The sequence below is a fragment of the Myotis yumanensis genome, unplaced genomic scaffold, assembly GCF_028538775.1.
Source record: "Myotis yumanensis isolate MYYU_CA2020_CCGP unplaced genomic scaffold, mMyoYum1.0.hap1 SCAF_12, whole genome shotgun sequence".
Classification (NCBI taxonomy): Eukaryota; Metazoa; Chordata; class Mammalia; order Chiroptera; family Vespertilionidae; genus Myotis; species Myotis yumanensis.
Genome location: NW_027223763.1, coordinates 14,808,909 through 14,923,187, shown reverse-complemented (window position 1 = coordinate 14,923,187; position 114,279 = coordinate 14,808,909). Strand labels below are relative to the sequence as shown.

The 114,279-nt window shown below is 46.8% G+C and overlaps 5 protein-coding genes across 12 annotated transcripts; 3 read left to right on the top strand and 2 right to left on the bottom strand.

Moving 5' to 3' along the window:
* Positions 1 to 19,910: 19,910 nt before the first annotated feature.
* Positions 19,911 to 41,188, top strand: TRAF1 (TNF receptor associated factor 1). Of its 4 annotated transcripts, none has more exons than XM_070430813.1 (8): positions 19,911 to 19,952; positions 22,397 to 23,143; positions 25,147 to 25,231; positions 34,187 to 34,252; positions 34,707 to 35,117; positions 36,410 to 36,587; positions 38,213 to 38,361; positions 40,338 to 41,188. In XM_070430813.1, the coding sequence occupies exons 2-8, from the start codon at positions 23,004 to 23,006 to the stop codon at positions 40,554 to 40,556; spliced, it is 1,248 nt and encodes a 415-aa protein (XP_070286914.1). In that variant the 5' UTR covers positions 19,911 to 19,952; positions 22,397 to 23,003; the 3' UTR covers positions 40,557 to 41,188. The 4 variants fall into 4 exon arrangements, with proteins under 4 accessions (XP_070286914.1, XP_070286916.1, XP_070286917.1 ...); XM_070430815.1 differs by having other exon boundaries at positions 19,925 to 19,952; positions 22,746 to 23,143; XM_070430812.1 differs by lacking the exon at positions 19,911 to 19,952 and adding an exon at positions 20,408 to 20,796.
* A 10,942-nt stretch (positions 41,189 to 52,130) lies between these two features.
* Positions 52,131 to 71,379, top strand: PHF19 (PHD finger protein 19). Of its 4 annotated transcripts, none has more exons than XM_070430809.1 (15): positions 52,131 to 52,400; positions 56,107 to 56,252; positions 56,820 to 56,901; positions 59,239 to 59,334; positions 59,863 to 59,963; positions 60,414 to 60,562; positions 61,286 to 61,381; positions 62,078 to 62,146; positions 62,322 to 62,442; positions 64,252 to 64,319; positions 65,423 to 65,584; positions 66,141 to 66,228; positions 66,907 to 66,992; positions 67,458 to 67,553; positions 68,881 to 71,379. In XM_070430809.1, the coding sequence occupies exons 1-15, from the start codon at positions 52,349 to 52,351 to the stop codon at positions 69,221 to 69,223; spliced, it is 1,755 nt and encodes a 584-aa protein (XP_070286910.1). In that variant the 5' UTR covers positions 52,131 to 52,348; the 3' UTR covers positions 69,224 to 71,379. The 4 variants fall into 4 exon arrangements, with proteins under 4 accessions (XP_070286910.1, XP_070286907.1, XP_070286908.1 ...); XM_070430806.1 differs by having other exon boundaries at positions 52,133 to 52,400; positions 56,107 to 56,307; XM_070430807.1 differs by lacking the exon at positions 52,131 to 52,400 and adding an exon at positions 52,554 to 52,633 and having other exon boundaries at positions 56,107 to 56,307.
* A 1,692-nt stretch (positions 71,380 to 73,071) lies between these two features.
* LOC139020823 (protein CutA homolog) lies at positions 73,072 to 91,550 on the bottom strand. 2 transcript variants are annotated; one of them, XM_070430810.1, is made up of 7 exons: positions 91,155 to 91,550; positions 83,649 to 83,797; positions 79,978 to 80,037; positions 77,994 to 78,039; positions 77,696 to 77,745; positions 74,598 to 74,951; positions 73,072 to 73,882 (listed from the first exon to the last, which is right to left on the bottom strand). In XM_070430810.1, exons 1-6 carry the CDS (start codon positions 91,299 to 91,301, stop codon positions 74,849 to 74,851), a joined length of 555 nt encoding a protein of 184 aa, XP_070286911.1. In that variant the 5' UTR covers positions 91,302 to 91,550; the 3' UTR covers positions 73,072 to 73,882; positions 74,598 to 74,848. The 2 variants fall into 2 exon arrangements, with proteins under 2 accessions (XP_070286911.1, XP_070286912.1); XM_070430811.1 differs by lacking the exon at positions 91,155 to 91,550 and adding an exon at positions 87,578 to 87,694.
* Positions 91,551 to 91,756: 206 nt separating this feature from the next.
* PSMD5 (proteasome 26S subunit, non-ATPase 5) lies at positions 91,757 to 108,377 on the top strand. The gene is made up of 10 exons (XM_070430805.1): positions 91,757 to 92,116; positions 94,704 to 94,848; positions 96,238 to 96,351; positions 96,785 to 96,913; positions 99,165 to 99,274; positions 101,433 to 101,575; positions 102,558 to 102,749; positions 105,049 to 105,158; positions 105,547 to 105,687; positions 107,417 to 108,377. The coding sequence occupies exons 1-10, from the start codon at positions 91,941 to 91,943 to the stop codon at positions 107,672 to 107,674; spliced, it is 1,518 nt and encodes a 505-aa protein (XP_070286906.1). The 5' UTR covers positions 91,757 to 91,940; the 3' UTR covers positions 107,675 to 108,377.
* A 1,204-nt stretch (positions 108,378 to 109,581) lies between these two features.
* On the bottom strand, positions 109,582 to 110,579 carry B3GALT9 (beta-1,3-galactosyltransferase 9). The gene has a single exon (XM_070430050.1). The coding sequence runs from the start codon at positions 110,554 to 110,556 to the stop codon at positions 109,582 to 109,584; it is 975 nt and encodes a 324-aa protein (XP_070286151.1). The 5' UTR covers positions 110,557 to 110,579.
* Between the last annotated feature and the right edge of the window lie 3,700 nt (positions 110,580 to 114,279).

Below are 114,279 nucleotides of genomic sequence, written 5' to 3'. Positions count from 1 at the left end.
CAGCCCCATTGAAATATTGCCAAGGAAGTGTGAAGATAAACTCTGGATGTAACAGTAACTGTGACTAAAATGCATTGCCTTTTTGAAAAATCTGCTTCTTTTTTTTTTTCTTTTTTTTTTTTTTACCAACCCTGCAGTGTGCCTTGTAACACTAAGATTTTCCACTTCCAGGAACTAAGGATTTATTTTTGTTAATGTCAAAGCTCACATTGTAGACACTCCCTTGGCAAAAACAACCAATGTGTCCAATATGCCTAAACTCTCTGCCAGCGAGGGGTGAGGGCCCTCCAGAGCAGGCCTGAAGTGTCGCCTGTCACCATCTTTCTGATGCAGGGTGGAGGGGACCCTGCAGTGCTCCAGGAGCACCAGAGTCTCTGAACTGTTGGGTTGCCTTCTCCCTGAGCACTGTGGCCAATAGGTTCCCACAGTGGCCTAATTCACCTACAATACAGCTGAGCTTTTAAACATCAAAGCAGACCTTTGTGAGTTAGCCTGGCACCACTTAAAAATCTGCCAGCTCCTCTTCAGCTAATTCCTATGCATTGAAACATACTTCCTTAGTGAGGCTTTTGTGTCCCTCCAAACAAGCTGGGGCCCTGCACTTCTCTTCCAAGGCACTTGCAATAACTTACTTAATCATGAATATTGTTTAGTGCACAGCTTCTGGCTCCACTGTAAGCTCCATGTGGGTCCATTCTATTCTGGCACAATGCTGGAAACGTTATAGGGACTTTGTGGATCCCCCACTGAGTGTGGGCATCAGAACGAGGGAGTGGAACACTAGTATCTCTTTTACCTATAGCTGTAAGAAGATATTTTATAATCTTATGTTGTGAAACAGAAAACAAAACTACGTAGCATGTAAGCATCCAAATGTTGGGTATTGATTTCTTTCTGTGAATATGAAAGGAGCTCAGAGAAATGAGTGATTGAGTGAGCTGCAGGAGCTGCTGGGAGCTTCCTAGAGAAAGATGGGCGAGATCTGTGTAAGCAGAGACAGGAGGGTCTTTGTGGTTATGGAGAAAAACATAAGGCAGGTTTCTACTGGTAATAAGGAGGAGGATTTAGGTGGTACAGATGAACACTTCATTTTAATAGTTATATATTTATTTTAATATATATAGATGGTTCCCAACTTGTGATGGTTTGACTTAGGATTCTTCAGCTTTTCAATAGTGAAAAGTGATACTCATTCAGTAGAAACCATACTTCGAATGTTGATCTTTCTCAGGTTAATGATATATAGAATAATACTAACTCATGATGCTGGACAACAGCAGCAAGCCGCAGCTCCATCAGCCACGTGATCACACAGATAAATAACCGATGCTATACAGTGCACTGTGTTGCCAAAGTGTCTTGGATATTGTGTTTTGACTATGATTAAGATAGGCTAGACTAAGTAAGCCATAATGTTTGTTAAGTTAGGTATATTAAATGCAGTTTTTACTTATGATATTTTCAACTTATGATGGGTTTATCATGACATAACCTCATCGTAAGTCGAGGAGCATCTATCTGTATTAGAAAAAACATAAGTAGCACATAAAAGCCAAGATACACAATTTTCTTTTAAAATAAATTTATTTCTCAAAAAAATAAATCTATTTAAGGAAAAGTTTTAAGTAAATAAAAGTATAGGTTGTTCTTAGGGCAAAAAACATGAGGTTGGCATGCACATGATTGAAGTTCAGGAAACTCAGCTTTTGTCTGGTCACGTCAGACGCAGAGAACACCACAGCCTGGCTCTGAGGGCCAGGCCAGCTCCTAGGGATACCAAGGCCCAACTCCCAGTCTAGCTCCCAGCTGTCAAAGGCTCCTCTTCCCTTCCACACACCTCTGACAGCCCAGTGTTCTTCCCGCCACGCAAATGAGTGGAGGTTACAGAGAAATCGATTTTTGTTCCTTGTGAAGAAGCACTTTCTTATGGCCACAATGCACACGCTCGCATACTGTTTCAGAAGCCACCATGAAAGTCCACACATGACCTCATGACTGAAAACCCCTGCCTCAGAAGCTGGGCATTCAGCAGCCAAATCTGGGAGCTTCTCAGACACAGAGCAACTCGGGATCCTGTTTCCAGGGGCTTTTACCTGAAAACAGATTGATTCTGCATATGTAATGTGATGTGAGAAACCTGTTGCCAGGGACATGATCTTTGACTGGGAGGTCAAAATATTCCTCCAGGCTTCTGAATCAGAAAGAAGGATGGAAGAAAGTGAGGAGGAAGAAAGGAAAAAATTAAGGGGAGAGAGTGGAGGAAGAGAGGAAAGAGGGAAATGGAGAAAGGGGGGGAATTTTGTTTTAAGAGAAGATGAGAACTCCATTTCTAAGAACCTTCTGGATTCTTCTCAGCTGGCAGGGTACCTGCCCTGACAGACATGTTGGCAGAAATGGATCTGTTTCTTGGAACACAGAGTCCACTCCTTCACTGTTTCCATCATTATAATCAGATTAAGTCTGTATTATGTCCACATTCGTGAGTTATATAATCCTCAAATGTCCAAACCAGGAAGAATCTAGAGCGCATCTCATCCAATTCCTTCATTTTCACCTCAGAAAACTGTGACCCAGAGGAGTGTTAGGTGGAAGGGCTAGGACACTAGCCCAAGGCCTCTGACAGCCCAGTGTTCTTTCCACCATGCAAATGAGTAGAGGTTACAGAGAAATCAGTTTTCGCTCCGTGTAAAGAAGCATTTTCTTATGGCCAGAACCATTCAAAGATAGAATAGGCCCTATCACTACCTCCTTCCAGAAATGTTGCAGGAGCCATTCAAGGTGGGAGGTTGGCCTTGATAGTGTCCCATATCCCTTCAGCTCTAAGAGGCCATTATAGATCGTGCATGTAAAGGATGAGCACAGCGCCTGTGCTGATAGTCACCATCCTTACTTTTAGGAAGGAAGCAGCTGAGGCTCCAGAAGGCTAAGTTGCGTGCTTTCACAAAAGGTAGGGCATCTTTGGGGTTCTGGGGCCCATGCTCCTAGCCTCTGAGCTGGAGGGTCTTCTCACATGCTGGAAGGGTATTAATTTCATTGTGTAATCTTAGCAAAGACTCTGCCTCTCTGGGCTTCAGCATCCCCCTCCCCAAAAAGTATGTTTCATACATGCTCTCTAAGCTGTCTCCATGCTAGGACAGCAGGAGAGTCAGAGTGAGGCAGGTGAGGGCTCAGGTACAGGGTACTAAGGCAGTGGGAACACTGGTGTTAGTGTAGAAAAATGAAGGGAGGCAGCACTAGAGATAAATAGATTTGCAAATTGTGTCCTAAAATCATGTTCTACATTGATACAACACAATTTGTAGAACTCAATTGACAGGTCACCTTACATCCCCTCAAAGTAGAGTTGACGTTTTTTCCTGTGTGAACCTCCTATGTAGAATCACAATACTGACATTTAAAGATCTCCTAGAGATAGATCATCTAATCAACCTCCCCCTATTTCACTGATGAGGAGACAGGCTCAGAAGAAGCAGGGACGCTCCAAGGGTCCCACAGGGAAGTCGGGGCTGGAACCAGAGTGGCAGGCTCCCTTCCCCTCATATTGGTGCCTGGTGTCTCCCCCACCAACTGGGCCAAACGGGCAAACAGAGAACAGAACCGAAGGTGGGGTCCAGGCCTAACATTTCTTACAGATGAGATGAGAGAAATCCTAACTGTCCTGTAAAGAGGGTTTTTTGTTTGGCTGGAGTTTTGGGGTGTGTGTGTGTGTGTTTTCAGTTGGTGTTGTCGGGGGTTGATGGAAGAGGAGTTGATGCTAGGCAAGAGAAATTGGAGCTTAGGAAAGAATTGTTTGACTTAATAATTTTTTTCCAAATAGAGAATCTTTAGTAAATTAGAGCCAAGACTAAACTCTAATTCTCTGAGCAGAGAATGAGAAAGGAGATATGCCCAGAGTAGGAGGAGAAAGCAGAAAGAAGGTTTCCTGTTTTTCCTCCCCTTGCCATCTCCTATCACTTCTAAAGGCAAAAGGCAAAGCTATAGCCTGTTCCTTAATTAATGCTGAGTGTGAAAATTAAAATGGCCCCTTGGTTTGGCATGTGTGTGTCTGTGATAGAAACAAGAAAGGAGTTATTACTGTAGGGACATGATATGGTGAAGAGTAAGAACTCACCTCATTTGTGACCTTGGGAAAGTTCCTGAACCTCGTCAAGCCTTTCAGTTTGTCCCTCTATAAAGTAAGACTAGCATTGTCGTCTGTGAAGGGTGGTAAGAATTTGCAATAATACCTGTGTGCCAACTCAGGAGGCAGCTAACGGCAGCTAGCTGGCTATGAGATCTCTAACTCTCATAGCTCTCCATGCCTCAGCTCTCTCTTTTGGAAATGAGGTAATACTTTCTCCTGGCTCAACTTATAGGGTTGTTGCAAGATGAAATAAGATCAAACAAATGAAAGAACTCTTAAACTGTAGAATTTTGAACAAATATGGAAATAGCATTAATAATCAAAAGCATCTTTGTGCTAAGATACCGCAGGCAGAGATATTCTGAGGTGCTCTTAAAAGACTGGGAAAGAGCCCACCATCTTAAAAAGCAACTTCCTCCAGTGTCTCAGATTTCCCTGTTAGAGCTTCATTTCATTGGTCCTGGAGGCTGTCAGTCTTGGAACAGTGCTTCACAAAGTGCAGTCTCTCACCAGCACCATACCCATGGCATGGGAGCTGCTAGAAATGCAAATTCTCAGGCCCCACCTCATACCTACTGAATTAGAACTCTGGTAGCAGAGCCCAGAAAATTAAATGGATCTCAAGGAAAATATAGGCACATTAAAGATTAAGAAGTATTGTTTTTTAAGTATTTTTTTTATTTTTCAATTACAGTCAACATACAATATTAGATTAGTTTCAGGTGTACAACTCAGTGATTAGACATTTATATAATTCACAAAGTGATCACCCCAATAGATCTAGTACCCATCTGACACCATACATAGTTATTACAATACTAGAGGCCTGGTGCACGACATTCGTGCATTGGGGTGGGGGTGTCCCTCAGCCCAGCCTGTGCCCTTTCTCAGTCCGGGAGCCCTCGGGGGATGTCTGACTGACAGCTTAGGCCCACTCGCCATTGCCGCAGCACTTACCAGCTGTGAGCCTAGCTTCTGGCTGAGTGGCGCTCCCCCTGTGGGAGCACACTGACCACCGGGGGCAGCTCCTGCATTGAGCGACTGCCCCCTGGTAGTCAGTGTGCGTCATAGCGACCAGTCATTCCACTGTTAGGGTCAATTTGCATATTACCCTTTTATTATATAGGATTATTGACTATATTCCCTATGCGTACTTGATGGATGCAAAAGGTAAAGGGATTAAGAAGTAAAAATTGGTAGTTACAGGATAGTCATGGGGATGTAAAGAAGTATTGTTTCAAAACTTGTAAAAATGCAAATTCTGGTTCCGTGGGTCTGGGGTGGCCCAAGATTCTGCATCTCTCAGGTGATGCCTAATGTGCAGGTTTTGTACCTAACAAGGTTATAGAGTGCCCTTTGAAGTCAAGGATACCTGCATGAAGGAAAGCAGCCCTTTAACAGCCAACACCTTGGTTGAGAGTAATGGTCCTTGAAATGTATTGTCAAATAGGCCTTTCAGGAATGGATGACAGAAAAGTCTAAGAAATTCTGGGGACAAGAGAAAAATACAAGGCAACAAACAGAAAGAGGTCTTAAGAGAAAAGAGGAGGTAGGAAGATGCCAAAGGAAAAGCAGGCTGCCTTTGCAAAATATGCTCAGGGCAGGTCTGGGCACGAATTAATCTATTCACTCACTACAATCCATCTATGTGTTAGGTACCGTTCTATGTTATTTATATTCATCAACTCAGTTAATCCATAAAACAACCCAGTGAGCTTGATACCATTATCCCCATTGTACAGAGGAGTAAACTGAGGAATGGAGAGGTTAGGTAATTTGTTCAAGGCCACTCAGCTAGTAATGTAGTGGAACCAGGATTTAGAACTCAGGCAGCCTGACTCATTAGCACTATTCTGTCTTGAATATAGTCTCTGTCCTCAGAAATCTTACAGTCCAGAGAGATATGTGAGCTAGGACTAATGATCAACACTTGGGTGATGCCTATTATGTGCCAGATATTATTTTGAGCACCTTTAAATGCATTTTCTTCTTTAGCTCTTGAAGCAATTTTAAGAGACAGGGGCAGGGCACTGCTGAATGGGCCTGCCTGTATGCAGAACTGCGTAAGACAGGCCTCTTTATTCCTGGAGACCTATGAGAGAGGTGCTCGAAACTCCTAATGTTCCAAGTTCCATATCCTAAGCAGAAAAGCTCCAATCCAGAGATAGCCTCTACAAAAGGTACGTTGGGGGCCAAGCCCCACATTGTGTCCTCAGCTTCCATCCCCTCACCACTTCCTTACCTGGCCTCCAGGATGGGTCTCGCTGCACTGAAGAGCAGGGGCACCTGTCCACTCTTTTGCTCACCCTGGCTCCTATAGCCAGATCCATGTTCATGCCACAGGTGGGTCCTCCTGCATGGGCCACTGCAGGCAGGCCTGGAAGGCCAGGCTGTTGCCCATCCTGACAGGCACTGGAATAGGGAGCCTACTAAGTAGGTTGGTTGCTGCTGCTACTGAACATCCTGACCCACCAAGGAGAGCAGCCCTGACCTGCCACTCTCACCACTGCCCCCTGTCCTCCCTCCCTCCCCCATAGACCAGAAATCACTGCCTTGGCACTTGGAATTCAAAAGGTTGCCTAACAAATGAAAACTGATCTTACCTCTTTGCAAAGCAATTTGACAATACATTTCAAGAGCCAAAATATCTTTATATCCCTTAATCTAGTATCCCTTCTCCTGTTGGATTATTTATATAAAGTAAATTCCCAAAAGGGAGAGAAAACGAAGTGTGTACACAAAGGTCTTCTATGCAGGATTAATTATTCATTCAATAAATATTTATTGAGTTCCTCCTATGTGCCACAGTTCTAGATGGTGTAATCAAGATAAACAAGGTCTCTGCCCTCCTGGAGATTATAATTGGGGAGAAAGACAATAAATACACACATAAATTCGAATAGTAATATATTTACTAAATCCTCTGCAGAAAATTAAAGGTCTGGGATAGAGAACTGGGTGGCTGCTCCAGATTGGGTGGTCAGGGACGGTCTTTCAAATGTCACTAAATAAGATGACATTTAAGCTGAGATTCTCATGAGAAGAAGAGGCAGCCATATGAAGGCCCAGAGTATTCCAGAAAGGGAAGCTCATGGTCCGGGAAACCATAAGAAGGTTGGTGTGGCTGGGTCGAGGAAAGCAAGTGATGGGAAATGAGGTCAGGGGAATAGGGAATAGAAGGCACCAAATCAGTAGGATTTCATAAGCACAGGTGAGATGTTTGAATTTTTTCAGTAGAGAGTACTAAGTAAGGGCGTGAGACCAGACTGTGCACGATAAAGTGGCAGGGAGACCAATTAGGAACTCTTGCAGCTGTCCCAGTGAAAGGTGATAGTAGCTTGAAATAGGGTGGTAGAAAAGCAGACGAAGAGAAATAGAAGGATTCAGGATATTTTTGGAGGCAGGACTGAAGGTTTTGCTGAAGGTGTTAGTGTGGAAGTCATGAAGGCAGACAAATCAAGGATTACTCATGGAGTCTCACCTTGAGACAGTATAGTTGCCATTTATACAGTTAGAGAAGGCAGAAGAAGGTGCAAATTTATGGCAAAGAGGAGGAAAGATTTTATGGGTTGAACAGCGTCCCCCCAAAAGACGTTGAAATCCTAACCCCCCAACACCTCAGAATGTGACCTCATTTGGAAATAGGTTTTTTCAGGTGTAATTAGTCAATGTTAGATGAGGTTATTGGAGTAGGGTGGGCATGGAGACAGAGGCACACAGGAAAGAGAACTCCATGTGAAGACACAGAAGCCAGTCACGTGAAAGTGGGTAGAGATTGGAGTGATGTTTCTACAAGTCAAGGAATGCCAAGGGTTTCCAGCCATCATCAGTAGCTACAAGAGAGGCATGGAAGAGATTCTCCCTCAGAGCCCTCAGAAGGAACCAATCCTGCAGACACCTGGATTTCAGACTTCTAATCTCCAGAACTGTGAGAGAATACATTTCTTTCATTTTTAAGCCATCCAGTTTGTGGTCCTTTGTTATGGCAGCCTTAGGAGTCTAACAGAGAAGAGAATAAGGATTTCTGTGGGGGCCTTGTTATGTTTGAGGAATCTTTAGACATCTATGTGGAAAGATCAAGTAGCGATTTAGATATATGAACGACATTCGTGCACTGGGGGGTGGGGGAGGGTTATGGTGGCGGGGGGAGAGTCCCTCAGCCCAGCCTGCGCCCTCTCGCAGTCCAGGACCCCTTGGGGGATGTCCACCTGCCACAAGCGGACATCCCCCCAGGGGTCCTTAGCACTGCCGCAGAGATAGAAGAGGTTCCCGCCACCGCTGCTGCACTTGCCAGCCAGCCATAAGCCCTGCTTCTGGTTGAGTGGCACTCCCCCGTGTGAGCATACTGACCACCAGGGGGCAGCTCCTGCATTGAGCATCTGTCCCCTGGTGGTCAGTGCACATCATAGCAACCAGTCATTCAGCTGCTCAGTCAATTTGCATATTAGCCTTTTATTATATAGGATGCATTGTACTTTATGGAAGCACTTTATGTGATATATGAAATATGATATATAAAGTGATGACCTAAAAAGGGAGAAATCATTACATAAATAATGGTATACACATTTCATGAAATATTATGCCGCCTCTAAAGAGAATCATTATAAACACTAGGTAGCTACCTGGAAAGTGCTTATGATAAGGTTACACACATAAAGCCAGTGCTTGCCACTATGTAATAACTGTCCGGATGAGAAGCAGGTGTCCATCTCTCTGGGTTAGAATTCCAGCTTCAATTTTTCTGAATGGCCTGGGATAAGCTGCATGTCCCACAAGTTATTTTGTTCAGTGTATGTGTGGCGTCGGGTAAGTGAACACAAGACTTAATTGGAAATCCCTGAGATGGCGAAGTAAAGAAGTAATCAGAGTGCACGTGGAATTGAGCAAGGAAGACTTCTTAGAAGAGCTGACCTTTGCGAAAGATGTGCATGACCTGAGGCAGAGTCCTTACCACAGGCATTGTGGCAGCATGAAGGAGTAGACCCAGTAATACCTCCAATAAGTCATTCTCTGTGAACACACCTGTGCTAGAGCTCTTACCACACACCGAGTGTTCCGATTGCTCATCCATGTCTCTGTGTCCCACTGTGAGCTCCTTGAGGAAAGGGATCATTCTTCTCTGTATCCTTAAGCACAAGACCTGGCACAAGGGAGATACAAAGTCAAGTCTGTTACATTTAATAAAAAACAGAATCAGATTTTGATTGTCACATAGGACCTAGCAGTAAAGGCACATTAATACCAAGTCCATCAACCTCGGACAGGAGGCTCCTTAAAATCCGCAGAAGATCGGGTGATGGTTAAGTTGCTTTATATGAGGTAAGCACAGGGAGTTCATTGCTCTGGAAGAAGTGATAGAAACAAACACCCCCAATTAGGAAAATCGGAAGGAGACAATCCGTTCTACAGTAGCAATTAGAATCAATACAGTGAGTAAATAAGACTCACAGTGCATAGTCATAAATTATTTTGTCTCCCAACCACCAATAAAATTTATTCCAAGGAAAGGGAAAGAAGTCCTTCCTCTACTCATTAATGAAAACTTAAGCTGTGACTTTTCTGATCACTCTTCAAAAAGAAAAAGTCCTGGGAACACTGTTGTCACCAAACTCTATTCCTAAATTATATGCTCAAAAGGCAAAATTCCAAATCTGATTTAAAGCTCAACCTTTTCTCCCAACCAGTGCTTGCTGCAGGTGGGACCCCTAGCTGGGGACAGGGATATGGACAGCTGCTTTTTTCTCTCCCAAGACTTCCCTCCCCAGTTTGCTGTGACTTCGGACCTCTTAAAGGCTAGAGGAGGGAGCTGAGGAGAGGCAGAAGGAAAGAGCGGGAGAGCTCTTATCTGACCAGTATTATGGCAAGAAGGCTTTAAAGATGACTTTGTGTGGAGACATGCAGGGAATGTTCACCACCTGTATCCTATTGTTCACCCTTGCAGCCCTAGGAAGTCAGTGGTCCCTTCAGTTTGTCCTCCTCTTGAACAGACCTAAGAGGCCTCCACCTCAGTTCTTCCTGTGCATGACCCACTTCTTGTTCATGGGAACAATATCCTGGGCCCAAAACAGCATTGGGTGCTCAGGCTGATCTGAACAGGGCTACCTCCCCTTTGCCTTATTTGTCTAAGATGGCACCCATCACTCATCCTTTAGGTTTCTCTGGTGGCTGTCAGATGCCAGTCCACCGTATCTCCCCATCTCAGACTGCCAGAGACATGTGCTCAGCTCTGTGACTCTACAAAGCCCCTCTCTCGTGACTCAAGAAGGGGCAACACACAACAGCTCTCTGTTACAATCTTTGTTCAACCCTAATCTCCTAATGACGAAGCTGGGGTCTCGGGCTTTTTCTATAGCACCACACTGCTAAGTGGTATAAAGGGCAAGGACACACACACACACACACACACACACACGCCCATATAGGGGGATCAAAGATGAGTCCAACACTGCTTCTCAAGGGTTTCAGTGTCTTAGGGGAACTAGAACATTCATCTCGAAGGTTAGCAAAGGCAGGATGGCTCCCACTGGGCACAGCGGAGAAGGCTCCATGGAGAAGGTGACTTCTGAGTGGAGTCTTGAATAATGACTACGATCTGGAGAAGCTGAAATGAAGTCCTTTCAGAGAGAAGAAATAATGTGAGCAAGCGCCCATTGGTGGGAATGAAGGAAGGTATGCACAGAGACCCCTAGGAGGTCTGTTTAAATTAGATGAGTGGACGAGAAGGCCAAGCCAGACTGAAGAAGAACAAGATCAGGAGGTTGGTTTTCTCCTGCAGGAAGTGAGAAGTTTTGAAGGTTTTGAACAGGGCAGCAAGATGGAGGATGGTTGGGAGGGCAGTAACTAATTCTTAGTGAAATGTGTTCTTCATTTCCTTGTGTTATTAACCAGAACGCCATTAAGAAGAAAAACAAAACAAAAACCTTGCAGGACCTGCTTTTTTCTTTTTCTTTCAGGCAAAACCTTGCCCTTTGGAACCGCTCATGAGTTCAGTTTATAAAGACATCCAATCCTGTTTTTATTGTGAGTTAAGGGGCTTTGGCACAGCTGCCAGTCCCAGGATCCTCCCTCCTCCCAGATCTGGGGCCCTCAGCTTCAAGCCTGCTTGACCCATCTCCCCTTGGCCCCCAATGCAGCCTGCTGGAAGAGGCCAAGGACAGGCTTCCCTTTCTGAGCAGAGGGCTGTTAAATATTTGTCCCCATGAGCCCAGCCACAGAGGCTCCACCCTGGGCCCACTGGAGCCAAATGAGAAAAATCCAGAAGGCTGCAAAGCCAAGAACACAGCAGGTTTGGATTCCAATCCCATCTCCCCCCACTTCCCTTTCTGATCTTGAGACCTTGCTCAGCCTCTATGTCTAAATCTATAGAATGGAAACAAGGCTACCTACCTCACAAGGTTGCTGTGAAAATTAAATGTGAAAGAATTTGTAAGCCTACCTAGCACATAGCAGGTGCTCAATAAATATTCCTCCCACTGCTTCTCCTAACATATCTGTGTCTTGTTCTCCTTGCCTATTAAATGTGGTGGGGATTCAAGAGTAAAGTTAAATCTAATAAAGTATCAAGCCTCTGCCATCTATCCCACACAGAGGCACTGGGGAGAACAGAGGGCCTTTCTCTGCCCTGTGGGAGCTCTGAAAGCTATTTTTTGTTATTATTTTCAACAAGTTAAAAAAATCACAACTGCCACACACTTAGCATGAGCCTACACCCCCCAAACTCTGCCCACTACCTGCATCTGACTCAGTTTCCCCATCTGTAAAGCAGTTGAGTCTAAAATAAGTCCCCTCCTTCTCCCCCTGCAACTGCCCACTAGGTTGAAAAGATGGTGCCCAGCAGAGGGCGCTCTGAGTACAACCTCCAGGCCAAGGCCCTGGGGAAAGGCACCGGGCCAAGGAAAATTCTAGTGGAAAAATCGAAGAAAGGATCCAGGTTTATAAGTCCCAGACTTTGAAAAACAAAACTGCTGAGCTGTCTCCTGAGTTAGGGAAAAAGAACACCACAGCCGCCTCGAGATTTCCAGGAAACAATTTGTGAAGGCTTTGGGCAAGGCTGGCCAGAGGACTTGAGGAGGCCCAGCTGGGTCTGATGCCCTGGGAGGAGTGGTGTGGGGTGGGCGGTGTGCCTGTGGGAACGTAAGGGTTCGGGTGTTCTTGGGCACGGTGAAGTTACGTGCCTGTGTGTGGGTTTATGTGTACCTATGCGCAATCCCACAAGTATTTATTTGAGAGCCTTCTATGTTCCCCTGGGCACCGTGCTAGGTGATGGGGATGTGACAGCAAATAAAAGTCTCTGAGCTCTCAGAGCTGAGTTTAGTGAGGGAGGCAAATTAGCAGGCATTTCAGTTCAGAGACCAGGCGTCTGGGAGGCGGTTTGGGGGGCAGTTCAGAACACTGGCTTTGTGGCCAGGCAGCCTGGGATGCACATCCAGCTACACAACCTTGGAGATCTCCAACACTCAGTCTCCTTAGCTGCAAAATGAATAGGTTACACAGTGACATCCTAGAAGATACCGTGTGCGTAAATGTTCAATGACTGGTTCTGTTACGTGCATGCAGGCTCTGCACCTGGATAAACACATACAATGTGCACAGTCCTGGTGAGCTACACATGGGGCATTGGCTTACCCGCTGAGGTTGTATGCATGGCATGCCAGACGCTATCAGAGGTCGCAAACAGTGGTCCACAGACATGGTTTGTTGAGATGATTGTTTGGTTTGAGTTTGGTGGTTTTCTGTTGTTGTTGTTGTTTGGGGTTTCTTTGGAGAGAGTTGTTTTTTTGTATTGCTTTTTGGCTCATGGAGGATTCTAAAAATCAAGACATTTCACGTAAAAATCTAGATTTCCAGTTTTTCTGGAAACCTGGGAAGACCTGGCTGTCCTGCAAGCATTTGCATGTGTGTGCCTGCATGCCAGGGTCTCCACTTCCCATCGATGTGTCTTTCCCAGGAGCACCCTCTCTCCTGGCCAGTCTCCAGGTCTGTCCTTGGAGGAGTTCCAAGGTGGCTTGGGAGGGCTCATGTGCAGACATGATCTCTGTGAAAGGAGAAGCAGGACCAGGAGAAGCTGGTGCCAGGGCCCCAGCCTCCCCAGGCAGCTCCAGTTTCAGCAACAGGGGGGCCAGAGAGAGCTGTGGGCCCTACCCCAGGCTCTCTGGTCATGTGGCTGGACACTGGATACAGAAGAGTGTAATCAAGAATGGCGGCTAGACAGAGTGTGTTTTTGGTCCATCAGCTTTTACATTTTAAACTTCCTCAATTACAGCAGTAAAGTGATTAAGGCAATGATCTCCCCCAAGAAGTGTTGCTAGCTGTGTATACTATGGTTCTTTTAAAAATTAGCAAATTGACTCACGGTAGAAGCTAAAAATATATTTGTTAAACAGATTTTAGGAACCCACAAATGTGAGAGGTAGGAATGACATTTTCCTGGATCCTCTTAATATTGCAAATTGGACCCTCTTAATAGGTATTTACTGTGCTCTCCCATCCTCCACCTCTGATGTACAGGATAGGATATAGGCTGGGCACAATGGGCCTACAAACACAAATATGCCCTGCTCCCAGGCCCTCTTGTGGAGAGATATCCGAGGAAAAGTGAAAGCAGGAACAAGAAAGGGCAGGCTATTATTGAGACATTTGGGGACAAAAGGGCACCAGAACATAGAGGAAGAGGCCCTCTGGATTTCAGACTTACTGTGCAAGCTCCGACCCCTCTCTGGACCCAGTTCCCCTTTTATAAGAGGAGAAAGTCTGAAGAGACTACCAAACACCAACCCTACACTCACAGCCCTGCCCACACCCAGCTTGGGCATTCTAGGAGGGAGTTCAGGCCATTGCCTGGTTCTCAGCCTCTTATTCCCACCCCACCTTCTTTAAAAAAATTTTTAAATTTTTTAAAATTAATTAATTATTTTAGAGAGAGAGAGAAACATCAATGTGAGAGTAAAACATCAATCAGCTGCCTCCTGCACACCCTTCTACGAGGAATCAAACCCACAACCCAGGCATGTGCCCTGACTGGAATCAAACCAGCAACCTTTCAGTGCACAAGACTCCGCCCAACCAACTGAGCAACACCGGCCAGGGCTACCCACCCCACATTCCTGCTTCCAAGTCTTAGCTTGTGCTGGGAATTCATCTGGCTTGAGCTCTGGAAAAAAAATCCATCAGATGAGGTTTTTCACAGTTTTTTCTTGGGGAAAAAAATCTGGAGTCCCAAAAGACCAGGCATTTAGTGGAAGCTTCCAGCATCTGTTACAAAGGTTCCTGGTCCAGGTTCCTAGACAGGTGGGAGAGTTGTGTCCCTTACGCAGCACCAGGGTTTGGAGGGACTTTCCTTGCAGTCCTGCAGTCAACAGCAGAGGCAGATATCCTAATTCCTGCGTAAGAGCTCCCGTCACTCCCTGATTTTTCTCTCTTAGGCTGAGTCCTCAAGAGGGAGTGAGATGAGGTCTGCCAGGCTGTACCCCTCCTCAGCCAGACAGTGACTGCTGTTGAACTAGAAGATTGATTATTCTCATTCTGCACCAGCCCAGAGCTCAGGAAAACCAACCTCACAAAGGTAAGTAACAGAGAAGAACAATGATTCTATAGCCCAGCAAAGGGCCTTGGAGGCCCAGGGTACCCACCTTTGGGAAAGTCTTTATGGTCAAAGTCCACAAAAGTAAGAATCTGACACAGAGCTAAACCAATCTCTTAGAACAGGGCTCCTGCATGGCCAGTGATGGCAAAGAGAAGCAGAAGGTTGGCTAGTGTTAATCCAAAGATACTTGTCTTGCTCATTATTGGCATCTGAGGAGCTTTTCTTATCCAAGGGTCTCCCATGCAGTTCACCTGGGCCACGTCACCATCCCCATCATATGTTGAAATCCCCATTGCATTTTCAAAGTGGCCAGTCCCACAAATAACTGGAAACACCCCAGGGACAGTTCTGGAACCTACAATGCAAAGAATTTCAGAGGTGTTTTGTTTCTTTACTTAAAATATGGGAATCTGTTGAGATGGGGAAAATCACCAGATATAAAAACGCCCTTCAACAAACAACCCCAGCTTTCTTTTTAGATTTTAGTTAGAATGCTTTTTCTAACACCTTGAAAAAGGCCAGGCCAAAAAGATTTTATAAATGTTTTTTTTGTTTTTTTGTTTTTTTTAAATATATTTTATTGATTTTTTACAGAGAGGAAGGGAAAGAGATAGAGAGTTAGAAACATCGATGAGAGAGAAACATCGATCAGCCGCCTCCTGCACACCTCCTACTGGGGATGTGCCCGCAACCCAGGTACATGCCCTTGACCGGAATCGAACCTGGGACCTCTCAGTCCGCAGGCCGACGCTCTATCCACTGAGCCAAACCGGTTTCGGCATGTTTTCTGATGGTGGTGAAATTATCCTTAACTATTGTTAACTTAAGTAAAAATGTTTATGGGTAAGGTCTTGCATATTAGTCATTCGTTGAACAAGTGTTTATCGAATACCTGTTATGTGCCCAGCCCTGAGCTACGCCTGGGAAAACAATAATGAAGAATTAAGACACAACTTTACTTTAACATCTTTACTCCATTTAATTTCCTATATTCATATAATTCACATATTCTAGAGGGGAAAAAAGAAAAAAAAACACTTGTAAACAGGCACATTTTTTAACTGCCAGTTATAACAAGTGTAATAAAAACCAAGAGGGCAATTAACAGAAGGAAACCTGGGACATTTTTAATCATCACCAAAGCAGAAATGCATAATATCGGCCATAGTTTTTACAAGATCATCTGGTGTATTTCTTTGTTTTGTTGTTGATATTAGCTAAGTATAAATTACCACAGGGAGGTATTGAATTTGGGTTGAAGAACCCAGTGCCATTTGGTCTTCTAATATAACAGGTGACTGATAAGCTGTAATCATATGTTTAATTAAATGTTCGGCTGCGGGCATCAGAAGTTATCAGAGGATATTAAAGTAATGTGAACAGGAAAGCTGTTCGCTAATTATTTTTACTAAACATAAGCCACGGATATGACAGGGACAAGGCATGATGCTGGCAATGAGAAGAAGGAATACAGGGCAAAATTGGGAACGTTTGGTTTTTATAAGTAGAGGGAGTAATAGCTCATTCTGGACTCCGAATTTTAAGGGTCACTGACAAATAGGGGCATGGCTGTCATTAGCCGACTGTGTGCACTCACTCGGTTCATTCATATCTAGGATGAAGCAGTCATGAGACGAAGAGCCCTGCCTGGCTCATTCACAGCTGCAGTCTGGGGCCTTGCCCATGACAGAACACACTCTACGCCTTCACAATAAATACGCTTGGGGTGAAGTCAATGAAATGTCTGCAGCAACTGTGACCCCCCATACATCCCTTTCACCCCTCCACAGAACCTACCTCCCCTCAGACTGGACAATCAATTCCCTCCTCCTTTCCCAATCCGCTCTCAGGAAAGGCTCTCCTCCCGCCTGGAAACGTGGGTCACAATGACTGGCGCCTCTCCTCTCCCTGAAGAACATATCCATCTACCTCTTGTTAAAGAAATGTCAAGAATGAAGAGGCTGGAGAGTGGCTGGGGTATTTTGACTGTGAATAGGAGTCAGGTGGCCCCCTTCACCTCCCTGCACCACAGGCCTGGGTTTTGTAACCTGGGAGTGACAGTGTGCAAAAGATCCGGGGGAGTATGTGTTCCATTCTTGTCACCTGACAAATGAGGAAACTGAGGCCCACAGCAGGAAAACAACCCACAGCTAGTCACTGAGGAACCAGATGAGATCCCAGCTTGGTCTGAACAAGTGGAAAAAACACACAAAGCCTGAAGTGACTGCCCTTCCCACCCCCAGTGCTGCCAGATTCTGGCTGCTTCACCTCGACCAACGTACTGAACTCTCTAAGCCTTACTTTTCTCATCTGGACAGTGGAAAAATAGTCTCCTCACCTCTTCTTGGTGATGTTAGTGAATGGAGGAATTCATGGCTATGCTCAGAGCAATCTCTGATATTAAATAAAAGGTAGTCACTTTTATTGTCACTGTTAGTATTTTTAGTACAACCACGGACCCCAATCCTCCAGATGCTTAAACTCTAATCTGGTCCTGTCTCCCCAGGCCAGTGTAATCTCTCCCTCCTCTAATGCTCTTGGCTGCCAGCATCCTGAACTGTAACACATGGAAAGGCAGTTGTCAGAAAAAAGCTTGAACAGGCTGAGACAGCGGAGGCAAGCCAGCCCAGGAAAGAATCCCAGTTTTCAAATCTCATTAGGTTCATGGTTTTCTTTTTTTAAGTCTAGTGATTTTCAAACTGTGTCCCTAGAGCCCAGAGGTCAGGATGGGGAGAAGTCCAGTGCGCAGACTCCTAGCCACGTGCACTGCTTCACAAAGCTCTCAGCTTCCAGCTGGTTTATATATTTGGGCTCCAAGTGAGAACGCATTCAAAGACACAGTCCTACAGCTAATGCAGTTTGAAAAACCTAACACGCTTGTCTATGATCTTTATGATCATTTTTCTGCTTTTAAAAAAAATCTATGAATTATATATTTTAATTATTCCTTAAGTATTCATTTACTTACCCCCCCCCCCCCGCCCCCCCCTGCAAACAACTGGTTTAGTGGCAAGGGGAGAAAAAACAGAACATGCATCTCCTGACTCCTAGTCCAGTGCTCATTTCAATATATAAATATAGCCTCCAATATATCACTACATATTTCGGGGGGGGGGGGGGGGCCGGCAGAGTGAAGGAAGACACAATTCCTTTCATCCCAGTAATAAATTGTCAGGACCTTACCAGTTATCACCAGTTTTCTATTCTGCATCTGAAAAAGGGTTAAAAAATCTCTACTCTAGGAAATATAGCAAGCCAGGAGGTGGTCAGACACTTAGGAGCCAATCACATGTGCTCTACCATCTTCAATAAAGAATGGCTCTCAAAATTTTAATATCCAAGTCCTCCTGGCCATTCAGTCCTTAGCTCCTTGCAGGAGCCGGAAGCTGGAAAGGCTAAGCAGGCAAATTCAATGTCAAGAGCTTAATGGCTAAAGGATTGGGCAAAACTGGCAAATGGAAGCCTTTTGGTGCCTCTTTGAAGGCAGAGTAGTTATGAATGTGAAAGGACTGCTGAGGCTCCAGCATGCCCTACTTCCCTGGCTCTGCTTTCTTGTTCCTCATTCGTGGCCCCATGCTCAGACCACCAGATGTTAGGCCTTAGCCAGATGGACTAATTTTCTTTTTAAATCTATTTTTGGAAAAATGATTTTTCCCCTGGGTAGAGATGAGTGGTCTCCAAAGGGTTTCATTTCCTTTCTGAGTCAGGTTCAGCCCCGTGAGACTTGGCTTTCGATTTCTGCAGCCTCATGGCTCCCTGAACGCTCAGAGGTCCCCTGGTGATGCCCCCTTTACTTCAAGAGCCCCCCAAAATAAGCCAAGTGACTACAGATAAGTTTTTGGTACTTTCCAAAATTAAACTATTTCCCTTGGTAAATTTCCACCAAATGAGCTCATTAATCTGAAAACAGGATGTGGCACATGAAAAGAGTGAGGTCAGGTTGCCTGTTCACTTACACTGGCTTGGGGCAGAGAGGAAGGGGTGGGTGGGAGAGAAGTGGGACCAGCGAATGGCTTTTAGAGATCCCAAATCCTTCATGGAGTGGGCTGAGAATCAATGAATTTTTAAATCAGAGACTCAAAACTCTGAATCCTTCTTTTCTCTTGGAATTAAAAGGCAACGCTGGGGCCACCTCTGGTCACCCTCCCACAGATTGCCTATGTTGTAGGCCCCTGAGGTCCTCTGCTTGTCCAGAGCAGGTGTCTGTCCTCCAGGGAGGACCCAGAAGCCTCCTTTCCTCAGAGGGACTCTGTCCTGCAGCATCAGCTTCTCCATCAGAAGCTGGAAGAAGCTCTACCCTGGATGGGAGGCTTACATACTGCCCAGGTTTAAGCTCCCCCCCCCCCCCCCCCGCCCTTTCTCTCTCTCTCTCCCTCTCTCTCTCTCTCTCACACACACACACACACACACACACACGAAACTAAAACACAGTTCGCAACTCCATTTGAGTGTCAAGACAAAAAAAATGGGACTCTAATACATAAAGAGAATGTAATAGGTGCCTGTGAGTAACTAAAATAAAACAAAACCAACAAAATAGGCAGCCTCACTCCTCCTTCAGCTGACAGTCCTGCAGACAGCCCTTAGAGGTCTGATGGAGAAGGAGCCTTTGTCAAATTCTCAAAAATATAGGTTGTTTGTCTCTTATAAACAAAAATTCTATCCCAATACTATTTTGATTGATACACACAGCTTCATAGAGAATGAGTGACTGTGTGTGTTTAGACAGAAACAGAAGTGGTTCCTGAAGACGCCCAGTTCTGTAAAAGCATCCTGCCTTCCAACCTCTTCGTACCAACCTTGCTGACTGTACCAACCCAATAGGCCTGGACGAGCCCGGCACTGTGCTAGGCTCTTTGCAGGAACCCAAGAGGGCACGACTCGGTTCTGCTCAGCCCATGTCCAGGCGGGGATTCGGGCGGGCAGGCAGGGCGTGGGGGTCAAGTCCCAGGCCTGTCTGGACTCGTTTATTCTGTGAACACTTCACTGAGTCCGGAGCATGGAGAGGGGAGGAGGGCACGGGAGCCTGCCAGTCCCCGGTGGGAGAACAGGGCGACGCAGCAGACCCCCGCCCGGGCCTCAGTTTCCCGTTCGGGGGAGCGCTCGCCCCGCCCCCGGGAGCCGGCTCCGGCTGCGGAGACCCGCCCCGGCCACCCCGGCTTCCGCCGCCCGGCCACGTCCGCGGGGCCCTACCGGAAGCGTGCGCCGGCCGCGGGAGGCGGCGGCTGCGGCGGAGGCGCCGAGGTTGGTTGCACTTCACCCCGCCCCACCCCCACGCGCCCTGGGACTGCGGGCGGCGCCGGCCCCCGCCCCGGCCCCCCGCGCTCCCCGCCCCGGGCGGCCCAGGTCCCGCTAGCTCGGGCGGGGCTCCCCAGCGCAGGCCTCCCCACGCGCGGCCGGGACCCGCTGCCCCAGCCCTTCCTGCGGGCTCCCGGGCACCCCTGGGGTTCGCTGATCCTTGGTAGTCGCGGCGCTGCTCTGCTGCGAGCTCACCTGGGGCGGTGGCGGTGGCGAGATGACAGTCACCTGCCCGGGGCCGGGGAGCGAACGGAGCCGGGAACACATAGGCTCCGGGGGTTGCGGGACGCGATGGACTCGCAAAGGCGGGTGTAGCCCCATCCTGGGGACTCCAAGAGGAGGTGGGGTCTGGTCCAAGTGGGCCCCGAAAGACAATTGGAAGACTGGGGAGATGGGGGTACTCGGCGCAGAGAGACCTCGCATGTGAGGATCTCGGTAGAGCCATGGAGATGAATCGATGGAGATTCGGAAAGGAAGAGAATTCTAAGCGAGGAGCCGAGGCATGGCAGGTGCTGGCCAGAGGCCTGGTTGTATGAGAACTGGGGCAAGGAGATGGTTCCATGGAGATGCCAGTGAGACAGTGGAGCACCTGTGTGGGCAACCTTTTCCAGAAGTTCTGTCAAAGCGAGGAGAGTGGCTGCAAGAGAGAATTTGGGATGAGGGCGAAGAGCGTTTCAAAGCACCATGTGTGGTTCGAGCACAGGCTCTGGGTGCACAAGTCCCCATTCACTCTCTCCCAGACCTTGGGCAAGTCACTCGCCCGCTTTGTGCCTTCATCTGAAAGACGGAGGTAATGACAGTACCTGCCTCATAGGGTTCGTGTGAAGATGAGATGAGATGGTGCCCGTAAAAGTACTTCACACAGCACTAAAAAGTAGTACTTACTATTTTTCGCTCTTATCATTAGAGCACCTGACGCATAGTTTGATGCTGATAGGAAGGAGCTGGTAGAGAGGGAGGCATTGAAGACAGAGGGGAGAGAAAAGGGATTAGGCAGAAAGGGACCCGAACTTGGATGGGAGAGAAGTCTTGGGTGCCTGTTTCAGTCAAACCAAGGGAAGGAGGGGACAGGTGGGGATGCAGGGAAGTTTGCGGGTTTGTGGTAGGTGGTTAAGGGAGTGTCTTTCTGGTAGTCTTGTCTGACGTAGGCCTCAAGGTCATTTGCTAAGAGGACCAGGCCAGGGCTGGCCCAGGGGAGGGTGGAGGTCCTGGTATGCCATGCCCTCTTTGCCAGCAGCTTGGTAGCCCCAGTTCTGCCCCAGGGAAAGTGGGCAGTTGAATTTATCTTGGGTCAGAGGACAACGTCTGACCTGCCTTGCCCACTTGTGAGGCTCAAATAAAGTTGATGGATGTGTAAAAACTATATATCAGCATCACTTACCATTTTAATCCTCTCCCCCGATCGTGAGGAGCTGGGAGGGCTGTGACCATCATTGGGAGACAGTGTCAAAACCTTTTGTGCACCTCAGATGGGCTGTGCATCATGCATACTTTCACCTATGATCTCATTTAGTCACAACAGTCAGGTGAAGTTGGTATTAATATTATCCCCATTTAACAGATGCAGAAACTGAGGTTAAAGACCTTGTCCCAGGACACACAGCTAGTAAATAGTAGACTTAAGACCTAAGCTCAGAGTTATTAGACCTCAAAGCTCATGATTTGGAACCATTATAAAAAATTTGCAAAGTCCCTAGTAGCAGCCCAACAGGATAGAAAGATGTGAAGGAAGCCTCTTTTCCATTTGTTAGGTGAGAAAACAGGCTGGATACTCTGGCCTCCATCCTCGACTCTGTAGACTCCCCCACTCAGCCTTGCTGTCATCTCTCTTGTATGGATGAAGGAACACATTGCGTGTGGTCCGACAGACCTGCTGCAAATCTTGCTCCACCACCAGGGGCTGTGTGACTTTGGACCAGTCATCTTGCTTCTCTGTGCCTATACATGGCCACAGAATTCCCAGCTGGTTGCTTTGAGGAATAAGAAGGAAAATGTTGCCCTGCCCACAGTAGATGCGCCAGGAGCCACAGTTCCCACACAACAGTGGATCGGCATCATACTTGGCCGCTGAGACCAACCCCCTGTGGCCTTGTATTTATTTAGAGCTTTGTTCTCAGGGCCGGGAAGTGGTAGTGCCTGACCAGGGTATGTGGCCACCTATGACTTCCTGAGTGGGGCCCCGAGGAGCGCCCTGAGCAGTGTATGGCTCTGAAGCCTTGGACTTGAAAGGAGGGGAGGGCCCTGTGTTGTCATCGAGACTGGTGAGGAGTGCCAGGGGCAGGGCCATAAGAAGCCTCCTGCTGCCTCTGGCTGCCTTGGCCCTAAGGTTCCAGAATCTTAGAGCTTAGAGGAACCTTGAAGACCACCTGTTGCAACTCCTTTCTTTACAGACGGGGTAACCGAGACCCACTGTGAGGAAGTGACTTTTGCCTGAGACACTGGAGAGGGCAGAGATTGAGCGCCTGGAACTTGCATTTTTGGACCTGCCACCAGGACCTAGGGATTTCCACCAGGGCAGTGAGCACCCCCACCCAGGATTCCAGGCTTCTGGGAGGTCGCAGGGAACACAGACAAGTCACTAGCTGTGGCTCTCTGCCCATGTCCCCTGGGGAGGAGAGGGAGGAAGCGAGCGGCAGGCTGAGGTTCTTTGACGGGGGAACTCTGACTGTGGTTCCTGAAAGTGTGTGACATGGTTGTGTTTTCTCTCTGACTCTTCTCTTGCTCTCTGTCACTCTAAAGAATGACTGGGCACTCCTAGAGCCTTCAGCCAGCATCCAGGGGGTTTTTCACCACAGAGGGTAATTCCTGCCCCATCCCTGTTGTGATTCAGCTGTGACGTTGAACCACACAAGTCAGCGAGAAGATAAAGTCATCAGACTCCTGCTCACCAGAGAGGGTGGCCCACGCCAGAACTCACTTCTCTCAGCACAGACTCCACGGGCTGATTCCCTCCCCAGAGGAGCTTGATCGGGCCTCTGGCCAGCCTGGGAGCCCGGGATGGCCTCTGGCTCAGCCAGCAGCCCCCGCCCAGCCCCTGATGAGAACGAGTTTCCCTTTGGGTGCCCTCCCACCGTCTGCCAGGACCCATCAGAGCCCAGGGCCCTCTGCTGCACCGCCTGTCTCTCTGAGAACTTGAGGTGAGGGGTCAGAGGAGCGAAGAGTGGGTGGGAAGAAGGTGCCATGGAGGGACCCCTGATGGGAGACAAGGGTGAGAGGAACCAGTGGCTTTGAGCAGGTGACTTCACCTCTCTGGGCCTCAGTTTCCACACCCTTTCCTTGTAGTCCCTGACACTGTCCCTTCTGACCTTGATGGAAGAAGTAGCCACAGACAGATGTCAGCTGCCACAGCTGAAGGCTGTCCAGGGTGGGGGAGAGCCTCAGGCCCAGCTGGGCTTCTGACTTACTGTGAGGCTGGATGTTTCATGCCTCAAAGCCTCAGCTTCCTTGTCTGTAAAATTCCTGTAAAGCTACTTTCTACCTCCCAGGATTAAGAGGCACAATCAATAATATTCCAAAAAGTTTTTGTAATAATGAATATAAACTTTCTTAGTAAATGATGAACTGCTATACAAATATATCTCCTTCCACAATATCAACCATCATCTTGTATTGTTTGCTGAGAACACTTTTAAAGGGAGCAAATATATCTATATTTATATATGTATGCATATATAGATGATTTATTTATATATAGGGGTGGGCAAATTGTAAACCTACTTTTGCCCACCCCTGTATGAATATATATAGTTGACTAGGTATATATTTATATATGAATATATACTTATAGAAATACATGTTTTACATATATAAAATATTTAAAATATCAATAACTCAGATAGGTGTGACATCCATATGATCATCAGCATCTCACCAGTTTGAGCCTACTATGTGCCTCTTTCCTTGGGTCTTCAGAAGAGCTTTGGAAAGGTGGATACTATTATTGTCCCATTTTACAGATGAGGACAATGAGGTAATGGAGAGAATAGATGAACTTGTCCCGGTTCAATTTCCTGGCAAAAGTGCTCTTTAACTGTCATACACACTCAGCTTGACCTTTGTCTGGAGTTTTACAGCTTAAGGTGGGGAAACTGAATCAGTCTAGTTTGAGAAATTCAAATGCTTTGATGCAGAGGGAGGGGAGAGGTTGTGGGCATGGAAAGGCCAGGTTGTGGGGGTCGGTTGGTCAAAGCTTGGCTGGTTTTACCATTAAGCTGATTGTTGTGGGTTCATCTCAGGCTTTTGAACTGGGTCTCTTGGCTTCCCTCCCCATTATTCCAAAACTGGGCAGAGGTGGGGAAGGAGCTGACACTTTTAAAGGGAGCAAAGATATCTATATTTATATATGTATGTATATATAGATGATTTATTTATATATAGGGGTGGGCAAATTGTAAACCTAGGAGCCCAGGCAGAGCTTTGCTCCTGACTCTATCTCCCCTTGGCCAATCCACATGTCCTCCAAGGTCTCACATTTAGGGCCTGACCGGTTGCTTTGACTGTGGATCAGAATTACTTGGGAGCTTTGTAAAAGCCCATAGGCCCATGTGTCATCCGGCCACCTGCTCCTGGTAGAGAACCTCAGGCTAGGTGCTCTCTGAGGCCCCTTCTTGTTCTAATCGGCCATGGTCATCTGTAATTCCTAAGACAAAGAGACCTAAACCAAACAGAAGAAGCTGAGAAGAGCAAGTGTAGCCACACATCCACCATCCCACCTGAAGTCCTGGCTCAGATGCATTTTGGAATTCAGAATTTTTTTAGATTTCAGAAAAGCAAGTCCGTGCATCACTGCGTAGTTCTTCCAGTGGGGTTGGGGCAGCACCTTATGATCAAGCCCATTAATGTTTCTGCAATGAAACATTAATATTCACACTAAGTGGGATAAGGGTTAGAATAGCCGCCAGTAACTTCAGGCAGGTCAGGTTTGGCTGCCAAAGAAGCTCACTGCAATCTATGGAAAGACACTGGGTGCCCAGTGCTTTGAGGTTTGGGAATGGTGGGTCTGGGATTGTGGACCTGCATGCTCACTGGTATCAGGCACCATGCTGGGCACGGCCGGGCTTTTGAAGCTATCAGGACAGAGGTTGGTGCCAGGGAATCGTGAATGTTGCACTCAGCCGGATTTGTTTGTGTGTGTCTCTAGGAACGGCGAGGATCGGGTCTGTCCCAAGTGCAGAGGAGACGATTCCCAGTCTGTAAGCCCAGGGAGCCTTATGTCTCAGGAGAAGGTATGTTGACACAGCCAGGAAAGGGTCTTTGTCCATTTTCTCCATTTGTTGAGGTTGAGGCCAAGTAGACAGCCATTCCCCAGTCCCGGCAGGCACCTCCTTCTTTGTCTCGAGTTAGACTGAATTTGGTTTGTAAGCAGCAAGGGGACTGACAATGCTTTGGTGAAGCAACTTGCCCTTGGCCACCTGGCTGATCTGTGACAGATTTGGGGTGAGAACAACAGTCTAGACCAGGCGCCTGCAAACTACGGCCCGCAAGCCGCATCCAGCATGCCACCTGTGTTTATACAGCCATGAGCTAAGAATGGTTTTTATATTTTAGATAGTCAAAAATATAATTCTGTGGATCAAAATAAGAATTATATTTTGTGACACATGTAAATGACATGAAATTCAAACTTCCATGTCCATAAATAAAGTTTTATTGGCACACAACCATACTCACTCATTTATGAATTGTGTGTGACTGCTTTCACCCTGTGACAGCAGAGGTGACTAGTGCAACACAGGCTTCAAAGTTCAAAATATTTACTCCCTGGCCTTTTGCAGAAATAGTTTGCCAACTCTTGATCTAGACAGTTCTTCTTGCCCTTGATTGCTCTCAGACAAGGCAAGGCCATTCTCAGCTCCCCTCTGTGGTTCAGCCAAGCCAAGCCATGCTCCTAAGTATAGAGATGGCCTTGAGAGTGTGAGGGGCCAGAGACATTCTCAGGCCCCCCAGTTTAGAACCCCAGTCCTTCCCGGTTGGAAGGACCCTCACTGGTCATCTGTCCAGCCTAGAGGTTCCCATGCTGACCAGAGCTGGTCCATTCCCACCAGTTCTGACAAAATGATAAAAATATGGAAATTGTAGTGGGGTTTTTGTAAAATTAGATTCTTTCCACTTATAGAATCAACCTTTACTCTGAGATTATGCTCTTCCTATATATGTCTTTGTAGAAATGAAATGATAGTGATAGTAAATGATAGAATTTTTGGTAAAGTCTTTACTTGGTAAAATAAAAAGATGGCAATCTTTATGTTAATCTCCGAATTAAAAGGAAACTTGTATTTATTCATGAATCCAAAGCTGTAAGAATGTAAGAAGCACTGCTCTAAATCTAACCGCCTTATCATACACATGGGGCCCGGACACCCACTGGGGCATCTCAGTGCAGAGCTGCCAGGCGACCAGGGCCTCACTGCTCAGCCGTCCTCACTGTCCTCACTGTGAGACAGGCCCCGGCTCCTTTCAGCCAAGGCTCCCCCCTTGCCTTGAACCGGAGCCCAGGAGCCTGATGTTCAGCGATGCTCAGGGATGGTTCTATATCATTCAGTTTGTGGCCAAGATGACTCCTATGCCTGTTTCTCCGTCTGTAAAATGACGGCCGTGTTTGTTCTGCAAGACCTTCCCAGGTCCTGTGATATCAGATACATTCCCTCCCACCTGTAGGAACTCGAGGCAGGCATGCGAGTCTCCACACTTCCCTCCCTTTTCCTCTCCGAGCCCACATTCAGAGGGTGAGGAGAATTTCCTGCCCTGCCCAGAGCTGGTTTTGAGGGCTCTCCCATCCCCTTCTCAAGGGAATCTTAGTAAGGATCCCATGCATTTTCCCAGAACTTTACAGTCTACAGAGCACTACGAGCTTGTAGGACAAACGGATCCATGGAATAACTTCCGGAGCCTCCCTGTTTGGGCATCTTGGTGCACTAACCATGAAAGGCGTGAGCAGAGCCATAGCTCTGTGGCTGCCGTCCTCCCCTGCACAAGGAAGGGCAGGGCTGGATGCTTCCTGCGGCCCCTGCCTGCTTGAATGCTCCAGGGCTATTGTTTTTAACTTGGTTTATTCTGACCTCTTAACAAAATTAATACACCGGCATTGTACAACTCTTAGATAATATAGAGAAGAGATGTATTCATATATCTTAATTCAATGGCTGTAATTTATCCGTCTTTGTTAACGTAAAATCAGATGACAGTGGAAGTGCTGTGACTAAAGAGTAGTCTGGAACCCTGTCCTCTTAGTCAGCCCAGCTGCCCAGCCCTCTAGGGACTGGGGATTCCTAAGGGACCCTGCAAAGCACAGTTTGAAACTTGCTGCCTTGAACCAAATGAAGTGACTCTAATGGTGGAATTACAGGCAACAGGGTAGGAGGGGGTACTGCCCACATTTGAGGGCAGGCAGGCCTCTGAGCAGCATGGTTCTCCCTCCCACCCCCTGCTTCCCCCTCCTGAAGCCATCATCACTGCAACCCCAGTGGAAGGCTGGTTGGCAGTGGGGTTAGCCAGTGGTCTGACCACCACCCCCCCCCCCCCCCCCCCCCACACACACACACACACCACCACCACCACCAAAGCCACCTAGTGGAAAGACTAGGGACTCCTCCAGCTCCTGACCCTGATGGGAACTTTGGGGGACTTTTGACCAAAGGAAAGCAGCTGATTATAAGTCAATACTTTGCATGCGAGTCTCCATGGGAAGTTTGTCTGTGCATCTGGGGAAACCTGGGGAATGGAGGTGGGTGGAAGGGTTGGGCCGGAGACCTGCTGAGCTAAGCCCAGAGGCACCCATTCTTGCAAACACTTTCCATGCCATCTGCTTATCACTTTGTCCTCATCCTCTGACTTCATTAGATTAATATCTCTCTAAGGAGTGCTTGCAGCCCTGGACCCATTAGGTAAGATAAGAAGCAGATATTAAAGGATTACTATTGACCTAGTTGGAGACTTGGTTCTTGCCTGGAATGACCTTCCTGTAGAAGTGACAGTGAATAGGGGATGGCCGGTGGATGGAAAATAACATTTAATTCTCACTGCGTGTGAGCCATGAATGGAGTGTTTTCTCTCATTCTCTTCCTTCTGAGGCCACTCAAGGTCAAAAGCAAGTTGGCAACTGTTGCCAGTGGCTTACAGTAATGCCTTAACTTATTCTAAAATCAGAAAATGAGAGGGGGGCAAGCTGTCTAGTGCGGTTTCTGTGCTGTACTGGATTCCTGCCAGGTGGCTTTCTATCCTCCCGGTGATGGGGAGCTCATTACTCCAAGACATGACCTCTTCCACTCTGGGGGGCTCTGACTGTTGCACATTTTCCTCTTTGTTTGTACTGACCTGAAGTCTGTCTCCCTTAAGGCCACCAGCCTCCTGTCCTCTGAGGCAGTCTGGCCACGCACTCGTTGTCTGTCCTTGTCTCTGCATGTGTGTCCTTCAAGGTGTGATGTGTAGAAATGAACCCCTGAACCCTTACGCTGCTGAGCTTGGCAGTTGCATCTGTAACCTCATCGATCCTGTGATATCCTGTGTGAATATTGGTGATATATCAAGGTTCCATGAGGGGGTGTGCCTGGGCTAAAGTCATGGAGCAAGAGGGAAACAAAGCCAGGCTCCAACTCCTGCTTCCTAGGCTGGTGGCATCTTCCCCTCTGCTGCCTCCGTGGCAGACCACCCTAAATGTGTTAAGCAGGTTTAAACCCCACAGTCAGCTTTAAGTGCTGGAAAAACAGCAATGGGCAAAGACTACTTTCAACTAGGAGAATCATGCAGGGCTTCCTAGAAGAGGTGGCAGTCGAGCTGAGCAGAGGTTGCCAGAGAGGAAGCTGGCCCAGGTGCAGAGGAAGGCAGGCCTGGCGGGCAGAGGCAGACTGACTGGGTCTGCCCTGTCACAGTAGAGTGCCTCTCCCTCAACACCAGCCAAATCCTGAGCAAAAGCAGCCCCTCCAGTCATCCAAGACCTCAGGTAGCCTTTGTGCCAGCGCAGCGGTGCAGCCCAGGCCTGGCACGCTGCAGATCCTCTGTTGTGTGCAGTAGGCTTCACAGAGGCGGCTCTCATGCTCCTGGCAGGCACCCCCCTAATGCTCACATTCCTGGAGGCCCGTGGGTCCCTGAGTGGGGGCCTCTCAACAGAACCCTCCGCTGACCCCGTCGCAGAAGGCCCGGGTGAGCAGGGTGGCGAGGAACACCACAGACCCACAGACTTCCCGGACGCAGACAGAAGGACGAGTGTTCCCTCAGGGCTGGGGTTCTGTTTTCTCTGTTTCTGTTTCCTCCTCAGAGGAAATTCCACTGCGAATTTTATTTTTAGCAGTTTGAAGCATGCGGCCACTAACAGGGGCCGCTTGTGGCACTGGACGTACCCCAGGCTTGGCCCAGGACAGATGCCCCGGTCTTCGTCTGCAACCCCAGCCTGATTCCCTTTTCTGTTTCTTCAAGCCTCCAGCCTTCAGGCGAGGCCACCCTTTGGACAAGGCAAGGACTTCCTGGTGTAGAGGAAGGACCCTGGACATGGACTCCAGGCCCTGACCTCCACCTTGTCTTTGCCCCAAACTTGCATTGCCTCCTGCAAGTCACTGCCTGTCCCTGAGTTTTGACTCCTCCACTTACACAGGAGAAGCAGAACCAAGCCCCAGCCTCCTCCTCATGGTACATGAGGTCTGACGGGCGATGCTCACACAGGTGCTGAGAAAGCAGCAAGCCCTCACAAGATCTAACAATGGGACAGAAGACCTGAAGTCAGCCACCTACTCAAAGAGTGCAAGCCCAGTGAGGCCTTGAGCAAGCCAGTCACCCAGTTTCCCATCTGTGTTAAGGCGAAGGTCATCTCACCCTGCCTGCCTCCAAGGATGACTACAGGGATCCTATGAGAGCATGCAAAAATGCTTTGGTTCTGTATAAATGCAAATACAGGTCAGGATGTTCCTCGCCTCCTCGAGGAAATGCAATGGGGAAATGGTGTTTTATAGAATTCGTTATCAAAAGTTTGAGATGTGAGGATTAAATGAAATGCATGTATATATGACAGCCATCAGAGGGAGAGAAAAGGTCCCAAGGGCAGTGCTTAATCCACAGGAATATTACTAATAATAATAACAATGGCTAACATTTATTGAGTATTTCACTATGCAGAATGATGTTCCCCAAACATGTTAATAACCCCTATGAATCCATTGCCTCATGTGGCTACATTAGTCTACAAAGGCTGCTATCACCAAGTACCACAGACTGGAGGCCCTGAACAACAGAAACTTATTTTCTCACAGATCTGGAGGCAAGATGTTCCAGACAGGGTTTGTTTCTTCTGAGGCCTCTCTCCTCGGCCTGGAGATGCCGATGTCATCCCTTTTCCCTATCTTCACATTGTCTTCCCTCTGCACGTCTGTGTCCAAATCTTTTCTTACAGGGACACCCATCATATCACTTGGGGCTCACCCTAATGACCTCACTTTAACTCAGTGACCTCCTTAAAGGCCCTATCTCCAAACATAGTCATGTTCTGGGGGGTTATGACTTCGATGTAAGAATTGGGTTGGGAGGGGATGACTTAGCCCAGAACAGATGTGATTAAATTAAGGATCCTGAGATGAGGGGCTTATCCTGGATTATCTAGGTCACCGGTTCTCAACCTGTGGGTCGAGACCCCTTTGGGGGTCAAGCGACCCTTTCACAGGGGTCACCTAAGACCATCGGAAACACATATATAATTACATATTGTTTTTGTGATTAATCATTCTGCTTTAATTATGTTCAATTTGTAACAATGAAATTGGGGGTCACCACAACATGAGGAACTGTATTAAAGGGTCGCAGCATTAGGAAGGTTGAGAACCACTGACCTAGGTGGTTCCAGTGTAACCACAAGAGGGAAGCTAGAGGGAGTCAGAGAGAGATGGGAAGATGCTGCTGGCTTTGAAGAGGGAGGAAGGGGCCACGTGCCAAGAAATGCAGGTGGCTTCTAAATGCTGGAAAAAAATAAGGAAACAGATTCTCCCCCAGAGCTCCCAAAGGAACACAATCCTGCTGACACCTTGATATTTAGGACTTCTGATCTACAGAACTGTGAGATGATAAATTTGTGTGTTTTTTAATCTATGAAGTTTGTGGCATTTTACTATAGTAGCAATATGTAAGTAAGAGCAGAATTTACGTTTGCCATCTCATGTAACCCTCACAATAACTCTATGGGGGCGGGTACTCTTATTATCCCCATTTTGCAGAATAGGAAAGTGAGACGTGGAGAGGTGAATACTCTACCAAGGCCACACTGCTCATGACCGAGATGTGCCTGGCACCCTGACAGGCTGGCTGCAGAGGCCTCCCCTTTAACTTCAGTAGCACTCTACGGAATGAGTGACTAACTGGTGATGGAACTGTAGGCAGACTGGCGGGCCACTGGGGCCTCTGAAGGCCTCTCCGGTCACCCCTGCCCATCCTCTGACAGCCATTGCGGGCTGGTCACAGCCCACACCCATCCACACAGCATAACAAGGACACCCCCTACATCCACCTGGGCCAGGCTTTCCCCTGCACTACACAACACCTCTTTTGGCTCAGCCGACAAAAGGACAGGTGCCCCTCCACCTGGGTGGTGATTCTGGAATTCCCCTGTTTTATCTTATCTCTTCCACCTTTTTGTCCCCCTCCTATGGCTCTCACTCCCAGCTTAGAATGGCAGAGGACTCGAATCATGGACTTGGAGGGTATTTTAGGGCCTGAGAGGTTCCCCAAGTCCATTCACCATAACCAGGTCCACGCCGAGCATCAGTCCCTCTGTTGTGCCCACGGGTCAGGAAGCTACCTGCTGGGAGAGCTGCGTCATTGTACACTTCCCAGCGCTGGCACCGTCTCCCTGCCAAGGCTGCCCTCTGCCCACACCCCCAATAAAACATCTGTTTTCTATTCCTTGTTAGGAACATCTTGTGCTTGAACCCTGTGGAAGTGGGGCCAAGGGGGTGGCCCTTTGCTGGGCTGTGCTTTGTGTTCTAAGCCAACAGTACTCATTAAGCCCATGACTCTCGCTTCTTTTACTTTTAAAGAATAATTAGTAATGTGGCTTTGTATTTGCTCAACCCAAAAGACCTCTGTCCTCCTCCCTTTTTTAAATTCAAATTTCCATTTTGCCCCATTAGATTATTCTTTAAAAAAAACAGCAAAACTCTTTGAAAATCAAGATATTATTTATATGCAATACAATCCACTCAGTTTAAGTGTACGGTTTGATGAATGCCAGTAAATTTATGCAGTTGTGTGACGACTGCAGTCAGGATAGCAAGTGTTTTCTCTGCACCAGAAAAAGCTTCCTCGTGCCCCTGGTTCATCTGAGGCTGCCGCTGGATAGACTTTCTGTGACTGTAGTTTTGCCTCTTCTAGAATCTTATAAGCATGGAATCATAGTTGCTGTCTTTTGTGTTTGACTTCTTTCATTTAGCATAATGTTTTGAGGGTCCTCCTCATTACTGCATGTAATGTTTTAGTCCCTCTGATTGCTGAGCAGTGTTCTAGAAAAAGAAAAAAAACCCACTGTCCATTCACCAGATGATGGATATTTGGATTGCTCCCAATTTGGAGCCATTAGGAATACAGCTGCTATGAGCATTCACATACACACGTAAACATATGTTTCCGTTTCTCTTGGGTAAATTCCTAGGAGTGCAATGTGGCTTGTATGGTAACTCTAAGCATGGTTTATAAGTAAGTTGCTTTGTAAGTATGATTTAATTTTATGAGATATTCCATAGGTTTTTTGTGTGTTTTTTTTTTACCCAAAGTGGCTGTACCATTTTGCCTTCCCACTAGCAACGTTCATACGTTCCAGTTCCTCCACATCCTCACAAAGCTTAGTGTTGGTATTCTTTTTGCATCTTGGCCATCTAGTGAGCGGATGACGGTGGTTCATGGTGGTATTTCATTCTAATTTGCATTTCTCTGTTGACTAGTGATGTTGAGCATCTTTTCATAGGCTTGTCATTTATATATCTCCTTATGTAAAGCATCTGTTCAGTATTTTACCCATTTTATTAGGCTGTTTTGTCTTATTATTACTATTTGAAAGAGTTCTTCACGTATTCTGGATACAAGGCCTTTCCAGATATGTGTTTTGGGAAATAATATTTCTCCCAGTTCCCCATGGGCTTACTCTTGATAAGAGATACAGTTGATCCTTGAACAATGCAGTGGTTCAGGGCACCAACCCAGGGCACACACAACAGAAAATCTGTGTATAACTTTTGATTGCCCCAAAACTTAACTGCTACAGCTGTCCCTCAGCATCCTCAGAACATTGGTTCCAGGACCACCCCCCCACGGATACCCAAATCCACGGGTGTTCAAGTCCCCTATATAAAACGGTGCAGATTGGTGCAAACAGTCAGCCCTCTGCATCCATGGATTCCCAACCGTAGATCAAAAACAGCACTGGTATTTATTGGGGGGAAATCTGTGTATCAATGGACCCACACTGTACAGGGTTCAACTGTAGTGATATGGTATGGAAAGAGCCTGTGTCTATGCTACTTCCTAGCCATTCCTCTTTGGGCAAATCCCTTGCCCTCTGTGAGCCTCAGTTTCTTCATCAGTAAAATGGGAACAAAATACCTACCCTGCCTTCCCCACAGCATTGTCAGGGGCCCTGGGGAGAATTATCACCACAAAAGCATTTTGTAAGCTCCTTGGACCTGTAAGTAGGTTAGCAGTTTGGTCAAGTTGCTGTTGAGTACTGAGACCCTTCTGTGTCCCTGCCCTCAGGCTGCGCATTATCCGGAAGGAGGGCAGTGCAGGGCAGGCACTCCTCAGCCAAGGTGGATTGCCAAGGAGGGATGCGGGTGGCAACTGTGGGGAGCATCCCCATGGGCTTCAGGAGCAGGGAGGTGCTCACTCATGCAGCCGAGTGTCTCCTCTGTGCCAGGCCCTGCCTTCGGCACTAGGAACACAGCCTCACAGAGCCCTCAGACCAGTGGGGGCAACCGAAGAGTGAATGGTGCTGTGCGGATCCTGTCCTGACGGGAGAAGCAGCCCCACTACTTCAGCAGGGGCTCTGAGCCTGTTCTGAATGAGGATCACGAAAGGGGTCAGCCAGGCAGAAGGACCAGCATGTGCAGAGTCCTTTGGCCCAGCCCAGCATCTGCCCTGTTGAATCTTAGTGCCTTGTAGAGAGCCCAGTGGCCCCACGGGGATGCCTATAACATCAGTGACATTGTTATTTCCAGGATCACCCTGAGGTGGCTGCAGATGGAGTTGGGTGCCCCTTTGCAGGTGTTGGCTGCTCCTTCAAGGTAAGCATCTGAGAGAGAAAGGACATCTGTCTACTGCAGCCCTTGGCCACTGGGTCTCCCTACTTCAGTCCCTCCAGGATTTTCCAACAACATCAAGCTATTCCTCTGGATGTCCCTTACATCAATAACCTTCTCAAACAACAAATCCCACTAGTCAATCATTTCTGTACTCGGGAGAGTTCTTAATGTCTTAGCATTGTAGGCATCACTAAAATGACCAATCCCCATCCCCCCATGCCTCTCTCCATGGTCCTGAATCATCACGGCTCTCAAAGACAGGGATAAATCATGGTAGAGGCCTGGGGGCATGGCTCCCTGTGAGCATGTCTGACGTCACGGTTCTCCAAATCCCTGTCACTGCACACAAAGCAGCTTCCCCTTTGCTGGGTGAATGGATCTGACTTTCTTTGGGAATCTTCTCTGTTTTCGCTGATCAGCCCCACTCTCTTGGCAGGGGAGCGCAAAATTCATGCAGGAGCATGAGGTCACCTCTCAGGCCACCCACCTAAACCTGCTGTTGGAGTTCATGAAACAGTGGAAGGCCCAGCTGGGCTCAGGCCTGGGGTCAGGCCCCATGGCCCTGGAGCGGAATCTGTCAGACCTGCAGCTGCAAGCAGCCGTGGAGGTGGCTGGGGACCTGGAAGTGGACTGCTACCGGGCACCCTGCTCGGAGAGCCAGGAGGAGTTGGCCCTGCAGCACTTCATGAAGGAGAAGCTCCTGGCCGACCTGGAGGGGAAGCTGCGCGTGTTTGAGAATATTGTCGCAGTGCTCAACAAGGAGGTAGAGGCCTCCCACCTGGCCCTGGCTGCCTCCATCCACCAGAGCCAGCTGGACCGCGAGCTCATCCTAAGCTTGGAACAGAGGGTGAGCATGGGAAGCAAGGTTGCCTTCAAGGCTGGCTCAGGGGTTCCCTGCCCCATCTTGTGTCCAGAGCAGTGAATCAGCTTTCCTCCTAACTTTCTTCTCCCTGCTCACAGCAGTCACTCACCCATCAAAAAGTATCTCTCCTGTGTCTCAAAGCTTCTAGGAGGTGGAACACTTAGAAGTTATGGTAGAGATCAATCCCATCATCCAATGGTTCATTTCCTTTGCTTGAATTTCTCTCATGGTAGGATACTCCTTTTCTAAGCTATTCATTCCATTGCTATTAGAAAGTTCTCCCTTAAACTAAATTGAAATCAGCTTCTTTGTGTCTTCCCTGCATTGTTCCTGGCCCTGCCCCTCAGGATGCACAAAACAAATGTGCCTTCCAGACTCTATGGCAGCCCTTCAGAGAAGAGCAGTCGGTGATTATATCCTACCTGAGTACTTCCTTCTTTAGGCTAAATGCCCAGGACCTTCACTCCTTCATCACAGCACGTTGTTTCATGCTGTTCTCAGATGCTCTGGCTCAGCCTCTGAAGGATTCCACACAGTCAGAATGGCGGTCCCAGACCACACCAGATAATCCACTTATCTGACAGTTCTTGGTTTAGCAGGACTGTCATCCCCTCCTTTGTTCCAGAGCTTATACTTTTCTTAATATAAGAAGTTTGTGTGGGGTTTTTTTGCAACTTGACATCACAGTCTCATGTTGATGTAGGCCTGGATTTTAGTTCCAGCTCCACCATGAACTTGCTGTGTAGGTCTGAGCAAGTCACTCTCCCTCTTAGGAAACTTCAACATTCTCATCCATAAAATTAGGAATTCAATTTAAGAACAGTCACTTCCACTCCTGACTTCCCTACGTGAGCACACCCAGGAATAAATTTGTATTCTTTCAACTGTGAATAGGGAACCAACCAGAAGAGCCAAGCACTGGATTTGAGTGACCGAGTAAAGCTTTTATTTCTGTAACTCTTGCCCCAGTTAGAAGGTGGGCTCCCTGAGGGCAGCAACTGCGTCTTCAGTTCATCAACAGACTTTCTGGCTCTACTCTTAGATGTAAGGCAGGCACAGAGAGAAAAAGTGAGCATGGGCCCAGCCCTTGGTAGGGAAGAAAGACATCTGTCTGGTAGGAAAGATAGAAAAATAAATCTCATAAAACTGCTGAGGACTCCGTAAGAACGTAGATGAGAGAAAGAGAGACCAGCTGAGCTAGGGCAGTGGTTGACTACTTCACATAGGATGGGCTATGTGAGGTCATGAGCGGAAGACTAAGTGATGCTTCCCCACAGGTGGCGGATTTGCATCAGACACTGGCCCAGAAAGACCAGGCCCTGGGCAAGCTGGAGCAGAGCCTGCGCCTCATGGAGGAGGCCTCCTTCGATGGCACTTTCCTGTGGAAGATCACCAATGTCACCCGGCGGTGCCATGAGTCGGCCTGCGGCAGGACCGTCAGCCTCTTCTCTCCAGGTAACACCTCCCCAGGGGCACAGAGGCCCACTGGGCTCAGAAAACAGCATGGGGAGCTGCCAACTCTGTGACTCTGTCCAGTTAGGCAGGGTCCCTTCAGGCCACCTACCGTGCTGGGGCCACGGAGGAGGTAGGTGCCTGGCTCGGCCACATAAAACAGGGGCTATTTGAACTGCCATGCCTTCCACCTCCCCCAGTTCCAGTCACACTCTGCAGACAGGAATAAAATTGTTATTGACTTTGAGTGGATGTCAGGTGTGAAAGACAGTGTGCCGTGAACCAAAGCTTGTGCAAATGAGAGGACAGTTCTCACAGGCGAATACCGTGGGACCCCTGCCCTCAGAGAGCCAGGGTCTGACGTAAGACACGTGGAGGACTAAGTGTATGATTGCGGGTAGCGCATTAGGAAGTATTGTGTAAACCAGGGCAGTTCTTACTCGTTTCTGGGGCCCCGGAGCTTGGCACAGTATCTTGCATAAAGTAGTTACTTGGCAGATGTTTCCCTTACTCAGTTGATTTCTGTTTTTAACGCATGTGTGTATTTTTGCATAGAATGCTCAGACCTATGTGCTCTTCCCCTCTCCTCATTCACACGTGTCTACATAGACAAGGTGGGGGGTCATTAAGGAAGATTTCTGCAGGTGACGACTTGAACAACCTCTCACCTTTGACCCAGCTTCATACCTTTCCTGTCCATCTGCTCCTCTGATGCACCAAGACCTACAGGGCTGGGATGGACAGAGGCATTGGAGGTTGCTCCGTACCCCAGAGCAGGGCGGGGTCCCAAAGCCAGGCCCGTTTCCTCAGGAGCAGCGGCAGCCCCCTTCACGGGGTGGCCTCACCTCCAACATGAGGCTTTTTCTCCTCTCCTTTCCAAAGAGGGACAAAGCAAGCAGTGTCTCTGGCTTCCTGTTTCACCAAAACGTAAGGGGCAGGATGAGTCAGACTGTCGGTCTGTCCCTCCTCCGCCCCTTCCTGCTTGCCCCCCCACACCCTGTCCCCAATCAACCCCTCCCAGAGGGGCCCTTGTAGTGACAGCCCTGAGAAGCCATACTGGGTGGTCCTTTCAGCTGCAGAGAGTCCAGAGGCCCCTGTGCTGAGGCACCAGGGGTGACGACGTTACCAAGGGTGCCTGGCAGACTGAGAGCCCACTCTTCCTCACCTCCAGGAGCCCCCGCCACTTGGCCTGGGGCAGCAGGAAGAAGTCTGTGTTGGGATACAGGAGGCCTGGCCCCTAATCCTGGCTCTGCCCCCAGGGTCTGCGAGGCCAGACACTTCCCCTCGCTGGGTTCGGTTTCCCGACTGCAAAATGCAGGTTGGTTAAACCCAAAGTGTGGTCCTGGGCAACAGCATCGCTGTCCCCCGTTGGACATGCCGGTTCTCAGTCCTCACCCAGCACTACTGAGTCCAGAACTCCGAGGCGGGGCCTAGCAACCTGTTGACTGCCACTAGGCTAGATGAGCGCCAAGATCTGGGTCCTCTTGGACTGTATGTAATCGAGAAGATGGTTTCTTAGTTTTGAACCCCTGACCATGGACGTGCCTAACCGCTGGTCCCAGGGTCCTCATTTGCCAGGCTAGCATTCTCCAGCTGCCTCTGTGCTGACTCTGGCTTCCACATTGCAGCTTTCTACACTGCCAAGTACGGCTACAAGTTGTGCCTGAGGCTCTACTTGAATGGCGACGGGACGGGAAAGAGGACCCACCTGTCGCTCTTCATCGTGATCATGAAAGGGGAGTACGATGCTCTGCTGCCGTGGCCTTTCCGGAACAAGGTATGGACTAAGGGGAACACTGTGGGGGGCGGGGGGGGTGGCGCGCACGTTGTAAGGGTCGGGGGAAGCCTGAGTCCTGGTCCCGGTCCTGGTTTAGCCATGAACTGGCCGGTGACCTGGGCAAGTCCCTTGCCCTCTCTATGTTATCAGCTCCCCCTTTCGTAAAACAAAAGCCTGAGTTCACATCTAGTAGCCAAGGCTCCCTCCAGCATCATGAGTCCAGGGGCAAAAATGCCTGGACCAACATCCTGGGAGGCATGTAGAAATGAAATCCACCTGGCGGGGTGAATAAGGAAACTTCCCGGAGGAGGTGCTGTGGGCCAGCCTGAACTGGCAGCACTTTCAGAAAAAGGGAGGAAGGCAGACGCCACTGCACACCTGTCAGAATAGCCAAAATCCAAAACACTGGCAACACCAAGTGCTGGCGAGGATGTGGAGAACAGGAACTCTCATTCTTTGCTGATGGGAATGCAAAATGGTACAGCTGCTTTAGAAGACAGTCGGACAGTTTCACAAAACCAAACATAATCTTACTATACGATTTGGCAATCACGCTCCTTGGTATTAACCTAAAGAAGTTGAAAACTTATGCTCACATAAAAACCTACACATAGATTTTATAGCTGCTTTATTCATAACTTCCAAACTTGGAAGTCACCAAGATGTCCTTCAGTAGGTACAGGATAAACAAACCATGGCACATTCAGACAATGGACTATTATTCAGTACCAAAAAGCAATAAGCTATCAGGCCAAGAAAAGCCATGGAGGAACCTTAAATGCATACTGCTAAGTGAAATAAGCCAATCTGAAAAGGCTACATACCGTGTGCTTCCACCTATAGGACATCGTGGAGGAGACAAAACTATGGAGACAGTAAAAAGATGAATGGTTGTCAGAGGATGGGGAGGGGGCGGGGTGGAGGGATGAACAGGCAGAGCACAGAGGATTTTTAGGGCAGTGAAACTACTCTGTATGATACTGTAATGAGAAAATGTTATACATTTGTCCAAACTCATAGAATGTATAACACCAAGAGTGAACCCTGAGGTAAACTATGGATTTGGGATGATAATGTGTCAATGTGTCAATTGATTGTAACACATGTCCCACTATAATATGGGTATTGATAGTGTGGGAGATTGGGTGGGGGCAGGAGGTATATAGGAAATCTCTGTATTTTCCTTTCAGTTTTTCTTTGCAATTAAAGCTGCTCTAAAAAAATAAAGTCTATTAAAAATGTTTAAAAGGGCAGGAGTGCCATGCTGGTCTGAATATGAGTCAGCAGGTCAGTGGCTTCCACACGTGCCGGGAGATTTAAAAAATACCAACGACTGGGTCTTACTACAGTAAATGGCGAGGCCTGAGCATCAGGATGTTAAAAACCTTCCCAGGGGATTCTAGGTGCAGCCAGTTTGAGAACCGCTGAGGTGGATGATGGAAGACATCCTATGTACTGATGGGCATTCCAGTGCCATGTGCCAGGGAAGAGGGTTTGTGTCACTGAGATCATCCGCCTCTCGGAGTACACACATCTGCCCCTTGCAGACAGAAGCTCGGTTCACGTTTCCGGGCATTGACTGACAGCCCCTGGGTAGATGGCCTATCTGTTCTCCCCACCCCTGCCTTGCCCAGGAGGTTCCGGCCTAGTTGACCATCACACATCTCTGAGCGGGAAGGGATATTACAAGTTATGAGTCCCGCCTCCTTTTCAGGGCTCAGTCCCACTATAGCCCCAGCAGCCAACCAAATTGACTGTGGCATCTGAACTACCTCTTCCAGTTGGATAGACCATCAGATCCCTAATTATAGGACAACCCCAAGGCTGCCCAGATTACCAGGTGCTTCCATTCCTGGGGCCCCCTAACCAGCCTGAGTTCAGGGTCCGAGGGGCTGCACAGGTAGCAGACACACACCAGCCCTGAGCCCCTGGGTGCACTCCCCAGGGCCTGACCTCCCACCTGCCCTGGCCCACAGGTCACCTTCATGCTCCTGGACCAGAACAACCGTGAGCACGCCATTGACGCCTTCCGGCCCGACCTGAGCTCAGTGTCCTTCCAGCGGCCCCAGAGTGAAACCAACGTGGCCAGCGGCTGCCCACTCTTCTTTCCTCTCAGCAGGCTGCAGTCACCTAAGCACGCCTACGTGAAGGACGACACCATGTTCCTCAAGTGCATCGTGGAGACAAGTGCTTAGGCAGCAGGGACGAGAAGCCACATCTGCGCCCTGAGGGAGCACCAGCCCAGACTCGGGGAGATGCCACGATCCCGAGGCACAGGGATAGGCTGGGGCTGGCATGATCTGAGCGGGGCTGACAGATTGACTATGGCGGCCACCAGCTTCCGGTGGCAGGACCTTGGGATGGGCCCCCAAAGGCAGAGGGTTCAGAAGGAGGTGGTGGCAGAATTGTTGCCTCTGCACTGAACACACAACACTGGAGGCCTGGCCGCCACTCCAGCCCTGAATATTGAGGTGGACTCTGACCAGGATGGGGAGGGCATGGGGGTCCGGCCTGGGACATGAATGGCCATCTGGAGATAAAGGACCTGAGCCTGGGAAGGTCCCTGCAGGACCACCAGGGAGAACTGGAAACATGCTTGCTGTCTTCCTACCTGGGGTCGGAAACAAGGGGTGGAAGGGACAGGTTGCCAGTGTGAATTCAGTCTGTCAGGCGTGCACTGAGTTCCCCATCACTGGCGGTGAACACGCAACCGTTCTAATCAGATTTCCCTTAGCTTCGGGTCCACGACTGATTCTGTGGGGACCACAGAACAGTATCAGGTCATAGCTGACCCATAAAAATTGATTTGATGATGACTGAGCACCAACCCTGTGTGAGATTTTCCTTACTGAAGCCACAGCATTGTCCTTGTTTGCAGGTGAAGTGGCTGAGGCTCGGAACGACTCCAGTGGTCTGCAGATGGCCAGCGTCCGTATCACCCTGAAAGCCTGCTAGAACACGGTGCCACTCCCACTCCCCCAGTTTTTGACTCAGTAGTCCTGGGGTGGGGCCCAGAATTTGCACCCATCCCACATTCCCAGTTGGTACTGATGCTGTCGGTGGGGACCATGCTTTGGGAATCTCTGCCCTACACAATGGGGCCCCCTCTGAATACATTTTCTGCCCTTAGGCCGACCATAAAATCAGCATCCCCCACTTTCCATAGCAAGGATTTATGATGCATCGCCTTCCCTGTACAGGTATTAGAGGGTTCCATTCCTGACTGTCACACGGGCGTCCCACCCTCAGAGGACTGCCCCCAGACATGACCTTCATCCCTCCGAGGGCACCTCCTGAATGCCCCAGATGCAGACTTCCTGGAGCGTGAGTGCACCCATCAGTGAGGGTGTGACCACTCAGCATGAGTTTGCTCCCTTAAGGGATCCCAGGCAGGGTTAGGGAAGGTGCTGGAAAGCTTGGAGAAAACTGCGAGAGGCTCCCAGCACATGGAGGTACAGAGTGAGAGCTGGACAGCTGAGGCTAGGGAAGCAGGACAGGGCCTTCAGCACCTGTGCATGCTGGGAAGAGAGTGAAGGGGCAGCTGCAGACTCCTGGACTCGACAAGAAGCTCCTGCAGTCAGCTTTGTAACCAAGGGTGACCTGACCTGCGCGTGGTAAGCAGACCTGGGACTGAGTGAGGTGCACATGTCTGTTTTATTCCCCCGGTGGGTACACGTGACTTATTTGTCAGACTCTAGCGGACCTGAGCCGAGTGAGAGAATCCTTATTAGAATTAGGCTGTTAAATAATGACATCATATATGAGAGTGTTGTTAGGAAGCGTCACAGCTGCCATTTATTGAGTGCCTGTTATGTACCAGACACTTTATATCCATAACCTCATTGAATCCTCCCAAAACTCTGATAAGGTAGGTGCCGAGATGATCCCCATTTTGCAGATGAGGAAACTGACGCTAAGAGAGCTTACATTGGCTAAGGCCCTAGTCGCGAGGAAATGAAGGGCTATTGTCTCCCCATCGCTAAACTGTCACTTTCCACTCCATCCTCTGCCCCACATTTCCTGAACACCTGCTCTGTGCAGGCCCTGAGGGGGACCGCAAGATGAATCATTCAAGTAGTTAGTCGTTCAACAAACTCTTTTTGAGCACTTGCTATTTTGTTTGAGCTTTTTATAGCCTGCCTTATTTCAGAAAGCAATTAACTTCTTTACTTGATATACAAGAGAATTAAGATGTGAAAATGTGGTCATGAGATGGTGACAGATGGAAAATAGAGGTGGGAAAGGTCAGAAGAAGCCAGGAATGAAATAGGTACAGACCGTGAGGTCCTACATGTGACGGAGCCAGATTGTCCTCTGAGCTTTCCAGCAGGCAAAGCCCAATCCCATGCGGTTCAGGGTCCATAAGACACTAACAAACCCGTCGCTGAGGCGAAACATGACTCTCGCAGGCCCTGAGACCAGGGGCCTTCCCCAGTGAGCTGGCACAGGAGCTGGCACTGTGGAGCCTAAGGAGCAGTGTCCCCAAACAGCATGCTCCGTGCACGTACAGCACGAGTCTCGGGCTGTTTCCTGTGCTCCCCTCCGCGCTGGCTCACGTCCCAAAGCAGAGAAGCAGCTCAGAAGAGAGAGAGTGACCCGCAGGGCAAGTGCGCCGCTCTCCAGCTTCTCCATACGCGGGGTTTACAGGGAGCATGTGTAGCAGACTGGCAGTCCACCAGCTAAACGCAGTCCTCAGGCAAGCTCCGTTTGACCTGAAAAGTGTATTTAAATAGTTTGAATTAGTTGTCAGCCTTAAACAGATTTCACGTAAAAATCCAGATTTGGGTGGTGTGTGTTTTTAAAAACGGATTTGACAACATGAGGCCCCAAGAACAAGAACTGGCCAGAGCAGAGTCCTTTTCCAGTCAGTCCCCCATGGTTCCCCAAAGCCCTTTTTGCTTTTAACTTCCCTGCCTGGCTTTGCAAGTCATTGGGAGCTTTCGGGCCGCCCCGTTTTGGGAGATTTTGAGGTGAGGCACAGCATGGTGCATCAGAAGCGCTCAGTAACTTGTTTATTGTGTGGAGTCCCAGGCCCTGCTCCTTGGGTTTGGGGCTCAGACAGGCATCTCTGTAACAGGTGATCTCTCCCAATGGACCCTGGAAGGCTAGGTGGGCCCTGGAGGGCTGGGTGGGCACGGCTGATCCAGCTACATGGATGAATAGGGTTTCTTTCAACACAACTTTTGGCAAGTATAGTGGGTTGTGAGTTCAAAGCCACCCTCCCCAACCGAGGCCTGGAGGGCAGTTCTTCTGAGTTGCTGGAGAAATCCCGAGTCACGTGCTATAAATGACGGTGTTGCTCGACATTAGACCCACCTGGGGAACTTTTCAACCCATGCTCCCCAGCCCCATGCCCAGGCCACCTATCAGACCAATTAAATCAAATTTCCTGCAGATGAGAACACAGGCATCAGCATTTTAAAGCTCCTCAGATGATCCAAGGGTTCTGCCAGGTGTGAGGAGCAGGGCTGAAAAGGGAGCCCCTTCTCTGAACCAGAGCTCCCTGGAGGGGGGAGAGGCTGGAGGCAGCGAGTAAGTGGGCTGTGAGGTGCATGAGTGCTCTGGGGAGCCGAAGCAGGGGCACCTCACCCAGCCTGGGGGATTCAAACTCTCCACCCCACCCCACCCCCTCCATCCTCCGGAGGAGAGGCCTGGGCTGAGTCTGGGGAATAAATACCATGCAGCCACATAAAGAAGGAAATCCAGCCAGTCCAAGGCTCGGAGGCCCCCATGGAGGAAAGAGGTGGAGCCGAAGGTTCTGGCATGGCTCTATCAAGGATGGAAGTGGGGAGTATGAGAAGAGGCCACAGAGAAGGGAGGGGGCTGAATCACAAAGGCTTTGCATGCCAAGCTAACAAAATTGAATTTGGGCTGGGGTTATCAAGGAGGACTTCTTGGAGGAGGTCAGACTTGAGGCAGGGGAAAGGTAGGACTTGGAAAGCTGGCAGGGAGGGGCAGGTGTGGCTATTGTGATTAGCTGCTGAGATTAAAACTCTCAAAAACCCTTCCCTCCCCCATGTCCTTAGAAACGGTTGAATCACAAACTGCCTGGTTGAAGATGTGTTTGTCTGTTATTTGAAAGCTGCGGTTTCTCTTTAACAGATTCTGGGCCCCATCCTTTGACTAGGAACCAGGAAGGAAGGGAAAACGCATTCTCTTGCCCAGAGAGCTAATTATTGAAGTGCTGTGGGCCTCACCAGGGTGTATGGCGTCACTCGCTCTGTCCTCCAACAGCTCCGAACTTCTGACTGGTCGAAGTTTTCAGTACATTTTTATAGGCTGCCCCAAAGCCAACTGGAAGCTTTCTTTCCATAAACGCTCCCTGAGACAAGTAGCCAGTTTTCACATATTAAAATGTAAATGTCAAAAGGGTTGTTAAAAAAAAAAAAAAAAGATGCAGGCTCATTTATGAGGTCTCAGCTCACGAAACCCACATCAGAGTTCAACAGCGTTTGTCTTTTTTTTTTTCTGCAAAGCTGATGGTCAAATTATAAGGATAAAGATCATCACTGATCACTTATTTATCCATTCACCCAACAAACACGTACTGGGCATTTCCTGGGGACCAGGCCTTAAGCTGACTGCAGCTAAGCTCAAAATACTTCACAGTTTACAAAGCTGTCACTGCGATTTTGTGAGCTGTATGTAGTTTTATCCCCATTTTTCAGAGTAGGAAGTCAAGGCTCTTGTCCCAGAGTCACGATGCTAATTAGAGGTAGACCTTGACCTTTGGTCACCCCTGTTCGAACCCTCTGTTCTATCCACTCTACCTTGCTCCTTTGTAAGCAATACCATCTAACTGTTATTGGCTTGGGTCAATAGCTCCAAGGATTCAGGTTTAGCTGTAATCAGTTACTTGCAATCAATTACTTGTAATCAATCTGTTTAGTATTTACCCCCACCTTTGAACCCTGGTTTCCCTCTTGGGGGAAATTCCCCCTTGTGAGGGAGGGGAACACTAGCATCCACTTCCCATGGCCACCATCACTACAAAAACCTAGTGAAGCAAAATTCTTTCCCAGCATCTCCTCCTGCCTAGACAGTGGACAGGCACATATGAAACATAATGTCTTCCAATCAGCTACTCATTCCCAGGGCTGCCACTTGAGTGAGTGGTGAGGGGACCCTGGCAGGTCAAAGTCAGGCTCAGTAGAGGGTCCTGGATGGAACTGTACCTGCAGCATGCACTCAGCTGGGGTTCCTGCAATCTCTTGGCTCTGTCCTTTGTTCAAGCCTGTTCTCCAGACTCGTGTCAGTTCTGTGAGCCCTCACTACCTTCCAGTAAGTCCCTTCTTGCTTAAGATGACCAGAGATGGCCATGGTTACTGGTAATCAAGAATCCTGACTGATACAAGGTCATAGGTTCCCATCCTGTTTACATAGCCAGCAGGAAGTAGCCGCCTCCGTGGTGCTGTGGGCATTGATCCAGATTTTTACCAGGAAAACCATGTCTGAGGGCTGTGAAAATGTTGGCACAGTCTCTCTGGCCAAGGCCCAGGAATGATGAGAACAGACAGACACAGTTGTCCAGGCTGCTGCCTGTGTCCTGAACAACCAGGAGGATCTGTTCCTGGCTCACCGCTGGGTTCCAGCCTTCAAGCCACCACCAACTTCACTCTTCTGCAATTCCACTCCCATCTGGGTCCTTCTGGCCCCTTTAGGGTCCTGAGTGTGGAGAAGCAGGAAAACCCAGGAGTACAATCTGCAGAGGAGGGACAAGCTGGGGTACACAGGCAGAGGGGCAGGAGGGCAAGGAATACAAGGGCCTGCATGCATGTGTCAGTAGGTGCTCAGGAGATGGGCTATGAGAGACCTGCCCAGTGTTCTGATCTCAGGGACTATAACAGATGGATCATGAGTCAGGGTTCTCCAGAAACAGAACTCATTGGCTATAGATACATTTGAAGATGTCTTTATTTTAGTTGTAAGAAGCTGGCTCACATGACTGTGGGTCTGCCAAGTCTGAGGTCTGTCGGGCTGGCTGACAAAACGGGCTGAGTTAATCCTGCATCTTGAGGAGGCGTTTCTTCTTCTTTGGGAAGCCTCAGCTTTTGCTCCTAAGACCTCCTCCTGATTGGGCGAGGCCCCCACACTATGGAGGGTAATCTTCACTCAAATCAGCTGGCTGTAGACGTTTACCACACCACACAGTCCCTCACAGCCACACCTAGATTAGTGTCTGATTAAACAACTGGGTGCTAGAGCCCAGCCAAGTTGACACAAAATTAACCATCACAGAAGGGTCCTCCCCATACTGTCCCATGATTGGTGGTGTGTGTGGGGAGGGGGGGGAAGGGAGAGTGACTGCAGACAGGAGGGGTTGGGAGTGGAGTGGGAAACGCTCAAACATTGGATCATCTCCAGGCTGCAGAAGAGGACATGGTTCCTCAGTCACACCAGGGGGCGGCGGGGGGTAGGGGGGGGCGGGGCGTTGCAGAATGTCAGGCTGGCCCTGCAAGGTTGTGAATAGGTTATTCACTGCTTGAGCCTGGGCTCCTTGCTCTCCCTGTGACCTGCACAGACTGAGCCCCTTGCTGCAGAGACCTGTGCTGTCTCTCCCCTCTCACAGCGCTCTCCCCCCCACTGCCTTAACATCTCTCCGTTTTAGCTAAAGATCCATACATACTCTGCCTGCTGTCCCCACTGACCCTACATACGTCCCAGGGCCTCCTTCTTCAATGCCAGCTGCTCCGGATTCCCTCCCCTTCTCTCCTAGCTGCCTGGACACACCACCATCATGCACACCCTGGGCCTGTCGAAGCCTCACAGGTGGGATCCAGACCCAAAGGTCTGAACCACATCTGGAATGAGGACCTCTCAGCTCACAGGCTCCTAGCCAGGGAGTCTCCCACCCAAGCTGGGCTACCCTCCACGCAGGTGTGGCCCAGATGGTTCCTCTCCTCTGTGGCAGGAGGCATATGGGACCTTGAACTAGGATCTTGGAAGAAGCAGCCATAAGATGCAGATCTGAATGGTTCCATCTAAACCTCGTGGAGCTGTTGCCCCAATTTATGCCCAATGATCGGGGAGCAGAACCCACCAAAGAGAGAGACCACAGCAAGTTTCTCAGCAAGAGACAGCAAAGATGATCTTAAATAGCCATGGAATTCCGGTGGCAGCCACAGCCTCTCCGAGCTGAAAGAGGTCCTGAAGGTCACACAGACACTCCCTCACCCAGGCACAAACTCCCTCTGCAATTTGTAAGAATGAACACTCAACCAGAAGGGTTTTAAAGAAGTTTTGGCAGAAAAATTCAAGAGGACTGCTGGAGAGCTGATGAAAGTAACATGATGTAAATCTGAGCTAATTATGGCTCATTTGCCCATTTACCCTTGACCTGCTGATTTACCTACTGATGTGTCTGTACCCCCCCCCCACCCCCCGCTCCCCGTCCCCGTCAGAGGCAGCATCATTCATCTTTATGGCACATTGTCCTTCCCCCACCCCCCATTCCTAGCAAAGTGCCTGCCCACAGCACGTTTCTGTAACCCATAACCCGCTGCCTATGGAATGTTGGAAATGTAAACAAGGCACCACTTTATTTTTAACAGACAGGGAGACTACAGCTCAGAGAAGAGATAAGACCTACCCGTGATTCCACAGCAAGTTCGAGTTTCCAAGAGGAACCCCCTGCGTCTGGGTGAAGGCTCCCTTTTCTACCCTCCTGGGCTCGCAGAGAGGGCAGGCACTCATTTTCCCACAAAAGCCACAGGTAAAGGTGTTTATGGCTTGGCAGGTAACCAAGGCCACAAGCACTTCAGCAGGTCATAGTCTGACCCTGTCATCTGTTCTGTGTTTTTCTTTTTTGGTTTTTGTTTCTTTAATTTTTAAATGGTGTTAACAATAACTAGAGGCCCGGTGCATGAAATTCATGCACAGGGGTGGGTCCCTCAGCCTGACCTGCACCCTCTCCAATCTGGGAGCCCTCAGGGGAGCCCTCTCCAATCCAGGAGCCCTGATGGCTTAGGCCCACTCCCTGTGGTTCTCTGCTCTCTGCAGGAACTGGCTGGTCTGCACCCACTGCCCAGAGGCTCTCCATGGCTGGGGCGGGACACTTGCGTCGTTGCCACAGCGACGAAGCAAGCATTTCACCAGGCCGCTCATGCTGCCCGCTCTCAGCAGCTGGCCCCCAGGACTGAGGGACTCCAGCAAGGCTGAGGGGACTGGGCGCTGCCATCTTTGTGATGGTTAATTTGCATATTACCCTTTTATTAGATAGGATGGGTCCACCTAGCTGCCTACCTGCTTTCAAGGGCGACAGCACCTTTTATCATAATTGTTTCCAAAAACTGCACTATAGTAGTAAGTATTCATACTTGGGAAAAAAAATTTTCTTTTTTAGTAGAGCCCTTTCATATATTCTAACTTGTCTAGTAGTCGACAGAGATTTTCCAAATGAAACCACGTTCTCTCAAGATAGTACTGTGCGTTTAAAATAGGTGAATTTGCCTGACCGGTGTTGCTCAATGGTTAAGAATCAACTCAGAAACCAAGAGGTCACTGGTTTAATTCCTGGTCAGGGCACATGCCCAGGTTGCAGGCTTAATCCCCAGTAGTGGGGTGCAGGGGGAAGCTGATAGATGATGTTTCTCTCTCATCAATGTTTCGAGCTCTCTATCCCTCTCCCTCTCGCTCTAAAAAAAATCAATTTAAAAAAACTGATGATCTATTTAAAAAAAAGATGAATTTATTGTATGTGAATCACCTACATTCCTCTGAAGTTGACTTTAAAAGACACTGAGACGTCACAAATGAATTTTATTTTCTTCCTTGTGCTTTTCTACATTTTCCAAGTTGTCTTTAATTGAAATAAAACATAGGCTAATGTTGCAGATGTAGGAGGAGATGGAGGCAGGAGACTTTCTCTGATGATCTTTGGCCTGTGGTGGTCCCCCCTGCTGTGCAAGTGCAGACACAGCTGAGGGTCCCCAGAGGAGCCCTAACTCCCTACTCTGTGTGAGACCTCGGGGAAATGGCTCCACCTCCCAGGCCTCCACTCTCTCCCCCACGCGGAGATCTGCCCCTTCTGGGCCTGGTTCACCAAGCTGTGGCAAGTCACATCACAGACGTGTTGGGGCACTGAGCTTTAATGGCCCTGCACACGTGACCGAAACACTCCTTCTGCCATTCTGGCAGCCTCCCTGCTCCTTCCATGTTTATATTACCGAATGTTTCAAACACAGAGAAAAAGCTTTAGACTTGAGAAGGAGAAGGGTCAGAAAGAACCATGGCCCCAGCATTGTGAAATCTTGACACCTTGTCACATTTGCTTCAGATATCTTCCTCTAAGAAATAACACATTACAAATATAATTAAATCCCTGTGTACCTCTTTCTGATGGCATTGCCATCCCTCCCTTCCCAGAGATAACCACTCTTCTAGATGTGGTATCTTTGATATTCCATGCTTGTCCTATCTGACCGATCCCTAAAAATATATAGGTAGCACAGTTTTGAATGTTTAAAACAACTGCTTGTATCACACTGTACCTACTCTACAACTTGATTTTTTATTTTCCTACACAATATCTCTGATAAAGCTTATAGCCTTAGTTTCTTTTTATTCTCAGTATATTGTTCCATGGTATAAATAGGTCACAACGTATCTATCTGGATGGCTGTTCATGAATAATTAACCAATGTCTAATTTTCACAATTATATGTGGAGTAGAGTGGAGTCAGTGAACTGTGGATGAGAGCATCTTGAACTTGGTTGGATGTTACCCAAGTCCACTCCAAAGCAGTGGTGGCCATTTATGTCTCCGTGGATGGTGTTGTGCGGGTTCCAAGCTGTCACATCCTCGCCACCCTTCTCCCTCTCCCCACATGGACAGACTTCTTCCTCTTTGCCAGTCTGCTGGATGTAAAACGGACTCGCCATTTGCATCTCTCACATGGCCAGTGAGGTTGAACCTTGTTTCATATTTTTGGCCATTAAGTTTTCCTCTTTTGTGAATTGCCTGTTGATATTTTTAACCTTTTTTTTTAAATTGGACTGTTTGTCTTTTTCTTGTTTGTCTTACACTTTCAACTTACTTCTACCAGGTCCCAAAGCAAATTCAGATTATGGCATTTCTCTGCTCTAGACTTCCAATGTCTCTTCTAGAACATGCACTCTTGCCACCTTGCTCAGTGGCCCTGGATGGCCAGTGAGCTGAAAATCAAGTTCAGCCCATTATACTCAGCTCCACCTTCTCTTCCAACCTCTCCTTCCACTGCTTCCCTGCAGACACCTGAACTCCAGCCCAATGCACACAACTCACTGCATCCCAGGCTCCTGCAGGTACCATCTCCTACACCTGGCAGGCTCACCTCCCTAGTTCAACATTCTACCTAAATGCCACCTTTCCCATGATTATATATATATATATATATATATGTATATATATATATATATATATCCTCTCTTCTCAATTCAAAGTTACAGTTGCCTCTAAACATCACTGGTGATACTGTATCTTTCCGGTGACATTTGTAATTTCCTGTTTGAATAACATCTCACTTTACACACCACTTTTTTTAATACAAAAGTACCTGCTCCTTCATCATGCCATTTTTTTAAAATATATTTTTTATTGATTTTTTACAGAGAGGAAGGGAGAGGTATAGAGAGTTAGAAACATCGATGAGAGAGAAACATCGATCAGCTGCCTACTGCACATCTCCTACTGGGGATGTGCCCGCAACCCAGGTACATGCCCTTGACCGGAATCGAACCTGGGACCTTTCAGTCCGCAGGCCGATGCTCTATCCACTGAGCCAAACCGGTTTTGGCCATCATGCCATTTTAACCTTCATTCATAATCTAATTTTAACCTCATCTATGCAACAGCCCTGTGAGATGGAGTAGTATTATTACCCCCTTTGAGGAACAGCGCCCCAAAGGGGAACTAGCTCACCACCCAAGATCCCACACTGGCTCCAAGGCAGAGCTGAACTCAAAGGCAGGACTCCTCCGGTTCCATGTCCCGTTCACTGCACCACGCCTGTCATATTTACATGTGTTACCATTCCTTGTACCAACACCTGATGCCCCATGAGATTGTGGGCCCCACAGCTCCCAGTTCTAGTCCCGTTCCCCAACCCCCGCAGGGGGGCACTCAGTGAATATACTTTGTTACTGTGCCTGTTTTTCTGCCTTATATGTAAGTTCTGTTGCCGCGTCTATACTGTGTATACTGTGTGTCTCTCCTTGTTCATATGTGTCTACACTCTGCAGCCGTCTATTGTATGTTCGTGTCATATATACGGTGTGGCGTGAACTTGTGTCTGTGCTGTGTGCGCTGTGTATGTTTCTGGGTTATGCTCATGCGGTGTCTCTGTGCTGACCGCGCTGCCAGCGCAGGGTGTCGTGGCGTTTATGTTGTGCGAATCCCGTTTGGGCTGCCCTGGGTCGCGTCTACGCTGTGAGCCTGCACCGCCCTGCCGTCTGTGCCAGCCGGAGGTCTGTGGCTGCGCGCAGAGCTGTTAACCCCCCAAGCGTGTGCCCGCCCTGAGCGCCCCGCGCGGTGCTTGTCCCGAGTGTGCCCGGGCTGTGCCTGCGCCCCGTGGCGCGGCCGCGTCTCGGCTCTGCCCCTGCGGCCGTGCACTCGCCGCGTGTGTGCGCCCGCCCGGCGCGCGGCGGCGGCGGCGGCGGCGGAGGAAGATGCGCGCCCGCGGCAGGCGGGGGCGGCCCGGGGCGGGCGCGCGGGCGGGCGGGCGGGGGCGCTGCAGGGCCCCGCGGCCGCGGGCTCCAATGGCGAGGCCGGCGCGGGCCCCGCTAATTACATAAGCGGGACGTCAATAATTCGCGGGAAAACGCGAAAAAGATGGCGCCCCGCGCCCGGGGGGCCCCTTCCTGAGCGCCCCGGCCCCTCCCTTCTTCTCCTCCCCCCTCCTCCCCACGGCGCCCCCGCCCCGCCCCGCCCCCGCCGAGACCCCGACCCCGGCCCCACGAGCGGACACTCGGCCGGGCAGCCGCGGGCCGAGCGCAGCCGTCTCTGTCGCGGATGCGCCTAGTGGCCAGACTCCGAGTGGGACCGGCGGACACGCAGGCTCGCGGTAAGTTGAGCGCTGCAGGCGGCCGGCCGGGCCGGGGACGCTGAGCCACACGCTCTCCCTGCGCACATCGCTCTTTCGCAATCTCCCAGAACTCGGGCTGGCGAACGCCGCGGGGCGGGGGAGGGGGTTGGAGTCCTTGGGAGCCGCGCGCCTGGGGGATGGAGGGGAATGACCGGTGTCCGCGGCGGGCGCTCCGCCCGGGTCCCCGAGCCTTTGCGGAGCGTGGGTGACAGGTCTCTATTCCTTTGCCCTAAATCTTTACTTTTCCTGCTCCGGGGAGGAGTGGGGTGTAGGCGAGACCAACGGGCGCGTTTGGGATTTTGCTCACGTCCGAAGTCAGGCTGCGGCAGATTGGGGAAGGGGGAGGCTCGGCGTCCGAGTGACGGAAGAGCGGAGCGCAGATCCGTAGGGGGTACTTCTGCAGCTTTTTTCCTCTCCTCAACAACCTTTTTAAAAACCCAACGGCCGCCTTGGGAGAGGCCCCGGCGCATGAATCATCCTCGCTTCCTGCCCCCGCCTGGCCCCGCGCTCCGGGTGCCGCGGATTTGAACTGGACGCCGACGGGAACCCGCAAAGAGGCATTTCTTTGCAGATGGGTTTGAATCAGCCAATCACAGCCCACGGGGGCCCGCTCCGGGGGGGATGAGACGCAGGGCGGGGGGCGCCACCCGGGGGCCCCCTCGCCCAGCCGGTGGGGCGGGGGCGCGGCGACCCGGCTGGCTCCTGGCGGCGCGGCAGGGGAGGAAGTGTCAGTTTGTGAACCTGCCGCGGCCCGGGCCCCAAGCCCGGCGGGCGGGGACCTCGCCGAGCAGGGGAGTCAGGTGGTGGAGAAGGCAGGGATTCGGACCGAATGCTCTGCTCAGTGCCTGTGCGCTCTGAACTGGAGAAAAGAGAGGAATGGGGACAAGGGAGGTGGACGGGGTGGCCGCGCCCCTGTCTGAAGAGCCAAGACCCCCGCAGTGCCCTGCCTGCCAGGGGCCCCTGACGTGCCATACACATGTATTTAGCCTCATACGCTCACTGACATACTGTTGTGGACATCCAGCACAGTCTCACAGGAGTACACACTCAAACGGAAAACACATGGGACTCTCTCCCTGTGTAGAGATAATCATAACACCAGGTGCCCAGCGCCAAGGCAGAGAGAGAGGGGTGCAGGGAGCAGAGGGAGGCAGTGTTTGGCTTAGTGGAGAGTGTGTGGAGGGGCTTGCAGCCAGGTGAGGCCAGAGAGGGCCGGAGGGGGCTTTGGGGAGGGCCTCACCTGCCATTGAAGGCTCTGGGAGTCACAGAAGGTTTCTGGAAGAGAAGAAGAAGATGGGAATTGGCCCCGTAGAAGAGTCTGGTGGGGAGACAGGAAAGCAAGGAGTGGCCCGTTTAGCCCTGGGCGCTGGTGGTATCATTCCCACCCCCAGGTGCCCAGCATAGGTGAGCACAAGGCTCAGGAAACAGTTACCCAATGACTCAATGGCCCAGGCAGGTGAGGCGCTAACAGACCAGGACAGAAGGATGGAAAAGTCAGAGGGAAGTCACTGTGTGTAACGTTGGCAGCTGTGGCAGCTCATTGGTTGGAGAGGTCTGATGTGCTTGGGGGTTCTGGGGACCCCAGTAGTATCATGAACAGGAAGAGTGAAAGCATTTTATAGGCTGGTGAGAACCAGGCATGGAGAGAGTAGCATGGGGGTGACAACTATTCCAAGCAACTTCGCATCTGAGTAAAAGCATAAGTACGTTTAAATGTCCCAGCACTGGTTTCCATTAAATCATCCCATAATTGAGAGCAGAAAGGGAGATTACAGAAGACACAGATGGTCGAGTCTACACCAGTTCACAAGCCGCACAGGCGTTTTCCTTTCTGGGTAAATTTTCTCTGCCAGCTCTCGGGTTAGGAGTGGAGAGTATAAGACTTCCCGCTGCTCCCTGGAGAAGGTCCGCCCCTCAGAGAGCATGCACTATACTTGCTTACGGCAGTGATTTTCAACCCGTGTGGCACAAGGATTTTTAAAATATGCAATACCTGACTGGTTAGTCAGGGGCACTGATCTCTTTTCCCTTGGATTGTCAAATTATCAAATGACAACAGGAGTAGGGGAGGTGGAGGAGGGTTTGGGGGTGATAAATGGTGGTGGAAGGAGATTTGGCTTGGGGTGGTGAACACACAATACAGATGATGTGTTATAGACTTGTACACCTGAAACCTATATAATCTTGTTAACCAATGTCACCCCAATAAATTCAATCAAAGGGAAAAAATGACAACAGCCAACACAAAAATAGCCTTCAGGTGTGAATGCCCTGAATTGAACCATAAATATAATTGCATCTTATTGGTTATGATGCATAACAAGGTTGGGTCTGATTAGTTAATTCTTGGTACCAGAAATCCTTATATACAAGTACAGGCACCTGATTTTTTTTTTAATCCTCACCCAAGGATGTGTTTTTACTGATCTGAGAGAGAGAGGAAGGGAGAGGGAGAGAAAAAACATCAATTAGTTGCCTCTCATACCCACCCTGATCAGGAATCGAACCCTAAACCTAGGCATGTGCCCTGACTGCTTTTGGTACACAGGAGGACGCTCCAACCAACTGAGCCACAGCGCCAGAGCTAGGCACCTGGCTTTTTTAAAAAAGTCACTTTGGAGCAAAAGGATTGGTAATTACTACTACTATTACTATTATTTTGTAAATCAGTCAAAACTATACCTATTTTTTTTTGTCAGATTGGCAAAAAATACATTTTTGGGGTATGCTGCAGAATTTTAGTAATTAGTTTATGTGTACCATAAGGTAAAAAGGGTTGAAAATCACCAGTTTAAGGGATGAGGCCTCAGGTTCCTAAACCAGAGAGTGTGGTTCAGACCCCTGACCTGGAAGACTTTGCTCTGTGGTTGGCTGAGATTCTTCTCTGTAGAAGGCAGAGGGTAGGTGTGGGAAAGAGACCACGACTTAGGCTGGGCTCTGATGCTGGCAGGTGTTTCTCGGCATCTAGAAGGGTTCAAGAATCTGGAGAAGGCGCTGCGGCGTAAGTTAATAAAGAGACTAGAAATATAACATAAATTTGTAATCCGTGGGGGAGCCAGAGGAGGGTTGGCTATAGAAACCAAGTTCTTTGAATCTCCGGACCCCTCGCTCTTTATTAACACAAATTGCCCTAAGGCAAGGTAGATATACATCTCAAAGGTTAAAGTTTAGTATACAGTAGGCATTGTTAGTTTTGGGGGAACTGCCTTGGGCTGTTCAGGTGTTTGGCCTGCAGGACGCAATAATATGTAGATTAAAATGCCCTCAGCTGTCTACCAACAGGCAATAATGTTTGCAAATCTTCAGGTGTGGGGAAATGCACTTAGCAGCTAAGTTTTAGCTATTCCAGCAGCAGGTAATATGTATTCAGCTCTGCTGAATCCCCAAGTTCCATCAACTTTTTGATGAGACTTCTTGCATTTATGACATGCTGGAATTAGCTTCCGGCAGGGCTCACTTATTATGAGCCATGGCTCAACCCTGGACCAGCCACTTTCCCTTGCCAAAGCCCAGTTTTCCTACCTGTAAAATGGGAACAATAGTGTCTCCCTTGCAGGGTTGTCATGAAGATCCAGTGAGATAATAAATGCATCTGGCACATACCACACATCACCTACATGGTGGTTCCCTTCCTTCTCCTGTCGCTGAAGCAAGGAGTAAAAAGCCTGTTCTCTTTCTCTTCCAGTAAGAGTGGAAACCGATGGAGAATCGAGCTCTGGACCCAGGGACTCGGGACTCCTATGGTGCCACCAGTCACCTCCCCAACAAGGGGGCCCTGGCAAAAGCCAAGAACAACTTCAAAGACCTGATGTCCAAGCTGACGGAGGGCCAGTATGTGCTGTGCCGGTGGACAGATGGACTGTATTACCTTGGGAAGATCAAGAGGGTAAACCTTTTCTCCTCGGCCCCTGTTCCCAGGCTCAGCATCTCTCTGCTTATCCTATGGCCTAGGCTGGTGATGGAGGATGGAGGATTGCTGGGAAATTCCCTTCTTGCCCCTCATGATCAAAAGCTGAATATGGAAGGAGCTTTTGCAGGTGCCATTCTTAGAGCTAATATCACCCAACCAGTTCTTTAAAAAAGTGCCTTTCGAGCCTACAAAGCAAAATGGGATCAGGTTGGAGAGGATCACAGATGACCATCTGGCTTGTTCTGTTTTCAACATTCCCACCAAGTTGTCCCTCGGTCACTGACTGTACAAGTCTAGTGGCTGGGCATGTACTACCTCCAGGAGCTGCCATCTACCTTCCCTCTGGCCCACCTCTACTTTCTGGAGCACAAGGAGGGGGTCACGTTAATCTCTGTGTCCTGTGGAGACAAAAATGGGAGGGGAAGACCATGTTCCATGGCTTCTCCCCAGCTACTTGCTCACATTGCTCCTTCCTCTCTGTGCCCCAGGTCAGCAGTTCAAAGCAGAGCTGCCTTGTGACTTTTGAAGATAATTCCAAATACTGGGTCCTGTGGAAGGACATACAGCATGGTGAGTATTCCTAAGGTTTCAGACACCCCTGCCCCACCCACCCTCTGTCCTCTCTCCTCCTCCACCTCTATTTTTTTCCTTCTCTTCTTCTGTCTCTTATTCCCGGTATCTGACCTTGTCCATGAACCCCCAAGCACCCCTGAGATGCCAATCAGATTATCAGTTGTACATTTTCATGGAAAGGCCTTTGATGACATTTGTCATCCCCTTGAGTGTCCATGCCTTATGAAGGAGGCCAGCAGCTGGAGAAAGTGGCTCGGGAGGTGCTGGGAGCGGCGTGGGTCCCAGGCCTGCATCTGCCTCCTTGCTGCCCTTCATCTCCTGCTGCACAAAACTTGGAGTCTCTCTGGGCCAGGAGCAGGGAGGGGCCCAGGCAATCAGAATTGTCGTCTCTAGATGAGCACAGTGTCCCCTACCAGCATGTGAAGAAAACTAGTGGAGGCAGCTCTATCCATGGGGGACAGAGCAGGAAAGGAGAGATGGGCCAGGCAGGTGAAGACGGGCATGCCAGTGGAGCAGGGCCAGCTTGCACGGTTGAAAGGGAGCTGGGTTAAGTATCATCCCTGCCCTCAGAGAGTTGACTGTCTTAAATCGATGACATTCTTGCCACTATTCTTCCTTCCCGTGTACATGACAGACATCACTAATGAGTCACAACACTCATATATTTTCAGTATGGAGCTCCCAGCAGCCCGTCTGTCATTCATGCTCAAACAGGAGACTAGATGTGATGGTGGTGGGGTAGGGAGGCAGGCTTCAGGGTCAGATACTCCTTGACAGAGGTCTGGCTGTGCCATTTAATAGCTGCATATCCTTGGGCACCGGATATAATCTCTCTGACCCTCAGTCTCTTCTTAAAAAAAAAGGCGATGATGAAAGCACTGACCTCACAGAGTGGTTAAATGAGATAATCCACATAAAATGCTTATCCCAGAGTTATAGGGGGGCAGTTTCTAAAGAATTTGTTACCATAAGAGATGATTTCAAGGAGCCTGCCAAGTAGAGGCCACAGAACCCAGGCAGTCAGTAGAGTTTCTAAATGATCTTTATCTCCAAGATGGTGTGGCTAAGGCAGACTGATTCTCCAAGCCCCTCTCACCTCAATTTATTATATAAAGATCCAAAGCAATAAGGACCTCCTCTCCTTGTTACCCTCTTACTGAAAGCACAGGGAGCCAGCTGCTAAGGAAAGACAGTTCACTTTAGCAGACCATGAGTAGGAGGCTCACCTGGGGAATCACTTGGCTCCCACCAGATACCTGCTCTTGGCGGGCAGGGCAGGACCGCAGCCCCTGGGGCTTCTCCCAAGGTGAGAGCACAAGGCTGAGCACATCATAGGTATTGACCCATCGCTTCACGAAGCCCAAGACTTACTAAAACCCACAAAGTGTGCAGATACTGAGGAATAAGAGATGAGAGCATTTATTGAACTCAACAAACATGTATTGAACATGTGTCATACACCACACAACTGCATGAGGTCCTGGGGACACCTTGATGAACAGATACCATTTCAGTCTGCTAGTGGAAATAAGACAGAAACACACATCAACATGTATTTAATGTATTCACTCAAACCGTTCACACATAAACACATGTTTCTTCTTCAATAGAAACAAAAAAATAATGCAAAGGAAAAAAAGAGATGGAGAGGGAACCCATACTTTAAAAGCAATCGAACAAACAAAATTGTTATGACACTTATTTGAGACAATTGGAAATGTGAATACTAACGGAAGGTATTGATATAAAGAACTTATTTTTAATTTTTAGGTGCAATAAAGATGTTGTCCTGGATTTTTTTAAAAAGAGAGTTTTACTCTTTCAGAGATACATACTGAAATATTTATGGAAATAATTGGGTACCTGGGACTTGATGCAAAATAATAGCAGGAAGTGAGTAGGAATATTACCAAAACAAGATTGCCCATGAGTTCATAATTGTTAGTGAGAACACAGAGTTAAATTATAACATTTATAAACATTTTTAAAATTATTTAACATAAAAAAACTGCTTAACAGATCAAGTTAAATCAGGCAGGAGAGGCTGCATGATATGGTCAAAAGAACAAAGGATTTGATGTCAAACAGATATGGGTTTGAATCCCACCTCTCCTGCCTACTAGCGGATCAAGAGACTTAACATCTCTGAGCCTCCATTTCCCCATGTTTAGAATGGAGTGATGACAACAGGCATCTCAGAGTGGTTGGGGAGAATCCGTGAGTTGGCATGTGGGGCCGGGTACAAGGCCCAGCGCACAGAGGCTCAGCACCTGGAATGCGATTTTTAAACTCCCAATTCCCGCCAGCCAGACCCAGAGGGCTTCTCTTTTTCAGCTGGTGTTCCGGGGGAGGAGCCCAAGTGTAACATCTGCCTGGGGAAGACATCAGGGCCATTGAATGAGATCCTCATCTGTGGCAAGTGTGGCCTGGGTGAGTGTGATGAGCAGACGCTCAGATGGCCCTCACCTGTGGCTCCCCTACACCCCTCCTCCCCCCCACCCCCCCCACCCCACACACACATACACACTGGTCCCTGACAGGCAGTGCCTCAGGCTGCTGGGTCTTCAGCTGGCTTCCTGCTTCTCTTGGAGCTCCAGAGTGACAGGGGCCAGTCTCTGGGAGTGAGGTCCCAGGGAGGTGACCCTTGGAGAGAGTTGGGGCTTTGGAAAGTGAGATGAGTTATGAAATCTGGAGCCCCCCTGGGTGGAGAGCACAGGTGGGAGAGATGGGGCACAGAGGCTGAAGTCAGACTTTGGTGCCTCCCCCACTGGGGCCCAGGCAGTCTTTTAGTCGCCTGCTTGGACACCAACTTGGCTTGCCTTGGTGAGAGCATGGCCAGCCAGTCCCCTGGCAGCTGGCAGGCACCCAGGTCTTGCTGCCCTACCCTGCCGCCTTTGGGCTGACGGCCTGGGGCCACGGCTGCGTCCTTGTGGGCACCCACCACACTCCTCTGTCTAGGTTACCACCAGCAGTGCCACATCCCCATAGCAGGCAGTGCCGACCAGTCCCTGCTCACACCTTGGTTCTGCCGACGCTGCATCTTCGCGCTGGCTGTGCGGGTGAGCCCCTCATCCTTCAGTCCCTGCCTCTCCCCTCTCCAGTCACAAGTCCAGCGACTTTCTGAGCTCAGGCCTGACTCGGGGTCACAGAGCCAACGTTTTGGAGGCAGATAGCGCCTCTGCCACTCACTTGGCCAGGCTCCTTAGCCTCTCGGAGCCTCGGTTTCCTCAACTGTGAAATGGATGCGGGTTTGGTGTCAGGAGTAGGAGGCCCCCAATAAATGGAGCCTTACTGTTAACAGAGAAAACCATGTATGTGCCCACACTCACTAGTTATTATTGTTACTTTTATTGTGCTTATTACTATTAATGGCGATCTCCTGGGAAAGAGAGAGGATGGATTTCGGATTCTGGGGAAAAGCTCCTTGCGACTGACTATGTTGGCGGATCTGCAGGTCCCCCTAGTGGGCATTTCCCTTGTGGCCCAACCTGCACCCTCATCTCCCGCAGAAAGGCGGCGCGGTGAAGAAGGGCGCCATCGCCAGGACGCTGCAGGCGGTGAAGATGGTGCTCTCCTACCAGCCCGAGGAACTGGAGTGGGACTCGCCCCACCGCACCAACCAGCAGCAATGCTACTGCTACTGTGGCGGGCCCGGAGAGTAAGGCCGCCAAGGCGTCCCCTCCCCCCTCTGGCGGTGGCAGGCCGTCCATGGGCGGACCTAGAGTGGGAGGTTGAGTATCTCTTCAGTGGGCTAAGCAATCTGCGGTGTAACCTAGACCCCAGGTGACTCTGATGATAGTGGTCCATGGACCACACCTGACAACGTGTGAACAATGACTGTCATTGAGGGAATACCTTTCTGCTGTTAGCTTATATTCAGTGAGTAGTTGCTGAATGGCTATGATAGGGCAGATACAGTACCAGGCGAGAAACACCAGGCATAGTGCTGCCCTGTTGGTTACAGGAGCCATTATTCTCCCATGAAGTCCCCTGAGCAAACTTGACCCTGTCGGTGGTATTTGGGAAGAAGTGTGTGGGGCGCAGTCCAGAGGTGGAGACTCCGGTGTGGCATGGTGGAAGGGTGCTTTGAAGTCATGCAGGCCAGGATTTGAGTCACCACCCACCACTTGCTTTCTGAGTGACCCTGAGCAAGCCATTCATTCTCTGACCCGACTATAAAATGGGGATAGTGGCCCATCCTGAGCCCAAATGAAAGCATATGCCCTGCTTACAGGACCTCCCCTGGCACAGCCTAGTGTTCGGTAACTGAGTTCCTTCCCTTACCCCAGTGGAGGGCAGGTTTCTGTTGGGAAAGGTTGCTGAGGCTCCTGTCTGGCTGGGGGTGCGGGCCCAGGTGACCCTGGCTCCTCTTGCTCTCCAGGTGGTACTTGCGGATGCTGCAGTGTTACCGGTGCCGGCAGTGGTTCCACGAGGCTTGTACCCAGTGCCTCAATGAGCCCATGATGTTTGGAGACCGGTAGGTGCTAATCTGATCTGGCTCAGCCTTGAGTGTGAGGTGGGGGGACGGGGAGAGCAGTAGCAACTCCTTCAGTCTACCTGCCAGGCTCTAGTTAAGTGAGGGAGGGGGGGTTTGTGGGGGAAATCTTCGGTAGAGGAATATTCTGGACCACATCCTAGTTGCCATTGATTTGTGGCGGCTCTTAGACAAAGCCCTACCTACTCTAAGCCCCGATCTCTTTAAGTGTCTGGGGAGGGGGAGTGACACATGCCCGGCCCCATCCTGCCCAGGAACCACTGGGTGAATGGATGACTTGATCCAGCTTCTAACCAGTGGGGCTAAGCTCATGGGAGGCTTATGTGCATCAAACCAGATATGTGTGCCGGGGTGAGTGTGTGTGTGTGTGTGTGTGTCTCAGAGGGGAAGAGTGTGACTGCTGCAGCCCAGCTCGACCCCCTCTCTCTGAACTCAGCCACACTCCAGGGCAGTGACACTGGGGAAAGGGGTTGAGGTAGGGGTTAGAGGGGCGTAGGGGAGTATTTCTGGGTCTCTGTCCTGCCCTGTCCGTACCCCTGTCCCCCTGGGCTTCCAGCCCTAGGAATGAGAACAAGCTGACTATGGGAAGGCAGTGGGAGGTGAGGGGGTGAGGGCGCTCGATTAGGGTGGGGTGTCAGAGCCTCGCCCACCACAGGCCCCCTCTCCACCCGCCCACAGGTTCTATCTGTTCTTCTGCTCCGTGTGTAACCAGGGCCCAGAATACATTGAGAGGCTACCCCTGCGATGGTGAGAGGATGGGGCTTGGCCCAGGCACCCGCTGTCCCTCCCAGCTCCTCCCCTCCCCTCTTCCTCCAGGAACAATTCCATTTCCAACCACCAGGCCCCAGCTTTGCCCCTGTCCTTGAGCCCTGACCTTGGGCTGCTGCCTCACCCCAGCCCCACCTCCTTGCCCCCTGCCCAGGGTGGATGTAGTTCACCTGGCCCTCTACAACCTGGGGGTGCAGAGCAAGAAGAAGTACTTTGACTTTGAGGAGATTCTGGCCTTCGTCAACCACCATTGGGAGCTCCTGCAGCTTGGCAAGGTAGGCAGGACGGGGGGCGGCAGAATGGCAGGAGCCCATTCCACAGTGGGGTTACACGGTTCCGAGAGGTTTCCCAGGGTCACACAGTGCAGGCTGGGATCCAGGTCTCAGCGCTCGCTCCTAAACTGCTGGCTGGGATTAAGACCCAGAGCCTTTGAGCTGCTGTATCCCTGAGTCCACACCTCTGAGCCTGTGCCTTGTAAGGGGCTTCCTGACCGAGATTTTGACAGTGGGCAGGTTAGGACCTCACAGACTTAGCTGCAGAGAGCAAGGGATCAAGACTGGCTAAAGCAGGACAGAGCTGTTTGACCCACTCCAGATTACCTGGCTAGGATGGAAAGTGAAGTGGGCCTGCCCCCTGCTGGTCCTACTGTGAATAGCAGAAGTGGGCATCACGGGAGTTTCTGGATGTCAGAGGTGGAGAGTGACTAGACCTGTGGTCGGCAAACCGCGGCTCGAGAGCCACATGCGGCTCTTTGGCCCCTTGAGTGTGGCTCTTCCTAAGCCTTAGGAGTACCCTAATTAAGTTAATAACAATGTACCTACCTATATAGTTTAAGTTTAAAAAATTTGGCTCTCAAAAGAAATTTCAATCGTTGTACTGTTGATATTTGGCTCTGTTGACTAATGAGTTTGCCGACCACTGGAGGGCATTTGGAGCTGAGCCAAACTGCAGCCAGGGCCTCCCCAGCCACTTCCACTTTCACTCTTAGAATCCTCTCCACCACATGCAGAGTGAGGCATCTTCTCTCCTGACTGCCCCAAACCTTTCTTTGATGAGACAAGGATTTTTAAAAAAATTTTTTAAAAAGATTTTCATATAACATCTTCATTTACAGTGTTTGATAATTTATAAAAGATAAATATTATAAAGCCCTAAAATATAGGTAGAACTGGTATATTTTTAAAACAACATTTTTTGCTGATTAACAAAAAAAAATACATGCTTCTAGTAAAACAATTTTAAAGTATCAAAAAGCATAAGGAGTATGCTTGTTAAGAAAGCCACCCAAGTCCTGACCGGTTGCTCAGTGGATAGAGCGTCGGCCTGCGGACTGAAGGGTCCCAGGTTTGATTCAGGTCAAGGGCATGTACCTTGATTGCGGGCACATCCCCAGTGGGAGGTGTGCAGGAAGCAGCTGATCGATGTTTCTCTCTCATCGATGTTTCTGGCTCTCTTCCCTCTCCCTTCCTCTCTGAAAAAAAACCAATAAAATAAAAAAAAATTTTTAAAAAGCCACCCAACTTCCCACATCACACAACCCAGAAACAACTGCTGTTAACACATTTCCTTCCATCCTCTCATCTCTGTACTTTTTCTTTTTATTACATGGTTTAGGTTACACAGTATTTTAAACACCCTTTTTCAGTTTTCATTATATTATAAATACCTTTTCATATCATGAAAGAGCTTCAGAAACATTTTAAAGGCGGCGTTGATTCCCATCGTAGTTTTCCTGTTTCCTTCCCATTGGCCCAGCATTGGGAACATGCTGCTGCAAACCTATTGTACGGAAAGCTTTGTCTGTGTTTCATATTATGTCCGTATGATAGAGTCATGGAGTGGCGTCATGGGTCAAGGGCATGGACACCTTTAAAGCTCTTGATATATTTAGGACAGGAGTCACTCTCTCCAGTTACAGATGGGAACTGAGCTCAGGTGAAAAGACTTGTCTGGGGTTATGCAATAAGTCACTGGTTCTCACCTGGAGGACTCAGGAGACTGGGGGGGCGGGAGGTGTCGGGTGGAGGCCTCCCCAGATGTCATATGCCAGGGTCTGACTGTCCTGCTGGCCTGCTCCCCCTTAGCTCACCAGCACCCCCGTGACGGACCGAGGACCGCATCTCCTCAATGCGCTGAACAGTTACAAAAGCCGGTGCGTGCAGGGAAGGGAGTGCCGTGGGGCCCCCTCCAGGTGGGATTTCAGTCTAAAGGTGTTTCCTACCTCATAGCCTTTGCTCAAGCTTGCTCCCTGCCTGGGGCTCCTGCCCCTTCTCTTTGACTGTATAAATCCTACCTGCCCCTCCTGCCCTAGCCATCTAGATCTGGGCCAGGCTCTGAGGGATTGACTCACCATCTCTCAGGTGAGTCAGTGGCTTCCCAGCCAGACTTTCGAGTTCTTCTCAGAACCCACAGCTGCCACGCCCCTCGCTACCACCACAGGGAATGGCCAGGCTCCTTAGCACAGCATTCACGGCCCCTATGAGACCCTGCCGTGCCTTCTGCCTCTGGCCCTTTGCCTTATTTATTCTGGATGTCAGCCATTCTGAAACCTTTGCTTTCCCACTCTTGCTTTTGCTCCCGTTCTTCTCTTTCATTCATTTGTTCCATCAACAACTATTTTATCGAACTGCTGCTCTGTGTCAGCCCTGTGTAGGCGTGAGGACACGGTGAGGATAAGCCCTGGTCCCTGATTCCATCTGCTGCTGTCTCCAGACACCGCTAGGCAGACTTACCCACTCTCTCTCCCACCTTCGCATGGTTTGGGGCCCAGACACAGCCCTACTCTGCGTCCATGAGGCTCCTGTCCTTCCGGGGACAGTCTCCTGAGCATAGGGCTGCGACTGAGTCCCCTCTGCAGCCTCAGAGCAGAGGGTGTCGGAAAGGTGAGGGCAGTGCCTGGAGGTGCTTTCAGTCTCCTTGTGGAGAGCAGAGAGCAGAATGGGGCTCTACTCGGGGCTGCAGGAGGCCTTCCTAAGGGAGGTGGCTGTGGGGCTGGTTGAGGCAGAGAAGAAAAGGGAGAGGAGGAGCAAGAGCCACCACAGGCAGTGGAAGAACAGGAACCACCAGCCACATCCTCAGCCTCCGCCTGGGACTCCTGGTCCCACAGGCTTTGAGGAATCGGCCTCTCCTTGGGCCACTCTGTATTTTAGCTCTGGGTCCAGGGAAGTGAAGAGAGTAGTTTTAACGCTTGACTCTGCTCCCCAGGAGGATGGACCGACAGACTCCAGAGCTTTCTCCTCCCCTACCCACCTCTAGGTTCCTGTGCGGCAAGGAGATCAAGAAGAAGAAGTGCATCTTCCGCCTGCGCATCCGCGTCCCGCCCAACCCGCCAGGGAAGCTGCTGCCTGACAAGGGCCTGGTGCCCACTGAGTTCGGCACCTCCTCTGAGCTGCGTAAGAGAGGAAAGAGCAAGCCTGGGTCAGTGCCCGGAGACCCAGGGACTAGGGCTGCAGCCAGACTCTGGATCCCAGCTCCCAGCCCCAGCGACACGCCAAGCAATGGGCCCAGAGTGTGTGCTAGAGTCTGGGCAGGCAGGGAGGACCTATGCCTGCTGGCCCACTGGAGGCACCCTGAGGGCCAGTCTGGCTGAGCCAGGGCTGATCCCACATGGGGACTCCTTCTGCCTCAGTCCCTTATGGACTGGCTTGGAGGAAAAGCCAGATCCGGGCACCCAATCTTGCTGGATGGGGGCTTAGGCTGAGAAATCAGTGTGAGGGGTCCCTGGCCTTCCTGGTGGAGCTGAGCCCCTCCTCCTGGGCGTGGGGGGGCAGAGTATCCGAATGTATGTGCCTGAGAAGGCACCTTCTCTCTTCTGCCCATCATGCCTCCTCCATCCCCTCCCGCCCTGCTGCCCTTTCCCCCTTCCTCCCCAAGTCTCCTGGTGAAGGAGCCCTGCCCCTGCCCCTCCTCCCTCTGGCAACCTCAGGGGCCTGCAGGCTCTGAAGTGGCCACCCTCTCCCTTTTGTCTCCACAGTTTGTTGCCTCATGAATTCCAGCAGCAGAAAAGGCGAGTTTATAGAAGAAAAAGATCAAAGTTTTTGCTGGAAGATGCTATTCCCAGTGTTAGTTTCTCATTTTCTTACTCTACTTTCACACGCAGGGTCAGCACATATTAGGGGTTTCTGTGCAGGAAGTGAGTCCCCAGGGGACTGTACCAGGTCCCTTAAGCTCCTATCACAGCTAAGCAAGGAAGAGCCAGGCTCTGCAAGGCCAGTCCTTTATCTCCCCAAGTTCTTTCCAGAACCTGAGGCGGGGGGCAAGGGTAGGTAATATCCTGTTCCCTCTGTCCAGGCAGGGAAACTGAGGGCCAGGGAAGGGCGGTGACTTTCCTGAGGTCACAGCTCAGGGAGCAACAGAGCCCAGCCTGCACCCAGGCTCCAGGGCTCGCTTCCCCCTTCAGCTGCCCACCTGGGGAAGCAGTGTTAGCAGCGCCTCCAGCTCTTCACGCTCACACGCTGTCCCATTCTATCTTCCCACACCTCAGAGCGAACACACCAGGGCTCACTGTCCACTTTTGCAGCTGAGACACTGAGACCCAGACATGGGAAGGTCATGTAGGCAGCTAGAGATGGAGCCAGGACTGGGTGACCTGCTCCCTAGTCAGGCAGGTCTGGGAATAAGAGGAAGCGAGTCTTACCCTGGGAGGGTCCAGCCCTCAGAAGCTTGGCTGCACCAGCGGGCAGCTATGCGGCCTGAGGCTCACTGCCCCCTCGCCCCTGCTCCTTCCTCTGTGTCCACAGAGCGACTTTACCTCGGCCTGGAGCACCAACCACCACCTGGCCAGCATATTTGACTTTTCGCTGGATGAAATTCAGAGTTTAAAGAGGTAACAGTGAGGGAGCCACCTCCACACCCCAGCAGCGAAGGCATCCTCTGGAAAGTGCAGAAAGCCTTTTGAGGGAGCGGGAGCTCTCCTAAAAGGGGAGGGTGGCCAGGGAAGGCTTTCTTGACTCCTTGGACTTTGAAGTCTGGAAGGGGAGGACATGGGCAGGCAGAGAGGAGGCCCATGTGTGTGCACATGTCTGTCTGACTTCAATCCAGACTCTTGGGTATGGAGTACTCTAATCTATAACTGCCATCCGACTGCAGGCATGATGGCAGCAATGGAAACGTGGGCCCCTGCTGGGAGAAGGGCCCCTGGGAGCAGCAGAGCCCAGCCTGTGGAGCTGAGCCCCTCCTTCTGGGCGTGGGGGGGCAGAGTATCCGGATGCATGTGCCCAGAGAAGTTTGGAGCGGTGGGGGCGGGCAGTGCTGAGAGCCTACAGCAGGCTCACCCTCTCCTCCCTCTCAGTGCCAGCTCAGGCCAGACCTTCTTCTCAGACTTGGACTCCACGGATGCCGCCAGCACCTCTGGCTCCGCCTCCACCAGCCTCTCCTATGACTCTAGGTAAGCTTCCTGGCAGCCTGGACTCCCATTCCGACCGCCCCGCCCCCCGCCTCCACCTCCCACTTCTTACCATGTGGCTCATTCTGTGCATCTGAGGGACCTGGCCTTCTGCAGCTGTGAGCCTGGGTCTGAGACCCTCTGGCTGAGTGGGCTTCCAGGTGGCTCCACTTTGATTGCTGGGTGGCATTTCTCTCTGGGTGGTTCCAGCTCAGGGTCATTTGACCAGAGGTTCTTTCTCTGGGGCTCTTGGCCTCTGCACGCCAGGAGGTTGCATGTCTGTGCCTCTGACCGCAAGGTCCCGACCCTAGCTCTGTGTTCCAGTCTCTGAGGAAAGGACCCGTGGATTTGGAAACCTGGTGGAGAGGAGAATGACATTCTGCAGGGTGTGGGGTCTGGGAGGCCCAGAAACCCCAGAGGCTTGGCTGAGGGGCCAGCCCGGTTGGCAATAGCCGTCCTCAGCGGTGTAGGGAGGGTGAGCTTCTGAACTCTGGGCTCCTTTAGCTCTATTTTGGGGTCCCAGAGGCCCCTGCAAAGTAGAATTATGTATCTTGGGAGTTTTTCTCTTGTCTAGGTGTCTTTTTCTGCTGTTGCCTCTGTATTTTTACTTCTTTTTTTAAATCATTTTTTTTAATAAGGGAGGAAGGGAGAGGGAGAGAGAGAGAAACATCAATGATGAGAGAATCATTGACTGCCTCCTGCATGTCCCTCACTGGGGATCGAGCCTGCAATCTGGTCACGTGCCCTTGACCGGAATCGAACCCAGGACTTTTCAGTCCGCAGGCCAGTGCTCTATCCACTGAGCCGAAACGGCTAGCGCTTCACTTATTTCTTCCTGTTTCTTCTCACTAGCCCTTTGGCTCTTTCTGTTTCAAGCGTCTGAATGTGTGCCTCTTCTTGTACAGCCACTTTTCTACCAAGTCTGCCTCTTGCTGTCCGTGTGTGTGCACATGTCTGTCTGACTCTTGGATATGGGGTCTAACTCTGACCCATAACTGCCATCCGGCCCCATTTGACTTGTCCAGCCCAGACGAGGGACAAGGCAGTGTAAGCGGGGCCTCTGCACAGGATGGAGCCCCGGCCCTGTGCAGGGCTGGTTTCCTAAATATAGAGCAGGACACACCGAGGTCTGCATCCTGGCTCCATCACTGCCTGGCTGGTGGCTTCTCCCCTGGAGCCTGTTTCCCTCCCGTGGGGCTGTTGTGAGGATCCAGTGGATCATTGGACTGATCCACGCCCGGGGAGGGGGGGGGGCTGTGCCCAGGGGAGTGCTCAGGAGGCGGCCTGTGCGGATTCCCCCTCATTCCCCTCTTCTGCTCCCCCCACCCAGACGGACAGTGGGCAGCCGGAAGAGGAAGCTGGCGGCCACAGCCTACACGCCACTGCGGGCAAAGCGGCGGGCAGCCGAGCTGAGTGGACGCTGCCCCTCGGACAGCGGGGCCGAGGGGGCTTCGGGCCCCGAGAGGGCAGACGAAAGCATTGACAGCCACACGTTTGAGAGCATCAGTGAGGACGACTCATCCCTGTCCCACCTCAAGTCATCCATCACTAACTACTTTGGTGCGGCTGGGCGGTTGGCCTGTGGGGAGAAGTACCAGGTGCTGGCTCGGAGGGTCACGCCCGAGGGCAAGGTTCAGTACCTGGTGGAGTGGGAAGGGACCACCCCTTACTGACTAGCCCACGGGGGTGCCAGGAGCCCTGGAAGCAAAGAGACAGTGGAAGCCGCAGGCTCCCAGGTTCTCTTCAGGGTGGGGACGGGGAGGGAAGCAAGACAGAGCTGCAGGTGCCTGGCCCAGGCCCTCCTGTGCCTCCGCTCTGCCGTTCTGCCTCGGGCCTCAGGCTCATCACCCCTTTGCCCGTGTCTCTAAGGTCGCAGTGTCCCCGCACACTCTGCACTCCTTCAAACTGTTCACCTGTTCCTTCCAATGTGGGTCGCCCTGGCTCTGGGATGCTTTTTCCTGAAGCCTGAATCTGTCTTTGTCCCCGATTTTGTGTCACTTACCTCTCTCTCCCCTTTTGGGGGTGTGTGTTTAGACACCTACACATGCATGCTGTCCCTTGTGTAACTACACACACGAGCCCAGATAAGGGCAGAACAAGAACCGCTGAGAAAGTGGGTGAAGGTGGGAGCTTTTCTCTCCCACTTTCCTGCCCCCACTCCCGCCCCCGTCCCTCCCGATCCTTGGAAATGGTGGTGAGGATAGGAGGCTTCTGAGAGCCTGTGAGGCAGAGACTGGCCTCTTCACTCCTCAGGCCTTGAGAGTCCAGGGTCTCTGCCTCAGAGGCACCAGCACCAGAGCCCTAAGAAGGCTCGGAGGGAAGGCTAAGGTGTCAGCTTCCGGGGTCCCAGTTTCCTTTCCTTGGCTACACTGCCTCTTGGTGACCATGGAGTGGGCCTGGCCTTGCTGGAATAGGGGTGGCCTTGAAAACCTGAGACAGGGAAGGGGAGTGGGAGGAAAGGAAGGCATGTCCTGCTAAACCTCCCACTGTTTCTGACGCCTCCCACCCCAGACCACCACACACGCAGCTCAGTACACATTCACTCACACATAAGCTTCCATCCACATGTGCTCTCACCCTCCGGGCACACACACATACACACACACACACTCTCTCACACTGCCCTCTAGTGACAGCCTGGCTCCTGCCTTTGGCTCTCCCTTGGCCCTCTTCCAGGGACCATGTGCTGCAACTAAATGTGAAAGTCCAGCTCCTGCCCCTTCTTTCAGCCCGTGACCCAGCTCTGACCCCATTGGGAAGCACAGGGGACTTACCCCCTGGCTCCTCTGCTGTATCCCCTGCTCCCCCACCCTGAACTGACAATCACTTTCTGGGACAGGTTGGGAGTTTTAAAGGGCCTGTGTCATTCAGTCCCCTCAAAGAGAAGCCCTTGTCGGCGGGAGATAAAAAGAATCCTTAGAACCAACATTAAAACTCATACCAATCTGGAGGGAAACCAAAAATGGGAGGGGACCCCTCATTTTTGCTGCTTCCAGAAATATTAGAAACTGACTCACTTGATTGAAAAATGGAACAACGTGCCTTGCCTCGGGGTGGGGGCCGTGCACCAGATGGGGACCGGACCTGCCAACTGCTGCATGGCCTTCAGCTTGGCTGGGCTTTGCAGGCTGCCAGCTGCTAAGCGAAGGTGGATGAACCGTGAGGGGATGGTTTTTCCATTCTAGGCTGACCCCCTCCCCACCTGTGAGCCTCCAGGGGTCCCTTGGTTAGTTTAGATGCCCCTTGCCTTAAGCCTCAGCTTCTACAGTGCCTTTTTGATGGGACCTCACTTCCCCTAGCTTCCCTGGTGTGGACCAGATGGGTGGTCTGGAGGTGGTTTCCCTGGCGTGAATTAGACAGGAATGATCTGAGGTTGGTCCTGGGTCTCTCCCTTCTCAGCCCCATAGCTGCTGCCACCAAAACCCCAAACGGGGGGTAGGTGGAAGGGGAGCTGAGAAGGCAGCACCCTGCTTGATCTGTGGCTTCCTGCCTGGCTTCAGAGAGCATAGCAACCTCCCAGGCCTGCTCTCCAGGCTTCTGAGAAAGCACAGGATGAGCAAGGCCTGTCACAGATGCACCGTCTACTTGAGCTCCAGAGAGGCTCTGAGCTGAAGAGGAAAAGGAGGGGAAGGGTATCTTCCCCACTTGGGAAGTCAGTACACGGCCTTGCAAGGTCGTGCTGACCCCGTGCCCCAGCCTTTCATTCGTTCAAGATCATAGCTGCATTACTGCCAACTGACCTTATGATAATCCTGTGCACCTTCTAAAGATTTATGGTTTTGAATTGCTGCTTTTAATAACATGTTATATTAAAGTTCTAATTAATGTGTCTGACTTACCATTTGAAAGCTCCCTTTGAGAAGTCGCCTATCTCCCCCAGTGAACTATCAGCAGTTGGGTAGCAGGAGGAATTGGCTCTAGTTTCTGGTCTTGGTTCCCTGGAGACGAAGGAATGGTGGGACCCACCCTCTCCCTGGCCACCCTGCCACTCCTGCCACTGCCTACGAATGCTCTCAGCAGTATCCTCACCCTTACCACCAAGAGGATGTGGGACCTTTTTTCTACTGTGAGTATCTGACCACTGGGGGAAAAAGACATTAGCTGAGGGCCACAGAGAAGTAAAGGATGGGAAGTGAACTCAGAAGTTGCCCCTATTAAAATACGTAAGTACAGGCACTATAAGCTATTCCGTGCACACAAGCCTAGCGATGCAGAGTGAATTCTGGGCGTGGCTCTGCTGGTTTGAACCTGCACCACTTGGGTCTGAGTCCTCTGCTGGTTTGAACCTGCACCACTTGGGTCTGAGTTCAGTTCCTCTCCCTTTCCATGGCAGAGCTAATCCCTGCTGGATTCAGTTCCCTGGTGTCAAGAGGGAATCCTTTCACATATAAATATGATGGGTTATCACTTTAAAAAACTCTACATTTGGGGAAGTTTGGAGAGAGAAAAAATCAGCTATAGGGTGGTGACGACCAAGGATCTAACTGAATTCTGTAGTTTCAGGGGTAAAGTGTAGCCTGTTAATTCCCATAAGTGTTCACATCTGCCCTTAAAAATCTTCGTTAACTATGGCTTCCACTTTTATCTACCATCCTTTCGTTTTCAACCTTTGAACTGCCCTTGGGACAAAACCACAGTTGAAGCTGGGGTGTTGTGGGGGATGTAGGGATTGTTCTTGCCGACATTGATGGAATGGAAAGACGGTGAATGGCACAGGTGTCAAGAGACCTGGCTTCTAGTTCGAGTTCTACAGTAAGCAGCTAAATAGACCCTCCTGGGAACAGTGGTCCTCCCCAAGCTGGAGAGGGCCTGGTTCTTTGTGGTCTGGGTTAGTGTTTACAAATCTACAACAAATAGTAATCTTTAGGAGCAAGAAATTCGAATTCTCAGAAATTCCCTAAATCATCAAATTATTCTTAAAATACTTCATTCTTTTTTTAAAAATATATATTTTAATGATTTTTTACAGAGAGGAAGGGAGAGGGATAGAGAGCTAGAAACATCAATGGGAGAGAAACATCGATCAGCTGCCTCCTGCACACCTCCCACTGGGGATGTGCCCGCAACCAAGGTACATGCCCTTGACCGGAATCAAACCTGGGACCTTTCAGTCCACAGGCCGACGCTCTATCCACTGAGCCAAACCGGTTGGGGTAATACTTCATTCTTTATACTCTTTCCTTATTGTTATCAATATCTGGAAAAAAATTGTTTAACAAATAAGAATATCAAGCTTAGTTGTATTTACAAAGAACTGGAGCCTAGAGGGAATATTTAAAACCCCGGAACCAGGGGACATTACTGGATAGTTTTCAAATCATGTAACATTCAAATATCCTGGCAACGGATATTGGCTCTCCCTTGGCCCTCTTCCAGGGACCATGTGCTGCAACTAAATGTGAAAGTCCTGCTCCTGCCCCTGACAGTATAAGAATCACGTGTCAAAAATGCTAAAGTAAGAATTTATTTTGCTTTGAAAGCTTTTAACTTGGCACACTGCTCATAGAATTTGTATAAAGTATACTTTGTATAAATGTATTTTATTTGCAAGATAACAGTTATGACACAACAATCACAAGCAAGACTCATTAGACAGTAGCCATCTCTCTCCGACATGCTCCTGCCCTGCTTCTCCTAACCTTCAGCTCCGCTTGCTGGTGTTTCTTGCTCTTATATTTTTATTTGATGGATTCCTTCAAACCAGTAATGTCTCTATGCTTTTAAGCTTCCGTATTCACAGATAATTTTAAGATTTTTTCTCATTTCCTGGACTGATTTTTCTGGAGATTCCTGATTCAAAACACGTACATGTCCTGAGAAATGCTGGGAAGGCATCCCACGTGGAAACATTGGTCTAGGTCCCGGCCCCAGCTCCACAGCACCGTTTCGGGAGGACTGTGGTAGAGCCCAAATGATACAAGGTGGAGTCATGCAGACCCTAAAAATCAGTGAACTCTAAATCTATCCTCTTATGTACAGAATAAAGATAGTATCACCTACCTCCAGATCAGTGGGTAGAATTAGGCAATGCAATATGTTTTTAAGTGCCAGACCCACTTACCACATAGATGAAGAACTAAAAAATCTTCCTTTAGAATAGGCTGCAGCAGGCTCTCTGAAAGGGATATTATCCAACCTCTTCGGAAGAGGCAGTAAACAGCATCAAGTTTAGAATCAGAGTTGGGGGTTCGGCCTTCCATGCCCTCTTCCACCTGGGAAGGAGCAGGGATAGGAGCGCACCAGACACAGGGTAGGCAGCCCGGCTGTCCCGTTAGTAACAGCATGCCACTCCCTTTCTGGACCTCCGTGCAGTTCAATTTCCTCTACTTAACCTATAAAGTGGAGACGGGCTTAAATCACTGGTTTATAACTTTTGACGAAAACTTTTTTAAAAGCTCCACAAATCTCATGCAAGCTCAATACATTAAAATAAACAGTTCTGTTGCACTGGCTGAAGGTGGTGGAGAAGGGCAGGGAATCCCCATACCTCTGTCAACCTCTGGGCTCTGTGGGCAAGTCTGAGAAACACTGGTCTGGAAGTTCCCCAGGGTTCTTTCTGCTTTAGGATGCTCAGTTTCAATGCTCCACTGAGCCAGCCTGTCTCCACTGAGCAAGGCACCAGAACTTTCTGATGCCGGTCACATTCAGGCTAGGAAGGTCAAGACGTATTCCCAACCCGTGAGCTGTATCTAAGTGCTAATATCTCCCCAGTCCTACACACACCCCTGAAGCCCATTCCCGGACCCACTACTCAGGACTTGGGAATAACAAGTGCCACCCTTAGCTAGGAGAAATAATCTTGCTTGTCCCTGAAATTGCACCATTCACAATCCATCCTTTTGAATAAAGTGCTTGCCAGTTCCTCCAGAAGGTGACCTTCAACCCACACACTTCTAGGTAAACAGATCACCAGGTCTATTTCTCCTTCTGAAAACCAGGAGAGTAATTCCACCCGACACATGAGGTGGCCCAGTGACTGCTGCCGATGACAAACCTCACCTTCACTGCCACCTCCCCTTGTCCCCCGCACACCCTCCTTGCCCTCACCTTGGCCACCTGTAAGCAGGAAGCACTCAGAGACACGCTCCACTGGGTTCTTGAGTGGCCCGATTGGCCCAGCGTCCTCTTACAGCCTCAGGAGCCTCGGCCCTTCATCCTCTACAAGTTACTTAGCTCCTCTGTGCTGACAAAAACAAGGAATCCAGAGATGCTGGGAGGCAGAAAGAGGCCTCCTTTCCCCAGAGTGCAGCTGATGAAGACTAGCGGCAGCCAGCAGGATCCACAGAAGGCCGCCCCCCTCAGTCCTCCTCCATGCCCTCCTCCAGCCACTTCAAATAGTGCACATCTCCTTGGTCCATAGGAAGACTGAAGACCTCTGGGATCTCGAAAGGATGCACCAACCTTTGGGAAGAGAGCAGAGTCCTGTGAGTGACTATGATTAGCATCAGTGAGGTGATAAAACCCAGCGGGCCAGCCTCCCTTGAGGCCTCTGCAATCTGCTGCATCCCCTGTTCACCTCCGTAACCCACCACCCCTATCTACAGTGGTGAGTTGGGCCAGATAGCTTTACAGTGTCATAGACATGGGTTCAAATTCGAAGTCTGCCCCTTACTAGCTATTTAACCACGGACAAATCACTTACTTTCTCTAAAGGCCTACAAAAGAGGGAATGAAAATAGCACCTACATGACTGGATCACTGAGGATTAAATGAGACAAGGTACATAGAGCACTTAGCTGGTACACTGACTGGTACTGTGCATTCGCTGAATGTTAGCTGCTGCCTCTGTTACTATCCCACACTCATCACTGTGCCTTCCCCAAACACCACCCACCCCGATACTGCTGTATTCTCTGCTCCACCTAGAAAGTTCTCCCTGCTCCTGTTCATCAATCAAAATCCTCTTGATCCCTCAAGACCAAACAACTATTGACATTTTCCAAGGGATTTCTCTTGACATCCAAACCCACAGAACCTCTCTCCCTTTCCCCTCTTCTTTCACTTGGCCCTCGGCACACCATGCAAGTTTTCTTCATTTTCCAGACTAAAGGAACATGAGGCCTTGGGCTTCAGTTTCCCATCTGTCAGAGGGAGTCATAATCCTCTGCTTCCTTCCTGCAGAACGAGATGCTGTAAAGTTCTCCTGAGACACACGCATCACAGCATGTGCCCAGGTGCTTACACGTTTAGGGTAAGCTGGGTAATTTTACCTGGTGCCCCAGGACAATTAATTTTCTTATTTCATGGACACCTGGACCAGTGTATGTGTTTTTATAAGCAACAATACAGTATTCAGAGAGAGTAGGACATTTGTAACACGTTAGCAGTAAGAGCTGCCACTGGTGCAGCGCTTCATGTGTCTACCTCACATACATTCATCCCAAGGGACCATTATGGCCCACATTTTATAGATGGGCAACTGAGGCACAGAAAGTATAACTAATTTGCATACACTTCAGCTACACCTAGCAAGTAGGGTTAAGAGTTGACGCTGGAGGTTAAGCTCTGGGTTTCACCATCTTAACCATGAGGCTGTCCCTCACCAGATAAGCTGTGGTTTCTTGGTAGTGCCGACTCTACCAAAGGTGCCTGTTCCCCCACCTCTGCTAAGGTGGTAACACAGGGCCTTCTCTACCGCTAGCTCTGAGGCCCGGGTAAGCCATCTATTCACAGGATCCTGGTGGGAGTGAAGGAAAAGAGTTTCATCATCCAGTAAGTAACTTGCATCCTAGCCTCACATCAGAGTCAATCCGGGTGCTTCTGAAGAATTTATTTGATTCCCATTTTAGATCAATTAAGTCCCAATCTGAAGTGGGGTTTAAATTGGTAATTTGAAAGACACCTCCAAGGGATTATAGTTATTAGCCAGTATTGTTTAGACCAGTCCTTCTCAAGCTTTTAACATGCATGGGAATCACCTGGGGATCATGTTAAATGCAGTCGGGTTCAATAGGTTTAGGGTGAACATGAGACTGCAGCTCTATTTCAGGCGATGCCAATTATTCCAAAACCACACTTTGAATGGTAGGGCTTGAAACTAGTAAGGCCCACTGACCCCTGGGCAACTCCAAGGTTCTTTCAGGAGTTCCATGAGTCCATTAGTTCATAATAACACTAATTTGTTATTTATCTTTTCACTGTGTTGACATTTGCACTAACGATGCAAAAGTGATGATGGGTAAAACTGCTGGCACCTTAGCACATGCATCAAGATGATGGCACTAAACTGTACTCACTGTTGTATTTTTCACCACACACCTGCACTTGCATAAAGTCAAATTCACTTAAGAACATCCTTGACAAAGTGGTAAAAATTACAATTTTTATTCAGTTTTGACCCTTGAGTACATGTATTTTTAGCCCTGTGTGACAACATGGGAAGTATACAGAAAGCACCGTGCTTGTGCCTAAATTCAATATGTCCTACACTTGTCTGACTGAGTCACAAGCTAAAACCAGACTTTCTCATGGAGCACCATTTTTAAGCCTGAGTTACTGTAAACTGTCATTTTTACAAATTACGGTTACTCAGATTTGAGGATTAGGTAGACACTGTCTCAGACATGAACAACGTGAGTCCATCACTTGAAGACAATTTACATCATGTGTTGCCAATTTAAAAAAATTATGTTTTCAAGCAAAAATTAGAAGTTTGGAAAACTTGAATTTATCACCATGAGCTTTCCAAGTGTCCCAATACTTAAAGATGTTTCTTATTAAGCCATATTTTCAAAAAATGTAAAATGATGCCATTCTTCTCACTTTTGGGGGGTGGTGGAATATGGTTACTTTCCATAAAAATGCATTGTTTACAACATTAATAAGTAATGGTTTTATTATTGTTAATTTAAAAAAAATTCTTAGTTTTAATTTCTAACATAGTTAACTTTGATATAACCCACATAAACAAAGCTCTTTTAGGTCCCTGATAATTTTTTAAAGTGTAAAGGAATCCTGAGACCAAAATTTTGAGAACTGCTGGTTTAAACTAACTCACTCTAGCTTCTCATTTTACATACGGAGAATCTGAGGGACAGGCACCTGTCCAGGGTCATATGGAAGGTTTGTGACTAGGTTTCCTGCTTTCCACACTCATTCACTTAATCCCTAGAACGGTCCTGGCTGAGAAGAGACGCCAGTATTACCTGACATAGCTGGACAGCATGCGGACCTTGGAAGTCTTTGTCTTTATTAACTGTAAAAGAAAAAAAAACAAAAACACTGCTTTACCTCAGCCCAGCTCTGCAGCTGCTCATTTTCTCATCTGGCTGTTTAGGAGACAGCATTCCCTCTAGGTTAGGCCCTGTCACTAGCCTGCAAATGAATCTAAGGCAAGAACCTCAATCAGTTGATCTTTGCTAACTTTTCATTGGAACCTGGGAAAAAGGCTATGCTCTCACTCTTTCCGTATCAAGGCCCATACCCAAACCCAACTTCACTCACCAACAGGATCTCAGTGGCTTCTTCTATTTCTCCATTCCAAAAGTACCTGGAGACGAGAACAAGACCAAGGTATGATGCTCACAAAACAAGCCCACTGAAATGTCAAACCTGGCCCAGTTAGGTGACTTACTGAGGTGGAAACTTTAAAATCTTGCCAAGTCCACATAAAGAAGTCTACAGTTGGCCAAGGCATGACAGGTCATCTAGTCCAATCATTCTAATGCATGCTTCTAGCATCTGCCTGAACATTCCTGGAGGTGAGAGGCTGGCCATTGCTTGAAGAAGTCCATCTACCTTAAAGGTTTTCACATGAGGTGGTTTTTCTTATGGTGTGCCAACATCTGCCACCCAGTTGTTTTCCCCAACTTCCATATGGAGAACCACCTCAGGAGAGTCAACCTGACTCTCCTGCTGTACAGAAACCCCTACGTTTTCTCTCCTCCAAACTGGGCATCTCTGGCTTTTTCAACACTATTCTATACTCATGGCTTCCAGGCCCCTCCCCATCCTATGGAATGGGGCTACTTTTTTTTTAAGTTCTTTTTTTGTTTTTTAATATATTTTATTGATTTTTTTTACAGAGAGGAAGGGAGAGGGATAGAGAGTTAGGAACATCGATGGGAGAGAAACATCGATCAGCTGCCTTCTGCACGCCCCCTACTGGGGATGTGCCCACAACCAAGGTACATGCCCTTGACCAGAATCGAACCTGGGACCTTTCAGTCCGCAGGCCGATGCTCTATCCGCTGAGCCAAACCGGTTAGGGCGTGGAATAAGGCTACTTTTACCACTGACTCTCAATGTTGAGTGCCCATGAAAGGATAAATAAGAAGCAGAGGAGGGTTCAGGGAAGAAGTGAGCCTTACAAGACATGGAAACAAGTCCAAAGGTTAAAAGTCAGTGATGACATTCAGAAAAGAGTATGAGAACAGCATCACGTGAAGGGAAGGGAAAGAAATTTGGCCTGAGAATATCTACACTAACCCAGGGGAAATCTAAGATGACCTAAGCCACTGGCCCTGCCTCACAGAGCCATGGTAAAAGGATCAATTATAGGCCATCTGAAGGGAATACCAGGCTGAAATTCTGTTCTAGGTCCCAAGCATTGGTTCCCAGACTGGCTTTATGTGAATCACCTATTCCACTTCTTAAAAATTTAAAGAACCAAGCCACCCCCCTCAGAGGGACTGATTGAGTAGACCTAGAATGGAGCTCAGGAATTGGAAGCACAGCCAAACTCGGGAGCCATAGCAATAAATGATGTGAGCCACCGAGGCAATGACAATGTTGGCAAGTGGGGGGAGCTTTAACTATATAGCATTCTTCTGTTTTGACCTTCAGAGTAGATATTATTTTCTTTATTTTCTTCCCCATCTGTCCTTTTTCTCCCCACCCCATGCTCTTATTCTCTCTCTTTCCAGGAGGGAAGATGAGGAACAGGCTAATCAGAGCGTTTAAGGCACAAGACAAATCCTGCACAAGGTGTAGTGGGATACGAAACTATTTTAATGAAAGAAATGGGATAGACCAGACTTAACTAAAATAAAGGTGTCAATGAAATGAAAGACAGGCAAGGCACAGAAACAGCCTGTCACATATGCCAAACTCTCGGTTTCCCAAAGAATCTAAAAGCAATGGAGACTATCTCCTTTGATAGCCCTACTTGCCTCGCTCAGGGATGGAATGCCCATTCTGGCTTCCCTGCTAACAGCAAACTAATTAATTTAAACAAAGAATGTGCAAGCAGGACTCACTGTTCCTAAACTGGAGGGTTTCCCCTCCTTTCTCTGTACACACACAGCACATTTTTGCTTTTGTTCATAGGATGACATAAACACACTGGTTCATTTCCTTTGAATACAACTCAACAGTGAAGTGTTGATTAATTAAATGCGTCTGAGATGTTCTTTCACAATTCCCCATTAGTTCAGTACCCATCCCACCAGCTAGGACCTGAACTTCCACTGGCCACAGCAAAACTCACAATGAGGATGCCTTGGGCAGGATGTTCACAGAGGCAGCCAGCTTCTTATCCAGTATAGCCCTAAAGCAAAGAGAGTGACAGTCAATGGGGCAAGTGTCCAGGACTTTAAGAGAAGGAACAAGGTATAGGCATTCCTGGGAGCTAGATAATCATTTAGAATGCCCCCCCCCAGCCCCGCCCACAAACTCCAGGCACTTTTAATGACAGGCCCAGTCTGCCTGGGGAACAGGGATTAACTCTGGACCGAGAACAAGAAGACCTGGTTCTTTTCCTGGCCCTGCAGTAGTATGGCTGTGTGACCTTATGCAAATTCTTTCTCATTCCAGGAATAAGTATTTAAGCACCTCTCCAAGACAGGCATGTCCCCTCACTCAACCCGACTCTCCTGCTGTACAATGAGAAAATGGTTCAACCAGTAGCTTCCAACCCTTTCACCACCAAGAACTCCTTTCATTATGCCACCTCTGCTTCTATCCCACAGGTATGTATCAGGCTGCGCTCGGTGCTTCTGATCTTTAGACACCCATGTGACCACACAGCTCCACATAAAAACAAAAAGGCATCATAACTGTGTTTGTCTTTGGCAAATATAGGCTCGTTTCACCTTTTTTGGTAAAGGTTTCTATTATAGCCCTAAGCACACGATCATCACCTTTGCAGACCTCTAAGACTTTTTTTTTTGACAGACCACAGATTGGACTTCCTGGTCTGATAATCTCAGATTCCTATGCAGCACCCTGGTGAACACAATACAAAGGGCTTGAACTAGTACAGGTGTCATAGAAATAGGAGCACCACCAAGTCACTGATGCAAAGAAGTGTCCCCAAACATCAAACCTCAAGCCCTCAGAATCAGGCCTTGCCAAATAAACTTCATCTGAGCTCTGCTCACTGTTCCCTCCTTCCTCCAGCTGCTGCCAAGAGAACCGACCTACTTTCTCTTCCCTTGGGTTCCAGGTTAAACAGTGCTCTCTATTTAAGGCTCCACATTAATGTGGCATCACCACCACCTCATTCCTCTGCAAAGTTCTAGGAGCTAAATAAATCCCTGACCATAAGGAGAGGCACATGGCACAAATGCATTTAAGCAACTGCTGCGAGTCTTGCTCCCTCAATCATTTGCTGAGAAATTACATTTTATTAGTTCTGAAGGTGGCATGCAAACACAGGAAGTGAGTTAAACCTCTAGAAAAAAAAAATCCATTGCCTCATAACCACATCACTAAAGACGGCCCTTCAGATTTTTAGAACACAGTAACGAGAACGCTTCATGTAACAGCAACTATGAGGAAGCCCCAAAGAATAAAAGGCAGCCCCGCGACACAGCAAGGGAGCACACAGGGGGACTGCCCCAGAGATAAGAGCAACAGTCTGTACCTGGGGCAATGGGAACCAGAGCAGGCAGGAACTGGAGGCAACCAGCAAGGTGAACTGTCGTAATGCCACGGCAGGAGCAGGTGGATGCCCCAAATCTCCCATGGCCCCACAGCAAAAATGGGGTGTCTGTCTCCAGGAAGGAGCAGTACGTGTAGGCACTTTGGGGGGGAAAGGCAAAACAATGTACTAGCTGGTGATGGCCAAGGATAAAAGGGAGAATTCATACCCAGAAGACCAGTCACTAGGGCACCTCAGTCTGTGGAATGTCCCCCCAAACCACACTCACACTGAAAACAGTGCTGCGAATAGCATTCCTTGCAGTTGTTCCCGTGACTCCCCACCAGCATAGCTAAAAAGATGAGAGGTTACACTTAAGAATCACAAAGCATCTGAGGAAAGCCAATACCAAGAGAAACAAAAATTCAACAAATGAATTTACATAAGAGGACCAGCTAACAGTACATTCAAAACCAAGATTTAAAAATAAGTATAATCTCAGATTCCTATAATTATATACATAATTACAACTACTTGAAAGTTCCTAAGAGAGTAGATCTTAAAAGTTCTCACTCCTGAAAAAGGTAACTGTGTGAGGTGATGGATGTGCTCGCTAATCTTATTGTGCTGATCATTTTGCTATATATACATGTATCAAATCATCATGTGTACTCCTTAAACTTAAACAATGTTATATGTCAATTCTATCTCAATAAAGCTGGAAAAATTAAAAATAAAATAAGTATAATTAATATCTACAGAAAGATAAGGCAAGATTATTGCATCCATGAAATAAAATCGATTATAGGATCAGATATTTATGAAACGTGAGTAGTTGGTTATGAAAGAATAATTAGAAATCCTGAAAAGGAAAACTAATCGTTTAAACAAAAAACTCAATAGAGGGGCTGAATAGAAAAATAGATACAAATGAGAAGCAAATAAGAGAGAAGAATGGGCTCAGAAATTGTCCCATTATGCAGCATAAAGGAGCAGACAAGGAAAGAATATAGAAAGAATAGTTAACAAATTAATAGCTGAACATTAAGATAAACAGAGAATCCTAAAAATTATCAGAGAGAAAAAGTATTTCCTACAAAGGAATGAGCCCCTGATAAACACCTGACTGCTCATCAACAACCTTGGATGCAAGTAGAAAATAGAGATCTCTCTCCAAGCTGATACCGATCCATTTACCTGAACTGGCCTTTCAACCAGTTGGAATCCAGCCATTAGGATGAATTTCCTCCCAAGACTGAACTTCACAGATGTCAGCTGAAGCTGTTCCTTAACAGGACCCAGAGTGGCTGGTCCAGGAGTCCAGAGAAAAGAGTTCAGTATAGACCCTCTGTCTATAGCAGGAGTATCAGGAGGGATTTTAATTCCTAGCTACTAAATACCATGGGTATCTCTGGAATAATTATAGTTCTTTTAGATAAGAGCTCTTCTTCAAAGGTAATGTTAACGAGGGAAAAATACACATTCTGGTTGGAGGAAAGACAGATGGAATCAAATGCAAGGCTAACCTGTGACCAACAATGTGGAGGCTGTTTGCTCCCAAAGACCAGATTCAACATTTGAAAACACTATAACCTAGTCTATCACCAACTTCAAGAATGTTGAGTTTTGGATCAAGAAGAAAGGGATCAAGGAGCCAAATCCATTATCCTCCAGTCCCACTAACCCTCTTCAAAGCTGCATCTATAAAGAGAAATGAAGGGGGCAAAATCCAGACACCACAAACATTTATTGAGCACCTACTACATTCAAATTACTAATGCTTAAAGAAGGGAAGTGACTTGCCCAAGTTAATACGGTAAGTAGTAGAGCCAAGACTGAAACTCTGGTCTGCTTACAAGTCCAGTGTTCTTCTACCATAACACAGCTGCTTCTAGAAATTTTCTAAATATTTAGAATGACTGCCTCCTCCTCCTCCTCCTCACTGTCATAGTGAGGACCTCTGGGACTGAGCAAAGAGAGTATCTCCAAGAAGAAAGACAGATGGGCCAGGAATGAGGAGACTTAAAATTCTCAACAGGTAGGATTTCCACTGTTCTCTTAACACCTTGGATAAGCCATACATCCCTCTGGGTCTCGTCTCCTTATATGCCCCCCCACCCCCCACCACTCAACATTTTAGGCCCAGCAGCAGGATCCCTCAAATCATTCAGCTGTGTAGTTCATCACTGGATGGACAGGATTGTCAGAAGCAGAAGAAGGGCCTAAAAGTGGCCCCAGATAGCATCCTAGTAGCTCCCTGAGCCTCCTGGGGCAGCACCTAAGTGCCTTTACCATACCTGGCAATATCTCTGGCAATTTGCTCGTTGGGACAGTTGACAAAGACGATGGAGTAAGTGCCGGAGACATAACTGCCAGTGACAGCTGAATGGAGCTGCAGGCTAAGGGTCCTGAGCATGGGGTAAGTCAGGAAAGAAGCTGTCAGGATCTAAATGGTGGGAAAAAGCACAAGTCAGCAGTGACATGACAATTCGCTATCTCCTCTCAAGCAGATTGGAACCAGGGTTGGGCATCATTTTTTCATACCCATTCCCCATCCAAAAAAATAATTCCTGGGATCTTGAGCTTTAGTACTTCAACCAAGTTCTGTCTAGATAGTTACCTCTGCATTTTGCAAATGATTAAAACAAAAAGGCTCAGAAATCAAGAAGCTTGTTCAAAATCACATAGCTTTTATTTGGTTAAAGCCAGGATTAGGACTCAAGTCTGGATGACGGGAAATCCATTCCGATGGAAGTAATGCCAACTGGCATCCACTGAACTATCATCCTGTGGAGATTATAATGAATGATAAGCTCTTACATCTAATGATGTTTGAGGAGTTACCGTCACCTCCATTCATTTGTATATGTGCCAGGCACTGGCTAGGCTAGTGGAAAGGGTAGCCTAATTCTAAAGCAATGCAACCTGTGCTACTAAACTGAGCACTCAGGGACCATAAGGAAGGCTCTACCTCAGGGAGCAGAAAAAGGCTTGGAAGAGAAGGTACCATCTAAGTTGGATCTGGAATGAGAAGTAGGATTATAAGAGAAAAGGGACACATGCTAAGCAAATAGTAATATGTACAAACTCAAGAGGTGTTAAGGGATAGATAGATGAGTTATAGTCTGCATGGGACTTAGTCTGTGGGTATGAGGTCAGGAGGAAATGAAACTGGCTGCAACTATAGAGAAAAGGGTCAGGCTAAGGAGTCTGGAGTTTGTACTCAAGTGGTAGGGTATTTTTGGAGGTTTTAAGTAGCAGAGTAATAATATAGTGAAGCTGAGTAGGGTACCAGGAGGGAGGAGGGAGAATGACCAGTGATAGCCTACTTACACGGCCATTACAATAATCCAGGAAAAAGACTTGAAGCTAAGATGATAGCAGTGACAACGTGAAAGGAAAAGGCACTCAAGATATTTTTCTTACTATTTTAATGATAAACATTTAAAATAAGAAGAAATGAAAAGAACTGGAAAACACCTTTCTTTCCAGGTTCTCTGCTTGGGGAATATAATGGAGTCATTAACAGAGAGAGGCAGCTTGCAAGGAGTCCCACTGTGACTTAAGCCAGGCTGAACAAGAGGGTGTTTCTCCTGCCTCCAGCCCAGGGCTTCTTTCTTGCTCAAATAAACCTCTGTCCTCCCACTCCTTTTATGCTATTGCCTAAGTCCTGCCTCCTACTTCTTGGCAGGGCCTGAGCAGCGTTTTTGTGTCTTCAGCTTCAGTTTGACGACAGGCCTGTCAGGGTTGGGTTTTCTCATTCCCTCCCACTACCTCCACCAAACCACCAATTCAACATACTAGTCCACTGAACTAAACCAGTGACCATGCAAGAAAAAAAACCACCCAGACTTCAAAAGCTTTTAGTATGTGTGCACAATAGGATTTAAATCCTACTGTGACTACTGCTGCCTGTGGCCTTCAACAAGTTACCACCTCTCCTTCTATAAACCTTATCTAGAAAGTGGAGATTATGTCTCCAATTCAATTTTATTGAATTTGTGATTACAAATTATTTTTCCTATCTCCTGTGAACCCATAGCAACTGCCTGTCTCAGTTGCTATGGGTTCACAGGAGATAGGAAAAATAATTTGTAATCACAAATTCAATAAAATTGAATTTCATGCTTTGCTCACCACTGTATCCCCAGCACAGTTCATGGCACACAGCAGGTTCTCAATAAATACTTGCAGACTAGTGAATTAATGCATCAGCAAGATGTTGTTATTAATACTAAATAGTCTTGTGAAAAAGACGTCTTTGTTAGCAGTGCTTTTAAGAGAGAACTGGGCAGACTGGAACACTGTAAGGAGTCCATTACATGACTCTATGGTAGCTTCCAGCACAGACTCCAAACAAAAGGAACAATGGCCTCTCCCCCAACCAAAAAAACCATTCTGAGGGAAGATCTGGGCATTCCAGACAGCAGGTAATAAGCAATAAGATTAGCAACACAGCTAATAAGATTCAATATAGCTCACCCAAAATGTATTGAAATTCTTAGGTGAGCTCAAAGTCAAAATACTAAGTTCTTACATCTCTTGATGTTTGAGGAGTTAATTTCCCCTCCATTCATGTGTATATGTGCTAGGCACTGTGGATAGGCTAGTGGAAAAAGTAGCCTAATTCTAAAGCAATGTGACCTGTGCTACTGAAACTGAGAGCTGTGCTCTCAAGTATTATCTAAGATAACCCTAAATTTAACAAATAAGATAACTGAGGCAGAACATTTAGAAATTCTGCAACAGAACTAAGACTTACATCCAAGACTCCTGCCTCCCATTCAGGGCTCTTGGAACCACAATGAACACAACTAGGAATTGATATAGTGGGGTCGATTCAGCTTCACTTAATCCAATGGTTCTCAAGGCAATTTTGTACGCCCAGGGGTCATCTGGCAATGTCTGGGGGTAATTTCTATTGTCATGACTGGGGAAGAGATGCTATTGGTATCTACTGGGTAGAGGCCAGAATTGCTGCTAAACATCCTCCTGCTGGACCACTGGTCACACTGAAATACAGATAGTTGTTTAGATGTCTCCTCCATTAGACGTATGCTCTTCAGTCTCATTCATTTCTGTATTCCCAGCACTCTACAATTCTGACAGGGAGTATGGGCTTGAGAAATGTTTGTGGACCATATCAACAAAGTGTCAGAAGCATGAAAGGTCAACCTGGAACCAAGGTTGGGCTACAATATATTAGAAAGTGACATTATATGAATGCAAAATTGATGGAAGATATACACATCACAATATTCCCTAATAGGAACATTTTAAGATATAATTTTTAAGTCTACTCAACATTTTCCTATTTGTCTTTTACTACATACCTTTTCTATTTTTACATTTTTAAAAAGTATTTTATGTATTCTTTCAGTTATTTTTGCATGTTATTCTGCCTTTTTCCTTTTTTTTTTGGTCCTGGAATATTTGCATAGCCTCTAAGAGGTTATGGTTGACTTTATAGTCTGTGTTAAGGCAAAGGGGGCCTCAGAAACCACCTAGTGGTTCTAAATTTATAATCCACCTAGTTTATAATCCACCTAAATTTATAACCCACCTAGTTTGAAGGAATCCATGAATATTCTGAAAGACTACAACATTGTGTTTATCTATACAGTTTGCTTGTGTACAAATCCAGAACTTTCTAGGATGAAAATCAAGAAAACCTACAGGCCCCAAAAGGGTAAGAGCCACTGATATGTGCCAGTTGTTACAGATGAGGAAATAAGAGTCGGAAGGAAGTAGAAATCACCCAAAAGTGATCATCAGAGCTGGGCTAGACCCTAGGCTTCTGACTCTCTCCACCTCCCCCTGAACCACCTCCACCACTGGAGATAACTCTGTCAATGGTCACTTCCCAACCTTAACATTCGAAGATATTTCTAAGACAGAAACAAAGCCCCCATAAAGGCAACATGGTAACTGCAACAGAAAGAAATCAAGTGACCCTTAGACAAGAACTCACCACCAGATACCCCTGCATCTCCCTGGCAATGAAACAGCCCAGTCAACCCTACTGACAGAGTGAAGAAGGGGAGCGAGTAAGCTTCAGAAAGAACCACACCACAGTCTCCAGGAGACCGGGTGGTGCCTCCAGGGCTTTTCCTGTCCATCCCCTACCTGCCTGCCCCCAGCTCAAAATGCCAAGAGCAGTAAAGGGAAGTGTGTCTTTTTCCCTCAGTTCCCAGGTTGGAGGTAAGGTCGTAGCGTGGGCACTCACCAGGAGGCATAAAAGGACAGAGGGCCGAGGGTAGCCTGGCAGAGGACACCGTGAGCCCAGCCTGTCCATGGCGTCGCCGGTAATTTAGCGGCACAGCAGCAGCGAATGTGGCCTCTGGCTGAGTTGCCGGCAGGGGGCGGGAATTTATGGCCTAAACCGCCCTCCCTGCCCCCACCCTCCCACCTGCTGCCTGCCCTACTGCCCCGCCCCAGGCAGGCTGGTTGGAACGATAGTGGAGGGGGCGGGGTAAGAGTGAGAAATTTTCTCTGGGCAACCCTCTCCCTAGAAACATACAATCCAAGCACCACACGCAGACCTATAACCCTTACAAAAATAAAATACGAATTTTCCCTTCCCATGCCAAGAACAACAGCAAAAATACCTTAAAATCCCCAGAGATGTACAGATAAAAAGACGTAAGTTTCTTGGGTATACAAAACCTTCAGAAAGCAAAACACACAAACACTAAGACATATACACTAAACTCTTCCACTTTATACAGCCCATCCAGCCAACAAGAAGTGAGATACCCTCTGCTGCTTTCCTGTCCCCCATATTAGCCCCGGCTCCCAGGATCTCCCTTCTAATCCTCCTGGGTTTAGAACACTCTGGCTCCCAACTGCTCTCCCTATGAACGCACTCAGCTGCTCTGTGCAGCCTTTCCCAGAGTTAATCCCAGGTCCTATGTTCCCCTGAGGCACTTGGCACACACTTCTGTTGCAACATTTAACATCAACTATGGGGAGATGCAAATAAGCGAAGCAGCAAGCTAAAGACTGTTGCCCTTCAGGAGCGCAGAGTCCACTGTTGTCAGGGTTTCCAATTTTTTAATCCTGCCTTTAAATGTGAAATATCCTATGGCAGGAGAAGGGATTGCGTGCACAAGGCACAAGTAAACTTTTTTAAATTAAGGGAACTGTTCTATATCTTGGTTGTGGTGGTAGTTACACAAGTGTTAAAAAATTCTACGAAATGTACACTTTAATTGAATTGTATTGTATGTAAATAGTACCTTAAACAGAAAGGCATTAGGGGGGCATTGGAAACCAATTCAAAACTGTTTTAAACTGAGCAGGTTAAACAAAACACATCTGGTAGCCAAATCTGGCCTGTGGGCTGCCAGTTCACAGCCTCTGTTTGTTTTAAATTACCTGTTCGCCTGTTTTGTCCCATTCCCTGGGACTATGAATTCTCAAAGGAATGATGGACTTCCTAGCAGTGTCTGACAAATAAATCAGTTGTAGCCCTACTCTTATCATTTACATCATTAGCTGTGCAGACTCAGGCGGCTTACTTAACCTCTCTGAGCTTTGGCGGGGGAAGGGACTTGGTGAAGGACGGGCTAATAGACCTTCATAGGTCTCAAGTGAGGGTTAACAGAGTAGATTAATGTAAAAGTGCTTTGTAAAATGTAAGACCATGTCAGCATTTCAAGAGCAAGTATTCTCATGGCAACTACTGGTAACTTAGAAAATTTCCATTTGCAATGGAAGAACTTAATATCTGGGGGAAAACAGAGTTACAGTCAATGAGGCCCAGTGTCCTAAGAAAACCTTTATATTCAAGACTGTGATCTTGGATACCTATTACCTTATTAAGAAAGGCCACTGGTTAATGACCATTTACCTTAAATCCTGAGATGATGTCCCCAAGTTTAGCACAAAACCCCACACAATTTAGGCTTATAAATGCTTGTTTAACAACTAAATGATATGGATTATAATAATGGTCATGATGAAGGTGATGTGGGGGCAACAGCGCAAGGATGACAAGAAATTAACTGTTATTTGGCAGAAATTGTCTCTGGAATCTTCTTCCTTTAACTCAGGCACCTTTACTCTTTCCAAATTCCATTCTAAGGTTAGATTCCAGAAGTCCAATCCTGCATTTCTGGTTTTGGCAGGTTTTTCAGATATAGTATGATTCTTAGTGCCATTGCTTGAGGGCCCAGACTGTTCGTCTGGTGGCTTCTTATTCTCTTTCTAACTTTTCCTCCTCCTAATAGAATTTAGACTCAGGCTCAGACTCCCTTACAGACTCATTCTGTATCCATCTTCTTCATCCACACTTCCTCTATATTATGTATCTTCCTTCTCTTCAACTCCTTTATTTTTGAAGGTGCTCTTGCACCTTTTTATAGGTATACAACAATTTATCAAAACCTTTTTTAAAAGCCAATTTCAATCCAGGAAAGGATCCATATTAATTGCAGTATCAATGAAGACTTAGGCAGAGTCTAAGACAGTATTCAATTTCCTTAGGTTCATCTTTACCTCTAATTCTGGAGACTTGTCTTCTTCCTTATCTATACTCTTATCACCAAAACTTGAAACTAGAGTAACTTACTAATTTTGTTTTCATCGATATTGATGAATTTAAAGCCCATCCATTTTTGCGGACTCTGATTTTTCCCCCCAATGTTTTCTAGGGAACCATGCATAATCATTCACAACAGCATCCCAAAGCTGCCACCAGACTTTAGTAAGAGCAGCTGGTTTTATATCATCACCAAACTATCAGCAATGTTGTACTTGTTCCCATGTTTCTTTCAAATTAAGACAAGGTGTTTTGTTTTTTTTCAATACTGTCAGTAAAGTGGTCAAACATATGCTTGGTGTAATACCTCCTGAATGCTTCAATTATTCCCTGATCCAAGAGCTGATGATAGCCAGTGCCTCCCAGAGGGAGAAACACACAGTATCACACTAGGATAAGCAAAAAATAGTAAGTCTGGGTGATTGAGACCTCTGTCCCAAATTAGCAACACTCTGAATTCAAGATTTTTTTGTTAAATAAATCTGGGCTTGATAGATAAAACAATTATGAAACCAATCCAAAAAGAGGGCAGCAGTTACTGATAGTCCGGTGACTGTCAGGAAACAGGAAGAGTTTCTGTTGTTTTTCATCTTTTTCCAAAAGACAAGTGGGCCCTAAACGGTTTGGCTCAGTGGTTAGAGCGTCAGCGTGAGAAATGAAGGGTCCCAGGTTCGATTCCGATCAAGGGCATGTACCTTGGTTGCAGGCACATCCCCAGTAGTGGGTGTGCAGGAGGCAGCTGGTGGATGTTTCTAACTCTCTATCCCTCTCTCTTCCTCTCTGTAAAAAATCAATAAAATATATATTTTTTAAAAAGACAAGGGGGATTAGGGTCTTCATAAAGCAGTAGTTATTTTATCTTTTTGTCACTTGCAGCATCGGCACAAAATGAGGAAAATCCTGTTCTTAGCTTCCTAAGACTTCTAGATTGTATTTTCCTCCCTAAAAGTACACTAAGGGTGCACTTCCAAAACAAAGCTCCTGCCCTTGGCACGGAAGACCCGGTGAGGCACATAGGTTCTGGCTCTAATCAATTTCTGGAGTTGCCTGGAGTACTTAGGTGCCCACTGGGCATTTAATTTCGCAAACTGTAAAGGTTTCCCAAGCCACCCCATTTCCCCATGAAATTTATCTGGGTTGCCCTTCCTAGTGGTTTCCACCAGACGCTTGTACTGCATTTGGGATGGTTACAGATGGCCTTCAGCTTCGGAACTGTCTCTCTCCCCGCTCCCCCCTCCCGCCTCCCGTTCCCACCCCCTACCATCTGAGCCCGTCCTTGACCCAAAAGGTTAACTCGGTCTCCATCTTCTTGATGTTTACATCCCGGGGAGTGCAGTAGAGAAGAGGGGCGAAAACACTCCGTGATGGCCTTGTTTTTCTCAATAGTGAGTGAGCATCGTTGACGCATTGACGCCCCAAAAGCGCCCCACGTCGGCGTTACGCCTTCTTTCAACGTCTAGAGACTTTTCATCGTGTCTTCCAGAGGCATGGCTCTCCGTCTCCTCTAACCCGGGACGAGGCCCATCGCCTCCGCTCCGCCTGGGGTAGCCTCATTTGCTGCCCAGGTCGCAGGGGTCACTCCCACGCCCGCCCTGGCCGATGCCGAGAGCGTGATTTGAGAGCCGGGAGGCGGCTCGCGAGATCGCTTAACCTTCAGTTGGTTCTCACGCTCACTACCCCGCTTGCCAGGCATTTGTGGCGCCTCCGCGCTCCGTGGGAACTACGCCAGCCGCCGGGAAACGTATGACCGCACGGCCAATTGAGCAGCGCCTGAGAGGACGCCGCTCTGCGACCCCGCAACCACGAACGATCATTGGTTTGGCTCTCACGGACCCACATCTCGCGAGGCTTGGGAATACCCGGACCGTGTGCGGCCCGCCAGCTCCGCCTCGCTACTGCGGAGGCCCGACGGTTCGCAGTCACAGCCAATATTCAGCGAAGGGAGGTTGCGTCCCTCAGATCTCGCGAGACTCGGAGAATCCCGCCGGGATCCTGGAGCCGGGAGCCGGGAAGGCGGCCGTGCAAGCCCCTTTCTGCTGGAGGAGGCATGATGGCGGCCCAGGCGCTGGCGCTGCTGAGGGATGTGTCGCGGCTGGAAGCGCCGCTGGAGGAGCTGCGCGCGCTTCAGTCGGTGCTGCAGGCGGTGCCGCTCAGCGAGCTCCGCGACCACGCGGCGGAACTGCGCCTGAGTTCGCTTTTCTCCCTGCTCAGTGAAAACCATCGGTGAGAGGACCCCGCAGCTTGAGCGGCGTGGGGGTGAGGGGGTGGGGGGCGGAAAGGGAGTCTCCGCCAAGTGTGGAGACGGGAGCGGCTGGGATGGAGGGAGGGCTTTATCCAGTCGCAAATAAAGGTTTTTTAAAAAAAACCTGAAATTTCAGAGAGGGAAGGACCCTAGGCTGAGAGGCAAGAAATGGGGTGTAAGCCCAGCCCCCGAGCTGTGCCCCTGACCATCTCCTGGCCTCACTGCCTTCATCCTTGAAGTAGGACTTGAGGGCGGGGAAGCAAGGTTTCCCGCCCGCAGGGAGGACTCCACAGTCTTTGTGCACCAGTGCTTGACTTTTTTTCTCCTCAGGAGGAGTCCTATCCTGGCAATTTTGCTAGATCCATCAACATTTTAGATTCATACACCATTGGGTCCAGTAATTTAACATGCAGGTATACTTTGTATTCCGTAATTTAGAAGAGTTAAAAAATACTTGTGACCCAGAACTTTTCTACTTGGAAATATTGTAGGATCCCACTTACGTGAGGTACCTAGAGTTAGTCAAATGCGTAGAGAAAGTAGAATGGTCGCCAGGGGCTGAGGGAAAGGGAAAATGGGGCGTCAGTGTTTCATGGATGCAGTTTCAGTTCCAATGGGAGATGAAAAAGTTCCGGAGTTGGATCCTGGTGATGACTGCACAACACCGTGAATGTACTTAATGCCACAGCACTGTACTTACAAAATGGTTAAAACATAGAAGCATGGAACAGACTGAGGAATTTCAGAGGCTAGGTGGTGGTGGGGAGAGATAAATCGGGGAATTATGATATGCATGTATGCATAGCCCATGGACACAGACACAGTGTGGTGAAGGCCTAGGAGTGGGGTGGAGGGGGTCAATGGGGAAAAAAAGAAACAAAGGGGACATCTGTAATACTTTCAATAATAAAGATAAATTTTTAAAAAGAAAAAAAAAAGATTAAAATGGGCCCGGTCACACCATTGACCCATGAACCAGGTCACAGTTTGATTCTCAGTCGGGGCACATGCCTAGGTTGTGGGCTCGATCCTCAGAAGGAAGCGCGCAGGAGGCAGTCCGTCAATGATTCTCTCTCATCATTGATATTTCTGTCTCTCTCCCACTCTCTGAAATCAGTGAAAAAGATGGTAAAAATTGTAAATTTTATGGTCTGTACAATTGCAATTTTTTTTATTGATTGATTTTTGGAGAGAGAGACATTGATTTGTGGTTCCACTTATTTATGCATTCATTACTTGATTCTTGTATGTGAGCTCACTGGAGATCAAACCTGCCACCTTGGTATATGGGGACTGCACTCTAACCAACTGAGCTACCTAGCCAGGACCACAATTTTTTTTTTTTTTAAAGGAAAAGAAAACCTTTAGTGGTCTCTCCCCTTTCCCCTTTCATCCACTCGCAGGTTCTGGCAGCCAGTGATCTGCTTTCTGTCTCTGAATTTGTCTATTTTGGACATTTCATGTAAATGGAATCATCGTCAAAAGGAATCCTTTGGTGTCTGGCTCCTTTCACTTAACGCATTTTCAAGGTTCTTGTTGTAGCATGCATCAGTACTTCCTTCCTTTTTGTGAGGAATATTCCTTTGTGTGGCTATACCACATTTATGCATGTTTTCAATGATCTTGGGGATATGTTCATTTTTAAGGCTTTTGCTATTTATTACTTGATTGCCTTTTAGCAAGATCATACCAATTTAATAGTGTGCTTCCTATTAGCAATGTATGAGTGCTCAGTTGCTTTTGCTGCCTATTAAGAGACAAAGAAGTTATTCTTGAAACACCTTCTGAATGTACATCTGGTAGTCATCAAGTTCTAATTAATTTACTTCTTTAATAGCTTCTTAAACCTCTTTCACTCCTTCATCAGCTCAACATAAGCTTCTAACTGAAAATTCTTTCTCTAACACTGACAAAGTGATTTCTAGAAGTCAGATCTCATCATGTTAATTCTGCTTTAAAACCCCATCTTGACTTGCCATTGCCGTCTGGGAAATTCCATAGCAGGACATAAAAGACCAATCAAAATCAGATTGCTGTGCATTTTTTAAAATTTCATTTCTTGACATCTTTCTCCTTTTACCTACCTTCTTCCCATTTCTCTCCCTTTCTGATCCCAGTCATACCAAGTTACTTGTGGTTCCTTGAATGCATACCACTCTGTGCCTTTTCATGTGCTACTATGCCCTTTACCTTTCTTCTCTTGGGTAACTTAAAAATTTGCTCAGGTATACCCTGTACCCTTTGTTCTTTACTGAGTTCCCACAGCTCCCAGCTTTAAGCTAGCGTTTATCTAACTGGATTATAGTTGCCTATTTTTCTGTATCTTCCATTCAACTGAGCTCCTTGTGGTTATAGAGTATATCTTATCATTCTTTGTAGCCCCAGCACAGGCATGGCACATAATAGGTACGTGGTAAATGTTTAATGAACATTTAATGTTAAAATAGAAGCTGATGTTTTGAAGAGAAGTCTGTATGGAGATCCTCATTGAGCCAGGGGTCAGATATTATTAGATTCCCTTCTACCTAAAAAGACATGAACTAATGAGGTCTATGGTATCTCCTTTAGGGAACAGACCACTTTGTGTGTATCCATTCTGGAGAGATTGCTCCAGGCTCTGGAGCCAGTTCACGTGGCTCGGAACTTCAGGGTTGACCTGCAGAGAGGACTGACTCACCCCAATGATTCCGTAAAAATCCTCACTCTATCCCAGGTATGAAATCTTGCTAGCACATAATAAGGGAACCAACCCTTAGTGACCACCTGCTCTGGGCGAGTTTCTGTGCAGGGAGATGAAGAAAACATGATCTCTCGCTGTCCCTAGGTAGTGTCTAGTCCAGTGGTGGGCAAACCGCAGCTCATGAGCCACATGCGGCTCTTTGGCCCCTTGAGTGTGGCTCTTCCACAAAATACCATGTGCGGGCGCGCATGTACAGTGCGATTGAAACTTCGTGGCCCAGGGGCAGAAGTCAGTTTTTGGCCTGGGCGAAACAAGTATACAAGACGAGTGTGGATGGGAGAGTTGGAAGGGGTCGACCTCAGCGAATGTACCTCAATCAGATTGAGGACGTTTTTAGCAAAGGCCAGCTTAGGAGTACCCTAATTAAGTTAATAACAATGTACCTACCTATATAGTTAAAGTTTAAAAAATTTGGCTCTCAAACGAAATTTCAATTGTTGTACTGTTGATACTTGGCTCTGTTGACTAATGAGTTTGCCGACCATTGGTCTAGTCTGTTTGAGTGTACATAGCTAACTATGACCAGGGGGATACAAGTTAAAGTAAGAAGTTCTAAGTACCATCGGCAGTATTCATTCATCAAATACTGAGTTACTTTTACATGCCAGGCACTGTACCATATGTTGTTAGAGCTACTAAGGTAAATAAAACTTATTTCTTTCCTAAGAGGAGCCCCTAGTCTAGAGAAAAAGATTGCCATGTTAAGTCATGTTATTATACTGGCATGAACAAAGTTCTGTTGTAAAGGTTCCTAAACCAACAAATTAAAACAGTTCTTATCACTCTGGTAGTCAAAACATGCTACTATTTGGGTGAAGAACTGCTGCTGAGAATGTTAGTATCTGAGCAGTTAGTTTATCCAGTAGGTATTCAATTACTGTTTTTCCTTTTCTCCTCTAAAATGTTTATTTAACAGATTGGGGAAAATATCAATTTATCATTTATGTGCCAGACACTGTAGTATGTGCTTTACCTACTTAGTCTCATTTAATCTTCATTACTATCCTGTACTTAAGTATTATATTCCCACTTTACAGATAAGAAATTAGGCTCAGAGAAGTTACTTGCCCAGGGTTTCAGTTTAGCTAAAAGGGAATAGAACTAGGAATTTTATTGTTTTCACTCACTGAGGTGTCTCAACTCTTTACCCATTTTATTTTTTTATTTTTCTTTCGTAGATATGACTATGCCATTGTGTGCTTGGCTTTAATGAATGTGGGTTATTTGGAATTTTTAATGACTTGTCTTGTAGTTGTAATCAGTAACTCTTAGAATAACTGTACACTAAGGTAATTTGACCGTCAGATGTTCACTTGTTGCCGTACCTTGGAAGAGTATTTCTGATTGTTTTTTTTCTTTCAGGTTGGAAGAATTGTTGAAAATTCTGATGCTGTTACTGAGGTTCTAAATAATCCTGAATTACTAAAACAAGTCATTTATTGTATTGGTGGAGACAATCTATCTGTAGCTAAAGCGGTGAGTCAGCTGCAACAATCCACTTGAACATGCAGAGGTATTAGTGTCTTAAACGACAAAGCAAGGCTTTCTGGATTGAGAGGTGGAAGTTTAGAAGAAATGATTGTGTAATTGCAGCTTCATATAGATGGTGTCAAATAAATAAATGGTGTCGAATAAGTACTAGTAAACTTCTACTTTCTAGAGTACACATATCTGAATTATCGGTCATAGGGTTTACATTGGGTTACTTCCTAAGAAGCAAAACTTACATAATTATTTTCTGTTGAGAATGCTATGTATCTTTTCCAATTATAAATAGTAATAATTAAAACATAGTGAATGCTCATGGGACAAGGTGCATTCAAGACACTAATTTTCACATCAGTCTTATGCAGTAGATATTACTATTTTGTGTTTTTATGAATTAAGAGATATTTTCTTTCCTTATAAGGCCATTAAATCCCTGTCAAGAATATCACTGACCCAAGCTGGACTGGAGGCTTTATTTGAAAGCAATCTGCTGGATGATTTGAAAACTGTAATGAAAACAAATGATATTGTTCGATATAGGGTCTATGAGGTAAGATGAAAAGCACACTTTCTGATGCCTACGATTCAGAATGCAGGAAGAGTTACCTTCGAAGGCAAGATGGGTCATTTAACATGCATTTATTGAGTATATAGTCTGTGTTAGGCCTTATACTAGGTACTGGGGATATAGGATGAACTCTCCACCTAGTATGTGAGACAATCATAAAAATATGTATACTGCTTTATTAAGTACTACAGTAGAGTAGATACCATTGGAACTAGATTTTGAAACACTTAGTTGTAGAAGTAGTAAGAAGAAATGGTTCCCATTTTTACCAGCTTTGTACTGAGTCCTGTGCTAAATCCTCAAATGTATTGTCTTGGTTCTCACAATAATCCCTATATACCATTATTATTAACCTCACTATTTTTTTTAAAATATATTTTATTGATTTTTCAGAGAGAGAGATAGAGAGTTAGAAACATCGATGAGAGAGAAACATTGATCAGCTGCCTCCTGCACACTCCCCACTGGAGTTGTGCCCGCAACCACGGTACATGCCCTTGACCGGAATCGAACCTGGGACCTTTCAGTCCGCAGGCCGACGCTCTATCCACTGCACCAAACCGGTTACGGCTATTAACCTCACTATTAATGGAGTAATTGACCCAAGGCCACAATTACTAGGCTGCATATTTAAAACAAATCCTCTACAGTCTCATTCCCTCTTCAGAGCTTACTTTGTATGCCTTCATACTGATTTTCTTTCTGCCTCTCTAGCTGTTTCTTCTAAGTCTCCTGGCTTGTTATCCCTCTATTGAGCTATTAATTGTTGGGATTTGTGAAGGCAGAATCCCAGGCTCTCGTCTCCTTGTAATCTGTATCCATTTTTATTTTATTTTTCTTAAATATGTTTTAATTGACCTTTTACAGAGAGGAAGGGAGAGGGATAGAGAGTCAGAAACATCAATGAGAGAGAAACATCCATCAGCTGCCTCCTGCACACCTCCCACTGGAGATGCGCTCGCAACCAAGGCACATGCCCTTGACCGGAATCGAACCCGGGACCCCTCATTCCGCAGGCCGACGCTCTATCCACTGAGTCAAACCAGTCAAGGCTCTGTATCCATTTTTAGACAATATTATTCATCCTGTGATTTCAGTGCTGACCAATAATGGTGATGACTTTCAAATGTAAACCTCCAACCCAGACCTATCTCTCTTTTGAGCTCAGATCTTCATGTCCAACTGTTTACTCCCTTCTCCTTGGACATATTCTAGGCCCCTCACACCTATGTTGAAACCAAACTCGTGATCTTTTCTAGCCACTTCATGCCTCTAATAAAAAAAAACCCAGCAACAACAAACTGGCCCTGTCTCATAGTCCATGCGGTTGGCTATTACACCTCTAGCTCATTCTCTTTGAGGCTTTGTTCTCTTGGCCACATATCCATTCAGTCATCACGTTGTGTCCGTTTTTCTTAAACCCAAGCATTTGTCTTCCTTGATAAAGCCAGTAGCACCCAAGTCTAAGCTACTGATCTCTCACCTGAACTACTTTAACTGCATCCAAACTAGTCTCATCCATTTTTGTCACTACTAGTCTATCTTAACATGTAGTTGGCATGATCTTTTAACCAAGAAGTTGTGGATTCAATTCCTCATCAGGGCACATACCTAGTTGCCGGTTTGATGCCTGGTCAGGGCATGTATGGGAGGCAACTGATCGATGTTTCTTATTAAATCAATAAACATATTCCCAGGTGAGGATTTAAAAACAAAATCTGGTTCTGTCATTTCTCTGCTTGAAATTCTCTAGTAAGCCTGTAGAACATACTTGATAAATGAGTAAGTGAATGACTGACAGATAGAATGCAGGCATGGATGAATGAATGATTTTTGCAATCTTTTTATTGTTGCTCATTCAGGCTTTTGTACCTTGTTAATAATTTCTTTTGTAAAAAGTGCACATACACCCAGATATAATGGAGTGTTATCGACTGCCTCCCATACGTGCCCCAACTGGGAATTGAACTGGCAACCTAGGTGTGTGCCCTGCCTAGGAATCAAACCTGCAACTTTTGGGTGTATGAAATGACGCTCCAACCAACTGGGCCCCCTGGCCGGGGCCCAAAGTAATTTCTTATTTGTTCAGTGAAAGTTTCCTACTTGTGGAGATAAATACATGTAATATATATTTTTTTAATTTCTTATAAAGTGCCTAATCCTGCATTTATCATAAAATGAGATTTAACAAGTTTGGGGTTGTTTTGACCTTTCTGTTTTTCTGTTCTTTCAGCTAATTGTGGAGATCTCTTCTGTGTCACCAGAATCTCTAAACTACTGTTCCACCAGTGGGTTGGTAACCCAGCTTCTCAGAGAGCTGACTGGGGAGGATGTGCTGGTCAGGTACGTTGGCTGAGAGAGTTCTTAGAGCAAAGAGTCCTCCTTTGGAGGGCCAGAAAACAAACTTGAGACTTATCTTCCCTAGTGGAGCTTGTGCCTAGGTTGCAGTCTCATGACAAAGTATGTTCTGAAGAAAGGGCCTTTAGAAAATTGCTCAAGTGATATTGTGACAACATACTGGAACTTAGTAGAGCCCCATATGAGAATACTGCTACTTTTTTTTTTTAATATATTGTTATTGATTTCAGAGAAGGAGAGATGGAAGCATCAATGATGAGGGAGAATTATGGATTGGTTGCTTCCTGCACGCCCCATCCTAGGGATTGAGCCCGCAACTCTGGCATGTGCCTTTGACCGGAATTGAACCCGGGACCCTGCAGGCTGATGCTCTATCTACTGAGCCAAACTAGCTAGGGTAATACAGCTACTTTTGTTCCCTGTCCTTAGGCATACATGCCTGCTTTTTAAAAAAACAGACAAACATATTTTTTTTAACTTGATTTCAGAGAGGGAGAGAGAAACATCAATGTTGAGAGAGAATTGGCTGCCTCCTGCATGCCCCACACTGGGGAAATTGAGCCCATAACCCAGGAATGTGTTCTGACCAGGAATTGAACTGTGACCTCCTGGTTCATAGGTCAACGCTCCACCACTAAGTCACACCAGCTGGGCTTCCTGCCTGCTTTTAAAAATTTGTAATCGCCGAAACCGGTTTGGCTCAGTGGATAGAGCGTCGGCCTGCAGACTGAAGGGTCCCAGGTTCGATTCCGGTCAAGGGCATGTACCTTGGTTGTGGGCACATCCCCAGTGGGAGATGTGCAGGAGGCGGCTGACCGATGTTTCTCTCTCATCGATGTTTCTGACTCTCTATCTCTCTCCCTTCCTCTCTGTAAAAAATCAATAAAATATATTTTTTTAAAAAAATTGTAATCACATAACTGCCATTTTGTATTACTTAATGTGCTACCATACACATTTTTTGGTGTTAAATAAATAGCACTATGGCATGATAAAAAACATGGACTTTTAAACATGAGTAAGACTTGGGCTTACATGCATCTCTGCTTATTAGCTGATTGACCTTGGACAAATTACTGTATCTGTTTTGCACATCATCTAAATGTAACAATGGCAAATCTATAAAGAAGGTAATATGAGGATTAAGTGCATTTATCATAGAGACCAAGACAGTGACTGACAGGTCCTCAAAGAAATGTTAATTCCAATCTTTTCATTCCCAGTACTCTACTCTCTAAACCCCCTTGTCAAATGTTTCCTTGTTGATATTCCACAATTTACCAATATATCCTCACTGTTGAACACTTAGTGTGCTTCAAATATTTTGCTGTTATAATAGCACTGTAGTTATCTTTGTGTATACAGAAGTTTGTTTTCCTTAAGTGATTTGTTGATTGTCCTGTGTTTTTTAAATGTGACCAAAATTGTTAAATTCATATGCAAAAATCAGACACCAGTTACACTTTTTCAAAGCATTGGAAATTAATTTTGTTAATTTTTTAGTTCTGTATCAGATTTTATGACATAAAAAAAAAAAACACCTACAAATAGTTTTTTAGTTAATTGGGGAAATTTGATAATGTTTGGGTATTAAGTGATACCAAAGAATTACTATTAATTTTTAAATATGTGGTAAAAGCATTATAATTGTGTGAGAAAACATGTGTTTTAGAGATGTTTTAAAGTATGCAGGGGTAAATGGCAAAATGACTAGAACTGGTTTTAAAATAATTCAGAAAAAAAAAAATAGATGAAATAAGAAAAGCAAAATCTTGATAACTATATAATCAGGATTATGGTTACCTGGGGGCTTACTGTTCTGTTCTCTGTACTTTTGTATATGTTTGACATATCAAGATAAAACAAAAGTTTTTTTAAAAAATCTCTTAGGAGTAGCTTTATTATAGTAGAAGTAATAAGTGTGCCTTGAGTCAGAAAGTCAAGATTTAAATCTAAACTGTACCTTGTAATAAAGATGGGATTCTGGACAAGTCACTGCAATTTTCTCATCCTGTACCCTCATGTGAAAAGTAGAGCCAGGATTATTGACCTTTCAGATTTCATGGGAAGAATTAAATAAGATAACTTACTTGAAAACAATTCCTAAACCATGCTAATCATATGCAAAATCTTGGCATTTCAGAGCTACCTGTATAGAAATGGTGACGTCAATGGCATATACTCATCATGGACGACAGTACCTTGCTCAAGAAGGAGTGATTGATAAGATATCTAATATAATTATTGGGGCAGATTCAGACCCTTTCTCTAGCTTCTATTTACCCGGTAAGAAATATTGATGCCTGTGGAAATGATGGCGCATGTTTTGTTTCTGAGTTATTGCTGTCAGGGCAGACCAAGGATCATCATCTTTAGAGCTTATTCCCTTGAGATGATACCTAACTCATAGCCCCTTAATGAGGTAGAATCTATTGCTCTGGGAGCCATTGCAGTATTGATTCTGATTTTCTGGAAATACTACTGTTTAGATCATTAGGATTGTTTCCTGTGCATCTCAGCTATAAGAAACATAAATTAAAATACTAGTAGTGATATTTACAGTATATTCACAGATTCATCAAATCTTTGAGTTGTAATCTTTAGCTAATACAGGAACTATTCCAGCTATTCTGTTCAAGGACATGATTGATTAGTTTTTCTTGAGCATTTCCAGAAATTGGAGATTTATTCCTTCATTAGGTAGCCTAGATTACTTCATTGAAGAAAATCTCCTTTAAAATTTCTTCCTGATAATAACTCCAAACTTACCTTCCTGTGATTTGTATCCACTGATCCTTGTTTTTTGTTCTCCCAGCTTGTGACAATGCTTTTTTCACCCAGCTCCATTAACACCCTGGGACCACTCTTTTTAGGTTCTTCAATATTTCCTTATGGTCTGTCTGATTTCAAGACAACATAGTACTATAGCCTTTCACAGTAATAGTTTATTACTGTCCCCGTGAAAACATAGGACCTGCAATTTATGCTGTCTTCTTCCCCTATTAAAATATAGTTTTGGCCAAAACCGGTTTGGCTCGGTGGATAGAGCGTCGGCCTGCGGACTGAGGGGTCCCAGGTTCCATTCCAGTCAAGGGCATGTACCTGGGTTGCGGGCACATCCCCAGTGGGAGATGTGCAGGAGGCAGCTGATCGATGTTTCTCTCCCGTCGATGTTTCTAACTATCTATCTCTCTCCCTTCCTCTCTGTAAAAAATCAATAAAATATATTTAAAAAAATATATATATATAGTTTTGTAAATATCTCTAGGATTTGTGAAGTTTTTTGGGAACTTGGCCATCATGGATAGTCCTCAACAGATCTGCGAGCGTTTTCCAGTTTTTGTGGAAAAAGTCTTTGAAATGACAGAAAGTCAGGACCCCACCATGATTGGCGTAGCAGTGGACACAATTGGAATCCTGGGATCCAATATTGAAGGAAAACAGGTTTTACAGAAGACAGGTTGGTATGACTTGTTTTAGCTTTCTTTAAGGATATCTTAATTTTTAAAGTTTTTATTTAATATGTCTATTTATTTTAGAGAGAGAAGAAGGGAGAGAGAAACATCAATTGGCTGCCTCTTGCATGCCCAGACCAGGAATCAAACTGACCTCTCAGTACAGGGGATGATGCTCAACTAACTGATCTACACCAGCCAGGGCAGAGATATCCTTTTTTTAAAAATATATTTTTATTGATTTCAGAGAGAAAGGGAGAGGGGGCGAGAGATAGAAACATCAATGATGAGAGAGAATCATTGATCGGCTGCCTCCCTCGCACCCCCTTCTGGGGATTGAGCCTGCAACATGGGCATGTGCCCTTGACCAGAATCAAACCTGGGACCCTTCAGTCCGCAGGCCGACACTCTATCCACTGAGCCAGGATTCAATATGTAAATTTGTTGGCTGGCACATTAATTGCATTGTTAAAACTGCTTTTATATATGGCAATCTTTTACCACGACCTTGGACTCATTCCTAAAACGTCTCATAATTATTAGTGAATATTTTTTTGAACTTGGCTGGAAAAGCACTCTTTCCCACTACATCTTCCTTAAATAATATTCATGGTAAAAAGATGATGGGCTGGAGTCAGGAAGAACTAGGTTCTTTCACTGGCTTAGCTTCTTTAATTGTATTTGCTTCACTACTTTAGGCCTCATTTTCCTCTTTTTTTTTTCAAATCTTTATTGTTGAAAGTATTTCATTTTCCTCATTTTTAAAAAAGGGTATAACAGCTACTTCTCAGGGTTGTTATGAATATTTAATGAAAAGACAGATTTTTATACCTGTAATGTCAAGGACCAGGGAAAAATTATTACAAGATGTCATGTTAAGAGTGGTACTTTTGCCCTGGCCAGTGTTGCCCAGTTGGAAGAGTGTTTGTCCCGTGCACCAAAAGGTCGCTAGTTCAATTCCTGGTCAGGAACATGCCTGGGTTTCTGGCTTGATCCCCAGTAGGCAGCCAGTGGATGTTTCTCTCTCAGATCAGCGTTTCTCTCTTTCCCTCCCTTCCTCTCTCTCTCTCTAAAATCAATAAACCCATTTTTTTAAATGTGGTACTTTTATCGAACATCCATGAGTATCTTGAAAGCACTGAATTTAGCACAATTTGGTGGCACTGTTAAACCCTTGTGTGAAGTATATGTTCAAAATTAATATACCGTTGTGCATCACAGTTAGTATCCTTGTTATATGTACTTTTTTTAGTGCATTTCCCTATGACAGAACCCTTTTACAATCCTTCAAAGAACATACTATTGTCATTCTCATTTTATAGATAAGGTAGTTGAAACTCAGAGAAGTTAAGAAAATTTTCTAAGATCATACAGACTGTGTAGCAGCTGCTACTCTAATCCAGGTCCTTTGATTCCTATTCCTCCACACTTTGACTTATATATGCTGTATTGCATATGAATGTGTGTTGTAGCCTTCTCACTTCGTCTCTGACTACATGTTTATTTTTATATTGGTTTAAGTTGGTGGAGGTCATAGTATATGAGAGCAAAGCACACTTTAAAAAAAACTCTTTCTTCATTTAAGATAGCTATTTAAAAAAATAACAAGTGTTGGCAAGTATGTGAAAATTTTATGTTACTTGTATTTTACCCTTGTATATATGTGGTGGGAATGTAAATGGTATGGCCATTGTGGAAAACTAGTGGTTCCTCAAAAATTAAACAGAATTACCATATGATCCAGCAATTCCACTTCTATGTATATACCCAAAATAATTGAAAACAGACTCAAATAGATATTTGTACACCTGTGTTCATTAATAGCTATTGTTCACAATAGCCAAAAAGTAGAAATTACTCATGTTCATTGATGCATGAAAGGATAAATAAAATGTGGTATATACATACAATGGAATGTTAATCAGCCTTAAGAATGAATGAAATTCTCATACATGCTACAAGGAAAAACCTTGGAGACATGCTGAGTGAAATAAGCCAGACACAAAAGGATACATACTGTATAATTACACTTATACAGTACCTAAAGTTGTCAAATACACAGACAGAAAGTAGAATTGTGGTCACCAGGGAGTGGGGACATTGGGGAATGGGGAGTTATTATTTAATGAGTACAACTTTTAGTTTGAAATAATGGAAGTCCTGGAGATGGATGGTGGTGATGGATGCATAACAACGTGAATGTACTTAATGCCACTGAGCTATATGCTTAAAAATGGTTAAAATGGTAAGTTTCATGTTATTTGTATTTTGTGACAATCAAAACTATCTCATTATCCTTCAAAGGAACTCGATTTGAACGCTTACTGAAGAGAATAGGATATCAAGCAAAGAATGCCTCAACAGAGCTCAAAATTAGGTGTTTGGATGCAGTTTCATCTATTCTTTATTTACCAGTAAGTAGAGTGGGAAGTTAATGAAACATAGTGGGATGTACTTGGGAAAATAAATCTGTATGAGTTAACATAATACTGGTTAATTTAATATAAATGTTGATCAGATAAATGCCATCTTTCTTACTCTTAGTAAAAGAGTATAGCCCTCATTATATGACTAGTGACATTTTTTAAGTTAAAGTGGAATCATAGAATATTGGAACTGGACCAGCCCCTAGATATTGCTTAATCAACCTCATTAAAAAACAAACAAAAAACCTGATAAAATATGGGCTGGGTTTGGGGGACGGTGCTCCAGACTTGGCAGAGATCACACAGCAAGTTAATGACAGAGTGCTGTGTTTCCTGACTTCCAGATGTCTTGCGATTTTTCTTTTCCGTCCTGTAGCCTGAGCAGCAGACTGATGACCTCCTGAGGATGACAGAATCCTGGTTCTCTTCTTTATATCGGGACCCGCTGGAGCTCTTCCGTGGCATCAGTAATCAACCCTTTCCTGAACTACACTGTGGTGCCTTAAAAGTGTTCACGGTAGGCAACCCCTTCTTTTCCCCAGGTTCTTCTGGGACTCTGTTCAACACATGAGTACTTTCAGTGAGCCAGGCACTCTGCCGTGTCCCAGGAATACACAAGATGCTGTGGCAGAGCACAGAGTACTATGGGTTCACAGAATTAATTCCAGATTCCTTATCTACCATCAAGTAAGCCCTTATTGTCCTAACCAGTCTTCTTCATGAGCCCTATTTATGGCCATTCCCCTTCTGGCACTTAATGCTCTACTGATACCAAACTGCTTGCTTCATATCTCTGGGCCTTCACGTGCCCTCTGCTTTAAACATTCTTCCCTAACTTTGCTTGTTAACATCTTATTCATACTTCAAGGACTGATCAGGTATCTCCACAAAGTTGAGTGAAGAAATGTTGGCTCTCATATTTTGCATGTATTCATTCAGCAAAAACTTTTTAAATATATTTTTGTTTATTTCAAAGGGGAAGGGAGAGGGAGAGAGAGCTAGAAACACCAGTGATGAGAGAATCATTGGTCGGCTGCCTCCGGCACAGCCCCTGCTAGGGTTTGAGCCTGCAACCCGGGCATTTGCCCTGACCAGGAATCGAACCATGACCTGATCCATAGGTTGGTGCTCATTCACTGAGCCACGTCAGCCGGGCACATTCGGCAAATATTGATTGAGTTTTTGGTGAGGTTTTTTTGCTAGGTGCTAGGGATACAATAGTTAAGAAAAATATACAAAGACCTTCCTTTCATGTAGCTCACTGTCTGTTGAGGGACCCAGACAGTAAATATAATTGTATAGCTCATTATATAATTAGAGTTGTGGTAAGGATTATACCTCTGTGTTCTGTTTATTACATTATGTTGAAAATGTTTATTTATTGACCTATTAAACAGAGTTTGTTGAGAATCGGAACCATACCTGATTTATCTTTGTAGTCCTAGCATTTACCATATAACCAATTTATCTATTTTTAAATAAATATTCTTTTTTTTTAAATATATTTTTTTATTGATTTTTTACAGAGAGGAAGGGAGAGGGACAGAGAGTTAGAAACATCGATGAGAGAGACACATCGATCAGCTGCCTCCCGCACACTCCCCACTGGGGATGTGCCCGCAACCAAGGCACATGCCCTCGACTGGAATCGAACCTGGGACCCTTCAGTCCACAGGCCGACGCTCTATCCACTGAGCCAAACCAGTTAGGGCTAAATAAATATTCTTAATGTTTATTTCATTTTTGTATTTCTGTATACTATAATTTACTTACCATCCCCTCACTATTAGACATTTATACTGTAACTGTCGCACTGTAATGAATATCTTTTTTAAAAATATATTTTTATTGATTTCAGAGAGGAAGGGAGAGAGAGATAGAAATATCAATGATGAAAGAGAATCATTGATCAGCTGCCTCTTGCATGCCCCCTACTGGGGATCGAGCCCACAACCCAGGCATGTGCCCTTGACCTGAATCGAACCCAGAACCCTTCAGTCCGCAGATCAATGCTCTATCCACTGAGCAAAACCGGCTAGGGCTATAATGAATATCTTTGTATACAAAGACTTTTAACATTTAAATTTTCTTAAATTAGATTCCCTGGAGGGAATTTACTTGGGCAAAACATTAACATTTTTAAGGTTCGTGTTGCCAAATTTTTTTCTAAAGATTGTGCCATCCGACTAACAAACTTAATTTCTTAAGCCTCAAAGGAATTGTGTTCTCTCTGCCTTCCATTTCAGGCCATTGCAAACCAACCCTGGGCTCAGAAACTTATGTTTAACAGTCCAGGTTTTGTAGAGTATGTGATGGACCGGTCCATAGAGCATGACAAAGCTTCAAAGGATGCCAAATATGAACTGGTGAAAGCACTGGCGAATTCCAAGACAATTGCAGAAATCTTTGGGAACCCATATTATTTGAGACTCAGAACTTATGTGAGTGAAGGTCCATACTATGTGAAACCTATTTCCACAACAGCAGTGGAAGGAGCTGAGTGATTTCTTCTAGACTCTAAATCATTTTTGGACCAAAACTTCTCCTAAGGCATTTGACTCTCTCTGTATTTTACTAAACAGAGACTTCTCCCCCCCCAGAATTATCGTAGTGTGTTGAACCTAATTTTATCACCAGCATTTGTTGTGTTTCTACATAAAGTACAATGTGAAACCAAGAGAGCACAAACTTGGTTATAATTGAAACATATTTTTCACATTCATTTGACTGCCTTACTGTTTACAAGAAGATGGAAGTTTTGTTCTCCCAGAAAACTTTTGTGGATTTACTGTCTTTTTTAAAAGTTTGCTTTAGCCCTGGCCAGGTGGCTCAGTTGGTTGGAGCGTCGTCCTGTACACCAAAAGGTTTCAGGTTTGAGTCCAGACAGGGCACATACCTGGGTTGCAGGTTTGATCACTGGTTGGGTTGCATATGGGAGGCAACCAATCAGTGTTTCTCCCTTCCTCTTTCTAAAATCAATAAACATATTCCTCTAGTGAGAATAAATAAACAAACAAATAAATAAATAAAATTTGCTTGAACTAAAATAGAACTAAATTGTTTCTCTTCGCCATCTTTTTTTTTTTCTTTCCCCTCTTCTGGTTCTACTTACATAGTCTTGGATAAAATTATTCTTTGAAAAACAAGCCACATGGGATCTCAAAATTATGTTCTCTATAATAAGAATAAATACCTTGAAAAGGTCTCTTTTTCTTTTTTGTTGTTACTATATTTCCTTTGAAAATAAATTATAAAAAATGTTTCTAGTATTCTTCGATGCTTTTTTATATTTATCAATGAATTTTACTCTTGTGGTTTTGTGGGGGGAGGAATGATAACATGATAACTCAGAAAGGTCCCCAGACTGTCTGTATTTATTGTTGAGGGTTTTGCTTTTAAATTTTCAAATTCATCAAGTCAATATTGAGTTGATCAGAGAAAGGGAAACAAACTCCTAATAATCAAGTTAAGACGAGATCATTAGGATGGGCCCTAATCCAATGACTTGATGTCCTTAAAATAAAAGGTAAGTTTGGACACAGACACAACACATACATGAGGTCACAGCCACACAGGAGACAGCCATGTGAAGATGGAGGCAGAGATTAAAGTGATGCATCTGTAAGCTAAGGATTGCTGGCAACCATCAAAAGCTAGAAGAGACAAGGATTCTCCACTACAGGCTTCAGAGAGAGCATGTCCCTGCTGACAACCTGATTTCAGACGTCTCTAGAACTTCAAGTGAGTAAGTTTCTGCTGTTTCATGTCACCCTATTTGTGGTACTTTGTTATGGCATCCCTAGGAAACTAATACAGAGTGTATACATAGCATAAAATGAATTTGTTAACATCCCATCTATGAATCATCTAATTAGTACTTAATGAAAATCTTTTTCACGAAATATTAGAGGCCCAAGTTTTATACTAGTGAGGTTTAAGTTAATATATATACAGAGTAGCTAAAACTTTAAATTGAATATAATCCACCACTCAGATTACTAAAATGTTTCCTGTTTGTAGACAAGATGAACATTTGTTAAATTCCTTATTTTGCATTTTCTTTAACATCATTCTCAAAAATTAGTCACCTCTGCTATCACTTGAGTCATGAGAGTTTTATAAGTATGATTTTTTAAAAAATTCACTAGTTGTAAAGAGAAACCAGACTTTTGGTTGTAATTAAATTTAATGTTCTAACTTTTCTGGACGAGAGGTTTTATTTGGAAAAGAGTCATGCTACACCAACTCAAATTCTTTGAAGTGAGATTTCAATATGATGTATATCGGGGCACTAAAACTTTGCAACTTTCTGAGTACAATTAAAACTACATAAAACAAAGAAGGAGGGGTGCTTTCTATAACAAGGTTGGAGGTTAATTTAAAAAGAACACACGTATAAGAAAAAGAAATCCTAATCACCAGAATACATGGCGTCGTTTTTTATGCTACCAATATGAAAACGTTTAAAGCTGTCAAGGTATGTCAGAAGCTTGCAGGAAATGAGTCCAGAGTAAGTTTCGAACAGTGTACATTCTTTCCCATCATTAATTTCCTTCCATGCCAAGGGCATTTCGGCATCAGTAGTTTCTGAAGATGTGAAGATGAACTTATAGCAACATCTGTTGTATCTGATGTGTCTTTTCCCAGAAAACCTTGAACTGTGGATGGGTATAAGGCCAACAAACTTGGCACAAATTCCTACAAACACATCAGCAGGCACCATAATGGGTACTTCTTTGAAAACTATATACATCATCCGAGCCACATCTTGGGACATAATAAAGGCCTCACCACCACAGTAATCTGGGTAGTACTTTTCTGGGTATTCAATAAGAGGGACAAATTCTTGACTAGTTGGGTCTCTATTGGGCATGTCCTGATGGATAACTCTTCCTACATAGATATCTTCAAGGTGTTCTTTCAAATTGAGAAGGTAATTTACCAAGCTTAGTGGATTGACAAACATATCTTCATCAACTTTGAGAATGAATAAGGCGTTAGGGCAGAAAGTCACAGCCCACTGCGTCATTGTGATGATCTTTAGAGTTTGGTTCTCAGCACTGTCCAAAAAGATTCCTTCGATTATATCGTTATTCTTATAGGACTCTTTGTCTATCTCTTGCTGGGTAGTTGCCATAATAGGCATTCCCAAAGCAAACAGTGTGAGAATGGGATGCCCTTGGACACTGGTCATGTTACCCCAGGTTTTTCTGATGAGGTCCCGTCTTGTTCGATTCCCAGGGCTACTGAAGATAAAAGAAAGCAAAAATATGTTCTTCCCTTTACACACCTCCGACTGGCTCAAGATATAATATTTGGAAAGATTACTTCTTAGGGGCTCCATGTTCAATTTTCTTGCCTTATCCTTAATTTCAAGAACTTTCATATCTACATAAGGCAAAGCATGCAGAAAGTATTCTTCCACAAAATCAGCCCCAAAAAACAAGGCATGAAATAGGATAACATTAAACAGAATGAAACACCACTGGTGAGTCCGAAGTCTGCAGAATGTCACCTAAACAAGAAAAGGACACATGTTCATTCAACCTTCATCTCCATTTCTGTTTTTGCCCCCATGAAACACTATATCTCTTACAACACTTAGTGGTACACTATTTTAAGTGTTTTTGTTAATCTGTCTCCAACTAGATCATGGCCTTCTGGACAGCAGGCATCATGCCTATCTCTTTTCCAGTAGTGCTGAGTCCAGTGTTTGGCACAAAGTGGAAGCGGAATAAAATGTTAGTTGGTTGTTTTCTTGCCTGTTTGGATGAGAGCCTGCTTACTATATACAAGGCTCTGTGTCAAAGCAAAGAGTCCTTCCTACATAGGCACATGGATATAAAGTAACAAGTGGCATCATTGTGCTAAAAGCCTATAGGAAAATACATGATGTTCTTCCTGGAATTGAAGCTCTTGGATCAGTTTCTTCTCTAATTACAAAGGTCAAGGGCTATTTTTCAATGACATGGTTGCTTTTGTTGGCCATTGCATGATGGCTACTATCAAACATTTCCATTATTCCAGTATGACTTTTCAACTTACTCTAATACTTGATTCTGACATTGTCTGTCTTGACAATGTTCCTTAATCCATCTGACATGTCTGTCAATATGGGCAAATTCCTGCTATCTGCTTAGCACCCCATTCAGAGATCTAGGACGGAGTGGTGCCAAGCTTCCATCACTTTATCAAAGGAGATGACAACTTTCCATTTAGAAGAGTATATGCAGTATTGTAATATAATAGATCCAGGAAACATTAAAGGAATTAAATCTCTGTTCATTGGTGCTTCCATCAACAAAACCTCCCATAATAATAGGTACCTCTTATTGAACACTTGTCATGGCCCAGTTGCATGCCTTAATCATTTAGCATGGCAATATCCCTTTCAAATAGGTTTTTCAAAATAAAGCTGAGCATTGAGCTGTTGAGTAATTTGCCCAAGATCATTCAATGTGTAAGGGGCTTAAGTACAGCGATGATTTGAACTCAAGTATGTCAAATTCCAAAGCTCGCTCTTAACCACTAGAGCAGCACCAACGAACATTTTATTCCGCTTCCACTTTGTGCTGTTGATGGAAGCACCAATGAACAGAGATTTAATTCCTTTAATGTTTCCTGTGGTCGCGACCCCTTTGGGGGTCGCCTAAGACCATCGGAAAGCACATATATAATTACATAATTGTTTTTGTGATTAATCACTGCTTTAATTATGTTCAACTTGTAACAATGAAAATACATCCTGCATATCAGATATTTACATTACGATTCATAACAGTAGCAAAATTACAGTTATGAAGTAGCAACGAAAATAATTTTATGGTTGGGGGTCACCACAACATGAGAAACTGTATTAAAGGGTCGCGGCATTAGGAAGGTTGAGAACCACTGCACTAGAGAATCCTGACTCCTATCTTTTACTTTTCCATGTCTGTTGAACAGGAAAAAACAACCAAACCAAAGTCCTGATATTAGAATCTGAATTCCTTTCCATTTTCTCAGTGCTGATTATTTGTACATAGAAGAAACTCCAGCCACCTCAAAGGCTATTGTAATAGATAGCAAATGCTTCAGAGATTATAAGAAACTTACCTGCATGTTGTCTGTGAGCAATTTCAGGGCTTTGAAAATTACTGAGTCCAGATGCCAAATTATGCCCAAATGTGTCTCAGGATCAAGGCAGTCTAACAACAATTGAAGTACTAGGTGCCTCAGACTTTAAGGATAAGGTTTCTAGCCAATCAACCTGAGCTTTTGTCCCAGAATACCTGCTGGCTATGTAGGAGAGCAAGTGCTGATCATGTTACAGCTAGAGTGAATCCAGAACAAAGAGTTAAAAAAAAAAAAAAAAAAAAAAAAAAGCAAACCTCTTTAAATGCTTCCACTCTTCTATACCTCTTGAAACTGACCCTTTGTCTTTATGCCAGTTTCTGATGAAGTATGCCTGGGAGTTGAAAGAACAGTTCACCCACACCCCCTCTCCACACCATCATCACACAAGGAGAAATGTCACATAGTATTTTTGGAGTGCATCTCACACAACTGAACAGTTGAAGTAATTCATGCACTCCACACATGCACGTGCAGGAAAGGTACTAAACATCCAGGAATAGGTGTCATACCAGTGGGTGCAATTTTTTCTCCCCATATAAACAAATGGTGAGGTTTGGGATATATTTCATTGGGAAGGATTTTGAATTCTTAGTGTAGGCTATGGAAGAGCTTTACAATACCATGTGTCATCCAACTACCTCTCCCAGGTAACTATCCCAGAATGGAAAATAACATGTAGTCTGTTTTAGCCTGAATTGAAGAGACTGAGCATTTGATATTTAGCATTAGCTATTTTCCTAGAGCATATATATGTAGGAAGTATCTCAAACATTGTTTCCACCAGTAAGTTTATTTTCAGGAAAGAACAACATCCAGCATATTTTCATGTTTCTGTCACAGAAGCAGTTGTGCTGAGCGCTCTGTTATCTGACCAGGCTATTTTTTTCTCTTTCTTCTTTTCACATGTTGATCCTCTTACTGGCTATTCACATCAGTTTTTGTGATTACTTGACTAGGAATAGCTCATTACATTTAAAGTTGTCTAGGTTTTCTCAACAATCATTGCTTAACATTGGAACTTTTTACCGAGTTGGAAAACCTAACCTTGAAAGCCATTCAAATGAAAGGGATTTTTTACATATACTAAATCTAACAATTAAATAGGTCTTAGAGATATTTAGTTAAACACATCCTATTTTGCAATTTTCATTTTTTATAGAGCCATATATTTTGCTCCTGGGTCTCCTCTGAGCTTAAACTTAGAGAATTTGGTTTCTTTGTCCATAAGAGCTTCAAACAATATATTGCCTCTGGAGCAGCTCCATCTGGAATTTCCAGTGTGAGTCATCAAACTCCTACCATATTTGGATTGAGACTGCTGGAAACATATAGAGGTGTTTGGTTTTCTTGATTACCTTAGTTAGGACTGCCTTCCCTTTCATGGAGGTTATCTGATCTGTGTACTCATGTCCCCGCATCACACCCCCCCCTACTCACACAGTCATTTTTTATTTCTCATGTTTCAAGTACTGTAGATGGACTCAGGCTACTTGGAGCCCTGCTCTACCACTAACTATATATGTGACTGTCTTACATCTATATTATGTGTTATGCCTATATCACTCAACTGAGCTGTTCAGTATAGTAGCCATAAGCCACATGCCAGTGCCCCAGGGCCCGGGACCTCACGCAGGGCCCACACCAACCATTTAATTATTTTTGTTGCTTTTGAGAGAGAGAGAGAGAGAGAGAGAGAGAGAAAGCAGAGAGAGAGAGAGAGAGAGAGAGAGAGAGAAATTTGTTGTTCCACTTATTTATGCATTCATTGGTTGATTCTTATATGTGTGCTGATCAGAGACCATGCATATTGGGATGGTGCTCTAACCAATTGAGCTACCAGCCAGGGTCAAAACTTCAATTAATTAAAATTAAATACAACTAAGATTTTGTTTCCTTAGTCACATTAGGTAATTTTCAAGTGTTTGAGAGCCACCAGAGGTTACTAGCTGTCCTATTGGACAGCACAGATAGAGAATACCATTGCTGAAAGTCC

What these genes read in the sequence shown, in the direction of transcription:
- TRAF1 (XM_070430813.1), top strand. Translation starts at nt 23,004, where the DNA reads ATGGCCTCTGGCTCAGCCAGCAGCCCCCGCCCAGCCCCTGATGAGAAC. An exon ending in GCCTTATGTCTCAGGAGAAG is followed by an intron (nt 25,232 to 34,186) that starts GTATGTTGACAC and finishes TGTTATTTCCAG; the next exon opens with GATCACCCTGAGGTGGCTGC. An exon ending in TCCTAAGCTTGGAACAGAGG is followed by an intron (nt 35,118 to 36,409) that starts GTGAGCATGGGA and finishes GCTTCCCCACAG; the next exon opens with GTGGCGGATTTGCATCAGAC.
- PSMD5 (XM_070430805.1), top strand. Translation starts at nt 91,941, where the DNA reads ATGATGGCGGCCCAGGCGCTGGCGCTGCTGAGGGATGTGTCGCGGCTG. An exon ending in GGGGAGGATGTGCTGGTCAG is followed by an intron (nt 99,275 to 101,432) that starts GTACGTTGGCTG and finishes TTGGCATTTCAG; the next exon opens with AGCTACCTGTATAGAAATGG. An exon ending in CTCTAGCTTCTATTTACCCG is followed by an intron (nt 101,576 to 102,557) that starts GTAAGAAATATT and finishes AAATATCTCTAG; the next exon opens with GATTTGTGAAGTTTTTTGGG.
- PHF19 (XM_070430809.1), top strand. Translation starts at nt 52,349, where the DNA reads ATGCGCCTAGTGGCCAGACTCCGAGTGGGACCGGCGGACACGCAGGCT. An exon ending in GGCGGACACGCAGGCTCGCG is followed by an intron (nt 52,401 to 56,106) that starts GTAAGTTGAGCG and finishes TTTCTCTTCCAG; the next exon opens with TAAGAGTGGAAACCGATGGA. An exon ending in GTGGAAGGACATACAGCATG is followed by an intron (nt 56,902 to 59,238) that starts GTGAGTATTCCT and finishes TCTCTTTTTCAG; the next exon opens with CTGGTGTTCCGGGGGAGGAG.
- LOC139020823 (XM_070430810.1), bottom strand. Translation starts at nt 91,301, where the DNA reads ATGCGTCAACGATGCTCACTCACTATTGAGAAAAACAAGGCCATCACG. An exon ending in GTCAAGGACGGGCTCAGATG is followed by an intron (nt 83,798 to 91,154) that starts GTAGGGGGTGGG and finishes CCCACCATTTAG; the next exon opens with ATCCTGACAGCTTCTTTCCT. An exon ending in CTGCCCAAGGCATCCTCATT is followed by an intron (nt 78,040 to 79,977) that starts GTGAGTTTTGCT and finishes TCTCGTCTCCAG; the next exon opens with GTACTTTTGGAATGGAGAAA.
- B3GALT9 (XM_070430050.1), bottom strand. Translation starts at nt 110,556, where the DNA reads ATGAAAGTTCTTGAAATTAAGGATAAGGCAAGAAAATTGAACATGGAG.